The 124,538-nt window shown below is 28.8% G+C and overlaps 9 protein-coding genes and 1 long non-coding RNA gene across 14 annotated transcripts; 7 read left to right on the top strand and 3 right to left on the bottom strand.

The window, feature by feature from the left end:
• The first annotated feature begins 3,040 nt into the window (after positions 1-3,040).
• LOC130673148 (uncharacterized) lies at positions 3,041-9,526 on the top strand. The gene is made up of 4 exons (XM_057478079.1): positions 3,041-3,193; positions 8,740-8,883; positions 8,952-9,101; positions 9,169-9,526. The coding sequence occupies exons 1-4, from the start codon at positions 3,128-3,130 to the stop codon at positions 9,361-9,363; spliced, it is 555 nt and encodes a 184-aa protein (XP_057334062.1). The 5' UTR covers positions 3,041-3,127; the 3' UTR covers positions 9,364-9,526.
• A 2,314-nt stretch (positions 9,527-11,840) lies between these two features.
• LOC130673088 (uncharacterized) lies at positions 11,841-15,934 on the top strand. Its single transcript, XM_057477998.1, has 4 exons — positions 11,841-12,021; positions 15,150-15,293; positions 15,362-15,511; positions 15,579-15,934. The coding sequence occupies exons 1-4, from the start codon at positions 11,956-11,958 to the stop codon at positions 15,771-15,773; spliced, it is 555 nt and encodes a 184-aa protein (XP_057333981.1). The 5' UTR covers positions 11,841-11,955; the 3' UTR covers positions 15,774-15,934.
• A 3,371-nt stretch (positions 15,935-19,305) lies between these two features.
• LOC130673210 (putative ankyrin repeat protein RF_0381) lies at positions 19,306-29,105 on the bottom strand. 2 transcript variants are annotated; one of them, XM_057478164.1, is made up of 2 exons: positions 28,980-29,105; positions 19,306-21,762 (listed from the first exon to the last, which is right to left on the bottom strand). In XM_057478164.1, exon 2 carries the CDS (start codon positions 21,751-21,753, stop codon positions 19,384-19,386), a length of 2,370 nt encoding a protein of 789 aa, XP_057334147.1. In that variant the 5' UTR covers positions 21,754-21,762; positions 28,980-29,105; the 3' UTR covers positions 19,306-19,383. The 2 variants fall into 2 exon arrangements, with proteins under 2 accessions (XP_057334147.1, XP_057334146.1); XM_057478163.1 differs by lacking the exon at positions 28,980-29,105 and adding an exon at positions 24,043-24,449.
• On the top strand, positions 28,964-39,282 carry LOC130673211 (serine/threonine-protein kinase TNNI3K-like). 2 transcript variants are annotated; one of them, XM_057478165.1, is made up of 3 exons: positions 28,964-29,067; positions 29,586-29,642; positions 33,843-39,282. In XM_057478165.1, exon 3 carries the CDS (start codon positions 33,919-33,921, stop codon positions 35,155-35,157), a length of 1,239 nt encoding a protein of 412 aa, XP_057334148.1. In that variant the 5' UTR covers positions 28,964-29,067; positions 29,586-29,642; positions 33,843-33,918; the 3' UTR covers positions 35,158-39,282. The 2 variants fall into 2 exon arrangements, with proteins under 2 accessions (XP_057334148.1, XP_057334150.1); XM_057478167.1 differs by lacking the exon at positions 28,964-29,067 and adding an exon at positions 29,173-29,188.
• Positions 39,283-40,105: 823 nt separating this feature from the next.
• Positions 40,106-52,178, top strand: LOC130672829 (poly [ADP-ribose] polymerase 1-like). Its single transcript, XM_057477587.1, has 2 exons — positions 40,106-40,319; positions 50,335-52,178. Exons 1-2 carry the CDS (start codon positions 40,316-40,318, stop codon positions 51,855-51,857), a joined length of 1,527 nt encoding a protein of 508 aa, XP_057333570.1. The 5' UTR covers positions 40,106-40,315; the 3' UTR covers positions 51,858-52,178.
• Positions 52,179-56,128: 3,950 nt separating this feature from the next.
• On the top strand, positions 56,129-66,471 carry LOC130673428 (phenoloxidase-activating factor 2-like). Of its 2 annotated transcripts, none has more exons than XM_057478421.1 (6): positions 56,129-56,276; positions 59,598-59,962; positions 60,913-61,230; positions 61,313-61,581; positions 65,186-65,349; positions 66,229-66,471. In XM_057478421.1, exons 2-6 carry the CDS (start codon positions 59,604-59,606, stop codon positions 66,409-66,411), a joined length of 1,293 nt encoding a protein of 430 aa, XP_057334404.1. In that variant the 5' UTR covers positions 56,129-56,276; positions 59,598-59,603; the 3' UTR covers positions 66,412-66,471. The 2 variants fall into 2 exon arrangements, with proteins under 2 accessions (XP_057334404.1, XP_057334403.1); XM_057478420.1 differs by having other exon boundaries at positions 59,589-59,962.
• Positions 66,472-72,090: 5,619 nt separating this feature from the next.
• Positions 72,091-87,304, bottom strand: LOC130672673 (E3 SUMO-protein ligase RanBP2-like). Its single transcript, XM_057477343.1, has 3 exons — positions 87,080-87,304; positions 74,988-83,117; positions 72,091-72,595 (listed from the first exon to the last, which is right to left on the bottom strand). The coding sequence occupies exons 1-3, from the start codon at positions 87,149-87,151 to the stop codon at positions 72,395-72,397; spliced, it is 8,403 nt and encodes a 2,800-aa protein (XP_057333326.1). The 5' UTR covers positions 87,152-87,304; the 3' UTR covers positions 72,091-72,394.
• Positions 87,305-88,896: 1,592 nt separating this feature from the next.
• On the top strand, positions 88,897-96,749 carry LOC130672840 (RNA pseudouridylate synthase domain-containing protein 1-like). The gene is made up of 4 exons (XM_057477600.1): positions 88,897-89,074; positions 92,390-92,633; positions 93,937-94,213; positions 96,262-96,749. Exons 1-4 carry the CDS (start codon positions 88,898-88,900, stop codon positions 96,407-96,409), a joined length of 846 nt encoding a protein of 281 aa, XP_057333583.1. The 5' UTR covers position 88,897; the 3' UTR covers positions 96,410-96,749.
• Positions 96,750-98,369: 1,620 nt separating this feature from the next.
• LOC130672862 (DNA repair protein XRCC3) lies at positions 98,370-104,667 on the bottom strand. Of its 2 annotated transcripts, XM_057477629.1 has the most exons (4): positions 104,483-104,667; positions 104,159-104,398; positions 101,826-101,956; positions 98,370-99,051 (listed from the first exon to the last, which is right to left on the bottom strand). In XM_057477629.1, the coding sequence occupies exons 2-4, from the start codon at positions 104,370-104,372 to the stop codon at positions 98,617-98,619; spliced, it is 780 nt and encodes a 259-aa protein (XP_057333612.1). In that variant the 5' UTR covers positions 104,373-104,398; positions 104,483-104,667; the 3' UTR covers positions 98,370-98,616. The 2 variants fall into 2 exon arrangements, with proteins under 2 accessions (XP_057333612.1, XP_057333611.1); XM_057477628.1 differs by having other exon boundaries at positions 104,159-104,667.
• A 13,686-nt stretch (positions 104,668-118,353) lies between these two features.
• On the top strand, positions 118,354-123,603 carry LOC130673515 (uncharacterized). Its single transcript, XR_008990897.1, has 3 exons — positions 118,354-118,479; positions 118,663-118,768; positions 123,446-123,603. It is a non-coding gene; the product is annotated as an uncharacterized LOC130673515 (long non-coding RNA).
• The last annotated feature ends 935 nt before the right edge of the window (positions 123,604-124,538 follow it).

The following is a 124,538-nucleotide window of genomic DNA, read 5'->3' as shown; positions in this document are numbered from 1 at the left end:
TTAAGAACATTAAGTACAAGTTAAATTACTTTTATATCACGTTAAAAATTTGTTTACACACAGAAGAAATTAAAGAAAAAAAAAAAAAATTTGAATAAAAAAAAAAATTTCTATTACAAAAGTTTGGAGTATAAAAAAAAAATAAAACGATTTGGATATTTCGAATTATGACCACCGTATATATCTTTATTATTATTGTGAATCCCCCACTAGCGGCGCTCGACCAGCGATTAGAGTGACAGACATATATTGCTATCTCTGTCTTACTCATTAAATGGATAGGGCCAGCGACATAAAATTTAAAATTTTCAATCGATTGTTTTTTGTAGAAAAAAATTTTTTTTTAGATTATTTTTTTATTTAGGGAGTATATTTTAACTAATAGAATAATTGTATTTGCATCAAAAAAATTTTTTTGGTAATTTTGATTTTTTAAATCCAAAAAACCAAAAAATGGTTTTTTTAATGTAAAAAATCGAAAAAATTATTTTTTCGATTTGAAACTTTTCGTTTATCGGCTTGAATTGTAAGAACTACGAATTAGAAAAAAATTTTTATTAATTTATGCATTTTTCAAAAAGTTCCAGGTAATTGTTTACTCCCGCGCGCGCGGCGAAAAATTAATTTGCATTAAAAAAATCATATCTCGTAAACTATTAGTCGTATAGACTTCGGATTGGTTTCATTTTTTTCTTTGATTATTTCTCTACATTTTATTCTTAATTTTTTTTCCCGATTTCCCTATAGTTTCCGAGATATTTAAAAGTTAACTAAGTACTAATTTTTAAATATTTAAATAATCAAAAGCAACACGGGAAACCTGTTCAACTTTTTTGGAAATCCTTTTTTAGTGCGGAATCAAAAAAAAAATCGTCAAAATCGGTCTCCGCCTCGCTTAATCTACTAGGACCGCCATTTAAATCACTTGCCGACTGGACTATAAACCGAAACTGTACTGACTAGGTTTTCTCTGTGGTTTTCCTACGCCGCTGCACCTCCATTGCACAGGGGAGGTAGTAGGGCATCACCGTAATGATGCAGTACAGTGCATGCACATGTCGGGCCACAGCCGCACAAAAAAAAAAAAAAAAAAAAAAAAAAAAAAAAAAACAGAGTATAGAGAAAATGAGCTGAGTTAAAAATTGTATACCATAGGACAGGCCGCTGGCCTATACATGGTGAATTAATGATAAAAAAAAAAAAAAAAAAAAAAAAAATTCTATCTAATAGCAATTTCTGAGTGAGTATCATGCTGTGCCGGTGTGTGAATCATGAAGTTTTGTGAAATAATTAAGATACGCCCATATTACGTAACATATTTATAATTATATATATATATTTATGCAACTGATTTTACAATGATTCATAAAGCTTATAAAGTCGATGAAATTTTTTAATTTACCGCATTCATAAATGTTATAAAGTATACAAACTTTTTTAAAATTTCTGGAAATAGGGTAACAATATCATTAGCGGGACAATTAAAATTAAGGGAATTTCAAAGTTTCAATAATGAATTTAGTTATAAATAGGGACAAGATTTTTGCTTCATTTTTGAAATGAGTAGTTCAAATTTTTGATATAACGGCGAAAATATTGGTCTTATTAAAAAAGTTTTCGAACAAAAGTTGTAGGAAATTCGATTTTCTAAAAAATATGTTTCTTATGATTTTTTCATACGATCAATATTTTCACCGTAATTTAAAAATTAAGAATTATAATGAATGATCAAAAATTCGATTAATTATGAGAATCTTAAAATTAATTAATTAATTTTGAAATTACGGCTTTCTTATTAGTCCTACAAAAAAATTATAAGAGAAAATTTTTGAGAAAATTTAATTTCCTACAACTTCTGTTTGAAAAATTTTTTAATAAGACCAATATTTTCCCCGTAAAATAAATTCACACCACTAATTGTTAATTATTTTTAAATCAACGCAAAAATCCTGGCCCTAGTTATAAAAAACCAAGATATCAACGTACAAAATTTTTATCTAAGTTTGAAAAATTTCAAATTCTCATTTATATAATTGACCAAAACAAGTATTTATTGTCTCGTTATTAGTGGGTATACCAATATTGGTCTCGTTACCATATAAACAATATCATAATTGAATATAACACAAACAAGAAAACAATCATTTATTTGATGTCTGTAATTTTCTTAGTTCAACTTTATCTAAATAAATACAATCAACCTCAGATTTGAAGTGTTAGATTTTGCACAGTGGGTAACAGATCAGACTTCAAATTCAAAGGTTCGGGATGGAGACTACAAGTCTGCATACACCGTTGAACCATGATAGGTACACCGTGTAATCGCGGTGGTTACACGGTGGGACCACGATGGTTACACCGTGTATTCACCGCGATTCAAAACCACCAGAGTATTCTATACATTACTTACAAATTACAAGTTATTACTATCGCTAAAATAAAAGAGTCCCAGGTCGAAAAACATCAAGTCCAATTTTCTTTTTTGACGCGAATAGATATTAAGTAAGTCGACTTATCCAAAAGCAAGTTAAAATGAATGAAAACCAAATTTGATTTTGACTTCCTTAGGGTCCATTTGAATCATAAGCATCAAATTTGCCTTGGTTGTGATTTATATAACGTAAATTTTGGTCAAAAAAGTCAAATTTAAGTTATTTTTTGAACCGGTGTCTCAAAAATCTATTAATATTTAATATATTTTAGTAAAACTGACTAATACTGACTAACAACTGCATTACTTTTATGATTAATTACCACATGTATAGTACAAACTACAAAATAGTAACTAAAACTACATATGTTTGGAAATTTAGTGTACTTGAAGATGTAATTAAAATTATATAAAATAAAAAAACAATTATTTCATTGTTCCTATTATCTATTATATATTGATAATAAATGATAAAATATCACGACATCCTGTTCCAATTCATTTGATACAGGTATTAATTAAAAGTTATTAATCTTGATTTGATTAAATAACAATGTATTACAAATAAAATTTTAAACAATAGATTTGGTAACGATATTCGTGTAATGTAAACCAATATAAATAGTCGCGGAAAAAAAATCTCATTACTTTGAATTCTAATTTGTACATAAGTTTAAATTACTTGCTTGTAAAATCATGAAACGTCTGTTGATTCAACTTTTATTGACTGCTTTGTCAGCCAATTTGGCAATTGGGCAAGAGGTAAGTTTTTAAGAAGTATAAATTCATTCTAAAATAACTCATAAATTAGATTTATAAACTCGCGAAAAAATCATTTCATGAAATGTTAGAAAATTTTATGAAATTTTACACTGAAAATGGTTGATAAAATTCTATAAAATTTCATTACATTTACCAACAGTAATATAAAGAAAAAAACATTAACTTATGAAAAAAAAAAAATCCATGTACCCTTGATTAAAATAAACGATTCAAAACGATTAGAAACGATTCAATTTCACTCGATTTCAAGGCACTCGATTCTTAAAAAAGTTTAACGAAAAAAAATTCAAAATAATGCTCAATTATATCTACAAAAGTAATTTTGGGATGGTTATAATAGATGTAAAAGAAAAAAATTTTTTTTTATAAAATTTTGGAAGTACCTCGTTTTGCCTACTCCTGCCGCCCCTTTCTCTTACATATTTATATATATATATATTAGGGTGTCCCAAAATAAAAAAATATTTTTTTTTTTAAAGTCTTATGGGCTCAAAAGTTACTTCATATTATAAAAAAAAGGCCATTCGGCAGCCGAAATGGAAGGTAGATTTTCCAATTAATCTACACTGTAAAAAATAAGGTACTGACATCAAACTCCCTAAGAGTTTGACAAATTTCCTCTTCAGTGAAACCAAATTCGTTTGAACTAACGAAAACTAGTTTGTCTCAAGAAAATCATTTTTATTGAATGAAAGTCTCTATTCGATTATTAGAAATTGATTAAGCGTTTATATTAAAGTTTTTAAGTTTGACCGTAATTAAATTAACATTTGAACGAATAGGAAAATATATTTTAATTAAAGTTTGGATGTACTTAATTAAAAAATAAAAAATTGTTGAAGCAAACTTTTCAATTTTTAGAAATTTAACTGAAACTGTTGAAACGTTGAGTTTGACAACTTCACATGTTTCAATGAAACAAAAGTAGTTTCCTATAATACCGAACGTGTCGTGTCAACCGACGAGTTTCTTGGAGAGAGAATCCAACGAGGTTGTAGGAATAATTTGACGCAATCACATTAAAACTGAAAAATATTCGACAAGAATATAAATGTATTCGTTACAAAATATCGAACTATATTTGAATGAAAGTCTTTATATTATCGGTTAAATAAAAAAATTTATTTATAAAAAGAGTCACATATTTATCACGTTTAGATCAATGTATAAGCAATTGACTGTATATATCCATTTAATACGAGAACAAAGTACTAGAAGCACAACTAAACTCAAACTTTCCTACTGGTCTCGTAGCGTAGCGGTAAAGCGCCTGACTCTCGCGCGTAAGGTGCTGGGTTCGATTCCTCCGGATACCAATTCTACGATTATTTAATTTTTCACTAAAAACTGAGTATGTCAGAATTATTTGTTGAGTGTAATGTATATAATAATAATAATAATAATAATATAATGTAATTGTCCCAATACTTAATAAAAAAAAATAATAGTAATAATAATAATAATAATAAAAATAAAATCAAAAATAAAAAAATACGTAAGAAAAAAAAATTTTTTAAAATTAATTATTGATGAAATAATTAAAGGCAATATTCACTTGATGCAGATTACTGTTTTTTTGGATCAATGCAATACAGCAACTTGAAACAATTCGATTTTTTATTGAATCAATTGCAAGGACAGTTTCAACGGACCTACAAAAATATTACTTTCAACACTAAAATTCATTTGCTTTAATAAAATTTTGACTTAACTAAAAATTCATACTTTCAATCACCTTACAATTTACTTTGAGTGAAATTTTTAATTATTTTATATAAAACAAAAATCATTATTGTATCAACAGTTTCAATGACTTGAACTAATTTCTATTTTTTTTTAAATGAAAAAAGTTATTGAGTTATATCAAATACTATAGAGTTAGTTCAAACGACTTGGTACCTTCCCTCAAGAAACTCTCAGTTGAAGCAAAATATACTGTCAAACGTAGAGGGCGGTAGACTCAATCGCTTGACGCGCTTGGCTGTATCCAAACGCACGGAGTACTTGAGCCAAACGAATCTGGTTTGACGTCAGGAATCTTTTTTTACAGTGTATATATATATATATATATATATATATATATATATATATATATATATATATATATATATATATATACATACATATATAAATTTTTCAACGAATGGTATTTTCGAACTCTACTCAACTAATTATGATAGGTTGTGACAAAATTCCTTGACAAATCGACCATGAGGACAAATACAATACCTAGATTTTTAAAAAAATCTACCTAAAAAGGATCCTCACAAAATTTCAGCCAGATATCTTTAAAATTGAGCTATCACAGAGGGGGGTTCCCTTTCCCATTTAAAACACACGCGAAAATTTTTCATTTTAGTTTTTCGTTATAAAGACTATGAAAAAATTTTTTTTTTCAGTTTTGCCTAGTATGATTTTGTAGGAAATTAAATTCTCTACAAAAAAGTGCTGATGCATTATGTATGTCAAACGAACTGGGAAAAAGTTACGGGGCTTCGAAAATCAACAAAAATTTAGTTTAATCAGTGTTCAATTTTTTTTTTATTATTTTTCATTTTTATTGCATCAAAAAATTTTTTTTTCAAATTTTAACGACCACGCTCTTGTAGGAAATTTAATTTCCTTCAAAAAGTATCTGATATCATATATACGTCAAATGAATGAGAAAAAAGTTACAGGGCTTTAAATGTCAACGAAAAGTGAAGTTCACTTTCCGTTGACATTTTAGTTCAAAAAATTAATATGTTTTAAACTTCACTTTTCGTTGACATTTAAAGCCCTGTAACTTTTTTCTCATTCATTTGACGTATATATGATATCAGATACTTTTTGAAGGAAATTAAATTTCCTACAAGAGCATGGTCGTTAAAATTTGAAAAAAAAATTTTTTGATGCAATAAAAATGAAAAATAATAAAAAAAAAATTGAACACTGATTAAACTAAATTTTTGTTGATTTTCGAAGCCCCGTAACTTTTTCCCAGTTCGTTTGACATACATAATGCATCAGCACTTTTTTGTAGAGAATTTAATTTCCTACAAAATCATACTAGGCAAAACTGAAAAAAAAATTTTTTCATAGTCTTTATAACGAAAAACTAAAATGAAAAATTTTCGCGTGTGTTTTAAATGGGAAAGGGGACCCCCCTCTGTGATAGCTCAATTTTAAAGATATCTGGCTGAAATTTTGTGAGGATCCTTTTTATAATATGAAGTAACTTTTGAGCCCATAAAATTTTAAAAAAAGATATTTTTTTATTTTGGGACACCCTAATATATATTACATAATGTGATAATTTTGAATTTAATGTTTTTAAACTTTTATTTTGTCAACTATCAATTAAAATTAATTCTTCATTACTCAAGGAAAAATTCAAAGGTTTCGCCATTAATTCAAAAATATAAATCATTAAAAATCAATAAATTTAAGTAATTTTAAAATTTTATGTCCATTAAACAATCGATAGTTGAATTATTAAAAACTTTTTTTATATATAATTATAAATTAATACTATGAAATATGGCTGATAAGAATTCATGAGTAATCATAAATACAGCCACGAATTTATCTAAACTACAAGTGACCAATAGACGAGCGGAGTAGACTTCGATTCTTCAATAACAAAAGTTAAGCAGCATCGAGATTGGACATTAATTGGATTGGTGACCCATCCCGGAAAAAAATCATTTTATAAAACTTCATAAAATTATATAAAATTTTACAAAATTTTATAAAATTTTATAATAAAAATGGCCTGGTAAAATTTAATGAAATTTTACAAAGTTTTATAAATTTTTATAAAACTTCATAAAATTTGATAAAATTTTACCAGGCCATTTTCAGTATAAAATTTTATAAAATTTTATAAAATGGTAGTACTAAAATTTTGTAAAATTTTATGAAAACATTATTTCCCGGGGAAAGTTGATAGTTACTGAGATAATTGCAATTTTGTTCTAAAAAATTTAATTTTCAAGATATTATCACTTTTCAGGGTAAAATATGAATTTTATCATAGAAATTTCTTGGGAAATTGAATTTCTTACAAAATTGGGCTTCTAGTAAAAACTTGAAATTTATGGTTATTCAGAAATTGGCAGTTTTATGTTTAGATAGTCACATTTCTCGTTATTTGGTGGCTTTCACCAAGAATCGATATTATTTTCGTAACTATCAACTTTGAATAAATTTTATTAAGTCTGTTTTGTAGAAAATTGAATTTCCTATGAAATTTTTATGATAAAATTTATTTTTTGCCCTCAAAAAGTGATAATATCTTGAAAAATTTCATTTTTTAGAGCAAAATTGCAATTATCTCAGTAACTATCAACTTAACGTAATTTTGTTATAAGACTTTTTATGTAAAGAATTAAATTTCCGATCAAAATAAGTTGGAAAAAAATTTTAAACAGCTTCTAACTTTAGCGGGATTTGGCGAGCCTACACGGAAAAAAAATTCTACCAAAATTTACGATGTTAACATCGTAATCTCGGACTAGACTTTTATTAACGTCAATTTTTAAATGTTTTATTTCAAAATTTATTATGTGGGTTATATTTTTTACTATTTAACATCGTAATTTTAACAAAGACTTTAAAGATTAAAAATTACTGCAAAAATTACAATTTAACATCGTAAAAAAAAATAAATAAAAATTACACTTTAAAAACTATATTTATTCATACATTTAATATTTCTATTTACTTTTTAACAAAATAAATATCACAGTGCTGCCTCTGTTATAATACGATGGAAGCTATAAAAAGTACGATGTTACATCGTACTTTTTAAATAGTAACTGGGTCCTCCGCAAGTCGTTTATATGGATCTTAAAAGCAACATATAGTGTAGGCCCTTCAGTGGCCGAGTGGTCCAAGGCGTCGGACACTTCGCACTCGAAAGGACTCGGGTTCGAATCCAACCGCCAAATGATTATTATTTTAATCTTTTATTTAAAATTTCTCTTCAAATTTTACGATGTTACATCGTAATTTATATTAAAGAGCTTAAGACTTCGTATTATTTGTCTGAAGTATTATTTCTTAAATGAAATTTCCAACCCTACATCGTAAAAATTACGATGTGAAAAGTCTAGTCCACGAATACAATAATTAATAGGACAAATTACGATGTTAGCATTGTAAATTTAACTAGAATTTTTTTTCCGTGTAAGAAATCGACCTAAAATTTTTTTTGTTTTCCGAAAAATTTTTTTTTTGTACAAAGATAAATATTTTTAGCATTAATAATGAAAATTCAAAAAAAACGGATTTTTGGCCCACCCTAGTAGGTATCCCACCGTAAATGAGGCTAAGTTAGATCTACCAGAGAGTAATCAAAATCCAGCACTTATAATCAATAAATAAATGAAATTTATGACTAAATATAGATAACATTAGTCGATTCGTTGATGCTATCTCATCGGCGTAAAATCTTCGATTTAAAATGTTTTTATTGAATCACTCTGAAAAATATCGAGTTGCTTATTTAATTAATTAATTATTATAACAAAATTTAATTTCAGCAAATGTATAAAATTAGTAATTTAACAGTCAATAATATGGCAAATAATCCATTCACTGGTGATTGGTCCTGCGAAGTATTTAGTCCAGGAGACGTAACAGCTTGTAAAGCTCCAATAAAAAAAGACCTGCCTGAGACTATGAGGGTAATTTTTGCAAACATAAAATAAAACCAATAAATTATTAAAATAAAATTTTTTAAATTAAAAAATAGATAAAAGGCACCTTCGAATTTATGGGAGATGAAATGGTAAGTTTTGATCTAACTGTTTGTGAAGCACTCGAAAAAGAATCAACTAAAGATAGAATTCGTGAAATTGGATTACCAAAAGGCCAATTCCCTACACAGTGTCCAGTCAAAGCAGTAATTATTTATGTTTTCCATTTATTGACTCTAGAATTTATTTATTCATTATTTTATTTCTTTTTAGGGCATGGATTATGAAACAATCAAACATAAAATTCCAAAAGAAAAAATACCACCAGGTGTTGTACCAGACGGTGACTATTCTGGTGAGGTTCACATGTATGAACCAGGCAAAGATCCTTACGTAAGTGTATACTTCGAAGGGGAAGCGTTTCACGAATTACCCAAATTACCCAAACTTCCTGGATTGGGACGTTAATGAGTAATTAGTTTTTATTTTGATTTTGATTTTTGACGATATCGACGTGGCAATATATATATGATTTTCTAGTAGTATTTCTAGTGCAGGTATAAAAATAGTTATCATAATTATTTTAATGAAAATACTTGCTTATGTAGTTAAATAAATTAGTTGTGCATCATGTAATTGTTTAAAATTTATTTAATCCAAAGTACGTGGAAAACCATGTTCTGTCCTCAGCCCGTCATACAGCTCAACGAGTTTCTAATGTCTTAAAAAGAGTAAAACACAATTTTCTTTTTCTCCGAAACAAACTTTTGGTTTGTTTGATTTGAGAAAAAATATTCATCCAAGCATGTTAAAACTTCGATAACGAAGATATCTTATAATACTAAACTAATTTATAGTATTTTACAAATGGTTTATTTTTGCTCTCACTCTTATAGGAAGAAACAATAGGCCCAAGCTTTCCCAAGGCTTGGTGCAAGACTTATTAACTCTGGGGAAAGCTTGAAATCCAAGCTTGGCCCAAGTCTGTCTAAGCATCGAAGTGATAACACCGAGCCAAGCTTGAGTGACAGTGTTGTGCCAAGACTGCATCTTAGTATTAGCGGATCTCGGACCAACCTTGGGAGGCCGAGCCTCGGTAGCCCAGTATTGTGCCAAGACCGGCCTCGTTGTCAATATTTTTTTTCCTACAAGGGCAATCGAGAGTCTGACATGTATTTTTTAACTTCCCGCTAAGAAAATTGACGATTTTCGAAAAATTGGGAAGTTATTGTTTTCACCCCGATTTTCGAAAATCGAAATTTCATCAGATGTCGACGTTCTGAGGTCCTAGGAAGCTATTCTGACTATTTTTAGAATGATGTCCGAGTGTGTGTGTGTGTGTGTGTGTGTGTGTGTGTGTGTGTGTGTGTGTGTGTGTGTGTGTGTGTGTGTGTGTGTATGTGTGTGTGTGACCGGCTTATAACTTTTTAACTAATGAACCGATTTGGATGGTTAAGGCGGCAATCGAAAGAGCTTGTTGGCCATCAACTTTTCTGAAAATTTCAGATCATTTGATCAAGTAGATTTAAAAATATTGGCGAATTACGGAAAAAAAATTTTTTTTTTTTTTAGTTTGTTATTGATTTCTCAGAAACGACTCGAACGATCGACTTAAAAATCTAATCAGCTCTAGAACTCAATAAAACGCGTCGATTGCCGCCTCAACCATTGAAATCGGTCGATTCGTTCGTGAGATATCGTGGGAGAAAGAAATGCTAAAAACGGTTTTTTTCGAAAAGAATGGGATACAATAGTATTTTCGAGCTCGAAGAGCTCGAAAATGTACTCACAACAATGTTTTCGAGAAACCAAGATATCAACATACAAAATTTTTATCTAAGTTTGAAAAATTTCAAATTCTCATTGATATAATTGACCAAAACAAGTATTTATTGTCTCGTTATTAGTGGGTATACCAATATTGGTCTCGTTACCATATAAACAATATCATAATTGAATATAACACAAACAAGAAAACAATCATTTATTTGATGTCTGTAATTTTCTTAGTTCAACTTTATCTAAATAAATACAATCAACCTCAGATTTGAAGTGTGAGATTTTGCACAGTGGGTAACAGATCAGACTTCAAATTCAAAGGTTCGGGATGGAGACTACAAGTCTGCATACACCGTAGAACCATGATAGGTACACCGTGTAATCGCGGTGGTTACACGGTGGGACCACGATGGTTACACCGTGTATTCACCGCGATTTAAAACCACCAGGGTATTCTATACATTACTTACAAATTACAAGTTATTACTATCGCTAAAATAAAAGAGTCCCAGGTCGAAAAACATCAAGTCCAATTTTCTTTTTTGACGCGAATAGATATTAAGTAAGTCGACTTATCCAAAAGCAAGTTAAAATGAATGAAAACCAAATTTGATTTTGACTTCCTTAGGGTCCATTTGAATCATAAGCGTCAAATTTGCCTTGGTTGTGATTTATATAACGTAAATTTTGGTCAAAAAAGTCAAATTTAAGTTATTTTTTGAACCGGTGTCTCAAAAATCTATTAATATTTAATATATTTTAGTAAAACTGACTAATACTGACTAACAACTGCATTACTTTTATGATTAATTACCATATGTATAGTACACACTACAAAATAGTAACTAAAACTACATATATTTGGAAATTTAGTGTACTTGCATTCAGTACGCTACGCTTTAAAATAAATCATACGAAAGCGTCAAAATATTTCAGAATCATAATTTTTCTCAATTGATGTATGTAAGTAACTTCCGGATGTAATTAAAATTATATAAAGTAAGAAAACAATTATTTCTTTGTTCCTATTATCTATTATATATTGATAATAAATGATAAAATATCACGACATCCTGTTTGAATTTATTTAGTGTAGATATTAATTACAAGTTACTAATCTTGATTGGATTAAATAACAATGTATTACAAATAAAATTTTATACAATAGATTCGGTAACGATATTCGTGTAATGGAAACCAATATAAATAGTCGCGGAAAAAAAATCTCATTACTCTAAATTCTAATTTGTGAATAAGTTTTAACTACTTACTAGTGAAATTATGAAACGTCTTTTAATTCAATTTTTATTGGCTTCTTTATCAGCCAACTTGGCAGTTGGGCTAGAGGTAAGTTTATAAGAAGTATAAATTTATTCTAAAATAACCCGCATGGAAAAGCAATATATTGTTAAAAGTATATAACAAAATATATGGTGAATATGTGATAAATATATAGCGGCAAAAATATCTATATTGAAAAATATATGTTTTTTACGTATATTGGATTATATATTTATCATAATATAATTACTTGTATATAATGTTTTGTATTTTTCTATATATATATTATCTCATATAATGCTCAATATAGTCTTATCATATATGGATAGTATATATATAATTTATAAGTATAATATAATAAACTTGATATATATATATATATATATCCATATATTTTGACTCAAATAATTAGTGGTACATGGTCTCTATATAATTGATTATATATGAAAGAATTTATATGATTAAATATATGGTTCGCGGTATATTGGAATTATATTTTTCCAGTATATTAAAACTTATATTCTTCGCAATATATTGAAAATTTTATTTTTTCAATATACTTTTTCAATTTCTACACAATTCCACAAAAAAAGTCAAATTTATTGTTTTTTCTCCTTCTTTTCATTGACCTTATATTTACTGGCAATAACCTAAGAAAAGTAAAAAAAAGTGCCATATATTTTACAATATATTGGAAACCATATATTTTGCAATATATTGGAAAACATATATAAAAAATACTATATATTAATTAATATACTACTTTCAATATAATATATCAATATAAAAAAGATATATTAAAATATATATGTAAAACATACATAAAAAGTCATATATTGATAAATATATTGATAATATATTCTAGCAATATATTTTTTTTCAATATATTATCGTATATTAATACGGCAAAAATATAAATATTATTTTATATATTGTACAATATATCACATTATAATATTCATATATTCTATCATATATGTTTTCACATATAAAGTTTTTTCATGCGGGAACTCATAAATTAGATTTATAAACCCGCGAAAAAATCATTTCATGAAATGTTAAAAAATTTTATGAAATTTTACACTGAAAATGGCTTGATAAAATTCTATAAAATTTCATTACATTTACCAACAGTAATATAAAAAACAAAAAAAACATTAACTTATGAAAAAAAAAAAAAATCCATGTACCCTTGATTAAAATGAACGATTCAAAACGATTAGAAACAATTCAATTTTATTACTACGTAGATTTAATTCTACATTCGTCATTGAGTGAATCGTTTTGTTTGATCAGGGAAGTGAAGAGAACGAACACTCGATCAGAGAACTAGTACCCGATCACTCATGTATTTGTATATCTATATTTACTGGTTTTAACTAAATCCTGATTAAAAATACTCAGCGAAAAGTATTGAAAATTATTTCAATTCTTTTCAATCCATACGGAGATTTTAAAAAATATTAAATAGAATTGAAAAAAAAAGTGATAATATCTTGAAAAATTTCATTTTTTAGAGCAAAATTGCAATTATCTCAGTAACTATCAACTTTCCGTAATTTTGTTATAAGACTTTTTTTGTAGAAAATTAAATTTCTGATCAAAATAAGTTGGAAAAAAAATTTTAAACAACTTCTAACTTTAGCGGGATTTGGCGAGCCAAGATATCGACCTAAAATTTTTTTTGTTTTCCGAAAAATTTTTTTTTTGTACAAAAATAAATATTTTTAGCATTAATAATGAAAATTAAAAAAAAACGGATTTTTGGCCCACCCTACCCGCATGAAAAAACTTTATATGTTAAAACACATATGATAGAATATATGAATATTATAATGTGATATATTGTACAATATATAAAATAATATTTATATTTTTGCCGTATTAATATATGATAATATATTGAAAAAAAATATATTGCTAGAATATATTATCAATATATTTATCAATATATGACTTTTTATGTATGTTTTACATATATATTTTAATATATCTTTTTTATATTGATATATTATATTGAAAGTAGTATATTAATTAATATATAGTATTTTTTATATATGTTTTCCAATATATTGTAAAATATATGGCACTTTTTTTACTTTTCTTAGGTTATTGCCAGTAAATATAAGGTCAATAAAAAGAAGGAGAAAAAATAATAAATTTGACTTTTTTTTTTGTGGGATTGTGTAGAAATTGAAAAAGTATATTAAAAAAATAAAATTTTCAATATATTGCGAAAAATATAAGTTTAATATACTGGAAAAATATAATTCCAATATACCGCGAACCATATATTTAATCATATAAATTCTTTCATATATAATAAATTATATAGAGACCATATACCACTAATTATATGAGTCAAAATATATGGATATATACATCAAGTTTATTATATTATACTTATAAATTATATATATATACTATCCATATATGATAAGAATATATTGAGCATTATATGAGATAATATATATAGAAAAATACAAAACATTATATTCAAGTAAATATATTATGATAAATATATAATCCAATATATGTAAAAAACATATATTTTTCAATATAGATATTTTTGCCGCTATATATTTATCACATATTCACCATATATTTTTTTATATACTTTTAACAATATATAGCTTTTCCATGCGGGTACCCTAGCGGATCCGAATTACGGTAAATACAGTGATTTACCGTAATTTACGGTGCCTATCAGAATTACCGTAAATTACGGTAATTTACCGTATATTACGGTAATCTATGGCAAATTACGGTAAATTGCCGTACTTTACGGTAATTCTGCTAGGCACCGTAAAATCACGGTAAATTACGGCAATTTACCGTAATTTGCCGTAGATTACCGCAATTTACCGTAGATTACCGTAATTTACGGTAATTCTGCTAGACACCGTAAATTACGGTAAATCACTGTATTTACCGTAATTCGGATCCGCTAGGGTAGTAGGTATCCCACCGTAAATGAGGGTAAGTTAGATCTGCCAGAGAGTAATCAAAATCCAGCACTTATAATCAATAAATAAATGAAATTTATGACTAAATATAGAAAACATTAGTCGATTCGTTGATGCTATCTTATCGGCGTAAAATCTTCGATTCAAAATGTTTTTTATTGAATCACTCTGAAAAATATCGAGTTGCTTATTTAATTAATTAATTATTATAACAAAATTTAATTTCAGCAAATGTATAAAATTAATAATTTAACAGTCAATACTATGGCAAATAATCCATTCACTGGTGATTGGTCCTGCGAAGTATTTAGTCCAGGAGACGCAACAGCTTGTAAAGTTCCAATAAAAAAAGACCTGCCTGACACTATGAGGGTAATTTTTGCAAACATAAAATAAAACCAATAAATTAGTAAAATAAAATTTTTTAAATTAAAAAATAGGTAAAAGGCACCTTCGAATTTATGGGTGATGAAATGGTAAGTTTTGATCTAACTGTTTGTGAAGCACTCGAAAAAGAATCAGCTAAAGATGGAATTCGTGAAATTGGATTACCAAAAGGCCAATTCCCTACACAGTGTCCAGTCAAAGCAGTAATTATTTATGTTTTCTATTTATTGACTCTAGAATTTATTTATTCATTATTTTATTTCTTTTTAGGGCATGGATTATGCAACAAGCAAACATAAAATTCCAAAAGAAAAAATACCACCAGGTGGTGTACCAGACGGTGACTATTCTGGTGAGGTTCATATGTATGAACCAGGCAAAGATCCTTACGCAAGTGTATACTTCGAAGGGGTAGCGTTTCACGAATTACCCAAATTACCCAAACATCCTGGATTGGGACGTTAATTAGTAATTAGTTTTTATTTTGATTTTGATTTTTGACGATATTGACATGGCAATATATATATGATTTTCTAGTAGTATTTCTAGTGCAGGTATAAAAATAGTTATCATAATTATTTTAATGAAAATACTTGCTTATGTAGTTAAATAAATTAGTTGTGCATCACGTAATTGTTTAAAATTTATTTAACCCGGGAAAAAATGATCAGGCCTGACCATGCCTGTTCATGTATGATCAGGCCTGAAATTAGACATGATCAGGCCTGATCATACCTGTCCATGCCTGTTCATGCCTGAGGCGTTAAATACACTCAGGCCTGTCCATGTCTGTTCATGCATGTTCATGTCTGTTCATGTCTGAAGTGTTAAATATGCTCAGGCCTGATCATACATGTTCATGCCTGTTCATGTCTGAAGCTTTAAATACGTTCAGGCCTAATCATGTCTGTTCATGCATGTTTAGGCCTGACCATGTCTATTCATGTCTGAAGTGTTAAATGCGCTCAGGCCTGATCATACCTGCCCATGCCTGGTCATGTCTGTTCATGTCTGTTCATATCTGAAGCGTTGAATAAGCTCAGGCCTGATCAGGCCTGTTCATGCCTGGTTATATCTGTGCATGTCTGTTCATAGATATAAAATTTTTTTGACCAAGAATCTATCACGTATAACCCGGGAAAAAAGGATCAGACCTGATCAGACATGAACAGGCATGAGTCTTAAGACTCTCAGTACTTGAAGTTCGTACGAGACCTACTTTTCAACTCAATCTCTTAGGTCAACAGGTAACGAGGCGAACTTTCAAGCGCAAGGTCCACGGTCCGAACCCTAGACACTCCCATATTTTTTATTTTTTTTTTATTTTTATAGAAATAATTATATATAATTGTAAATAGTTATGCATAATTATATATAATTATATAGGACCATTTTTTATATATAATTGTTTTACCAGAATGGGCATGAACAGGCATGAACAGACCTGAACATGCCTGATCAGGCCTGGTCAGGCATGGTCATTTTCATGTCTGATCAGGCCTGAAGACTCATGCCTGCTCATGTCTGATCAGGCCTGAACATTTTTTCCCGGGAATCCAAAATACGTGGAAAACCATATTCTGTCCTCAGCCCATCATACAGCTCGACAAGTTTCTAATGTCTTAAAAAGAGTAAAAACCAATTTTCTTTTTCTCCGAAACAAACTTTTGGTTTGTTTGATTTGAGAAAAAATATTCATCCAAGCATGTTAAAACGTCGATAAGGAAGATATCTTATAATACTAAACTAATTTATAGTATTTTACAAATGGTTTATTTTTGCTCTTACTCTTATAGGAAGAAACAATAGGCCCAAGCTCGCCCAAGGCTTGGCGGAAGATTTATTAACTCTGGGGAAAGCTTTAAGGGGGGGGGGGGGGGTAGGGTTTTAAAGGCGAAAAAAAAGCATATTTTTGTGATTTTTTCCCGGCGAGATGAGTAATATAATTTCATTAAACTTAATCTCATATTATTGTACAACTTTTAAAGAATATCAGAAAAAATTTTCAACAAAAAATATTGAGTAATAAGCTGGTGACGTTAAATCTCCGGAGGCGCCTCGAAAAAAAGTCGTTTTGCGGTGAACATCATAACTCGTTACCGGATCATCGGAAAAAAAAAAATTGATATGCATTTTAGAGTTGTTGTATTTCTCGAGGTAACCACGAAGAGTTTTTTTTTTTTTTTTTTTCGATTCTTTGCAGCACTTGGAAGTGAAAAACGCGATTTTAGCTCAAAAAATCGCGGTTAAATTGTTATTAAAAAATAGAATATATGAAAAACAAAAAAAAACTCTTCGTAGTTACCTGTTGATTTATGTGAAGAAGTCATGTTCAAATTTTCAAAGGGATCGGTTCAGTACATTTTGAGTTATGATGTTCACGGACTTTAAAAATACCGTTTTCGGGAAAATCCATTTAAAGTTTTTTATTCGTGAAAATTTGAAATAAACTATCAATAAAAGAATATGAATTTTTATACTTATATTGAGTCATCAGTTTACATCCTTTGAAAGACACACAGCCGAGAAAGGGATTCGGAAGAACAAAGAAAATTGCAGCTGATTTCTACTAGGAGTATGTAGGGGCAGGTCGGGCAGGTGTAAAAATCAGGTATCACGGCCGGTCATTTGAAACGCTGTAACTCCGTTATTTTTACTCGGATTGATTTAAAATTTGTACATAATATTCTTGACATATTGTTCATTCAGAAAAAAAATTTAAAAAAAAATTAAACAAAAATAATTTTAAAACCCTTGGTTATCAAAATCTTCGAAAATCGAAAAAATGTTTAACAGTGTACAATATACTGAGCCAAAAACATCGACTATTTTTTTTTTTTTTTGATACTGTGAAAATATTATTCCTGATAACAAAAATAAATTATTGTGCAAGTTTGGGCCCTTAATATTGATATTAAGAGGTGTATCGTTACAACTTTTGGTTTTTTGACAGAAATTTCATTTTTTACCCAAAACTTGTAAATCATCTATCTGAAAAATTTGAGCAATGAATATTCTTAAAGAAAATTGAACTCCCTACAAAAAATCTCTCTTAGTAAATTGAAGTAAAACAAGCCGTTTCCTTGTAACCGTGCCTTAAAAATTGATTTGTTTTTTAAATTGTTTGTTTCTATTTTGGATTTTCGTAACTACTAGAAATATTAAAATTTTTTTTAGTCAAGACACATATTCTTGAAGAAAACTTAATGCTCTACAAAAAAGGTCTCTTAAAATTTTTTACTCAATTCACTCCTTCGAAAGTTATTCAAGGTCGAAGTTGAGTCAAAACGACTTTAATAACCTGAATAACCATGTAACCACCGTGGTTTCACGGTAAACCGACCGTGGTTCCACGGTGTACCCACGACGATCCCTCCGTGATTACACAGTGTACCGATCATGGTTCCACGGTGTACCCACCATGGTCCCATGATATATCCACAAATTTTATTACGAAAAAAAAAAGAAAAACCGGAAAACCGGATGACCCTGCAGGTCAACCCAGAAACCCGCACGGAAAAATTATATATCCGTATATATTCGGGCAAATCTGAATATATGCCAAATATATGCGGTATATATTCAGATTTGCCCGGATATATACGGATATATACTTTTTCCGTGTGGAAACTTCCCGCTATTTTCGAGCTAAAAGAGCTCTATCCTCCCCTGTTTAGAAAATCTCATATAATCCGAAAGATTCTCATAAATTCCTATAGCGATTTTTCAGGAATGAATGAGTTCTATGAGAACTATCGGATTTTTTAAGCAAGGTCCATACATTCACCACTGATAGTACTCTTTAATCAATGCAAATTTAAATTGAACTAATAATTTATTTTGAAAATAACTAGATTAGCAGTGAGAAAATAAGCCACTGCCTAAATCAGATAATATATAATATGTATAATTATACATAATCATTTACAATTCTATATAATTATATACGATCTCATATATGCTCATATATAATCAGATGAAATCATTTTTTATCGGGTAGTACAATAATAATAATAAAAAATTCAAAATATGACATATAATTGGTACTGATAAATTTTATTTTTAACCTTAATTATTAATTTTGATTTATTAAAATTTTATAAAGATCCTCATTATTCAAACAGCTTAAAACATCTTGTCTAAGAGTATATGGTAGTAAATTACCAAATAAATGAGATATTATTTTGTCAGCACGAACCAAATACTCCTTACGGTGCTTAGCTTTTAATACACGATAGTAAATAATTCCACCATATAGTTTAAATTTACTACATAATGCATTTTTATCAAAAATAATGTCATCTTTACTGATGAATTTAACATTTCGAGATATTTTATTCACACACGAGTGTAAAATATCATAGAAACTACTTTTTCCAAAATACCATTGTGTCTTCATAAATTCAACTTCATCCAAGCACTTGGAATAAAAATCGTTAAACTGATTACCTTCGACAGCATCTAGATTTTTATCTATCAGATATAAATTAGCAGCTTTTAATTTAATAGTATGTTCGATTAATGTCTGGAAGTTTTCAGTATTTGAGAAAAAATCGATTGCCGTCTTGTCATTTTCGTCAACGACATTAACATCAGCACCAACATCGAGCGCGAGACTAATAACTGCTGATTTAGATGAACGAAAATACCAATTTAATAATGACCCAATCTTATTAATACTGACATCTACATCTGCGCCATTTTCTATCAAATATGGAATCATTTTGTAGTCCGGCACTTTGATAGCTTCAATCAACGCCGTATTATTTCTCAAATTCATATTTACATTGGCACCAGCTTTCACTAACATTTCCGTTATTTCAGGTGTGCAGTTTTTAATACTGTGGATGAGAGCAGAAGAGGTATATAATGGCATGTAATTAATATTGGCACCATTTTTAATCAGTAATTCCACTATTTCTTTACGGTCCCATTCAACAGCGCATATTAATGCCTCTGAATAGTCGCAAGGAATGTTAGCAGCAGTGCAATGATTGACTAAATACTCAGCCAATTGGTAATTGTTATGTTCAACAGCTGATTTTATTGGGTAATATTCATTTAATGATATATGAACATTGGCACCAGCTTCTACTAATATTTTTACTAATTCAAGATCATTATGTTTACAAGCAATATCTAAAGGTGAGCCCTTAAAGCTGTACTGATAGTTCACATCCACGCCATTCTTGATCAATAACTTGATGAATTCTTCGTATTTTCTAGAAGTGGACAATCGTAATGGCCCCGAATCTTCAGTCAGGCCTCGAAATATATATCTTTCAGGTTCATTTTCATAAATAACTTTCTCCATTACTTTTAGCAAAGTGGTCAGAGAAATATAAGCACCTGAATCGATTAATATTTTAACCACGTCTAAATTATTATTTTTAATGGCCGCCAAAATCGTTGCTTGTTCAGGTTTAGCGCCGTTTTTAAGTAATAATTCAATCACTAGTTTATTATTTTCTTCAACGGCTAAAGTTAATGGCGTTTTTTTAAAGTATGAAGTGTCATTAATATCAACTCGATTCTCAATGAAGTTTTTTATTTTTTCGTAATTATTTTGAATAATTGCAATATGAAGTGAGTTATCAATATCGAATGTTTTGGTCGCATCAAAGCCAGCAGCAATTAATATCTCAATCATTTCAACATTCTTCTTATCAAAAGCAATTTCAAGAGGTCCTTTTACGCCCCTATCACTTAGATTTGCATCAGCTCCTTTTCTTATCAATAATTTAACTGTCGGTATATTTTCACATTCAATAGCTCTATTTAAAGCTCTCCTCAAATCTTGAATAGAATAAGCGCCATTATCAATCAAAAACTCAGCAATTTCATAACTAATATGACCAGTAGTTTTTACGAGTAAATTTTTAGAAGAAGAACGATAATGATACATCAATTTTTTCAATAATTCTATCTTGTTTTGCTTAATAGCACTTAACATTGACGCGCGCAGATCCATATCACCTAATAATTTAGGATAATCACTTTCACTCCAAAAACCAGACCTTCTGTCATACTTATTGACATATACTACGAGTCTTTCTAATAACAAGTTGACCATTTCTTTGTTCTTTCTTCTATGAGCTAGTTTTACCAGGCTATAAGCATTGAAATCTTCATCGTAACGTCCTTTTACTTGAAGACAAATAGCGCCTGCGTTTAGTAATTTTTGAGCCAACTCAATGTCGTCAGATTCGACTGCTAAATGAATTGCTTGCTTACGAAATTCTACGATTCTATTCACGTCCACGTTGTGCTGGAGAAGGTAGTCGATTAATTCAGTGTCTTGTTTATTAATCGCGACTTCAAGAATTGGAGGGTCAAAATCGGAGATTCCTGGGTATTGAATATTTACGTCCATCTCACTCGCAAGTATTTTATCTCGCACTTGATCATATCCTAAGCGTTTATTTTTGTTCTGGACTTCAGCCATCGTGTCAATCTGTGGTAGAAAAATTTTTATATAAATTTGGCGTTTTTTTTATTGAGTTACAAAAAAATCGGAAAACCGGCTGACCCTACAGGCCAGCTCAGAAACTTCCCGCTGTTTTCGAGCTAAAAGAGCTCTACCCTCCATACGTTTACTACTGATAGTACTCTTTAACCCTCCGTCCGTTGCTCGGCCCTGATTAAAAAAAGCGATTTAAAAAGATTTGTAATGTTAAATGCCCATAAGAAGAGGGATTCAAAAGTATTCAAGGTATTCAAAAGCATTAAAAAGTATCGAAAATTTTTTATTTCGAATCGTTTTAAATCGCTTTTTTTAATCAGGGGGTCTTACTACCCTTCGTTCGTCGCGCCGCAGCGTTCCGCCGCCATGTATTTAATATTGCGGTGTTGCCAAGTACCATAACTATGATTTTAAAAATTTAAACCACACAAGCTTCCCTATCCAAAAATTCCCATAGAATCCAATCAACTGCGACAAAAACCGCATAGAAACCAATACGTTCTATAAGATTCTATGCGGTTTTTGTCGCAGTTGAGTGGATTCTATGGGAATTTTTGGATAGGGTTACACGACTAAATTTTTTTTTTATTTTTTAATAAAATAAAAATTTTGTATTAAATGAAAATATTAAAGAAAGAGACGAATTAAATGAGCTGGAAATGATTCGCTGGTGGTATCTGGCAACACTGCGCAGAAAATCCTAACAAATTCAACGCCCGAGTTTACTCACGTCAGCGGCAAATTGCCGCGTTTCTCAGGTTTTCTAACGAAAAAAAATTATTTTTTTACTATTAAAAAAATTTTAAAACTAATTCTCATTAATTCATTCGATCTTAAAAAGTACAGTAGAAAAATTGACAAAATTTCAAAAGACTATACGGAAAAAAAATTCTAGTTAAATTTACAATGCTAACATCGTAATTTGTCCTATTAATTATTGTATTGGTGGACTAGACTTTTCACGTCGTAATTTTTACGATGTAGAGTTGGAAATTTCATTTAAGAAATAATACTTCAGACAAATAATACGAAGTCTTAAGCTCTTTAATATAAATTACGATGTAACATCGTAAAATTTGAAGAGAAATTTTAAATAAAAGATTAAAATAATAATCGATCGGCAGTTGGATTCGAACCCGAGTCCTTTCGAGTACGAAGTGTCCGACGCCTTGGACCACTCGGCCACTGAAGGGCCTACACTATATTTTGTTTTTAAGATCCATATAAACGACTTGCGGAGGACCCAGTTACTATTTAAAAAGTACGATGTAACATCGTACTTTTTATAGCTTCCATCGTATTATAACAGAGGCAGCACTGTAATATTTATTTTATTAAAAAGTGAATAGAAATATTAAATGTACGAATAAATATAGTTTTTAAAGTGTAATTTTTATTTATTTTTTTTTACGATGTTAAATTGTAATTTTTGCAGTAATTTTTAATCCTAAAAGTCTTTGTTAAAATTACGATGTTAAATAGTAAAAAATATAATCCACATAATAAATTTTGAAATAAAACATTTAAAAATTGACATTAATAAAAGTCTAGTCCGAGATTACGATGTTAACATCGTAAATTTTGGTAGAATTTTCTTTCCGTGTAGGAAATTTTTCTTGGTTTTTAAATAATCTTTTAATAAAAATTGCGGCGCTGCGCTCCATAGTGCGACGGACGAAGGGTTAATCAATGCGAATTTAAATTGAACTAATAATTTATTCAATAATTTTTAATCTCAGGAATATGGACGAGGTTAAATAAAAGAATTAAATCATTAATTATTTGAACGTTCCGTCAATTATATTTTGACTTCATCAGCACAACTTGATATAAATCCTTTATGTCCAAATATCACATAAGTTAAAATAACAAAACTTGATAGAACTCATCAAGTAACAATAACCTATTTTATTAATATATTATTATGTAAATTTGTGGCAATCAAAGTTGGAGTTAAATATAAACCATTTAAATATAGTGGAAACCGAAACATGTTAATAACCTCAATAAGACAATTTATAGATAAATTGAGAAAAATATAGATTGCCCGAACTGGGAATCGAACCCAGATCAATTCGGTATCGCGCCGAGTGCTCTACCAGTTGAGCTATCCGACACTATACTATATTCCGTTCATAATTTATTTTAAAAATAACTAGATTAGCAGTGGGAAAATAAGCCACTGCCTAAATCAGAGAAAATTATAGAAATTAATTTTTGAAGAGTGGATTCCGATCGATTTTTGTATTAATTTTTTATTATAGTGCTTACCTTAATTTTTGTAATAACAAGATGATTTTATTTCTCCTTTTACTACCCGGCGTTAAATTTAGTACACTCAGTATTTTCAATTAAATTTTATTAAATATAAAAAAAAAAAACTACACGTGGTTTTCGGCTGTGACTAAAAATTTTTTTTTCTTGGTTAGCTAACGGCCCAGGGGTGCCACGTACCAGTATCTGTTATAGTTTGATAATATTTTTAATTTGAAATTTTGTTGAATATGTTTTTCTTTTTCTTTTGCCTTCGATTGTGTTAAATAAATCACTGTGTTTTCGAAACTTTTATTTTCGCTTTGTAACTTATAGCTCAGAACTCTGAGATTAGGGGGTGCGACACTTAATGCTTTAACTTTAAACTTTAACTGATGTAACGTAACCAGTGTATGGAGGGTAGAGGTACCTCTACCCTCCATAAACCAGTGCAAGGTTACTAGAATAGGTTACTATTCTAGTAACCTTGAACCAGTGTGGCCAGAAAAGGGTTGCGAGAAAAAAATTTGGTAAGAAGCACCACCTAGGGTAAAAAGAGCCTACTTGAGCCACAGTCAGACTTTAACGACTTAACCAATCATAGGGCGTGTTCGGCCGAATTAAGTCCTGAGTAAACTTCATAAGATTTTGTATAGTAAAAGCATATTTACTATACCAAATCTTACTGTCCTTAGGGTCCTTAGTAGATTTGCTCAGGATCCTCAGGATTTAGTTCGGCCGAGCACGCCCATATTCTCGGCGCGAAAAATTCAAAACTCATTAATATTTTATCATAATTATTATTATATACCATTGGATTATTTTACCTGTTGATACGTTTTCAAAATAATTAAACTGTGTATTTTTATGTTGAGATTTGGTTTATTTAAATTAATACTGTTCATTGAGACGATTAAATTTTGAAATAAAACATAAAATAGCTCTCATTGGCTTTAATCAGTCATTAATAAAGAACAAATAGTTCGTGATTGTATTTCGAGCGAAATTTAAATCGTAATTTAAAGTCTGGTAGTTATTTACTTGCGAAAGATTTAAATATCTTTATAAATTTACAATGCGAAGTTGAATTTTTTTAATTTTATTTATAAAAAAGTCTAATTTCGTATAATTGATTGAAAATTTCAAATTACTCGTTGATTTCTGTAACAAATAATTAAAAAAAAAAAAAATTTTTTTTTCAATTGATAGAATAAAAATTAAATTGCAAATAAAATACTTGAAATTAATTTACAATAGTCAATTAACATAATAAATATCAACACAAAACACTTGTAAACATTAAATATATTTTATTAAAGATGAATTCGACGTATAATTAGTTATTTAGGGGAAGGGGGGGGGGGGCAAAACGGGCCCCCTAAAATTTTTGATGCCTCGAAATATTAGGGGGCAAATGGGTCCCCCAAAGTTTTTAACATGAAAAGTGTTTGGAGCAGGGAAGGGGCAAAATGGACCACTGAGGCAAAATGGTCCCCTCAAAATTTTTAACATGAAAAGTGTTGGGGAGGGGAGGGGGTAAAATGAGCTGTCTAGACTTTGAAAACCTACGAATATTTTTTAGCCAAACAGGTTCCTAAAATTTTTTTAACAGATATGATTAAAGAATTATGATAAGGGGCAAACTAGGTCACGAGTTCAACAGCATTACTAACTATGATTTTTTTCAAAAACAATTTATTCTATATAATCGAAAATAATTAAAATATAAGCAATCAAGTAATGAAATTAAGTTATTTTTAGGTCCAAATTTTCATTATCAACTCTTTTTTATACTAAACACACAGCAAAAAGTTTCAAAACACAAAACAAGCGACAAACATACATTGAGTTTCGTTGGGGGCCCGTTTTCCCAACTTTTCAGAATTTTTTAATTTTTATAGACACAGCAAATTAACACCAAAAACTCAGCAGAAGGAAAAAAAAGTGAAATAAGCTGAAAAACTCGCATTATAAAAATTTTTTGAGGGGGGCCATTTTGCCCCACATTTTTTAATTTTTTATTTTTAATGGACAGAACAAATTAACGTCAAATACTTGGCTATGGAGTAAAAAAAAGTAATACAAGTAAAAAAAACTGAGGATTTGAAAATTTTTTTCTTAAGGGGCCCATTTAGCCCCCCCCCCCCTTCCCCTACATACTTTTTTATTTTTTAATTCAATTCGTAGGTTTTTTCGCTTATTCATAACTTACCAAATTTTATTGTTTAAGACTGTCCTGAATATTTTTGGTTATGCATAAGTTATATTTTACTGAAATGACAATAATTGAGTTATAAAAAAAATATAAAAACTAATTCAAACTATTAGTTAATAGTCGAAATTCTTGAGCGCTGTTTAAATATTTAAATTTTGGGCTGAAATTTTCAGGATAGTCATGATTTTACAAGTATAAACTATTGCTACCACGGGAAAGAAAAAAATTTAGAAATAAAAATCCGAATTTCGATCATTTTTGATGTTTTCAAAATTCGTGAGTGACCTCTTGAAAATTTTTCATCGAGCTGATTTTTGGAGAGGCTTCTTAAAACATCGTAAATCAACAAATTTTTATGCGAGATCGAAAAAAAAAATAGTCGGTTTTTTTGCGCCACCCTAATATATATACGGATTTTGTATAACAACAATTCTAAAAGTCTGTTCAACTACTGGTCCCATTTTTAGAAGTGTTCAAGTACTTGGTACTTTACCTTATATACAAGACTTTTTGAGGACGCCTTCAAAAAGACGTCGTAAAGTAGTCATTCCGACTCGAATGCTGTCTGGGTAGTCATATATACCCTGATTAAAAATATTCATTGAAAAGTATTGAAAAAGATGAGAATTGAATCCTTTTAAATACTTTCTATACCCAAAGGTTTCCATTTGGATATAAAACTAATACTTTTCAATCCCAAAATAATATAAGAATTTCTAAACTTCCGAGGAATTGGAAAAGATTGAAATGAATTGAAATTTTTAATCTTTCTGAATACTTTTCAATACCAAAAAAGTTTCGAATTTTAGAGTCACGTATGGGATTGAAAAGAATTCAAATGAATTGAAATTTTTGAATCTTTTTAAATCCTTCTCATTACCAAAATAGTCCGATATTTCGGATCGAGTGTAAGATTGAAACGAATTCAAATGAATTGACATTTTTGAATCTTTCTGAATCCTTCTTAATACCAATACAATTCCATATTGGAAGGTATTGAAATGATGAAAGATTTAATTCTTCTTAACACTTTTGAATTCCATTTTAACAATTACAAGGAAAGAAAATTATGGGAAGTTTTGCTATGCATTATGGGAATGGTTTCCATAATGGTATGGGAATAGTACCTATACTATTATAGGGATCGTTCCTATAATTTATGGGAATGGTTCCCATAATAGTATGAGAATAGTTCCCATACCATTATGGGAACCATTCCCATAATGGTATGGGAACAGATCCTATACCAATATGGGAACCATTCCCATAATATTGTAACGAATGCGAAACTGATCTTTTTAAATATTTGAATAGCTAGAAAACAAATGCCTTCTTCTCTTGTTTTATAGATGCGCGACTAAAGTCAGTCAGTCATATATTGACAACTAAACAGCAAACATTGTATCAATAAACTATATCTTGGATTTCCTTTCTTTTGCTGCTGTTAATTGTGGTGTTGTTATTTCTAATATAAGTGTGTTATTATTGTAGTGTATAAGTGATATTAATTTATAAGATACCAATCACTATAATATTATGGGAGCTATTCCCATTATGTTATGGGAACCACTCCAATAATATCATAAAATTTTTTTTTTTGCAAAACAGTGTAGAAATTTCCCGAATAATATGGAGAGATCCAAATGAAGCTTCTTCGACGCTAAATTTGTTAAAAAAAATTTTTTTGTTAAAAATTTTAATATTTTTGCTAAATATGGATTTTTTTTTCAATGTTTGAATTTTTGTTTCTATACTTAATCAAATTTCTGTGTATTGTAAAAGTGATTGCCACACTTTTCTTTAAATTAATTTTTTCATGATAGTATGGGAACCATTCCCATAATATTATAGGAATGGTTCTTATAATAGTATGGGAACTATTCCCATAATATTATGGGAATGATTCCCATAATGGTATAGTAACCATTCCTATACCATTATGGGAATAATTCCCATAATGGTATAGGAATAGTTCCTATATATTATAGGAATGATTCCCATAATATTATAGAAAGTATTCCTATAAATTATAGGAACCATTCCTATAATTAGAGGAACCATTCCCATAACGTTATGGGTATCATTCCCATAATTATGGGAACTATTCCTATAATTATGGGAAACATTCCTATAATTATAGGAACTGCTCCCATAATTTATGGTTGTAATTCCTATGATGATATAGCAAAAAATTTCACAAAATTATGGGAACAGTTTCCATAATTTTCTTTCCGTGTAGAAAGTATTCAAATGCTCAAAATTTCAATTCCATTCAATACTTTCCAAAACCTCCGTGGGATTGAAGAGAATTGAAATAATTTTCAATCCTTTTCAATGAATATTTTTAATCAGTGTAATCAGATAAAATCATTTTTCATCAGGTAATACGCAAAAATTACTATCTGTCGTAATTTATGTAAATAAAATTAACAAAATAGTTAATAATTACACAGTAGCTAATTATCATGTACTTGTTAATTTGTCGATGATAGATAAAAAAATATCAATTGATTTGTGACATTTGCAAAGTCGCGCATTCAAATTTAAAATGTCGACCCTCCAATCGTGCGATTAGTCGATCAGGTAAAATCGAAAAAAATATCGATTATAAACTCGAACGATATTAAATTAAAATTATCTCTTGGAAAAAAATAAATAATAATATACTTTCTTACATATTTATTGACAGATGTCTATTTATTTACTAGTAATTAATTCAATTATATTTATATTTACTTACAATTGAGTGTAAAGTCTTGCTTATGATTCAATCTCATTAAATTATTTACTAAATATATACTTTGTGATATTCCAAAAAATTTTTGGAGGTTAGTTTTCTGTCATTTTTTGTTTTACAATTATTTTTATTAGTAAATGTACCAGATATGAGACAATTTATAAATTTTAAATAAATAAATAAATTAACTAAAATAAAAAGTTTAAAAAAATGTGCGTAGTAATTTTTCAAATGATACTGAAGTCAGCTGACGTCTAATAATTTCTGGATTTGTTTTTCAAAACGATAATTTATAAAAAAAAATATTTGCGAAAATTGCATCTACAGATTTTTTAATTTTCTACAAGTTTTTTTCAATTTTTTTTTTTTGTCTAATTTGCTGAAAAAAAAATCCAAAAATTTTTAATTGTCTGTTAACTTAAGGATCATATTTTTAAATTCTATAAATATGTATTTTTAAATTTAATTCTCTATACTTACATTTTATTTAAATATTCAAAAATTTAAATAATTGTCAGTTACATTTACACTCGATTATTTTTATCAGTAATAAAAAACTGATATTTTATTTTTGTTAAACAAACAAATAATTTTACTTTTTTTTTGCAGATAATTGAAAAAAATATTACTGTTTAAATCATCAAATTTATTATGAATAATTAAAAGGTATCTTATATTTAAATTTTTACATATGAAATTTCATGAGTATGAATTGCAGCATATATGAGACAAATTATAAATTGTAAATAAATGGATTAATTAATAATTACGAGCAACCTGCAGTCACTACGTGACTGCCCAAATATTATTAGTAAATTTATAAAATACGCAGAAAAAAAGGATTTCTTGCCGCAATAAAATTTTAATTTGCACCAAGAAATTTTATGCATTATCAATTAAATTCAAAAATTGTCTTGGAGAGAAAAGATTTTTTTGGTCAAGAAATAATTCCTTGCACCGAGTAATTTTTTCTAGTTCTAAATAAATTTTTGTTTTCAATTCACGATGCAAAAAATTTATTGGGGTAAGTAAAAATTTTCTTTAGGCGAGTAAAGATTTTTTGTGTCAATGAATTCTTTTTTTTTCTATCCACACTTTTTTGGCTTTGAGAAGCTTCCTAAAACCAAAAGGGAGTAGAAAAATCTGTCAATTTGGAATAAGTGACGCGATATAAATAATATAGCGATATATTCAGTGACATTCAGTCATATTTAGTGACAGAATAATTAAAGTATTAATTTATTTAAAGAAAATAAATACGATCGTCTTTTTTCCCGCGTAATTTAAATGTAATTCGAATGATATAGATAAATTTATTTATCTCAATACTTGGGAATTAAAAAGAGTTTAAATTATGAAAAGGCACAAATTCAAGTCAAGATCTATCTAATAATACCAATTTCAATAACATTGACTATTTCTATCATGTAGATATGGCGGGAACGAAATTTTCCTTATTCTCTTAATAATATAGATAATGAAATTTAAAAAAACGCGCCTACTGATTTCTCATTGATCTAAATACTCATCTTTTAATTTTTTATTATACTTATATTTATTTATGTACTCAAAAATTTAAAAAATTGCCAATCGTCAAGTATATTTACTAGGGTGGTCATTAAAAATTAAATTTTCTCAGGCGCCCCATAAAAGCTTCTTTTTAGTGAAAAAATACGTGGGGAATTTAGTTTTTTCTTTTTAAGTAAAAAGAACCCGTGCCGCAGGAGGATCAAAGTTTATTTTTTGATACAATCGCGGTTTTTTTTTAAATATCTCTTTAAATGAAAAAATCAAAGGAACAATTTTGTAGGAAATTAAATCCTTGACAAAAAAGGTCATGACAATTTTTTTTATAAAATGCGTATTTATGAAGATTAGGGTGAGCCAAAAAAACCAACCTATCGAATTTACGTACTAAAAAGGACCTATATATCGAGAAAAAAATTCTCCCATTGGGAAAAATTTTTATCTCAATTTTAAAAGGTGTCGGTAGTCATTTGAAATTTCCCATTTAAACAATATGCAAAAAAATTTTTTTTTATTAAAAATATTATAACTTTTGAACCGTGTGAGATAAAAATTCGGCTTTAGAATATTCTTGTATGGCATTAAATTTCTTTAAAAAAAGTCCTGAGAGTCGAATTTGTAAACTTGATATTTCGTATACTAACAGGCCATCAAAGTCTAGAGTAAACAGAATCATACAAATTTAAGACTTTATTATAAAAAATATCAATACTACGAGAAAATTTGTTCTACATGTAGTGCAATAAAATCACCAACAATATCCACGTTGTAACAAATAATATTTTGTTATCGATCACAATAAAAGAAAAGTATTTTGAAAATCCAAATAAAGCCTTAAATTTGTATGATTCTGTTTACTCTAGACTTTGATGGCCTGTTAGTATACGAAATATCAAGTTTACAAATTCAACTCCCAGGACTTTTTTTAAAGAAATTTAATGCCATACAAGAATATTCTAGAGCCGAATTTTTATCTCACTCGGTTCAAAAGTTATAATATTTTTAATCAAAAAAAATTTTTTTGCATGTTATTTAAATAGGAAATTTCAAATGGCTACCGACACCTTTTAAAATCGAGCTAAAAATTTTGCCGAATGGGAGAATGTTTTTCTCGATATATAGGTCCTTTTTAAGACGTAAATTCGATTGGTTGGTTTTTTTGGCTCACTCTAATGGAGATATTTTGAAAAAACTTGATTTAGATCTTATCGTTTGAGAATTTTAAGGATAACCCATGTTAAAAATAACGTTTTTTCTTAAATATAGACAATTTCATAACTTGTAACATGTCACTAATGCTTGTTATAGTTTCTATATACTTAGAAAAATGTTATTTTCAAAATTTGTACTCCTTACAACGCTCAGTTCATAAGATCTAAGTAAAGTTTTTTTAAAATATCTTCATAAATACGCATTTTATAAAAAAAATGAACACGACCTTTTTTGTCAAGAATTTAATTTCCTACAAAATTGTTCCTTTGATTTTTTCCTTTAATCTGCATATTTCATGAGATATTTCAAAAAAACCGCGATTGTATAAAAAAATGAACTTTTATCGTTCTAAGGCACGTGTTCTTTTTACTTAAAACGAAAAAACCCGATTCCCGACGTATTTTTTCACTAAAAAGAAGCTTTTTATGGGGCGCTTGAGAAAATTTAATTATTAACGACCACCCTAATATTTACATTCATTAATTTTAATAAAACAAATATTTATAAGTAACAAAATATTTTTTGAGATGAAAAAAATCAAATCGAAATTCTATTTACTGAGAAAAATAATTCGCAATTAAAAGTAAAAATTACTTGATTTATTTGTTTTTGTTATTCAGAGAATGACATGAGTGTGAATTAGGGTGTGTCATTTTAAGGCTATATTTTTTTTTTACTGTTATACCAGAAAATCTGGTAGTATATAGATAATAAAAAATTATGCCGCTGGGCTGAAGGGTTTAAGTCCAATAGCGGCTTAGCTCATCAAAAAATTCGATTTCCCATTTAAATAACACGGGAAATTTTTTTTTTAACTTTGAGTATTTTTCACTCGTGAATAAATCAATAGATCGAATTGACTAATACATATTTTTGTAGGAAATTGAACGCTCTACAAAAAAGGTTTCTTACCATTTTTCGATCAATCGATCTGTTCTAAAGTTATTAGAGCTCGAAGTCAAATTATAGTAAATTTCTAGATCTTTTTACTTTTCCGACAAAACTATCAGACTTATCACAAAATGTTGTAGGGTCTTTTTTATTGAAAATTTTATTCTCTACAAATTATTATCAGTAAAGTTTTTTCAAATTCCGCATTGTTTTCTAGTTATTTTCATTTCTATGTCGAGCTCTTGAAATCGATCAGAACACTACTTTTTTAAGAGCTTAAAATTAAAATTAAAATAACTAGAAAACAATGCGAAATTTGAAAAAACTTTACTGATAATAATTTGTAGAAAATAAAATTTTCTACAAAAAAGATCCTATGATATTTTGTGATAAGTCTGATAGTTTTGCCGGAAAAGTGGAAAGATATCGAAATTTACTATGACTTGACTTCGAGCTCTAATAACTTTAGAACAGATCGATTGATCGAAAAATGATAAGAAACCTTTTTTGTAGAGCGTTCAATTTCCTACAAAAGTATGCATTAGTCAATTCGATCTATTGATTTATTCACGAGTTAAAAATACTCAAAGTTAAAAAAAAAAAGTTCCCGTGTTATTTAAATAAGAAATCGAATTTTTTGATGAGCTAAGCCGCTATTGGACTTAAACCCTTTTTCCCAGCGGCATAATTTTTTATTTTTTCTATATGCCACCAGATTTTCTGGTATAACAGTAAAAAAAAAATATAGCCTTAAAATGACACACCCTAGTGTGAATGTAACTGACAAGTGTCAATTTTTTAAATTTTTAAACAAATAAATAAAATCCAAGTAGAATAAAAAATTAAAAAATGCGTATTTAGATCAATGAAAAATTACTACGTGCACTTTTTTAAATTTCAATATTTTAGTTTTTTTATTTATTGAAAATTTATAAATTATCATCACTCAGTTATTATTATCTTTTTTTTTCATGTATCTGAAGATCGAAACGTTTTCCGCGCAACGAAAATGAAAAAATTCATGTAATTTGACTACTTACGGGGTAGTTCAGGGGATCGGGGGTGACCTAAAATTTTCAGCTGACATACCAGCATCTATGTGCGAAACATTTCACAAATCTACTCACCCAGTAGATTTTTTACTTTCCGGTTTTTTTTTGTTGGGCGAAAAACGTTCCGATCTTCAGGTGCATTTTTTTTCTTCTTTTTTCATAAATTTTAATTTTTCTGTTTCAGATAATTAACAAAAATTACCCGGCAGTTTATTCAGAGCAGAGTAAAATTTATTTGTCAAAAAAAAATAAACACAATAATGACTCATAGAGTATTTTTTTACGATCATATCTGTCGAGACGTAATAGACAATCAAATTTTAAAAAAAAACCTCGACATCAATGCCACTGGGATCTATCACGGTCGCAAAGACTTTACTCTCCTGCATGCCGCTGTTGCAAACAGCGACGACAAATTAGTTAAATATGTACTGACTAAAAACATAAATATAAACGCGACGACGAGTTACAACGAAACTGCTCTTCACATCGCAGCAGAAAGGAATAATTTGGATATCGTCGATCAACTGATTGCCCACGGCGCTGATATTTCCGCGGTAGCCAATTACGGATTGAAGCAAGACTGGACCCCACTGCACTGCGCAATTCGTTACAGGAACGAAAATATCGTACAGTTTTTGCTGAACAGAGGCGCGAAATTTAAAGTAAGCGATTGCGAATGCGCGCTTCATTTTTCAGTTAAATTGGGAATTTTGAATATCATCGAATTATTGTTCAAACATTACGACGTTCGCTTGCCGTGTATCTGTCAAGATCTCAATGATCCGTCACTACTTTATCTCGCTGTCCAGCATGACCACGAAGAAGTCGTCAAGTTTTTGATAAAAAAGTACAATAATGTCCGCAGGATGATAAAAAGTAATGAATTAATTCTTCATTTAGCCGTCAGGAATAATTATTACCAAGTAGTCAAAGAACTTTTGCACGGAAACGTTGACGTAAATATTTCTGACAGCAAGAAAAATCACACGGCGCTCGATGTCGTTGAAACGACGGCCATTTCCAATATTTTAAAAAGACATTTAATTAAATTAAAAGTTATAAATTATCACGTAAGTGAAGATAATTTTAAAAAAATTAAAACTTACGGTGAGAAATTTTCAAAATATCGCAATGAGTGTGAAGAAGAATTGAAAATTATAAAGCGAGAAAAAATAAATGACAGTAATGTGTCATTTTATGATATTTTGAATAAAAGTATTCATCAGATCGCAATATTTATGACGAACAAACAAATAAGAGAGATAGTTTCTGACACTGATGATATAGATTCAAAATACCCGATTTATGGACCGATTATTGTCTATCGATTGCGCGAGGGCTTGATAAGGAAAAATTTGATCGACAAAATACAAGACTTTATTTTTAATACTTTCTCGGAATTGCCGAATACTTTTGTGAGAAATATTTTTAGTTATTTAAGTCATGATGATATAGAAAAATTGTCTGTATTGTGTACAGAAAATTCGATAAATTAATTTTATATGTGATCCTTTTATGGAATTAAATAAATTATAATTTCGATGTTAAATAAAATTAAATGTTGATTAAATTTGGATGGACGTACACAGAAAAAAATAAATTTTGGCGCAAGAAATATTTTGCATTTGGAATAGAAGACCAAAATTTTCTTGGGTCTAGAAAAAATTTATTGGGACAATCAAACATTTTTAGCGCCAAGAAATTTTTTTTCCGTGTAGATAAACGTTGACGTCAATTAACACCGAGGATATTTTTAGAAAATTGTGTTTTGAGATATTAAGAGTATCCCTAATTAAGAAAAATGTTTCAGGGATTGAAAAGTATTTGACAGTATTAAAAAAAATTGAGTAAAGTAAAGGGCCGAGTTTCTGAAACTTTTAAAGTGACAGCTGAGGATATTCTATGATAACTAATATAAAAAATTAGGGCTGTACATCTAAACCGGCTTAACCGGTTAAAAAAGTTAACCAGATTAATTAGCTGGTTAGCTGGTCAGCTTAGCTAATTTAACCGGTTAACTTAATTAGCTTGGCTAAGTAGCCAAAGGCTTAACCGGTTAACTTAAATTAGCTAGGCTAATTAGCTGAGGGTTTAACCGGTTAAATGGTTAATTTTTTTTTTTCATCTATTCGCTACTTTATCTTAGAAAATGTATAGGAAATATCATATTTCTTTAATTTTAGACCGAAAATGCTATAACAAAAAAATTATACAATTAGTTCAAAAAAAATTCTCTACAATTTTTCGAATTATTTAATTAAAAATAAATCGCGTTACTAATGCCAAAAAGGCGTATCCCAAAATATACGCCCTTTTGGTTCTGTAGAACCAAAAAGGCGTATTAAAAAATCTTTTTTTTCGGATAAACTTGGAAATGTTACAACAAAATATATCTAAAAAAAAACGAAAATAAAATTTTTTTTGACATACGCCCTTTTGGCTTTAAAACAAAAAAATTTGAAAGCCAAAAGGGCGTATCATTTTTGTTCTTTTCAATTATTATTGATTCTTAGCGAAAAAAAATGAAGAGAACAGTAAAACAGATGACTTTACAACTCAATCAATTGGAAAAAATATTAAATTAAATGAAAAAAACATTTCCAAGTTGATCAGAAAAAAAAGGTTTTTTTTAAACGCCCTTTTGGTTCTGCAGAGCCAAAAGGGTGTATATTAGGGTGGCCCAAAAAAACCGACTATTTTTGTTTTTCGAGTCTCTTATGAAAATTTGTTGGTTTAAGATGTTTTATGAGGCCACTCCAAAAATCAGCTCGATTAAAAATTTTCAAGAGGACGCTCACGAATTTTGAAAATATCAAAAATGATCGAAATTCGTATTTTTTGGTTCTAAATTTCTTCTTTCTCGTGGCAGCTATAGTTTATATTTATGAAATCATGACTGCACTGAAAATTTCAGCCCAAAATTCAAATATTTAAACGGCGCTCAAGAATTTTGAATATTAACTGATAATATGTAACTAATACTTTGACTTAGTTTTTGTATTTTTTTATAACTCAATTACTGTCATTTCACTTAAATATAACTTTTGCATAACCGAAAATATACAGGACAGTCTTAAACAATAAAATTGGGTAAGTTTTGAATAAGCAAAAAAACCTAAAAATTGAATTAGAAAATAAAAAAGTATGTCAATAACTTATTATTTATATATCTCGAGTTGTATTTTTATTCATTATGATACAAATTGATAGTGAAAAAATTGAGAAGCATTATTATTAATATTCAAGGGTCGCTCGAAAGCATCCAAGAGACAGTACTCGGAAACATTAAAAATTCTTGAGCGACGTTTAAATATTTTAATTTTGAGCTGAAATTTGCAGGGTAGTCATGATTTCATAAATATAAACTATAGCTGCCACGAGAAAGAAGAAATTTAGAACAAAAAAATACGAATTTCGATCATTTTTTATGTCTTCAAAATTCGTGAGCGACCTCTTGAAAATTTTTTATCGAGCTGATTTTTGGAGAGGCTTCTTAAAACATCTTGAATCAACAAATTTTCATAAGAGACTCGAAAAAAAAAAATAGTCGGTTTTTTTGGGCCACCCTAGTGTATATTTTGAGATACACCCGTTCGGCATCAGTAACGCGATTTATTTTTAATTAAATAATTCGAAAAATTGTAGAGAATTTTTTTTGAACTAATAGTATAATTTTTTTGTTATAGCTTTTTCGGTCTAAAATTAAAGAAATATGATATTTCCTATACATTTTCTAAGATAAAGTAGCGAATAGATGAAAAAAAAAAATTAACCATTTAACCGGTTAAACCCTCAGCTAATTAGCCTAGCTAATTTAAGTTAACCGGTTAAGCCTTTGGCTACTTAGCCAAGCTAATTAAGTTAACCGGTTAAATTAGCTAAGCTGACCAGCTAACCAGCTAATTAACCTGGTTAACTTTTTTAACCGGTTAAGCCGGCTTAGATGTGCAGCCCTAATAAAAATGAATTTAAATAAATAGTATCTTATATAATAAACAAGCTAAGAATTTTAAGATAAGATCATAAGTGCAAAATAATTATTTGAAGCTAATTACCCGGGTCAAAAAATTAAATCAGTTTTGAAATGAATGATATATTCAAATAATTTTTCTTCAATTTAAGTAACCGTATTAAAATTTTATTAATTATTTAAAAAAACATTAAAACCTTAACTGATAAAAGGACAACATAGTCGCAATTTTGTTGAGATACAGAATTTAAAACAAATTATATACAACTGTTCAAAATTTACTATAAACTTGACTTCAAACTTGAACAACTTTTGAGCAGATGGATTTATCAAAAAATCATGTCCTTTTTTGTAGAGTGTTAAATTTCCTACAAAAATGTATCCTAGGATTATTCGTACAATAAGCCATTACCGAGGTATAAAATTCTGAACTTGAAAAATTTTTATTCCCATGTTATTTAAATGGGAAATATAAAATCGCAATCAGGGAGTACTTAATATTAATTTTAAGGGCTCAAATTTTAACTGGCGTTATCTTTTATCCTACTGAAACTTTTGAGTGTGTCCTTGAAAAAAAAAAATAGTCGATTTTTTTGAATCGGTCTAGTAAACTACCTTCCAGTTTATGGTAAATATATTCCAAAAACAGAATTAATGAAAAAAAAAGTTGGTTATACTGTTTGTCTATGAAATTTTCTATCTGTAAACATATTAACTACTACCTAATGAAATATATGATTAATTAATTTGATGATTGGTGAAAAATTTTTTTACTAGATGTATGATCTGTAGAATCAAAATTTTTCCAATATTTGGAATCTAAATTATTCAATAATAACTAATAGTTGATAAGAACTATTAGGGGAGTGTGGGGTCGGTCACCTAAGAAATAAGCCTTCAAAATTTTTCGAATTATCCTCATTAGATTATAAAACGGACGTTATCTTATTCTATGGAATCTAGAGAACCAGACACATACTTAAAAATGAAAGTATAAAAGTAAATAGAAATATTTGATGAATTAAAAAAATGGTAAGTTTTGACAGGGTCGCCCCGGTCATTTGGCGGGTCATCCCGGTCACTGTTAATTTCAAATAAAAAATTAAGAATCTAAAATCGTATTGCTGAAATTTCATCAAATTAAAATTTTATTTGGTCAACTGAAACTTAAGAAGTAAAGAAAAAAATATAAAATTAATAATTAACAACATTTCACTTTTTTTTCCGTTTTCCGGACTCGCTTATGAGGCATCTATAATTTATTTATTTGTTCATTAATATTGTAACAAAATTGTTACGATGTTGTAGAAGAAAATGCCCCTGATGAACAAAAAAATTTTTAGCTTAAATTTTAAAGAAGCTTACTTTAATTAATTAATTGCTTATTAAATAAGATATCGGTTAATATTTTTATTAAACAAACACACGAATTGTCAGTCGAAAAAACAAGTGAATGAATTGACCGTTGTGACCCCATAACTTTGATCGGTACGACCCCAACTAATTTTTGAGAAAATAAACTGAATTTAAAAAAAAAGGATTGAAAATTATACTTTTATAAAAATTAAAATGGATTAAGAAATGTCTGTAGATTATATGCATATCAATTATAAACTCTTTTCTTCTTGTAAAATATATAAAAAAAACCTTATGATAATGTCCTTGATTTTTAGACCAAAAGTCGATCAATTTTTTATTTATTAATTATTATTAGTAAGTAATTAATTTTTAACGTTAGGGCTCATTAATTACCTCTAATTCAAAGAGAGTATAAAATTAAATTGAATTCAAAATCTATTATATGATAGACTTTTCAAAATTTGGGTGACCGGGGTGACCCCGGCTCCCCTATTTACTAATAAATTTTCTTCTTAATAAAAATCACTAATTTTTCAAAAAATGAAAGATAAATTGATTAGCTGCAATAAATTATTTTTCAAAATTTTAATTTTTTAATTTTCTCAAAATAAACATTGAGATTTTTTTTATTTAAATTTTCAATTTAATTCAAATTATTTGTTTTACATTAAAAAAAAAATGCGGGATTTTAATTTGAATCAAAAACTTTTTACTTGAATCAGAACAAAAATATAAACAAATGATTTCACTTGAGGTTCGCAATGATTTAAAATTAACTTTCAAAAAAATTTCAAATTCCCGCCAAAATAAAAGTAAGTCTGCGCACGTTCCCAAAGTCATTGTTACTAGATCTTCAAGATAAAAAGCAATAAATCATTAAAAAAGTTAATGATAATCACAATAATGAATTTAATTTAAAACTTTTAACTTAACAATTAATTACTAATTACATTTTTGTATAATTATTAAATAAATAATTATAATATTTTCCCGGTAAAAATGAGTAAAGCTCTAAGTTACTAGACAGTTATCCAATCACAGTGAAGACATTGCGCACATTCTTTTCTTTGATTGGTTTAAAAATGTCATATTAGTAGAGAAATTTATAAATCCCACAAGAAAATCTTGGAATTCGGTTTGCTGCAGATCGAGTTGTTCAGAAGCTTCTGTTGTTTAGAAAAACACGACCATTATTGTTTGAGGCTTAAAACTAAAAGTGTTTAAAATTTCACGCTTGTGTTTATTTATTTTGAATATTTGATTTACTAGTTCTACTAGAAGTCATTTGTTTATTTTATTATCAAATAAAAAATAAAAGCTACAAAATGGGTAAGTAAATTAATTATTAATTTTATATTTTTTACGTGTGATACTGAAGTTAGTTGACGTTTAAAAATTTTTTTATTTTTTTCAAAATGATAAATTTAAAAATGAATTATTTTTAAAAAATTGCACCTTTAGTTTTTTTAATTTTCTACAAGTGAATATTTTTAGTTTTTTTTTTTTTGTGAAAATTTATTTGATGAAAAAAGAGTAAAAAAATTTTTAATTGTCGGCAAACTTCAGTCATATTTTTGAGACTGACTTATTGCGTCATCTTTTTTATACTTTTTGTTTCCGATTCTTATAATTAATATTCCGTTAAAAATTTAATTTAAACAAAAAAAAATTAATTTAAAAAAATAATTTTGCTTCTGAAATTATAATTCAAAATTTTTATGATCGCGAAGTTAGCAGACAGTTGAAAATTTTCGAATTTTTTTTACAACGTCTTAATTTAAAAAAAAAAAAATTATTAAAATATGCACATGTAGAAAATTGAAAAAATTATAGCGGGTGGCCACGAATCGGGAAAACCGGGAAATGTCAGGAAATTTTGAAAAGTATTCGGGAATTAAATTGTAACAGTTTAAAATTTAAAAAATTTTAAATTATACACTAGTTCTAAAAATTAAGGGATATTAGAAAAATTTCAAATTCAAAAATTTAATTTAAACAAAAAAAATTAATTTAAAAAAATAATTTTGCTTATGAAATTATAATTCAAAATTTTTATCGTTAGAATAAAATTTTTATGATCGCGAAGTTAGCAGACAGTTAAAAATTTCGAATTTTTTTTCAACGACATAATTTAAAAAAAAAAAAATAAGTAAAATATGCACATGTAGAAAATTGAAAAAACTATGGCAGGGTGGCCATGAAAACCGGGAAATATCCTGGAAATGGGGAATTTCGAAAAGTATCCGGGAATTAAATTGTAACAGTTCAAAATTTAAAAAATTTTAAATTATACACTAGTTATAAAAATTAAGGGATGTTAAAAAAATTTCAAATTTTAAAGTGATTTTCCCCAGATTGTAACTCGAAGGAAAATGGTCATACGACAAAAATAAAAAAAGCAAATCGTAGCTTCAAGTGTCTAGTTTTTTGATCTGGTCTTTATATTTTTTTTTATGTGCGGTTCCGGAGTAAACTTAAGAAAACTGACGAAAAAGAAATTTACAAAATTTTTGCTCGTCTTAAAAACGGTCTTCGAGCTTCAATAAATTTTTTTCGATAATTATGGTTGACTTTTGATTGCTCCGGAACCGTGCGTAATAAAAAAATTTAAAGATCCAGATCAGAAAACTAGACACTTGAAGCTACAGTTTGACTTTTTTGTTTTTATTGTACGACCATTTTCTTTCGAGTTACAAACTGTTGAAAATTACTAAAAAATTTGAAAGTTTTTTAATACCCCTTAATTTTTGTAACCAGTGTATTTTGAATTTATTTAAATTATAAAATTTCTTATTAAAAATTTTAACTTGTACATTTTTAATATCGAATAATCAAAAGTAGGCAATATTAATTTATTTTATTGCCCTTATTTTTTGGTTTCTCGAATGATTTAATTATCAAATTTAATTATTAAAAATGAAAATATAATACAAACTTTGAATCTCTTAATGATACGAATAAAATTTCTAAATCAGGAGTTAACGTGAAAAACTTTACTGGAAAACCGGGAAATATCAGGGAATTTTGAAATCATTTCTTTGTGGCCACCCTGTATAGGTGCAATTTTTTCAAATTTTTTTTTTTTATAATTTAGTTTAAAAAAAAATCCAAAAATTATTGGATGTCGGCTAACTTCAGTGTCATAAAATTTTTTATGCTAAAAATAGCAGTCATTCAAAAAATTATTTATTTTCGATAAATACTGACAGGAGAAAATTTTGAAAAATGCTTGTCAAGAATTTTCAAAAGTTTTCTTGCGTATAATTTTTAAAAGTTTTTCCAATGACAATTAATTTACTAATTAAAGACGATGAAGTTGTCAGATGTCAACTACTTCGGGAGTCATTAAAACTCGATGTTTTTTTTTTGTATTTAATTTTTCAATCGAATTAACATTAAAAAAAAAAAATGAAAAAGTTTGAATTTATTTTCATGAAAATTTTTGAAATGAATATTAAATTTAATTATTAGGGGAAGGGGGGGCAAAACGGGATAGGCCGGCAAAATGGGATACCCTCAAAATTTCGTCAAAATTTTTTTTTCTCGAAAAACTTTCGAAAATGGTCGAAAATGACATCTAGTATCATTTTACACTATTAAAAGCTAAAAAAAAACATTTTTATATTTTTTGCAAAAAGTATAATATTGGCGCCAATTTCAAATTTTGAAAAGAAATAACAAGGAAAAACTTCTTTAAAAATATGTTGAGAGTAAATTTTATTACTTACATCAATTTAGAAAGACATTATTACATCAATTTTATTCACTTGAAAAAAAAAAAAAAAAAAAATTTACTTTTTTTTGGGGTATCCCATTTTGCCCGCAGAAAATAAAAATTTTTTTTCTGATGGCAGTCTAACATTCGTTATATTTATTTCAAATAGAATCAGAATGAAGCCAATTTACGATATTTATGTCCCTAAAAACTAAATTTTTCGTTAAGTATCCCGTTTTGCCCCCCCCCCCCCTTCTCCTAATAAATAATAAAACAGTTGATATGCAAAATTTAATGATCTTGAAGTTAGCCGACGTCTAATAATGTTTGGATTTTTTTCAAAACGAGAAATTACAGAAAAAAAATATTTCTATAAATTACTCTTATATACATTTTTTAATTTTCTACATGTGCATTAGGGTGCGTCATTTCGGAGCAACACTTTTTTTTTCAAGTGCACGTGGAAAAAATCATAGTTCTACACCAAAAACAATTTTCGCGCAAGAGAAAAAATTCTGTCGATTACAGATCTAGGTCATTGAAAAATTCGATTTCCCATTTAAATAAGACGGGAAATTTTTTTCTTAACTTTGAGTATTTTTAACTTGTTAACAAATCAATAGATCGAATAGACATACATGTTTTTGTAGGAAATTGAACGCTCTACAAAAAAGGTCTCATCAGTTTTTGATAAATCCATCTGTTCAAAAGTTAGAGCTCGAATTAAAGTTGGAGGTCTTTTTACTTTTCCGGCGAAACTATTAGACTTATCACAAAATTTTGTAGGCTCTTTTTTGTTGAAAATTTTATTCTCTACAAATTATTATCAGTAAAGTTTTTTCAAATTCCGCATTGTTTTCTAGTTATTTTCATTTCAATTTTGAGCTCTTGAAATTGATCAGAACACTACTTTTTTAAGAGCTTGAAATTAAAATGAAAATAACTAGATAACAATGTGGAATTTGAAAAAACTTTACTGATAATAATTTGTAGAAAATAAAATTGTCAACAAAAAAGAGCCTACAACATTTTGTGATAAGTCTGATAGTTTCGCCGGAAAAATAAAAAAACCTCCAAATTTAATTCGAGCTCTAACTTTTGAACAGATGGATTTATAAAAAAATGATGAGACCTTTTTTGTAGAACGTTTAATTTCCTACAAAATCATGTATGTCTATTCGATCTATAGATTTGTTAACAAGTTAAAAATATTCAAAGTTAAGAAAAAAATTTCCCGTGTTATTTAAATGGGAAATCGAATTTTTTATTGAACTAGGTCTGTAATCGACAGAATTTTTCTTCTTGCGCGAAAATTTTTTTTTTGTATTGAACTATGATTTTTTCCACATCCACTTAAAAAAAAAATTTTGCTCCGAAATGACGCACTCTAATGTGCATATTTAAAAATTTTTTTTTTTGTAATTGAATTGCTGAAAAAAAATTCAAAAATTGTTAATTGTCTACTAACTTTAGGATCACATGATATTTATTTATTCCTTCAATTTTTCATTTAAAAAAAAAAAAAAAAAAAAAAAAAAAAAACAATTTTGAAATAAAATTTTTTTTATCGAAAATAACACAGTAAAAAAGTTTATCTAAAAGTTCTTTACAAATATCTGACTCATTACAAAACATTTGAGAGATTTTTCGTAGAGAATTAAATCCCCTACAGGGCTATGTACTATGATTTTGTTAAAAAAAAAAAAATTTTTAATACTTTTATTTTTAAAAAACAAAAAAAAATTATCTGCATGTAATTTAAAAATGGAAAATTGAACATTCGTTTAGCTCTTAGTGAGATTAAGATTTCAAGCTGATATTTCGGGATAATTTTTATCATACCTAATACTAACTTTGAATATTGTCTGTCAAAGAAAAAAAAAAAAAAGGATCTTTTTGAATCACCCAAATATTTATATAAGATAAAAGATTTAACGATAGCAGGGTTCTGATTATTGAGAGTATTTTATTTCATTATTTACAAAACTTCCTTCAACATATTTAACATATGTAAATATTTCCACACAATATAATCTTTTAAATATATAGAACCTGAGAAAACGCGCTTATAGTGTATTAGATAAAAAATTGAAGAGAAAAAAGAAAATATTCAACTTAATAACGTTTTGCATGAAAAAGAATATACATAACTTTTTATAAGTATCAAAAGAACTCAAATAAAAATGGTAAATCATCACTTTACGTGCGTTGCAGATAACATTTAAATGTGTAACAGTTTTAGAACCGGCAATAGAGAATATTACTATTTTTTCACTCAAATAAATGATGTTAAAACAACATATGAATCATTTATTTGAGAAACCCCATAAGTCATGTTTTATACGAAATTGGGTTTTTTGCATTTTTGGGTTCTTTGGATGTCCCATAGAAATCAATCAAAATATGCATCAAATCAGCGTTTAAAAATAAATTAACGAGTTGACAGCAATTTTATTTAATTGAGAAATCCCATAAGTCAATGACTCAAATAAACATATGCAGTTTTAGTTTTACAGAAATAATAATTTTTTTTTTTATTTAAAACTCGCGCTTTTTTGGGAAATTAATTTAAAATTTTGTTTTATTGTTGACTGTTATATGGCTACTTAAAATGTCTAAATTCATTATAATTTTTTGTAATTTCTGAGTTTCAGAGTTCAAATATATTTAATACTTCATTTTATCAGTGTAATAAATGATTTGAGTGGAAGCATTTAAAAAAACAATGATTTTATAACTTTTTTTTCTGTTTGGTAGAGAAACCCCATAAGTCAATGAACTTTAAATAATTTTTTTAAGTAGTTTCAGTTGAAAAATTAAATTTTTCTTAATGGAATCTTTTTCGGAGGCTTCATTCTGATTCTATTTGAAATAAATATAACGAATTTTAGACTGCCATCAGAAAAAAAATTTTTATTTTCTGCAGGCAAAATGGGATACCCCAAAAAAAGTAAATTTTTTTATTTTTTTTTTTCAAGTGAATAAAATTGATGTAATAATGTCTTTCTAAATTGATGTAAGTAATAAAATTTACTCTCAACATATTTTTAAAGAAGTTTTTCCTTGTTATTTCTTTTCAAAATTTGAAATTGGCGCCACTATTATACTTTTCGCAAAAAATATAAAAATGTTTTTTTTTAGATTTTAATAGTGTAAAATGATACTAGATGTCATTTTTGACCATTTTCGAAAGTTTTTCGAGAAAAAAAAATTTTGACGAAATTTTGAGGGTATCCTATTTTGCCGGCCTATCCCGTTTTGGCCCCCCTTCCCCTATATATTTATTATTTTAATGTCAAGTTTTTCCAAAAAAATGTTTTTTGTGTTTCCTGAAAAATTTTGTTTTCTTAACTTATGGGGTTTCTCAAATAAACGATTCATTTAAAGATTTGTGTAAAATGTTGTTCTAACACGCAGTTTTGTTATACGCACAGCTATGAGAATCTATCGGTTTTTCTAAGCAGGGTACTTGCATCAACAATTAGTACATTTGAGTGATCATATAAAATCATCCATATTTATTAAAAACATTTTATTTAATACCAGGAAAATTAATTAAAGTAGTGGATAAATTATATAAAGAATGCGCTTACATAGCACCCGCATGGAAAAGCTATATATTGTTAAAAGTATATAAAAAAATATATGGTGAATATGTGATAAATATATAGCGGCAAAAATATCTATATCGAAAAATATATGTTTTTTACATATATTGGATTATATATTTATCATAATATATTTACTTGTATATAATGTTTTGTATTTTTCTATATATATTATCTCATATAATGCTCAATATATTCTTATCATATATGGATAGTATATATATAATTTATATGTATAATATAATAAACTTGATATATATATCCATATATTTTGACTCATATAATTAGTGGTATATGGTCTCTATATAATTGATTATATATAAAAGAATTTATATGATTAAAAAGTTTGGAAAATCCAAAAGTGCACGACTCATAATGCTTATTTGATCGTAAACATTAAAATATTCCGAAAGGGTAATGTCGCAGGCAAAATAAAAAAAATAAAAATAAATAAAATTTGAAGTACAAATGTTATTTATTTATATAAAAATGATAAAAAAATAATTTTATTAACAATAAAAAAAAAAAAAAATAATAAATTTCAAACGTAAAAAATTCCGAAATTCTTCGCCGTACGATCTGTGAAAAATTTTACTTTTTTTTTTTCTATTTTTATTTTTCACTTGTTTGTTTATTATTTTTATTTATTTATTTATTCGTCTAATCTCAATTTTTTATATTTTTATTTTCGAAATACCCGCTCCAAATGAATCGGTTAAAAGTATGGCGCAGGCACACTGGGTGATAGTATTAGAAAAAAAAAATACCACGCATGCGCACTTGTTAAGACGAATGTCCACACATATTTTTTAGGCTAAAATTAAAGAAAATGCGATTTAATTTTTTATTAATTACAATTGCATAACACAAAGTTAGATAGCCATTTTCGAAAGCAAATCCTTCTAGGGCAAAACGAGTCATTTAAAAAAAAAATGGAGTTAAATTATGGATTCTTTTTCGAGATATTGTGTTTTCAAGCTACAAAATTTTTTTACTGCTTGACGGGAAAATTTTTTAGTTTATTTTAATGATTTTCTCGTTTCTATTGCACTGAATTTGTTTTTGAAAATCGCAGAAATAATCTTCATTACATTGTCTGTAAATTGGTGCATCATGTGAGATGTTTCTGTTCACTAATAAGAGGATAATAACAGAAATAGTTGTAGAAAGGAGACGAATAAAAATTTTCGATCGTAAAGCACTCCCTAATGCTTCGCATTATGAGTCGTGCAATATATGGTTCGCGGTATATTGGAATTATATTTTTCCAGTATATTAAAACTTATATTTTCGCAATATATTGAAAATTTTATTTTTTCAATATACTTTTTCAATTTCTACACAATTCCACAAAAAAAAGTCAAATTTATTATTTTTTCTCCTTCTTTTTATTGACCTTATATTTACTGGCAATAACCTAAGAAAAGTAAAAAAAGTGCCATATATTTTACGATATATTGGAAACCATATATTTCGCAATATATTGGAAAACATATATAAAAAATATAAAAAATACTATATATTAATTAATATAATACTTTCAATATAATATATCAATATAAAAAAGATATATTAAAATACATACGTAAAACATACATAAAAAGTCATATATTGATAAATATATTGATAATATATTCTATCAATATATTTTTTTTCAATATATTATCATATATTAATACGACAAAAATATAAATATTATTTTATATATTGTACAATATATCACATTATAATATTCATATATTCTATCATATATGTTTTCACATATAAAGTTTTTTCATGCGGGCAATTCATTATTATTAATATTGAAACAAATAAATTTACTGTTGTCTAAATACACTTATTAATATGTTCGCAACTAAGGCTTTTAAGGATATTTTAAACGATGCTCTCATAAATTTTTTTTTGCAAGTATCTAAATATAAATAAAGAATAATAAAATAAAAATGAGCTATAGTTCAAAGGAATTTTATTTTTTTGTTCAACAAAGAAAATATATAAATATATATATATTACATAAAATTAAAAATCAGCGAACTTTGACCAGTATGGTAATTTTTTACTAATTATTCATTTACATACTTAAGTATATTTGGATTAAACAATTTTTTATTTTCGATTACATAAAATCAGTCAATGATAATATTTAAATAGAACTTAGTAATAATAAAAATTATTCTGCACTATGCCTCAAGTAAATTTATACGCTTGATAACAGTAATATTGTATTTAAGTCTCGAGTTTCATTAAAGTATGCGGTCTCTTCGTAAAGTTTGATAATGAAACTAACTTCGCTGCTGCTAGTAAATTTTATTATTATACGAAAATACATACATTTAAATGTTTTGCATTGAAATATTTTCACAACATATTATTGCATAATAAAATATATTAATTTATTATTTATTATCTGAACTGAAATCGTTTAATTATCAAATTAAAAATGTAACTATTCAGAATGAAGATTAGATAAAATGATTCTTGGAATTAAATGACAATTCATGTGTGATTACTTATCAAATTTAAAATAAACTACAGTTACAAAGGACTTGAAACACTTTTATATATTATTTAAAAAAAACAAAAATCAATCCTACTAAATTTTTGGCACATGTAATTAAATATATATTCGGTTAAAAATATAAATTAATGTCCAGATTTGTGTATGTTTCGCTCATGGTATCTTACGCAAGATATCTTGAATACGGTGTAATGAAAAAGTGTCTGACGCATTTTTTGCACCAGTAATTTACAGTAGGTACTTACGCATGGCTTGCTCAAGATCTGCTCAAGACAAGGTCAATTTTGAGTCTTGAGCAGATCTTGAGCAAGCCATGCGCAACTATTTTTAACTACAGTCTTCCTATTGAGTTATAATCTATATAATTTAATCTTATAATTTCTATTGAGTTATAATCTGGCACGAATTTCTTGTGTAAGCCCTGCTAGCGGACCGCTATCTACTAAGTATACACCAAATATACACGGTGTATACACGGCGTATATACATTAAGTATACACCAAAAATTTTTTTCTGTCCTATTTTCATAAAAATTTCTAAGTGCTGTAAGCAAAGTCAAAAAATTTGCGGAGTAACGCGAGGTGGATTATTTTCAGTTGATTTAGTCCCCACTGAGTGAATTTTTTTTTATTGAATAAAAACAAAAAAACAGTTATTACTCAAGTTTATTTGCAACATTTTATTTATTAACTTTTCGCTGAGAAAATTGAAAATTTTCTAAAATCGGAAAGTTATTGGTTTTAACCAGTTTTTCGAAAATCGAGTTTTCATCAGATCTCGACGTTTTGAGGTCTTAGGAAGCTTCTACGAGCGTTTTTACGATGGTGCTTGTATGACTGTATGTATGTGTATTTTTTTTTTAATTTTCCTGAAAATTTTAATTTTTTTTTAAATATTAATTTTTTTTTTCAAAACTTGATTTTTTTTTATTTCAATTTTTTTCAAAAAAAATTTTCTTCACAACTTTTGTTCTGAGGACTTGAAAAATTTTTTTAGTGTATACTCGGTGTAAACTCTGTGTATATCATGCGCATATACACCGTGTAAATTCAGTATAAACTTTGAGTGTATTTGGTGTATACTCAATATGCACCGAGTATGCACCAAATAAATCTCTAATTTACACTGACACTAAGTATATATCGAGTTTACACTAAGCTTACACGGTGTATACGGATCCGCTAGGGAGGCTTGCAATTTAAATCTGGTTACAAGTATCTGCAGCAAGACACATGTAGAAAAAGACCTAGCACCTATCGATCTTGAGAGCAGACTTGCTCAAGAATTGAAAAAGATTGTTGTATGAGTTGTATTTTAATTAAAGATTACGCTCTAGTTTTTTATCAATTGTGTGAAAAATCAAATTCACATAAAATTAATAAATCTTATCAAATTTCTATCATAATCCTTGGAAATTGGAAAAACTTTTAACAGTGAAACTAAAAGTATAAATTGTTTGAAATATCATAAATTACATTATTTATATAAACTTGTCCCTTTCAGATTTAACGCGACGTATTGAAAGTCTGACTATAAATGACAGGAACCCCCCAAACGGAGACAATATAAGTGGAGAATCTTTAAAACGATGGATCGAAGGCTGTGAAAAATTGAAACCCGATCCTAAAGTCCTAAATGTCACTAATATTTACCGCAGTAATGTTAAGGAGTACTCAGTCGTGTTTATTAAAACTAGTGCGCGTAATCACATTCATTACTACAAACTGGAAATCCTAAAGCACAAGACCGAAAACAAATATTGGCTATTCCGTAGTTGGGGGACAGTTGTAACTGTCCATGGGGATGATCTGCTACAAGAACTGCCACGCAAAGAGTGTATTAGAAAATATAAGTGGATTGTAAAAACACATCATAAAAGAGACTTTGATACTTTGCAAGTTAAGCTTCGCAATAACGTGAATTCAAATACCACCAGTAATTTTGAAAGTAAATTGCCGGTTTCCGTTCAAAATTTAATGAAACTAATTTTCAATGCTGACAATATTAGCAAAGTAATGGAAGATTACAATCTTCAGAAAATAAGACCCGGCCAGTTGTCGGAAAATAAAATCCAAAAAGCTTACGGCAAATTGAAAATGATTTCCCGAGCATTGAATTCTCCGGCCAATGACCCAATAAGAATTTCAATTATAATCGAATGTTCAACCAGCTTCTATGCCTGTATTCCTCACCAAATTAACATCAATGAGCTTCCGATGTTAGATAACCCAGAAATAATTGCATCAAAATTTGATATGCTGGACGAACTATTCGAGATTAACCTGGCAGACAAAATTATGAACTATAAGACTGTAGAACTTCGTAGTATACTAGACATTTATTACGATCGACTGAACACGGACATCAGTGAACTGAACATGAACAGTAATGAATTCAAAGTAATTAAAAAGTACATCGAAAATACTCATTCGTATGTTCATGATAAATATAAGATTAATATTGAGAAAGTATTTGCTATTAATCGAAAAGAAGAAGCTCAGCGATATGCCAATCGCTCAAGAGGAATTGGAAACAAAATGCTTCTGTGGCATGGAACAAAACTCACAAACATCGCAAGTATTTTACTGAAAGGATTGCGGATCCCAAGAAAAAATTCAACGGCTACCACTCACATGTTTGGACGAGGAATTTATTTTGCGGATGTAGTTTCCAAGTCTGCAAATTATTGCAGAGCTCAGGGAAAAAATTCAAAAGGTCTTTTGCTACTTTGTGAAGTTGCCCTGGGTAACGTGGAAGAGAAATTTCAAGCAGACAATGATTTCGTTTTACCAAAACGCAAGCATTCAGTTATTGCAAGAGGACGAAATGTCCCTGATCCCGAGGACTGCGGAGAAATTTCGCCAGGTGTCAAAGTGCCATTTGGAAAAATTAAGAAGCAACAATGCAACGACATAAAACCGAAACTTATTCATAACGAGTACGTAGTCTACGACACTGCGCAGATTAAAATTAAGTACTTGGTTCAAATAAATTTTGATAATGAACCTTGTCATGAACGTATTTAATTTATTTGCAGTTCATTAAGTTTTTTTTTATACTAAATTTTCTATCTTACTCTTAATTTTATAAATTTTTTTTAAATGACGGTTTGATTTATTTTGCTCACAAATACAATTTTTTGATTACGTAAAGAAAAAAAACAATTGAAGTAAAAATATACTTTTTTTTGCATTAATAAAAATAATAATTTTTCGAGCACCGAATGATAAATTGAAATCGATTTAGGCGTTTAAATGTTTTCCTTCTTTTTTTTTTAACTGATAAACTATTCATTCTCGATGAAAAAAGATTTTATACAATTGTATAAAATTATATACAAAAAATGGCCCGATCCAATTGTATACAACTATATAGAAATTGTATACAATTCTATACGAATTGTATACAAGTCTATATAATTATATACAATTTTATACAAATTATATACAATTCTATATAATTATATACAATTCTATATAATTGCAATATGTAGAATTGTATATAATTATATACAGTTTGTATAGAATTGTATACAATTTCTATAGAAATTGTATACAATTCTATATAATTATATACAATTTTATACAAGTCTATATAATTATATACAACTTTATACAAATTATATACAATTCTATATAATTGCAATATGTAGAATTGTATATAATTATATACAGTTTGTATAGAATTGTATACAATTTCTATACAAATTGTATACAATTCTATATAATTATATACAATTTTATACAAGTCTATATAATTATATACAATTTTATGCAAATTATATACAATTCTATATAATTATATACAATTCTATACAATTGCAATATGTAGAATTGTATATAATTATATACAGTTTGTATAGAATTGTATACAATTTCTATACAAATTGTATACAATTGGATCGGGCCATTTTTTCTATCCAATTATACATAGTCTATATATAATTATATATAGTCCATATATAATTGATATATAATTCTATACAATTGTATAAAATCTTTTTTCATCGGGTTGTTTTGGGCAAAAATTATCATCAGTAATTTGCTTTTACAAACTTTTGATTGCCGTAAGAAGTATTTAAGTCATTAACAAATTTGGGATATAAAATTCTAAACATTAAAAACAAATGTGTATTTTTCTAATTTTGTTAAATGTAAAAGTAATAAATGTATCAAAAGTTAATTTAATCGGACTTTAATCTTATAATCCTTGAAATTTCCAAACCAGAGTAAAAACTATTGTGTTAAAATCTACATGATTTGTGTGTTAAAAACGTTCCAGCCAATCTTTGTTATTTTATTACACAGCCCCAGACAGCATTAAAGTCAGAATGACTGCTTTACGGCGTATTTTTGAAGGAGTCTTCAAGAAGTCTTATAATGACTTCTTAAAGGTGTCATTTTTAAGAACTCTAAATTAAGAGTTCTTGAAGACTTCATAAATAAGACGTCAGTTTTGTGACGTCTAAATGTATTCTTTTTTTAACTTTTTTGAAGTCAAAATGAAGTCAAAATTAGGAACTCCTTAAGACGTCATGGTAAGTTCATTCTGAAGTCTTATTTGCGGAGTCAGAAAAAAAAACTCTTTGAGAACTCTTTGAGAACTTTTAAAGATGTCTTACTGAGTTCGCTAGGTGGCGCATTCGACATCTTGAGAACTTCTTAAAGACTTCTTTAACGTGTTTTTAAGACGTCCAAATCATAAATAGGAACTCATTCAGAACTCATCAAGACGTCATTTCGCTATCTGGGAGAGTAAAGAATAAGCATCTTTATCTAAATAACAGAAATTTAGTGTTGATCTTACACACAGAAAAAAGAGCAATTGAAAAATTACAGTTTCTACAGTAAAAATAGGCCTTCCGGGCAAAAATCTTTAAACATTAAAGCTTAAACTGTAATTTTAGAAATTTGTTATAGTAACAAAATTAATACAATTTTAAGCAGAAAATTTTACAGTTTAAATCGACAATATCGAGTTTGAAACTTTGATATTTGTTATTTCTGGATAAAAAATATCATTTTTACAGTTTCAGACTCGGAGCGCTTTACACGGAGAGAAATTTATGGTAACAATCACAATATATTATGGGAATGGTTCCCATAATGCATGGTAACCGGTTTTTTTGAAATGTTGATTATAGGAACGGCAACCATATACATTAGACTGATTCAAAAAAATCGACTAATTTTTTTTTTCTTGATTATATCGAAAATATTGTTGGAAATGACGAAAAAAAAATACTGTGAAAGTTTGAGCTCTTAACATGAATATTAACAACTGCCGCATCGCAATTTTCTATTTCCCGTTTAAATAACATGGGAAAATTTATTTTTTAAGGTTGGGAATTTTGTAACTCACAGTGGGGCCAATACTTTTGAATGTTCAAGACATATTCTTATGGGAAATTTGACGCTCTACAAAAAAGGTCTCTTATAATTTTTCGATATTTTTATTTCTTCAAAAGTAATTCGAAGTTAAAGTTAGATTGACGATAAATTTTTACATTTTTTAAATTTTTTGACGCAACCATCAACTTTATCCGAAAATTTTAAAGGACATTTTTTGTAGAGCATTTTATTTCCTACAACTTATCTCGGAGAAAATTTTCGATATTTCTCATAAGTCGTAAGTTATTTGCAATTAACTGAAAATTTAATATAATTAATTTTAAGCAACAAAATTTAGATTATTTAAGAAAATTTTCAGTTAATTGCGAATAACTTACGACTTATGAGAAATATCGAAAATTGTCTCTGAGATAAGTTGTAGGAAATAAAATGCTCTACAAAAAATGTCCTTTAAAATTTTCGGATAAAGTTGATGGTTGCGTCAAAAAATTTAAAAAATGTAAAAATTTATCGTCAATCTAACTTTAACTTCGAATTACTTTTGAAGAAATAAAAATATCGAAAAATTATAAGAGACCTTTTTTGTAGAGCGTCAAATTTTCCATAAGAATAAGTCTTGAACATTCAAAAGTATTGGTCCCACCGTGCGCTACGAAATTCCAAAGCTTAAAAAATAAATTTTCCCATGATATTTAAACGGGAAATAGAAAATTGCGATGCAGCAGTTGTTAATATTAATATTAAGAGCTCAAACTTTCACAGTATTTTTTTTTCGTCATTTCCAACAATATTTTCGATATAATCAAGAAAAAAAAAATTAGTCGATTTTTTTGAATCACTCTAATATACATTATGGTAATCATTCCCATAATTATGGGTATAATACCTATATGGTATCGGAATAGTTCCTATGGAATTATGGTAATCGTTACTATGTAAGTATGGTAGTGGTTACCATAATGTTTAGAAATTTAATCAGGAGAAGGAGGGGGGGAATGGGCCCCAAAATTTAAGGGGCCCATTTTGCCCCTAAATCAATTGAGGCACTCAAAATTTTAAGTGCCCCCCTCCCCCTTCGTCTTTTAGGGGAGAGTGGGGCAAAATAGACCCCTGGGGGCAAAATGGGCTGACATTTCTATTACATATAAGCTCTCATTTCTTAAGGGGCCCATTTTGCCCCCCCCCCCCCTCTTCCCCTACATACTTGAAATTTTGTAATGTAAATTATTATGAAGTTATTTATTATTATAATTCACAAATTGAAAATTTTTGTCTGACCAGAAATAATATTTTATTGTAATATAGTTTAACAAAATGATCAAATATACAAAAAAAAACTTTATTATAATTTCGAAATAGTATGGTAACCATTACCATAATATATGGTAACGTTTACCATAATATTATGGGAACGATTACCATAAATTTCTCTCCGTGTACTACTATACGAAACTGTAATTTTTCAACTGCTCTTTTTTCCATGTAGTTAAATCTTCACTCCACTGTGTTAAGTAATTAACAAAAAAATTAGTAAATCAGTCGTATCATTAATTTTTGAAACAACAAATTTTTTTTTGTATTTGAAATACTCGACTTCTGATACTTGAAAAATAAAACTACTTTTTTTTTAACACCGGGAAAAAATTTAACACCACTGCCGCTGTTATTTTAACACCATTTTAGGGTTTACATTTAACACCGAGATAGTGTGGACTTGTACCGTTTTTTTATCAGTGTAGGAAAATTTAAAAAAAAATTAATAAGAGAAGAATTAAAATTTTAGTGAGTCATCATAAAAGATTTCCGACAGTAATCACTACTGGTAAATCCCAAAAAAAATTACGGTGAATGTTTGATTGAAATATTCATATATAGTGTCGCAATTCAGCAGGTAAAATTGTGTGTAAAGACATCACTAGGGAACGAATTCTCAGTCAGCGTTCGATCTTCGTTATTTGCGTGTCGTTCGAGCCTCGAAAAAATTCAAGTGAAAGAAAAAGTATTCATTGATAAAAATCTAAATAAAATTTTTTATTTATAATAGTAAATAAAAATTATTTTTATAATTTAAACGAAGATTAATTTTATCCACAAGTAAGTAATTAATTAATTTAATTTATTATTTTAGTGAGAATTCGATATTTTTAAAAATGAATGAAATTTAATTCATTTTTTTTGAAATTTTTTTTTAAATCTAAAAAATTTGAATTTAAATTTTGAAAAATATTCATTATAGTTTTTTTGAATGAAAATCTAGTTTACGTCAGAATAATTTTTCATTTGTAGATAAAATTCTATGGCTGACAATTAATTCAATTTCTGAATGAAATTAACTTTTAAAAATAATTTAATTTATTTTTTATAGAAATTAAATTTATTTCTGCAAATTTTGATTTCAAAAACCCGGGAAGAATTTTATAAAAAAATTTTTTCACCGAAATTCAAATTTTTTTAATTCAAACGTAAATTTAAAATAATTTTCAGGTCACTATAAATTTCTATATAATTATATTTATTTAAATATTTTTTCCATCGCACCGTCCGAAAATTTAAAAATTTCTTCCCAAGTAACGAAATTTGAATTTTTTAAACTCCCGCATAAGAAAAATCCAAAGAAGAGTAAAATAAAAAATTAATTGCATGACTTTTATATTTTCGTTTAGTTTTCTATAAATAAAAATAAAAGTCAATTAGTTGAATTAATTGATGGTTACTTAATATTTTGTTGACAGTTAAATTATTTTGAAAAGATAATAATAATAGTATTTGAATAAATTAGAAAGGTTGAACTTTGTTTGGGACATCTGCCTGTTGACAATTGACCTTGGGGTTTTTACGTCAAATTATAAAATCGAATTAAGTGTTACATCAATTAGAATTGGTTAAAAAAAGTAGTGGTCATTTTCGTTATATCACTTTATAGAGTTTTTTTTTCACTATATCCAGGGACAAGGTCAATTTTGTGAAAGTTTATTATGATCATAAATAAAATATTTTTATCTCAAAGATTTTATAAAATTATTACTCTGGTTAGAGATTCCGACAAAGAATAAAATAAATGTTTCTATTATTTTCCGATTGAAATTTACGGGTCCGATCGCACTTGGAAACTAAGCCCTGGTGGAAATTTTTCGGAATTTCCTCTGAAAACCTCAATTTTAAAGTTCTTAAGACTTTTTCAGAGGAAAGTCAGAAAAATTTCTACCAGGGGTGTGTAGAAATTAACACTTTTGTCAAAACACCATAAGAAAACCATCGATATTTAACACAACGTGAAACGTCTTTTGAGTGACTATGAAAAACTATAGTTTGTCTTGAACAGAATACTACTGTGTATTAAAATAGTACACTTGGTTTTAAAGTGCGGAAAATAATTGCGATTCTATTGTTCTCAATTAGATGTAATCAGAATTCTTAATCAGGGTACAATTATATATAATTACATAGAATAATAATTCATGGCCTTAAGAAGACTTATGTATATGAGCTTGGATAAATGAATACCATAAATATTTCAATACACTGATAGAAAAACTATCTTGATTCAAGAAAAATTTTTTCTTCAAAATGTAGTTCTTGTTTCAAAATTTTTAATTGTTTTAATTCAAGAAATAAATCCTTGAACCAAAAAATTGAAATTCTCGGATAGAGAAAAAAAATTCTTTGTTTGAGAATTTGATTTTTCGATGAAGCCTTTTTTGTTTTGAAACAAAATTCTGACATATTTCGTTCAAGAATTTCTTGCTCTTGGATTAAGATAGGCAAAATCTAGGTTTAAGACATTACCGACTCGTTTCGAGAATGGCGCGGTTTTTAAATCAAGATATCAATTTACTCAGCTTGAAAAAAAACTTTTTTTTTTATTTTAAAAATAAAAAGTTTCAAAGTGATTTTTTAGGACTACATTCATTTACTTCAGATATGTTAAAGTAGAAATTGATTTTAAAAAAAATTTGTTTTTTCATTACTTTAAAAACATCTTCTATCAAGGAATTATTAATTGAACCAAAAATTTAAAGTTCTTAAAATAATAATACGACATTTTTAGTTGAAAACAAGTGGTCTTGCTTGAAGAATTCGATAGTATCGATTGAAGATAATATAGTTTCGGGTCAAGACACGAGAGTTATCCATCGAAGATACAAAATCTATAGAGCCAAGAAAATCTAAATCAAGACAAGAATTTCTTGAAGCAAGACAATTGGTTTCCTTCAGAAATAAATTCTTGGCTCAAGAAAATATTTCTTGAGTCAATATAAATTTTCTATCAGTGTAGTGTTTATAATAGGAGGGGCAAAACGGGGTACTTTAGGAAATAATTTCGGAGACTCAAATATGTTAAATTTTGTTTTGTAATGAATATTGAAAGTAAATAGAAAAAATTTTTCAGCTAGTGTTATAGAAACAATTTTCATTTTTTGCGGGAAAAATGGGCACCCGCTAAAAAAGGTGAAAAAAAATTTCTGGAAATGAAATAAATTTGATTAAATTAAATTTTTTTATAAGTAATTTACATAAAGAAAAATTTTATTTCACATAATTATTGGGTGCAAAGAAAAAAAAAATTTTTTTCATTTTATTATTATTAACTCGCTTTCATGTATCGATTTTAAGAGCTCGATCAGAACACTATTTTTTTAGGAGCTTGGCATTAAAATAGAAATAACTAGAAAACAATGCAGAATTTAAAAAAAATTTACCAGAAATAATTTGTAGGAAATAAAATTGTCTACAAAAAAGATTCTATGGCATTTTATGATAAGTCCAATAGTTTCGCCGGAAAAGTAAAAAGTTCTCGAAATTTACTCTAACTTGATTTCAAGCTCCAATAACTTTTAAACCGATGGATTTATCAAAAAATGATAAGAGACTTTTTTTTGTAGAGCGTTAAATTCCCGACAAAAATGTATCCTAAACTTATCTGTTCAATTAGCCATCGCCGAGGTATAAAATTCCAAACTAAAAAAAAATTTTTTTTCCCATGTTATTTAAATGGGAATTCGAATTTTTCGATGCGCTAAGCCCCTAATTGACTTAAAATTTTTATTCAAGCGGGAATATTTTTTTCATACTATAAATTTTTAGTTTGTCAGGTAGGACAGAAATAAAAAAAATATCGCCTAAATATGAAACACCCTAATGTGCATGTTAGTTTATGGTGACACCAAAATTCCATCTAATGAAAGTTTGATTTTCTAAAATTGGGGTGAAAACAATAACTCCCAAAATTTTTGAAAATCGTTAATTTTCATAGCGAGAAATGAAAAAAAAAGGTTGAGCCCTCGACCGTTGCATTATGAAGTCCGTCCGCTGTCTACTAAACTGATCCATCTTATTAATTTTCAATAAATCTTTTTTTTTTGCTTTTCATTTCCATAATTTATTTTTTATTTTTCACATTGAAAGTTTTTTCAGATAACCATGGAGTGGAAGATATTACTGTGGATAGTTTTCTTCACAGGACTGTCATCTTCAAAACCTCGACAAAACACTATAGATCCACAATTACTTCTTGAAATATTCGGTACGCCACCACCAAGTGTAGCTAAATCAACCACAACAACAAGTCGCCCGTTTACGAAATTCGACACCAGTGGTTTAGAGGCTTTAATTGATGAAGTTTTTGGCACAACAACTGAAGAAATTAAACATGATGAAAAATCACCAAATATTCCCGGTAAAATTAACGATTCGGAAAATGAAGATTGTGAATGTGTTAGTTATTATCTCTGTTCAAACGGTACTATTATTGAAGATGGTGTTGGATTAATTGACATCAGGTAATTAAAAGATTAAAAATAATATTTACTTCAATGTACACTGTAAAAAATCCGGAGTGAATTGGGAGTGAAATAAAATTCAAATTCACTCCGGATTCACTCCGCCACTCAGAGTTCCGAAGTTTTAAAAAAAATCATCCCGCATGCGGAGTGAATTGGGAGTTTTTTTTTAGCGGAGTGATGCGGATTTTATTTCACTCCCAATTCACTCCGGTCCGGAGTTTTAACATTTAAATTAATTTATGTTAAACTGTTAAACAGCGTGTGTGTCGAGTGCGAGTGCGCGTGCGAGTGTGCAAATGTGTGCGTGTGTGTGTTCGGGTGTGTCCGTTTATGCGAATGTGTTCGTGTGTGCGTTCGGGGGTGTGCGTATGTGTGTGCATGTGTCTGATCGGGTGTGTGCGAATGTGTTCGTATGTGTGCGTGTGTGTGCGTGCGTTTGTTCAGGTGTGTGCGAATGTGTGCGTATGTGTGTTCGGATGTGCGCATGTGTGCGTGTGTGCGAATATGTGTGTGTGTGCGTATCGGTTGATCAGTACTGTAATACGCGAATTTTTATTTCGATTTTACTTAGTGGAGTTATATTTTATTAATAATATTTTCAAAACTCCGCTCCGGAGTGAATTTCACTAACTATAACGTTGAACTGGTACATTTATATGATCTACTTATATAAACCATAGGTATATCCAAACTTGGGTAATCCTACCTTGGCCCAAGCCCGGGTAATCATTGTAACGGCCAAGGCTAGGTTACCCAGTCTTGGCCCAAGTCTGGCTTGCCATTGGATGGCCAAGGCTAAGTTACCCAGTCCTGGCCCACGCCTGGGCCAATATAGGTGTGCCAAAGCTAGGTTCCCCAGTGCTGGGCCAAGTAGGGGCCCGTTGTTCAACTCTGGCAGCTCCTGTATGGGTGATCTCGATAAAAACTATTGTCTGTATTTATTACAGACTTGGAGGAACTACTTGTGAAAATTATTTGGACGTTTGTTGCAAACATTCAGATATTTTGGAACGTGATAAACGTCGCTTACCAGTAGCATCGAAGCGTGAAGGATGCGGGCACCGTCATTTCAATGGCGTAGGTTTTAGAATAACCGGTCACTCTGACAATGAAGCTCAGTTTGGGGAATTCCCTTGGATGGTTGCAGTTTTACGTACAGAAGGAAACTCATCAAATCAACAAGGCGAAAAAATAAATCATTTTCAATGTGGGGGTTCTCTGATTCATCCACAAGCAGTTTTGACTGCCGCTCATTGCGTTAAAGGGTAAAATATAATTAAGTAAAAAAAAAATTTACAATACGACTGAATGATACATGAAATTTTTTGTTAATTATCGATTTTTAAGACGGGACTTTTGGGAGTTGATAGTAAGAGCAGGTGAATGGGATACTCAGACTCGAAGTGAACCACTTCCACATCAAAATCGAGATGTTTCGAGAATTATCATTCATCCCAATTTTAAATCTGGTAATTTGCATAATGACTTTGCAATATTAATTTTGTCAAAACCTGTAGAATATGCCGAGAATGTTGATATTGTCTGTCTGCCGGATAAATATGACGTCTTTGATAACGCAAGATGTGCTGCCAGTGGTTGGGGAAAAGATGTTTTTGGTAAGTATTCAAATTTTTCCACAAATTAATTAATACAGTTGACTTCCCATCATAAACTTACAATCGACAATAACTGAGACCAAACAATTTCTTCCACTTAATCACTCTAAAAAGTTTCGTACCAGACAGCCTTTTGCAAAAGCCTTCGTTAAAATTGTCTAAATTACAAACTAACAACAGGCAATAAAAAAAGTTTGAAAATTCAAAAGTGCACACCTCAATTACTCATGATAATTATTAATCTTATTTTTTTATTATTTCAATCATTTTTGTTGGATTCTCTATACAAAAATGAATCTTTATTCTAATATATATTTTATTCGAATATTTCTTTTACTAAAATATTCTATTCAAAATATGTATTATTTCGAACAATGTTACATTTAAGTCGTAGTATTTTTATTTATTATTTGTAGAGTTCAAAAAGTGTATATAGTATGGATCAAATTTTATGACCTTAAGTACTTGGATCGACGAGAGATTGAGGCCCATGTTCCAAGTAAACGCAAGGCAATATGTTTTTCTTCATATTGCACTCATATATATTTTGAACTTAGACATCATTGTAATAAAAAAAGAGGAGAGGTCATTAAACCTTTCCAATGAAAAAAGATTTTATACAATTTTATAAAATTATATATACAAAAAATGGCCCGACCCAATTGTATAAAAATTGTATACAATTTCTATACAATTGGGACGGGCCATTTTTTCTATCCAATTTATATATAGTCAATATATAATTGTATAAAATCTTTTTTCATCGGGTTAGTGTTAAACAATATTAAAAAAAGAAGTTATTCGAGTAAACCCACGTCAAAAAATTAGATCTGTTTTAAAAATAAATGATAAATTCAAATAATTTTTCTTGAATTTAAGTTTATAAATCGTATTTATTTTATATAAGAATTTAATCTGTTTTTGCCCGTACTGTTTCTTATCCAGGCCAATATCAGACTTATTTTCGTATGATATTTAGTCTGTTTTAAATCGCGTTTAGACTAAAAACAGACTTTTTTATTATAATTATTAGTCTGTGTTCAATTGTTTCTAAGAACAAAAACGGACTTTATTTTCTATAATTTTTAGTCTGTTTTTAATCGCTTTCAGTTTAAAAACATAACTTTTTACAAAGATAAATAATAATAAAAATCTAGATTTATAAATTTATTTTTAAAACATACTGATGCGCTTCCGTAATAAGATGCCGGTTCCGCGCGTTATCATCCCCCGACAAAATATCCTCGACAAAATATCCTACGGACAAAATATCCCCCGACAATAGATCCCCCCACAAAACATCTCCGGACATAATAATCCCGACAAAATATCCTATCAGCAAAATTTCTCTTTTTTATTTAAATGTTTAGAGTGCTAGTTTCCCAGGGAAATTGTAAAAATTATATCGAAAGATATTTTGTCGGGGATATTATGTCCCCCAAAAAAATTTTAATGTTTATTTGTACTATCCACAACTAATTTGGGTGCTTGTTTTTTACCCGGGTCGAAAAATTTGATCTGATTTTAGTCTAACTGGACTGTTTTTGGACTACTTGGTCTGTTATTGAACTTCGATAAAAATTTTAATCTGTTTTTGATCTACCCGGACTGAAAAATTTGACCTGATTTTAGTCTGATTGGACTATTTGATCTGATTTTGATCTTTTATGAAAATTTTAAGCTGTTTTCGACCTCCTACTTTAAAAAACAAACGCGTTACGAGCAGACTAAATTAGATTAATTCGTGAACTTTAAAAAATTTTACTTCTGAAAATTTACAAGGACAAAACTAGATTAAATCATGGACTTATAAAATTTTTATTTATGGGCAATATTTATGAAAAAATATTAAGTTGCAGAATTGATTATGTTTTATTTACTATTTATTTACTATCTTTTGTTTAAAAATGTTGGCAGTTAATGAAAATTTGACAGCTTAATTTTCTTAGTTGTCTTCATTGAATATTTATATCATTGAATAAAAGTGATAAAACAACTCTTAAAATGTCAAGAATTTTCTCTTATTTACTGGATAAAATTGAAAATATTTTGGCATAAGAAAACATCAGAATTCTTGTGCTACGGAGAAAAATGTTGGCTCGAAATCTACCAATTTTTATTATGCTGTCGACCAAACTTGAAACAGAAAGTAAAGTATCCAAAAAATTACTAAACTCTTATAAAAAATTATTATGCTGCATCAAAATTATTATAATGTATGGAAGTAATTGATATTGAAGCTCATCGATAAGTTTCTCGCGCGTAATAAGTAATGTGATACAGTATAATCATTTTTTGTAAGAGCACGATAATTTTTTGGATGCTTTACTCCCTGTTTCAAGTTTAGTCGACAGCATTATAAAATTTGGTAGGTTTCGAGCCAACATTTTCCCTGTGTGACATCTTATTGTGGAAGCACATTAGCATGTTTTAAATACCAAGAAAATTAAAATAAATTAATAAATCTAGATTATTATTATTCTTATTATTTATATTTATAAAAAGTCCTGTATTTGTCCTTAAAAACAATTGAACACAGACCAATAATTATAATAAAAAAGTCTGTTTTTAGTCTAAACGCGATTTAAAACAGACTAAATATCATACGAAAATAAGTCTGATATTAGCCTGGATAAGGAATAGTACGGGCAAAAACAGATAAAATTCTTATATAAAATAAATACGATTTATAAACTTGAATTAAAGGAAAAATATTTGAATTTATCATTTATTTTAAAACAGATCTAATTTTTTGACCCGGGTAGGAAAATTGCGGGAATTTATAAATAAATAATTACTACCTATTTAGAGTGCTAGTTTTTCAGGAAAATTGTGGAAATTATATCGAAAGATATTATGTCCGGAGATATTTTGTCGGGGGATCTTTTGTCGGAGGATATTTTGTTCGTAGGATATTTCGTCGGGGATGTTTTGTCAAGGATTTTCGATTTTATCCAGAAAATAATAAAAATTTCTAGATATTTTAAGAGTTATTTTGTTACTTTTATTCAATACTATAAATATTTAGTCAAGACATCGAAAAAATAAAACTGTCAAACTTTTATTAACTGCCGACATTTTTAAACAAAAGACACTAAATAAATAGTAAACTAAACATAATCAATTCTGTAACTTAATATATTTTTTATAAATATTGCTCATAAATAAAAATATTACAAGTCCATGATTTAATCTAGTTTTGTCCTTGCAAATTTTCAGAACATGAATTTTTGAAAGTTCAAGAATTAATCTAGTTTTGTCTGCCCGTAACGCAATTATTTTTTAAAAACGTTTAAAATTTTTATAAAAGATCAAAAACAGCTCAAATAGTTCGATTAGACTAAAATTAGATCAAATTTTTCGACCTGGGATAAGCAATTTAGAGAAAGAAAGAATTTCTCTAAAGTAATGGTAGCTGAAAAAATCTTAACAATTGTCCTTTATATTGTTTGTAGTAGATATTTACTATAGAAATAATTAATAATATTTTTTTAACAGCTCAAATATTTTTTAGTGTAATATCGAGTGAAAAAAATTTGTTACGCCCTCAAATTTATACTAAGTTTAATAATATTGAAATAATTATTAATAAATTTTGAATTAGGTAAAGAAGGGCATTACCAAGTTATACTCAAACGCGTTGAAGTGCCAGTAGTCAATCACGGAGCATGTCAAAATTCTCTACGCTCTACTCGGCTCGGAAAATACTTTAGATTGGACAATAGTTTTATCTGCGCTGGAGGCGAGCTTGGAAAAGATACATGCAAGGTAAACTTACACTGACAGAAAAATTATCTTGATTCAAGAAAAATTTTTTCTTCAAAATGTGGTTCTTGTTTCAAAATTTTTAATTGTTTTAATTCAAGAAATAAGTCCTTGAACCAAAAAATTGAAATTCTCGGATAGAGAAAAAAAATTTTTTGTTTGAGAATTTGATTTTTCGATGAAGCCTTTTTTGTTTTGAAACAAAATTCTGACATATTTCGTTCAAGAATTTCTTGCTCTTGGATTAAGATAGGCAAAATCTAGGTTTAAGACATTACCGACTCGTTTCGAGAATGGCGCGGTTTTTAAATCAAGATATCAATTTACTCAGCTTGAAAAAAAACTTTTTTTTTTATTTTAAAAATAAAAAGTTTTAAAGTGATTTTTTAGGACTACATTCATTTACTTCAAATATATTAAAGTAGAAATTTATTTTAAAAAAAATTTTTTTTTTTCATTACTTTAAAAACATCTTCTATCAAGGAATTATTACTTGAACCAAAAATTTAAAGTTCTTAAAATAATAATACGACATTTTTAGTTGAAGACAAGTGGTCTTGCTTGAAGAATTCGATAGTATCGATTGAAGATAATATAGTTTCGGGTCAAGACACGAGAGTTATCCATCGAAGATACAAAATCTATAGAGCCAAGAAAGTCTAAATCAAGACAAGAATTTCTTGAAGCAAGACAATTGGTTTTCTTCAAAAATAAATTCTTGGCTCAAGAAAATATTTCTCGAGTCAATATAAATTTTCTATCAGTGTAAAATTCATGATTATTTATGTTACTTATTGCTCTCATAGTTTTTAAATTCAGTCAATCTATAAAAAATTTTTCATGAAGAAATAAATAAAATTACATAAAAATAAAACTGTCTAGGGTGATGGAGGAAGTCCGCTAGTGTGTCCTCTCCGTAATGATCCAACTCGTTATTCACAAGCTGGAATCGTTTCTTGGGGCATCGGCTGTGGTGAAGACGGAGTTCCTGGTGTTTATGCTAATGTTGCTCATGCACGCGAATGGATTGATCAACAATTAGCACAAGTTTTTACTAAACTTTAATTTCATTCATCAATGTAAAAAAAAAATATATATATAAATCAGAATTATATATCAATGTTACATGATAAGCTAATTATGATTAATGCTAAAATATAAAAAATTTTATAATACGGCTGCATTTAAATATTGTTATAAATTTGGGAACTAGAAATACATTTATTATTCATCTATAGATTAAAAAACAAATAGATTAGAGTTTTTAAAACGCCTATTTGTGGTGCGGCTACAACAATTACGTTGTAGTTTCCATGTATAGGGGAGGGTGGGGCAGAGCGGCCCCCCTAAGCCAATTATTACTTTTTGTGGCTTTTAACCTTAAGATCACTTTGCTTTTGTCCTATTTCGAACAAATTTATAGACATTTTGCCAAAATTCTGAAAAAAAAAAATTTCTTTTTGTGGGGCAGAGCGGCCCCCCTTCAAAAAGTGATAAAAAATTTTTTTTTTTCGTTTTTTTTTTTTTTTAATCGTTTTCATCATTAAGAATGTATTTCTTTCTCTTGACAACTATTTTTGGTTTTATATTACTCGAAAAAAATTTTTTAAAGCGTAAAAAATCGTTCACTCTCGATTACCTTAATTACTAATTGTTATTTAATAAAAAAAAATCAATTCTACAATTTTACTTTATTTCAAAAATTTATCAACTAAAAAAAAAAATTTAATTTTTATAAATTTTTAGGGACCAAATTTGCCTCTTACATAAAGAAACGGCCGAAAAATATGAAAAAATAATTTTTTCGGAAATTTCGGCTGGTCCATTTTGCCCCAGGTGTTATGCGTAGGGCTAGAAATGTGGAATTATAATAATTTTTTTTTAATTTGACGATAAAAATATGAAAAAATCACTTTTTCAAAATTTTGGGCTTGTCCATTTTGCCTCAAATGTCATGCGTAGGGGTAAAAATGCGCAAACATATCGGATTTATAGTAATTAGTCGAAAAAAAAAAAATTTTTTTTTTGGTCAAAATTTCAGGGCGGCCGCTCTGCCCCACCCTCCCCTATATAACAATCATCACAAATTGCTGGTCAAGGCACTGATTACCAGAATCTTTCGATAGATACTGCATGGACTTGCCCAATATGACGTACAAAGACAATCTTGTAGTAGTCAGACTATTTTTATGAAAATATCTCCGGGAAGACCCCTAGCCCGTGTAAAAAAAATTTTTGTTCATAATGAATTTAGGTCTGAATTTCATGACTAAACTCAGAACGTGACACAAATATGACTTTTATCATGAATTTACTCCAATTTTTCGTCTAGTAAATCGGTACCAATTATAAAATTAATTTATTACGTCTTTGAATTGGACTTGGGATGACTTCGATAGAAGCTGATTTTTTACTGGATTAAACCTTTTGTCAAATTTATCGATTCAGAAATTACCAATAAACTTCTTCTATCAAGAACTTGATTAACGTAAATCAGTTTCGATTGTAAAATTAATTTAGTGAATGAACTTCGGATCACGGATTTAAATTTTACTGAGTCATAATTTTGACATGATCAAAGTTGATGATACAAATTCATGATGAAAGTCATATTTGTGTCACAATCTGAGTTTCGAGATGAAATTTATATTAAAATTCATTATGAACAATAATTTTTTTATACGGGAGGAGTCTACGCCCTAGCAGATCCGAATTACGGTAAATTACAGCAATTTACCGTAAATTACCGCAACTTACCGTAATTTCGCCGAAAATCTACGGTAATTTACCGTATATTACCGCAATTTGCCGTAAATTGCGGCAAATTGCCGTAGATTTTCGGCGAAATCACGGTAAGTTGCAGTAATTTACGGTAAATTGCTGTAATTTACCGTAATTCGGATCTGCTAGGGTAACATCTAACACCGCAAAATAAGATCATACTATGGGAAAAATAGCGTTAATATACTGGAATAAAAATACGGCATTCTATATTGATGAATGTAGATCAAATTATTAATTTTTTACATTTATTAGAAAAAATCAAAGTAGATCGAAAAATTAAAAAATTATTAAATTGTATAGATTCTAATCTATACCTTTAATGTGAGAAAATCTAAGTTATCTGAATACTTGTAATGATATCAATGTAGATCTACAATTTGAAAGTTCGGTCAACACGGATGAGAACAGATTTCTTTACGATTTGAATAATATCCAGCACTACACAATACCAAATCTTAAAGACACGGTACCGAAATGTCAAGTAAAGACAGTTGTTTACAGTCAAATATCCGATTATCAACAGACATTCCAGTGAAAAGCTTCACATTACAGTAAAATACAGCAAATTTACCGCAATTATATGGTGAAATACCGCAATTTAACAAAACTTCTACGGTAAAGTACTGCATTGTTACCACAACTTTACGGCGAAAATGCGGCATTTTTACCGTAAACTACCGTACTTTCACCGCAACATTGCCGCAAATTTACCGCAGCTTCACCGCAAATTTTCCGTAAATTTGCGGCATTTCGCCGTAAATTACGGCAATTTACCGTAGATTACCGTAATTTACGGCAAATTACGGTAAATCACTGTATTTACCGTAATTCGGATCCGCTAGGGCGTCTTCATATACCAATCATTCAGTCAAAATGAGTAACACAACTTTATCACTCTGGACAAAATCTCTCCAAGATAAAATTTCTAAAATTATTTTTATCAGTCCAATCCCTGATGGCCATACTATCACTTCAAAAATTTGAAAATTTGACGTTAAGTTTACGTCAAGTTCTTGCAATTAACGATGATGTCAAATTTGGGCTGGGAATTCCCCATGATTTCATACATATATGTTTAACACATTCTAGTTATTTATGATATACACATAAAATGTGAAAAAAACCTGAATACGATTCCAGTCGTAAGTGTAGAAATCATTATAATTACATAGATTATTATAAGATCTCGTTTATAGAGATCGTGTTCAACAGATTTTCTCCTGTGGAAATTTTGTCGGAGAGATTTCGTCTGGGGAGATATCATGGTGGAACCGTCATAATGAACACTTAATTTACCCAAGATGAAACTTGAATTTTATTTAATACCTTACGTAGGGGAGGGTGGGGCAGAGCGGCCCCCCTGAAATTTTGACCAAAAAAAAAATTTTTTTTTTTCGACTAATTACTATAAATCCGATATGTTTGCGCATTTTTACCCCTACGCATGACATTTGGGGCAAAATGGACAAGCTCAAAATTTTGAAAAAGTGATTTTTTCATATTTTTATCGTCAAATTAAAAAAAAATTATTATAATTCCACATTTCTAGCTCTACGCATAACACCTGGGGCAAAATGGACCAGCCGAAACTTCCGAAAAAATTATTTTTTCATATTTTTCGGCCGTTTCTTTATGTAAGAGGCAAATTTGGTCACTAAAAATTTATAAAAATTAAATTTTTTTTTTTAGTTGATAAATTTTTGAAATAAAGTAAAATTATAGAATTGATTTTTTTTTTATTAAATAACAATTAGTAATTAAGGTAATCGAGAGTGAACGATTTTTTACGCTTTAAAAAATTTTTTTCGAGTAATATAAAACCAAAAATAGTTGTCAAGAGAAAGAAATACATTCTTAATGATAAAAACAATTTAAAAAAAAAAAAAAACGAAAAAAAAAATTTTTTTATCACTTTTTTAAGGGGGGGCGCTCTGCCCCACAAAAAAAAAAAAATTTTTTCAGAATTTTGGCAAAATGTCCATAAATTTGTTCGAAATAGGACAAAAGTAAAATGATCTTATGGTTGAAAGCCACAAAAAATAATAATTGGCTTAGGAGGGCCGCTCTGCCCCACCCTCCCCTATATCGGTGCATTATATTTAGAGATTCTAGCATACATTTTTCAGTTCTCAAAATTTGAAATTATAGAATTAGAATAATAAAATACAAAAGTATAAAACTGTCATAGAAATAAAAAAATATAAAATTTTTCCTTCTAAAGATATTGTCAATTCGTATTCGCATAAACCAGATTCTTTTGATTTGTCACATAAATTTATGTTTTTTATTAACCCTTAACGGCTACATGAGGTGACTAGTCACCCCAGACTTAAAAAAAGTGGAATTAGAGGTCTTGAACCCCATGTGGCCTGGGTGAGGTGTGGCCATTAAGGGTTCATTTTGGTTAGATGATTTTCTCACTTTCTTATAATAATGTCTTAGTTCAATAGCTTCGTCCGTCGATAGCTCTCCCGCCATATCTATATATGATAGAACTAGTTAATGTTATTGAAATTGGTATCATTAGATAGGTCTTGACTTGAATTTGTGCCTTTTCATAATTTAAACTCTTTTTAATTGCCAGGTATTGAAATAAATAGATTTATCTGTATCATTCGAATTACATTTAAATTACGCGGGAAAAAAGACGATCGTATTTATTTTCTTTAAATAAATTAATACTTTAATTATTCTGTCACTAAATATGACTGAATGTCACTGAATTTATCGCTATATTATTTATATCGCGTCACTTATTCCAAAATGACAGATTTTTCTACTCCCTTTTGGTTTTAGGAAGTTTCTCAAAGCCAAAAAATTGTGCATAGAAAAAAAAAGGATTCATTGACACAAAAAATCTTTACTCGCCTAAAGAAAATTTTTACTTACCCCAATAAATTTTTTGCATCGTGAATTGAAAACAAAATTTATTTAGAATTAGAAAAAATTACTCGGTGCAAGGAATTATTTCTTGACCAAAAAAATCTTTTCTCTCCAAGACAATTTTTGTATTTAATTGATAATGCATAAAATTTCTTGGTGCAAATTAAAATTTTTTGCGGCAAGAAATCCTTTTTTTCTGCGTATTCTATAAATTTAGTTGTGATATTTGGGCAGTCACGTAGTGACTGCAGGTTGCTCGTAAAAATTAATAAGTAATTTTAAAATTCTTATAAATAAAATAAAATATTTACCAGTTTGATGACCACTTGAGGTCGGTATTTGTGATGTTAAACATAATTGCAAAGCTAATTGTGTTTTTCCAGAACCAGCAATCCCATAAAACTGAGTAATCCCTCGTCTTGAAATACCACCGCGTAATAAATTATCAATTATCTTACAGCCAGTGGTTAAAAAATTATCATTTAAATTTTTTGACAATTTATAGGCCGTTTTAAAATTTGACATTTTGAATAATTTATTTATTTGTTCATCTAAAACTTTTTCGGTGATGGTCTGAATTTAAATATTTTACAATTTTTATCATTTTTAAATTTCAAATCACAACTTAAAATTACCGCTAAAATTTTTCAGATGAAATTCATTAACTTATCAAGTAAAATTTAATATAAATACTTTTTAAATTTTTTATTTATTTATTTTGTTGCGGCAAGAAATCCTTTTTTTCTGCATATTTTATAAATTTACTAAAAATATTTGGGCAGTCACGTTGTGACTGCAGGTTGCTCGTAATTATTAATTAATTTTAAGTGTTAAAGAATTAATAAAAAATATTATTAATGAATTTAATATTAGTGTTTATTCATTTAATGCAATGCTAAAATTATTTAACGATCGAACTTATTTTAATAAACATTTTTAATTAATAATTAACTTTAATTAATTATATAAAAAAAAGTCATAAAATTAAATTTATTCAAAAATTTACTCGTCTTATTTAATTTTTTTTCTTTTTATTCATCTTAAAAAAATGGGAATACGAACTACTAAAAAATAAAAAATATCACCTGTTGTTACTTAAAAAAAAGTCTTATTTTTATTTAATGATTTTAAAATAAGTAGATAAATTTTTAGAAAATTTCTACAATCTTTTCTTTTAAATTTGATCCCATGTAAAATAAAAATTAATATTAAGTAAAAAAAAAATTATATAAACTACGTAATTTTAATTATTCAAATTTACAAACGTGAAAGAAGAAATTAATATTTATTTAGTTATTTGTTTTTTCTAGTTTTACTTAATTTGTATTTTTAAAGTAATTAAAAATAAGTTCTATGTATCCAATGAAATAGAAAAAAAATATTATCTAGCCGATGAAAAATCGTTATCTATATAATTGTGTTCACTAATGTCAGCTTGGCGTGCATAATCTTGACCATCTTGGAAGTTCATATACATTTCCTGTACATCTTCTTCTGATGAAAATTGAGCTTTGAGAGTACGTCGTACTGATGGTTCGAATGCATCATCAATTCCAGTCCATATACATTCATTTTTGTCAACCTTTAATATGAAAAGAAAAAAAATTATTAATTATTGTATCAAAAACTGATAGAAAATTTTTTTTTATGAAATCAAAACAAAAATTTCCTTGGCCCAAGAAAATTTTTGTTTTCAATTGATAATCAGGGTGACCACAAAGAAATTATTTTAAAATTCTCTATTTCCCAGTTTTCTAGTAAAGTTTTTTAAATTTTCCCTGATTCAAAAATTTTATTTGGGTCATTAAGATATTTAAAGTTTTCATTATATTTTCATTGTCAGTAAAATAAATTAATATGACCTACTTTTGATTATTCGATGTTAAAAATATGTAAGTTAAAATATTTATAAATAAATAATAAAATTTAAAAAAAAAATAAAAATTTTCTTTTCAATTTAAAATGCAAAAAATTTATTGGTTCAAATAAAAATGTTTACGCCGAAAAATCCCTTTTTTTCTGAATAAGATAACCCGGGTCGAAAAATTTGATCTGATTTTGATCTTTTATGGAAATTTTAAGCTGTTTTCGACCTGCTACTTTAAAAAACAAACGCGTTACGAGCAGACTAAATTAGATTAATTCGTGAACTTTAAAAAATTTTAGTTCTGAAAATTTACAAGGACAAAACTAGATTAAATCATGGACTTATAAAATTATTATTTATGGGCAATATTTATGAAAAAATATTAAGTTGCAGAATTGATTATGTTTTATTTACTATCTTTTGTTTAAAAATGTCGGCAGTTAATGAAAATTTGACAGCTTAATTTTTTAGTTGTCTTCATTGAATATTTTTATCATTGAATAAAAGTGATAAAACAACTCTTAAAATGTCAAGAATTTTCTCTTATTTACTGGATAAAATTGAAAATATTTTGGCATAAAAAAACATCAAAATTCATGTGCTACGGAGAAAAATGTTGGCTCGAAATCTACCAATTTTTATTATGCTGTCGACCAAACTTGAAACAGAAAGTAAAGTATCCAAAAAATTACTATACTCTTATAAAAAATTATTATGCTGCATCAAAATTATTATAATGTATGGAAGTAATTGATATTGGAGCTCATCGATAAGTTTCTCGCGCGTAATAAGTAATGTGATACAGTATAATCATTTTTTGTAAGAGCACGATAATTTTTTGGATGCGTTACTTCCTGTTTCAAGTTTAGTCGACAGCATTGTAAAAAGTGGTAGGTTTCGAGCCAACATTTTCTCTCTGTGACATCTTATTATGGAAGCGCATTAGCATGTTTTAAATACCAAGAAAATTAAAATAAATTGATAAATCTAGATTATTATTATTATTATTTATATTTATAAAAAGTCCTGTATTTGTCCTTAAAAACAATTGAACACAGACCAATAATTATAATAAAAAAGTCTGTTTTTAGTCTAAACGCGATTTAAAACAGACTAAATATCATACGAAAATAAGTCTGATATTGGCCTGGATAAGGAATAGTACGGGCAAAAACAGATTAAATTCTTATATAAAATAAATACGATTTATAAACTTGAATTAAAGGAAAAATATTTGAATTTATCATTTATTTTAAAACAGATCTAATTTTTTGACCTGGGAAAGGGCCCAGTTATTGACAATCTCCCATATGCATCTTGAATGACAAAATTCAAGAAAAGATATTATCAATATGAAAAAAATAGTATTATTGTATTAAGTTTACTGTTTGTCTATTGGTACAACAAAATGAACCCGTGCCCAGTACCGGAACAGTCAGTCGTATTAATGTTATTAATGTTATCGATAGACATATGAACGGTAAGTTTCATTGACTGGCTAGATCAAGTGCAATATTAATTATTATTGGAGACCTAATATTTAATGCAGTAAGTACGATTATTATAAAAAATGCATTAAATCCCGGGTCAAAAAATGAAATCAGTATCAAAATAAATAATAAATTTAAATAATTTTTCTTCAATTCAAGTTTATATATCCCGGGTCGAAAAATTTGATCTGATTTTAGTCTAATTGGACTATTTGAGATATTTTTGATCTTTTATAAAAATTTTAATCTGTTTTTGATCTGTTGTTTTAAAAAAAAATTGCGTTACGGACAGACAAAACTAGACTAATTCTTGAACTTTCAAAAATTTTAGTTCTAAAAATTTGCAAGGGCAAAACTTGATTAAATTTTTTCTTTTCAATTCAAAATGCAAAAAATTTCTTGGGTCAAGAACAAATAATAAATCATTTATAAATATCAGTGTCAGAAACTACAGCACTGAAAATTTTGAGTGTCAGAAACTAGGTCTTCAAACATCAATTTTTGAAACTTTAATTTAAATTAATTCAGAAACTGGGCCCTTTATCTGACCCACTATTTTTTACCGTGTACTTTTTTAGAGCCACCCTCTACTATAATTAAAAAAATAAAAATCTTACGTGAATTTCAGTTTCTATTGTGATGACACAGTTGCAAATGAGTTCTCCCGAGGCTGTCTCGAATGTAATCCGAGCTCCGTACAACTCAGAATCGTAGAGCATCTTGAGCTGACCATCAGCCATCACATGCCACTCGCCATCGTCTAGATAAAACAATTTACCAGCTCGTTCAAACATCGTCGAATGATCATCCTCATCTTCTTCATCATTCTCATCATCGTCTTCTTCCTCGACATGATACTCCGTGTAGTCATCAACTCCATGAGAATCTTCATTATTACGCGGTGGTCTTTCTCGTAACTCTTGCTGGGCTTTATCTATCGCCTGCTTAAACTCCATCGCGAGTTGCGGGTTTTTGAACCTCACTGCCAACTGTTCCAATACAAGTTCCCCTTCGATGTAATTCATTCCCACCCACATCCAGCTGCGGTCAGATGTTTTTAGCGGCTGGAATTCCAGGTCTGGTGATATGGAGAAGTTGCAAACAATTTTGTGGATTTGCTCACGTCGCAGCAAGAGCCGATAAGTTCCTTTCTCAACATGGTGCAGAAGTTTCATGTCACCGACACCTCGTTCTTTCCATTCCTTTGTCTCCGTTTCAAATCTGTACAATTTCGCACGCTGACTAAATACTTTTTCTTCGTCTTCTTCGCCAGTCCAGACTTCAATCGCATCAGGGAGTGGAATTATTGGCTCGTAATGCGGATCGTATTCCTGACCATCGTCTCCCTTATCATCTTCCTCATTGTCTTCGTCTTTCTTGGGAGTTTTTTCATTTTTATTTGTTACCGGAGAAGGCTTGGAACCAAACAATGACTGCCCCGCACCAGCAAACGAGAAATTAGGATCCGTTTTGAAACCAACTGGTTGTCCGGCTTTGGCTGCGAGACTGGAAAACGTTGTGATGTTGTCGGTATTTAAAAACGCAGTGGTTCCATCTGCTTTAAGTGGAGTCTCTGGTAGTTTAGTATTGGAACCAGTGACTGATGATCCAAAACTCATTGTAGCAGATCCGAATGTTGTACCGCCAAATATTGATGTGTCTCCAAAAACTTTGGCTGATGTTGTCGGTGGTGTTGATTTTAAACCAAAGACTAATGAACTAGTTGTTGCTGGTGTTGATGCTGTTGTTGAACCAAAGACTAATGAACTAGTTGCTGGTGTTGATGCTGTTGTTGAACCAAAGACTAATGAACTAGTTGCTGGTGTTGATGCTGTTGTTGAACCAAAGACTAATGAACTAGTTGCTGGTGGTGTTGAAGTTGCTGGTGCTGAAGATACTGGAACTGATTTAGCTAAGCTTCCAAATGAAACAGCCGTAGAATCATTAGCAATTGAACCAAAAATAGAAGTTGGTGTTGCTGTTGGTTGTTCAGTCTTAGCTGTGATGGTCAGCCCACTTCCAAATGTACTCGAAAATGGTGTAGTTGCTGTTAAATTAAATCCCGTTGAGCTTGACTCGGATTTACTTACAGTATTGCTGCTGTTACCACCAAATATTGAACTTCCAGTCGAACCGGAAGCACCGAAAACCCATCCCTGGTTCTGTGGTTCGCCAAATGATTTATTGAAAGCCTGACTTTTCCCAAAATTGACAGTCGCTGAAGTCGGGCTACAAATCGTTTTATCAGCAAACAAATTTTTCGATTTATCAGACTCGGAAGTATCAGAAATTGTAGAACTGCCAAAAACGAAACTTGGTTTTTTGTCTTTGTCGTTTGCTGCAAGTGAGTTCCCACCGAAAACGGGCGTGGCTCCAAATGTGGGAGTAGTCGAGCCAAAGGAAAATGAATTGACGCCACCGAAGACCATGGAGCTGGTGGTTGATGCAGGAGCTTGTGATGGCAATGGGCTCAATTTAGGCGGCGCTAACTTGACATTAAGTGGCGTAGTCGGTGAAGTGACAGCTTGAGACTTTGATTTGTCACTTTCAAATAGAGAGACATCTGGGTCTTTGCATCCGATACATCCTGGACAGTCTTCTTTTTGTTTGTAAGCGTAAAAGTTTTCTGGAAGCTTCAATTTCAAAGCTGCATCTTTCTCTTCCGGTGTAACCTTAAGCTCATAAACCACTTGGACATCTTGGGCGGTACTTTTATTTGAAGCCGCTGGTGTCGATGGCTGGTGAGACTCTTCATTGGCATCAAAAGCTACATTGGAAATAGCGAGATCAGCAGCTTCCTTAAACTCTTGAGCAATTTCCTGGGTTTTAAAACGACAAGCGAACTGAACGTATTCTATTTCTCCATCACTGTAATCGGCTGCATACCACATCCAGGTCTTGTCATCTTTTTTAGTTATTTCTAGTTCCGTTGTCACAAAATGATTGAGGCATAACTTGAGCGTTTGTTCCCGACGCATAACAAATCGGGTCTTCTGACTTTCTTCGTGTCGAAGAATTTTAATGTCACCCAGTCCACGTTCTTTCCATTCTTTACTCTTGGCATCAAATCTGAAAAGCTTCGCGCGATGACAATAGAGAACTTGCTCGTCTTCTTCCCCAGTTTTAACTTCGACTTTATCAGGCAACGGTATCACCGGTGCAAAGTAAACGTCCTCACTCTCAGCAACTTCGTCTTCACTGACATCAGCAGCACCAGGTGATTTAACTGGAGACTTTGATGAAAACTGGAAGTCAAATGACTTTCCGGGTGATCCGAATGCGAATGTGTTGGGTGTTGGTGGGTCGAGTTTTTGTGTGTTGCCAAAAATGAAGTCTTTGCTTTCGGATTTTTTACCGAACATACTAAAGTCCAGTGGCTTATTGTCTCCAGGTAATTTTACATCAGCAACTGGTGCTTTGAATGTAAATCCGCTGATACCGGAATCTTTTGATGCTTGTGAATTTAAACCGAATGAGAACGTGGGTGTTGATGACGAACCAGTAACACTTGGAGTGTCTTTCTGACCCTTCAACATGTCGGTAAACAAATTCGTTGATTGTGAAGTTGCTGTGGCTGGTTGCTGTGCAAATCCAAAAGTAAACGTTTGCGTGGATCCAGAGTTGTTTGGTTTTAATCCAAAGTCATTCGGTTTTGGCTTGGGAGGCATCGACGGATCTACAGGACTGTCACAAGCAATGCAGTAAGTGTCAGATTTAACGTTTCGTATGTAACAGGTTTTGCATTCCCACGTATCAGGTTGCGGTTTAAATAATCCACCGAATGATGGTTTGGTATTTAAATTAGCAGCTGATGTTAGTACTGATATCGGAGTTTGTGGTTTTAATATTTCGGTGATTTTGTGACCCGTCGAGCTTACAACTGACGATGGAGCAGAACAAGCAACGCACTGGGTCGTTCCCGCAGTATTTCTTGTATAGCAACCGGCGCATTCCCACGAGCCAGCGGCTGGTTTGAACATTTCTGACAAAGACTTTGGAGCTGGTGGTTTAATTGACTCAATTATTTCAATTGTCTTGCCATTCTTGATAATATTTTCAACAGGAATTTCATTGTCGACCATAATTTTTACCAAGCGATTTACTTTGTCACGGAAGTCATCAGCTTCTGATGAATCTTTGAATGAGACAGCATAAGTTTCGTATTTCCCGGTTTTTATCTGTTCCGTCGATGACCACATGAGAACATTTGACGCTCCACTTAAATTCATAATCATAAAATTACCCGTTACCATGTGGTTGATAGACAATTTCGAAGTATCCAATTTTCTCATCAATATTCGCAATTTACGAGACTTTTCGTTGAGCAAAAGCATCAATGAACCCATGCCGCGGTCTTTCCATTGTCCTGAGTCACCAGTACTGCGCATCAAACTCGCATTTTTGTTAAACAAAACGGCTTCATTGTCATCATTTATTGTTCCCATGATTTGAGAACCTGAACTTGATACTGACGACAACGACGAAGATGACAAACCTTGAGGTTGACGGAGTGCTGGTTTACTTGTACTGGTTACCTCTGCTTCAGGAGTTGATGCAAAGGTTTTAGCAAAAGAAAATCCAGTTGCTGGCATTGATGGCTCGCTTTTGCTGAATGAAAACCCAGCAAATGGACTTGGTTTTGCCGGTTCTTCAGTTTGTTTGGGTTTGTTGTCATCAGCAGATACCGTTGACTGAATAACCGGCGTAGAAGTAAAGGAAAACCCACCAACCATCATCGCACTTGATGGTTTATCATCAGTTTTCTTATCAACTTCTTTAGCTTTGGATTTTTCCTGATCTTTAATTTTGGGCGGCGATGAGGGGATTGATGTTTTCGCTTGATCAAATTTCTCTTTGAATAATTGAGCTTCTTCGACTAATTTAAATTTAATACAGAGTTTTTCTAGTCTAACTTCTTCATCGGCGTAGTCATTGGCCGCCCAAGTCCAGGCTTTATCATTACTTGGCATCGCTTTGAGTTCCATGTCAGATGACAATAGATGATTAGCACAAATTTTCAGTACCTGATCACGTCTCATTAGCAAACGGACTTTGCCATCTTTATTACGCAGAAGTTTAACGTTTCCTACACCGCGATCCTTCCACTCTTTGTCAGCAAAACGGAACAATTTACCCCTAGCGCAAAATAACGTTTCTTCATCTTCTTCACCAGTTGTTACTTTAACCTCAGCTGGAAGAGGTATCACCGGTTGGAAGTCAGGAATCGGGTCATGCTCAACTTCGACAGCTTCAATAGAACTGTTGTGAGAACCGGTTGATACCACACTGGTATTTATTCTGTCTTGTGACAGTGGGATATTATTGCTACCGATTATTGAACTGACGTTCTGATTGGCATTGAAAAACGATGGCAAGTTTGTTGACGAAGGAATTTTAGCCCCCGTGGGCATTAGAATCTGATAATTGTGTGGGGTACTGGTGGTAACTGTCGGGTTTGAATTGGCAATGGCTGTAGTTTTACGATGCTGGGGTGGAATGACAATACTTAGAGTCGGTTGGACAGTTGAAGCACTAGTTGGAACAGTATCTGAACTGGTGATGGTAACATTGACAGGCGGGTCTTTATTTACGGGTACGTTTTTAATTGGGGCTACTGGTTCCTTGGGCGCTAAAGCAGTGGACGATAAATCGATGCCTGGCTGAACTGGGACTTGATTTTGGGGAGGAGAGACAATTTCATGTAACGGATTGATCAAATGTGAATTAAACAAGTTTTGTTGTAACATACCTGGTTGCATCATGTCTGGAACTTTTGGGATCCCAATAGAACGGTCAGGCGTGGAGGGATAGAGTGCCGGCAATGGAAAAACTCTGGGGGGATAAAATGGCTGGAGTTGAGCGGGATCATTGAATGGCAATCCTGTGTAATAATTACTCAGCTGGTTCGGATAGACCAGGGGCGAGTATGGATGACGCGGTGGTTGATAAATATTAGTCGGAATATGCGGTGGTGGAATTATGGGTTGAGGTATAGGCTGAGAGTTTTGTAAGTTAACGTCGCTGTAATCTTCATCATAAATATAAGTGTCATCTTCGTACTGATTACCACCAGCAGCAGGTTTTGATTTTTTTTGTTTCGCTGCAATCCGAAATTCCGACATCTCTTTCCTTAGATCTTCAACGATTGCCTGCAGTTGTCTGTTGGATTCAGTCAACGCTTTGTTAGACTCCAGTAGTGTTTTTTGTTGGTCCATCACACTGTGCAAAATATTATCTTTTGTGTACAACAGCTGGCGGATTTGTGCGTCCAGACGTTCGGGACTCGGACGAGCTTCTGATTGGATTCGGCTGCGCGTAATGTCGGTGTCTAAAGTATGATGATGACGTGGAGTACTTGCTTGTCTAGGTGTGCGAGGGTTATTACGCCGAGGTGTTATTATACTCGAATGATTAATCGTCGAGTTGGCCAATTGTTCAGTGATGCTGTGAGCAGACGAGTAACTTTCGTCAGAAGCATTGTCGGCCTCATTCTTGGCGTCATTGCGCCACAATTCATCTTCAATAATCGCCAGTCGGCTTCCCAATTCCGCGTTTAATGGATGGTTTGGATTTATCCCTGGACTACGCAAACGATCTAAAGTCAAGTAAAAACAATTCCGTGCTTTCGTCAGCATTATCGTGTACTGAGACCGTACTGACGATGTGATGCTCTCTTTTGGTAGTGACTCAACTAATTCATCAGCAAGTTTTTTGTAAATTTCCCCTTGATGGAAAGAAGCCTCAGGACATTTCAATGACTGAAGAATGTCGCTCGCTTGTTCGTAATTTTTATCACGGATGTATTTACATGCAATCAAAAGTCTGCCTTCTTCCAACGCATTGCTCAGCTCAAGATTGCTCATTTCTTTGCCTTGATAATCAAAAATCCGGGTGCTTATCATACGAATCTGTTGATTGTTGAGTAATCGCTCGAGTAATGGGACCGCTGCAGACCAATACAATTCGCATCTCGCTTGGATGAATGTAAGATCGTTATTGTCTTTGTCTTTGAATAATTTACTCCGGTGATTAAAAATTCGAGCCAAATGAACCAAAATACTGGGATGCAAACCGTGACTGCCAATGCAACGAATGACTTCCAGCCCGCGTTGAACTTCCTGTCGTATTTCCCCGATGTCACTGGAAATAATCTCAGATCGTCGGTAAATTTTGTAGGCGTACGTCCACCATTTTTCTTGAACCGACGTACACAGAGTGTTCGTCAAATCAGCAGGCAATGTGGGCATGCGTTCAGGTGACAGCAGTCCGCTTTTTTGTTGTTCTTCAACAGTTTTCAGAGAACACAATATAGTGGCATTCAAAAACGCGTCTATATCGAGAATTCCGAGGCTGTCAGGCGAAGCTTGACTTAAATTATAAACGGACAGTTGCAAATTTGGAAACACGTGTGAGTATTCATTGGGATAAGGCCCGGGAACTTCATTGCTATTCAAACGCGGCTTGTTAACGATTCCAAGCCACACATGATGATGTAGGGAATCGGGATAAACTTCTTTCGACTCTTCGTCGTATTGTTTCAGTTCAGTGGCTGACAAAAGTCTCAACGGGGGATTCTGATTTGAATGTTTAACAAAATATGAATTAGTTAAGTCTTGAGTTTTGTTATTAAATATTTTGCGATAAATATTTTCGCGCCAGGAATTATTCATAAACTCTTCAATTTTGCCCATCAGTTTCTTCGGGTTATCACGCGCATAATCTTGCAACACATGGGCAGCTTGACTGCAACGATAGCAGCCTTCTTTGCGCCATAAATTAACGAGTGTTTTAGAAGGAGCTTTCAAACCAGTAGTCCACGAACCGGTTGGGTCTATTGGGGCAGCATGAAAAGCGCTGAGTAACAATGGACAGCACAGCCGCGCAGTTTCAGTCCAATTTTTTTGCTCACGTTTTGCTTTACGCAGCAACAGACAAGCGAGATGGTAATAAAGCTGACCCGACATGTGATGGAACATTTGATCATTGAAAGCGGAATTTTGTTGGGGCTGTTGTTTGACTTGATGCAAAGCTGAATCGAAATTCAAAATTGCTTGAGTTGCCTCGGCAATTGTTTTGACTTTATTACCGTCTTTGCATGATAGAGCAGCGAATCTCTCCCAAGATGCGACATAATTTATCCAAAATGATGAAGAAAATTTATTGGTTTCCTTAAATAACGTCATGACGTCAACTAAAGTTTCGTACCACTGCAAATCATCTCGATGAATGTAATTGGCTTCGACATCGATAGCGTGACGATAAGCATCAGCGATACGATTTTTAGAAATGTAATATTTTATTAATTTAACGCGCAACATAACGTCTGATGGACGTGTTGATAACTCGGATATTATTAAGCCTTCAAGATCGTCATTTATTCCAGATCGATCTGATGACAACATTTTTTCTTTTAATTGAAATACTATTTGGTGGTGGGGAAATTTCTCACCTGCTCGGTCGACCCAGTACTTGATACGATTTATGTCCAAGCTGATGTCTACGTCTATTAAAAGCTCGCATACTTTTAAGATCAAATCATCTTGACGACCATCGAGCTCGAGTGATAGCTGGTACTGAGCCAAGGCTGCTTCCTTTTGTCCCAATGCTTCATTTATTTGAGCTAGTAATTTGTGGGCTGCTGCGGACTCTACTTTTACTTCGAGATAATTCGATACATATCGACGAGCAGACTCGAAGTCTCCGACTTGGTAATACAGCTTGGCTATGTTGTAACAACGAAGCGATCGCTGTTAAAAAAAAAAAAAATCAGTTTTTTTTGTGGACAAGACGTCAAATGTTTGGGATACTGAAAGTAGCAGACGTTGGACAATTTTGTTGTTTTATAAACAAGTTTTTTGTAAGGATACGATTTTTAGGTCATGCGCAAAAAGATTTTTTGAAGTTTTTGATATTAAATTTTTTTTGATACTGAAGTTAGCAGACGTCTAATAATTTTTGGATTTTTTTTACATGATAAATTATAAAAAAAACGAGTATTTGAAAAAATTGCACCCGTGGTTTTTAAAATTTTCTACATGTGCAATTTTTAGTTTTTGTTTCTTTTGGAATTGATTTGGTGAAAAAAATCAGAAAATTACTAATCGTCTGCTCACTTCAGGATCACAATTTTTTCGGTAAGAATTTTAGTCGTTTGGAAGAAAGTCATTTTTTTAACGTCTGCTATTTTTAGTGTCAGGTGATTTTCTATAAAAATAATTTGATAATTAAATTTATGTAAATCAAAGGATTTTTATGTATAAAAATATTTTTGATCAGAGGAAAATTAAATTTTCAATTTTCTAAATGTTTGGAATAAAAAAAAATTTTGGTTATTTTGAAAGTAACTTTTTTTTTTTATAAAAGATGCCAAATGTTTAGATAAAAAAATTAATTTTTGTAAGTGAGCGGATTTTTATATCAGAGTAAAATGAATTTTTTAATTTTAAAAATGTTTGAAATAAAAAAAAAATGGATATTTTTGCAAGTTTTTTTTTTTTTAAATACAAGATGTAAAATGTTTAGATATAAAAATAATTTTATAATTAAATTTATGAAGAGGGGCGCATTTTCGCATTTGAAAATTTTTTTTATCAAAATAAAATTAATTTTATAATTTTTTAAATGTTTGAAATAAAAAAAATTTTGATTATTTTAAAAATTATTTTTATTTTATAAAAGACATCAAATTTTTAGGTAAAAAAATTAATTTGTGAGCAGATTTTTGTTTAAAAATTTTGTATATCAAAGTAAAATTAATTTTTCAGTTTGTAAAATGTATGTAATAAAAAAAATTTTGATCATTTAAAAAATAAATAAAATAAATTTTTTTTGAATAAAAGATGTCAAATGTTTCGATATAAAAATAATTTGATAAATAAATTTATGTAAATCAGCAGATTTTTATGTTCAAAAATATTTTTTATCAGGAGAAAATGAAATTTTTAATTTTCTAAATGTTTGAAAAAAAAAAAAATTTGGTTATTTTGAAAGTAATATTTTTTTTTTTTATAAAAGATGTCAAATGTTTAGAAAAAAAAGCGGATTTTGATATTTAAAAATTTTTTGTATCAAAGTAAAATTAATTATTGAATTTTAAAAATGTTTGAAATAAAAAAAAAAATTGATTATTTTGAAAATAAATAAAATAGTTCTTTTTTTCAAATACAAGATGTCAAATGTTTAGATATAAAAATAATTTTATAATTAAATTTATGTAAATGAGCGCATTTTCGCATTTGAAAATTTTTTTTATCAAAATAAAATTAATTTTAAAATTTTTTAAATCTTTGAAACAATGAAAATTTTGGTTATATTAAAAATTACTTTTTTTTAATACAAAAGATGTCAAATTTTTAAATAAATAAAAAAATTTACGTGAGCAGATTTTTAAGTTTAAAAATTTAAAAAAAAAACAAAAATTTTTAATTGTCGGTTAACTTCAGCATCGTAAAAATTTTTTATATTAATTTAAAATTAATTTCCAGTTTGTAAAATTTTGATCATTTGAAAAATAAATAAAAAATTTTTTTAAAATAAAAGGACAAATGTTTTGATATAAAAATAATATGATAAATAAATTTATGTAAACCGGCGCATATGCAGATTTTAAATTTTTCTAATCGAAATAAACTAAACTTGAATATTTAAAAATTCTTTGTAGTGAAAAAAAAATTTGATTACTTTGAAAATAGATAAGATAATTTTTTTTTTTATATACAAGATATCAAATGCTTTGTTATAGAAATCATTTGATAATTAAGTTTATATAGATGAGCACATTATCGCACTTGAAAATTTTTTTTCATTAAAATAAAATAAACTTCAAATATTTGAAATAAAAAAAGTGGGTTATTTTAAAAAAAAAAAAAAGAATTTTTTTTTTACATGAGATGTGAAACCTTTAAATATAAAAAGAACTCTATGCAAATGAATGCATTTTCAAATTTTCAAATTTTTTTTATCAAAATAAAATAAATTTTAAATATTTAAAATAAAAAAAAAAAATTATTGATTATTTTGAAAATAAACAAAATAATTCTTTTTTCTGTACAAGATGTCAAATGTTTCGATGGAAAATCAATTTTATAATAAAATATGATATGATACTGAAATCAGCCGACGTTTAATAATTTTTAGATTTTTTTTTAACGATAAATTATTAAAAAAAAAATATTTGAAAAAATTTCACTTATAGTTTTTTCAACTTTCTACCTGTGTATATTTTTAGTTTATTTTTTTTCAAGAATTTATCGTTTTTAAAAAAATCCTAAAATTATTAGACGTCGGTTAACTTCAGGATCATAATAAAATTTATGTAAATCAGTGAATTTTTAAATTAAAAATTTTTTTTCATCAAAATAAAATAAATTAACAATTTTTAAATTCATTGAAATAATAAAAATAAATGAAATTTTTTTTTTATCAATTGACTGGATGCTCCAAAAATAAAATAAAAATAAATTACACTTAAAATTTATGATCCTGAAGTAAGCAGACAATTGACAATTTTCGAATTTTCTTTTCAACAGTTTAATTTAAAAAAAAAATTAAAATTAAAATATGCACATGTAGAAAATTAAAAAAACTACAGGTGCAATTTTTTCAAAAATTTTTTTTTTATGGTTTATCGTCTAAAAAGAAATCCAAAAATTATTAAGCGTCTGCTCACTTCAGTATCATAAAAATTAAAAAATTCAATGATACTGAAGTTAGCCGACGTGTAATAATTTTTTGATTTTGTTTTAAAATTATAAAAAAAAAATATTTTCAAAAATTGCACTTATAGTTTATTAAATTTTCTACATGTGCATATTTTTCAATTTTTTTTTTAACGAATTAATTTAAAAAAAAAAATAAAAATATGCACGTGTAGAAAATTTAATAAATTATAAGTGAATTTTTTTCAAATATTTTGTTTTTATAATTTAGTGTTTAAAAAAAAAATCCAAAAGTTTTTGGACGTCGGCTAACTTCAGTATCATCCTGACGTTAAGACTAAAAATTTTTTGAATTTTTCTTTTCTACAAATAAAATTAAAAAAAAAAAAAAATAAAAATATGCATGTGTAGAAAATTTACAAAACTACATGTGCAATTTTTTTACATATATTTTTTTCTAATGTATCGATTTTTAAAAAAATTCAAAATTATTAGACGTCTAATTTCTGTATCATAAAATTTATAATATATATATTTTTTTATGATACTGAAATTAGCAGACGTCTAATAATTTTTGGATTTTTTTTTAGACGATAAAAAATTTAAAAAAAAATATTTGAAAAAATTGCACATATAGTTTTTTAAATTTTCTGCATGTGCATATTTTTATTTTTATTTTTTTTTAAATTAAGTCATTGGAACAAAAATTCAAAAATTTTTAAATGTCTGCCAACTTCAGGATCATATTTTTTTAAATTCATTTTCGACCTTGACTTGACTCAATGAAAAAAAAATTTTTAATAAAACAATAGCAGACAATTGTCAAAAAAGTCATTCAATGAAATGACTCAATAAAAATTATAAAATAACATATTTATCTTTGAAAAATAAATAAAGTAAATATATAATGAACTTTAAAGTAAAAAAGTGTGAATACCGGCATGAAAAATTATTCTAGAAATATGAAAAAATGCCGGAAGACATGTTGATAGGCTTATTTACCGTATCTATATATATAGATATATATATAAATATGAGTTAACCTCACTCACCTCCTTTTCGTCCGTGATTTTACGAAATAATTCTTGCACATGACGATCAACTGACGTTTTAGTTCGAAACATTTTAGAAACGATCGTATAATTTTTTTACATCAAACGATTACTTTTTATTTAAATTACAATTATTTTTATTTATATGCAATTTACTAGACGATTCTATAACGTTATAATTCCAACCGTTGATCCAATTGCTTTCAAATGGCGGTTTTTTCAGGTGAAATTTATGCGTAAATACAGAGCGCATGTGGACGAATGCGCATGTAGTTCTGCGCACACTCAAATAAATACATTTTTTAAAATAATTATCAACATTACTAAGAAAATAAAAATAATTTTATTAAATGCAATCATTATTCCTATTAATTAAAGTAATTATCGTTCATATTTTTTTAAAATCGTTTTTTTAAATTTGAAATTTCATATTTTCCAATACCGGCCTGTCAGCTGTTGGAATTTTTTATATTTTTTTTTTTAGTAAAAAATTTAATTTTTACGATAACCCAGTAATTATTATTATTAATTACTGATAATTATTTTAATTATTTAAATAAATTAGACAAAATTTTTATTTTTAAAAAGCGCGCGCTTATGCGCATGTCAGTAAAACGTTTATTTAAATAAATAATTAAACAAAAATATTTATTAGTATAAAAAAAAAGTTTATTAAATTATTAATTTATTTTTCTGTTAATTTTTTTAATTACTTTGTAATTAAATTAATTTTTGTTGTAAAAAAAAATTCAATGTTGCCAACTAAAAAAAAAATACGAGTGAATGTAGCAGACAAATAAATTTAAAATTATAAATAAAGAGGGTAAATAATTTTTAAAAATGCACTCAATTTCAAAATTTTTTAAATGTGCATTTTTTAAATTTTATTTAAAATTATTTACTCGATTTATTGATAATTTTAAATTTGACGTCTGCTACATTCACACTCATGAAATTTCATATATTTTCCAATACCGGCCTGCTGTCAGCTGTTGGAATTATTTTTATATTTTTTTTTTTTAGTAAAAAATTTAATTTTTATGATAACTTAGTAATTATTATTATTATTATTAATTACTGATAATTATTTATATAAATTATACAAAATTTTTATTTTAAAAAAGCGCGCGCTTATGCGCATGCCAGTAAAACGTTTATTTAAATAAATAATATAAAAAAAAAGTTTATTAAATTATTAATTTATTTTTCTGTTAATTTTTTTAATTAATTTGTAATTAAATTAATTTTTGTTGCAAAAAAAATTCAATGTTGCCAACTAAAAAAAAAATACGAGTGAATGTAGCAGACAAATAAATTTAAAATTATAAATAAAGAGGGTAAATAATTTTAAAAAATGCACTCAATTTCAAAATTTTTCAAACGCGCATTTTTTAAATTTTATTTAAAATTATTTACTCGATTTATTGATAATTTTAAATTTGACGTCTGCTACATTCACACTCATAAAAAAAATGATCCTGAAGTCAGCAGACAATTTGTAATTTTTTTTTTTTTTTTAAACAAATAAATTACAAAAAAAAAAAACTAAAAATATGCACTTGAGAATTCAAAAAACTCAAGTGCAATTTTTAAAAATATTTTTTTTTGAATAATTTATTGTCTTAAAAAAATTCAAAAATTATTAAATGCCGGCTAACCTGTATCATAAAAAAATTTATTTACTAAAAATTTAAATTACTGGATTTGAATGATAATTATAATTTATATTTAAATATGAAAAATAATTCATAGTAGTGATTGATGTTAAAAATAAAATATTTTTATGCATAAATAATTTATTTGTAATATATAAAAAAAATGGCAATGTGGTTATGGTTCATAAACAAAATAATTATTATTTTTAATTTTATAAAAAAGTTATTTGTTGTGACTAATAAATTAACTGACTCAAATATTTTATATCGTAGTAATAATTATTTAATTATTAACAAACCCTATGATATGGTTGTCAATAGTAATAACATTAATGTTAAGGTAAACAAATAAATTTTATATTTTTTTTTATGATACTAAAGTATGAGTGTAAATGTTGCAATGACAGTAGAGTTAGCAGACATTTGAAATTTGAATAAATTTTTTAAAATAAATAAATAATTAAAAAAATAATAACCCTGAAGTTAGCAGACAATTAAAAATTTTTGGGTTTTTTTTTTTAACAATTAAATTTGAAGAAAAAAAAAACGAAAAATATGCACATGTAGAAAATTTAAAAAACTACAGGTGCAATTTTTTCAAATTTTTTTTTTTTGTAAATTTACCGCCTAAAAGAAATCCAAAAATTATTAGACGTCGGCTAACTTCAGTATCATAAAAAAATATATTTCTAAAAAAATCCACCTGTAGAAAATTTAATAAACAATATGTGCAATTTTTCAAAATATTTTTTTTAATATTTATTTTTTTGTTAAAAAGAATTAAAATGTTGTTAAATGTCTGCTAACTTTACTGTCATAATGTTGCAGGCATAATGATACTGAATTTAGCAGACGTTTAATAATTTTTGGATTTTAAAAAAAATGATAAATTATAAAAAAAAAACATTTCAGAAAATTGCACTTGTAGTTTTTTAAATTTTCTACCTGTGCATATTTTTAGTTTAATTTTCTTGTGTCTTTAATTAGTTTAAAAAAAAATTCAATAATTTTATGACAAGTGAGCAGACATTTCAAAATTTTTTGATTTTTTTTAACAAAAAAATAAACATTAAAAAAAATATTTTGAAAAATTGCGCGTATAGTTCATGAAATTTCCGACATGTGCATTTTTTTAGAAATATTTTTTTTTCATTATTTATCAGTTAAAAAAAATTTTTTTTAATTTCAAATGTCAGCTAACTTTACTATCATAAAATTTTTAATTGTCTGCTAACTTCAAGATCACGCAGGCATAAGACAATTTTTAAATTAAATACAAAAAAATAAAAGAATTAAATTGATCAAAAAAAAAAAAAAAAAAAAAAAAAAAAAAAAAAAAAAAAAAAAATTATATTATTATTATCATTGAAATTGTATCTTCATATGTCATAGAATATGACTCCACAATTTCTTAAGCGAAATCGAAGTCATATAATATAATCGACATCATGGAAGACTGCCAAATCCCATAGTTTCGTGTACCAATTGTAGAATTTTCTAAAAGTCTTTTTTTGGTTTTTTTGTCTAAACAATTTCATTTTATTATTTAAAAATGATACTGAAGTTAGCAGACGTCTGATTATTTTTGGATTTTTTTTAGACGATAAACCATAAAAAAAAAAACATTTAAAAAAATTGCACCTGTCGTTTTTTAAATTTTCTACATGTGCATATTTTTAGGTTTTGATTTTTTATAATTGATTTGGTGAAAAACAAATCCGAAAATTACTGATTGTCTGCTAACTTCAGGATCACATTTAAAAATTTAAAAAATTGTCAGATGTCCGCCAACTTTACTGTCATTACTAAAGTTAGACATGACAGTAAAGTTATGATACTAAATTTGGCCAACGTCTACTAATTTATCGTTCAAAAAAAATTCAAAAATTAACGAGTGTGATTGTAGCAGACATCAGACAAATTTATAATTATAAATAAATAGAGTAAATAATAAAAAAAAAATTATTTATAAAAAATGATGATACTGAAGTTAGCCGACGTCCAAAAATCCAATTTTGGATTTTTTTTTAAACAATAAATTATTTAAAAAAAATATTTGAAAAAATTACACCTGTAGTTTATTAAATTTTCTACATGTGCATATTTTTATTTTTATTTTTTTTTTAAATTAAGTCGTTGAAACAAAAATTCGAAAATTTTTAACTATTTGCTAACTTCAGGATCATAAAAAATGCACTTATTAATTTTGAAATTTTTTAAATGCGCATTTTTTTAAAATTTTATTTTATTAATTATTTACTCTATTTGTTAATAATTTTAAATTTTTCTGATGTCTGCTACATTCACACTCATAAAAATGATTAATTGTCTGACAATTTTTAACACTTTGAAACTATAAATTAAAATGTTAATAAAATAAAAATAAAAAAATGCATGTTCAGAGAATTCAAAATTCAGTACATGGATTTTTTAAAAATTTTTTTATTTTAATTATTTAATTTTTTTATATGTAATTAAAAAATTGTATGTCTGCTACATTTACAATCGTGATCTTGAAGTTAGCAGACAATTAAAAATTTTGAATTTTTTTTTAAACCAATTAAAGACACAAAAAAATTTAACTAAAAATATGCACACGTAGAAAATTTAAAGAACTACAAGTGCAATTTTCTGAAATGTTTTTTTTTTATAATTTATCATTTTTTTTAAAATCCAAAAATTATTAAACGTCTGCTAAATTCAGTATCATTTACAATCATAAGTCAGACAACGTTTAATAATTTTGGATTTTTTTTTTAACGATAAATTATAAAAAAAAATCTGTCTATCGGTTGACCCTGCGGGCCAGCCCCAAAACTTCCCGCTGTTTTCGAGCTCCTCGAGCTCGGAAACATTGTTGTGGATACATTTTCGAGCTCTTCGAGCTCGAAAATACTTTAGTGTGCCATTGTTTTAAAAAAAACCGATTTTAGCATTTCTTTCTTCCACGATATCTCAGGAATGAATTGACCGATTTTGATGGTTGAGGCGGCAATCGACGTGTTTTATTGAGTTCTAGAGCTGATTAGATTTTGAAGTTGATCGTATAAGTCGTTTCTGAGAAATCAATAAAAAACTAAAATAAAAAAAAATTTTTAATTCTTATTCTTTGTATAACTTGTAAAATACATGACCGATTTACCCCAAAATCTAATCAAGGCTAAGTTTTGGTGAGCTCTTTCGATCGCCACCAAGTACGTTCAAATCGGTTCATCCGTTCCAAAGATATCGTCGGACAAAAAAAAGTTCACACACACACACACACACACACACACACACACACACACACACACACACACACACACACACACACACACACACACACACACACACACGGACGGACGTCCACCCGGGAATAGTCAGAATAGTTTCCTAGGACCTCAAAACGTCGACATCTGATGAAAACTCGATTTTCGAAAATCGGACCGAAACCAATAACTTCCCTTTTTTGAAAATTTGCAATTTTCTTAGCGGGAAGTTAAAAAAAAAATTTGAAAAAATTGCACTTGTAGTTTTTTAAATTTTCTATATGTGTATATATTTAGTTTACATTTTTTCAAATTGATTTGTTGAAAAAAAAATCTTAAAATTGTTAATTTATAAATAATAGTAAATTTTTTTTTCGAAAAACTAATAATTGATTTTTTTGTTGCAGAAAACGTTAGAAAATGAACTAAAAAAAATGTTCCCACATTTAGCGAACCCGTTATTAAAAAATGGATTTTATTTTGTACATCGTCTTGACTATCCAACAAGTGGAGTAATTTGTATAGCGTTAAATAAAAACTCAGCACGTGCTGCATCAACGGCATTTGAAAAAAGAAAAGTTAAAAAGTATTATTTAGCGTTAGTTCATGGACATATCAATGAATCTCATTTGATAATTAATAAACCAATAGGTATTTACACAAGAAAAGGCATCAGTTGCCTGCAATATTTTTGCTGAATCTATCAAACGCCTGCAATATTTTTCGTACATTATACTCTTACTGCTCAGTTGCCTGCTAAAATTTATTTTCTACGGTTCCATTGCTTACAGAAATATAAAATATGTAATTTAATTGCAGACTTCTATTGCCACTTGAAAATATTTCATGATATTCATTGATTGCTATTTAACTGCGTACCCAAGTCAATGAAATTCCTAATTGATGTTGATGAGCTTCTGGTTTATTTGCCGAGAAAATCAAGTGGGTGAGGGAAATGATCGACGTTCAAGACCGAGCACTTGAGAAAATGAACGCAGCTGATCTGAAAAATATCAGAACCACTGCAGTCTTCACAAAAGTAACTGGAAAATTCCGAGTTTTCTATTAGAAATTAGTGGCCTGGTCAGGAAATTTTCTACATCGACTTTGAGATTCAGTCCAGTATCTTATGATGGACCGGGCGAGTCATACTGTTGTGAAAATTACCGTGGGTCTGATATTTTACAGAGCAGCTGCGTTTTTTTTCTCAAGTGATCGGTCTTGAACGTCGATCATTTCCCTCACCCACTTGATTTTCTCGGCAAATAAACCAGAAGCTCATCTACAATAATTAGGAAATTCATTGACTTGGGTACGCAGTTAAATAGCAATCAATGAACATCATGAAATATTTTTAAGTGCCAATAGAAGTCTGCAATTAAATTATATATTTTATATTTACGGATGCAATAGGACTAGAAAATAAATTTTAGTAGGAAACTGAACAGTAAGTATTTGTAATGTACGAAAAAATATTGTAGGCAACTAAAAGTTCTTTAAATTACGTAATATTATTTTTCACAATCTTTAAAATTACAAGTAAAATGTATGTCAAAAACAAAATATTTTTTTTATTATCAAAATTTTAAATTTATTCCATTTAAAGATTCAGTTTTTTATTTTTTAAATAAAATTTTGAGAGAAAAAGAATGAAAATGTAGGGAAAATTTTTCTATAAAAATTATTTGACTCAAAAACTTTTTTTTTAATTATACTTAAGAAAAATTTATAAATAAACATTTCAAGTTAATTAATAACCGAAAATTTGAAATCTCAAAATAAAATGATAGATTTAAATTTGAAAATTAAAAATTAAATTAAAAACATTATTATTATTCATATTTGCGTAGGCACTAGAATTGTAGAAAATAAATTTTAGTAGGCAACTGAGCAGTAAGCATTGGAATGTTCATTTATAAATTAATTTATAATTAATATCTGATAATATTTCCAGGGCAAGATACCAGAGAAATTTTAGGTAATAAAAAAATGTGCACTATTGATGATAACTATTGTATTAAACCCCGTGATAGCTGTACATTATTACTGGTACTTGAAAGAGGATTACGAGATGGTAAGCCGGCTACTAAAATATTATTACGTCCTCACACAGGCCGTCGACATCAACTTAGAGTACATTGTTACTATATTGGGCATACTATCATTGGAGATTACACTTACAGTGACCGAAAGGATTCAAAACCTCACAGGACATTTTTACATTCTTTTAGGTCTGGTTTTTTTTCTTCAATAAATATTTTATTAAGGCCATTCTCAAACAGTGCCACCACTTTGTAAAAATTTTTAATGACTTTCTGTCATAAACGTATCAAAATTTTATCGATTGATTAAAAAAAATTGAAACCTTGATTGAAAAAAGTATGACGTAGAATCAATTTCGCCGAGATGCAAATTTAAAAAAAAATTACTTACAGTTGACATCAATAAGAAGTTAAACGAAATTTTTTATATAAATTCCAGTAAAATCTTCATGTCAATTTTTTACATTAATTATAACTTCTTTATTTATTTATTACAATCACGCCAATCGGCAATATACATTAAGGGGGGGGGTAGGGTTTTTAAATTATTAAAAAAAAATTTTTTTTTAATTTTTTTTTCTAAATGAACAATATGTCAAGAATATTGTGTACAAATTTTAAATCAATTCGAGTAAAACTAACGGAGTTACAGCGTTTCAAATGACCGGCCGGTATATCTTATTTTTATAACTGCACGACCTCCCCTACATACTCCTAGTAGAAATCAGCTGCAATTTTCTTTGTTCTTCCGAATCCCTTTCTCCGGCTGTGTGTCTTTCAAAGGATCCCTCGCAGATTTGAATCACGGTGGGAACACCGTGGAAGTGTAATCATCGTGGATCCACTGTGGTTACACGGTGGGCTTGTTCCATTTCACCACCGGGTATACACAGTGTATCCACTGTGATTACGCGGTGTATCCACCGTGATTACGCGGTGGCTTGACCACTGTGTATACACGGTGTTCCCACTGTGATTACGCGGTGTATCCACCGTGATTCCACAGTGTCTTTGTGCTATTTCACCACCGTGATTCCACGGTGTATCCACCGCGTAATCACAGTGGAAACACCGTGTATACACGGTGGTCAAGCCACCATGTAATCACGGTGGATACACCGCGTAATCACAGTGGTAAAATGGAACAAACCCACCGTGTTTCACCGTGATTCGAATCTGCGAGGGATGTAAACTGATGACTCAATATAAGTATAAAAATTCATATTCTTTGATTGATAGTTTATTTCAAATTTTCACGAATAAAAAACTTTAAATGGATTTTCCCGAATATGTTATTTTTAAAGTCCGTGAACATCATAACTCAAAATGTACTGAACCGATCCCTTTGAAAATTTAAACATTACTTCTTCACATAAATCAACAGGTAACTACGAAGAGTTTTTTTTTGTTTTTCATTTTTTTCTATTTTTTAATAACAAATTAACCGCGATTTTTTCAGCTAAAATCGCGTTTTTCACTTCCAAGTGCTGCAAAGAATCGAAAAAAAAAAAAAAAAAAAAAAAACTCTTCGTGGTTACCTCAAGAAATACATCAACTTTAAAATGCATATCAATTTTTTTTTTTCCGATGATCCGGTAACGAGTTATGATGTTTACCGCAAAGCGACTTTTTTTCGAGGCGCCTCCGGAGATTCAACGTCACCAGCTTATTAATCAATATTTTTCGTTGAAAATTTTTTCTGATATTCTTTAAAAGTTGTACAATAATATGTGATTAAGTTTAATGAAATTATATTACTCATCTCGCCGGGAAAAAATCACAAAAATATGCCTTTTTTTCGCCTTTAAAACCCTACCCCCTTAAGGAGTAGGGGTTGCTGAAGTCTTTACTGTTTCTTTGAATAAACCCTAGGGTTTTAAATTCCTTGCACGTAATTTTATCAATGTGCTTAGAGAAGGAAAGCTTATTGTCAAAAATGATCCCCAGATCTTTTATCTCTTCAATCTCTTTTTATAAAATTTATTCAACAAATTTCGTCTAACTCCCAATTGATAACAACAAAGTAATTTTTTTTTAAATTCCATATCTCGGCGAAATTGTCCTTTTTTCAATTAAGGTTTTAATTTTTTTTTTTTTAATTAATTAATAAAATTTCAATACGGTATTGACAGTTGAGTCATTGAATATTTTTAAAAAGTGGCGGGCACTGTCTGAGATACTCTTAATGTTAATAATTTGTAGATTATAAATAAAATGAGTTTTTCATATTTTTACAGATTGGCTTTGGATAATGAAATTGAAAAATTCGATGTCCGAACATCGGACCCTTTTAATAGCAACGATTATTGTAATAAATGGGTACCAACTAATTTGATATGTACTTTAAATAATAATACGTTTGATATTATTGATAAATTAATTTAATACGTCGCAGTTAAAATTTTAATTATCATAACCGCAGGTTACTATTTACTGCATGTAAATTTTATAAAGCGTTGTCTCATGCGGCCGGATCTGTTTGGACATCAGTTACACTGAAAAAAAAATATTAAATCCAAGTAATTATTTTTCTTGTTTCCATAAATACTCAGAATAAGTAATTTTTTTACTAAAATTGAAGTAATAGTTCTTATTTTAAGGAAACTATTGCGACACTTTAGTAATAAATTTCTAAAAGCATCAATTACTTGAGGCAAGCAAATATTTCGACAATTTAGTTGATACGTTCTCAAATTTTTATATGAGTGTTTCTAATTTATTCTGTTGTTTTCACTAGTACAGTAATCGCAAAAGTTCTGTATTTTATCATTTCAAGAGTTAAATCATAAAAAGAAAGTTTTTATTTTTTTTCAATATGAAGTACCATTTTAAAAAATTCTCGAAGCTCATAATTTCATCGAAAATTGAACGAGGAATTCAAAAAAAATAGTTTCATATTTTTATCATTATCGTAACATGGTTTAAAATTAAAATTAATAAAATAATCTCGTTTTTTTTCGGGTTCTTATGAACAGATATTGCTGATATTTTTTGTTCAAATAAAATATTTGAACAAAGTACAGTTGGGCCTCGTTGTAAGATTATTGGCTGTTTTTTTTTTAAACCAGGTATCGATAGTTTGAGAGAGAAACTAATGATCTTATAACGAAGTCCTGCTCTAATCACTAGAGTCGGGATTTTTGCTTTGATTTAAAAATAACAATTAATAATTGATGTCAAATTTTTGATATTGCGGCGGAATTGTTGGTCGTATAAAAAAATTTTTTAGACAAAAGTTGTAGGAAATTTAATTTTATGAAAAAAATGTCTCTTATAATTTTTTTATAGAACTAATAAAAAATCCGTAATTTCAAAATTAAGATTTTTGTAATTATCAAAAATTTGAATCACTCATTATTAATCTTAGTTTTGGAATTGCGGTGAAAATATTGGTCGTATAAAAAAAATTTTCAAATAAAAGTTGTTCAAAATTTAGTTTTATAAAAAAAATATCTCTTATAATTTTTTCATAGGACTGATAAGAAAGCCGTAATTTCAAAATTATGATTTTTATAATTATCAAAAATTTGAATCACTCATTATTAATCCTAATTTTGGAATTGCGGTAAAAATATTGGTCGTATAAAAAAAATTTTCAAATAAAAGTTGTTCAAAATTTAGTTTTATAAAAAAAATATGTCTTATAATTTTTTCATAGGACTAATAAGAAAGCCGTAATTTCAAAATTATGATTTTCATAATTATCAAAAATTTGAATCACTCATTATTAATCCTAATTTTGGAATTGCGGTGAAAATATTGGTCGTATAAAAAAATTATAAGAAACATTTTTTTTCGAAAATTAAATTTCCTACAACTTTTGTTTCAAAACTTTTTTCATAAAACCAATATTTTCGCCGTAATACCAAACATTCTAACCATTCATTCAAAAATAAGGCAAAAATCTTGTCCGTAGTAATTACTTTACTTGATTAAAGAAAATAATTGCTTGGCTCTATGTAAGTCTCGAAAATATACATTTTGTTCTCTCAGTGTACTTAGACCCATTGCATCCCGTCGTGACCTCACTAGGGCAGACACTTTTTGGTTCCATTTGCTCGAACTTTTTATCAGCGGTTTTTTATAATTACGGGTTGCAATTTTTTGAATTCGCTTCCACTTTAACTTACGTCAGCGGAGTCGTAAAATGAATTTAGAAGCAAATGCAGTTTGCATCTGATAGTCAGAAAATTTTTAATTATGTATGTGCGTGAATGAGTGTTTATAATTCGTCTGAAAAAAATTGTAATTTTTACTCAACAATAATTTATGAATTACTTTTATTTTTGGTAACAGGAAGCAGCAGCTCCACAATCTTATAAATAAATAAATAATTATTTTAATAAAAATATTTTACAATTGACCACTTTATTTATTTATAAATTTGAATACTTGCTCATCACTAATCTGTTGTTTCTTTGGAATTTATAGAGTAACGTTAAACTTAATAATTAATACTTATTTCTTAGAATAATATTCGCATTTTAAATTATTTTTAATAAATAAGAAATGAACCATAAGATTTAATTTTTAGGATTCATTTAAAATTAAGAAACTTTTTATATAAGAAATTTTTGAATTTTATAATTTTTCTATGTAATTTCATCTAAACCATAGACTCCTTCGTTATTGACACAAAAAGTTAAAGTTTTTCTGTCTAAATACGGAGATTCTCTGGTATGTATGTGCCGTTGATCGTTAAATTTACAAAAACAGAATGAATTTGTTACTTGACAAGCCCAAATAATACCAAGAGCTGGTGTTCCATTATTGCAAACTCGATCAGTAATCAAATTATCATCGATTGCTGCTGTTAATTGATTGATGCAAATGATACAGATATTATTCTTTGAATAATTATGTAAAGCTCTGCCAATACTACGCAGACTTTTCGCGCGATCTTTCAAATTAAGAGTTTCATATTCAACACGATATGGTGCAGCTATCGAATCAATTACGATCAATCCTATTTCTTCTCTTGTTAGCATGACTGGTATTTTATGTACTATGCAACTCTCCAAATCATCCTGGAAAATATTTTTTAAATTTAGATTCAGTAATTAATCTTGATTTTTATTTTCACGAATAAAAATATTTAAAATAAAAATTATTTAAAGTTTTCCTGCAAATTCAAAAAAAATTAATTGAATTTAACAACTGAATTCTAAATAAAAAAAAAAATATCAATCAAAAATATTAAATATAAATATAATTATAAATTAAATTGTTTGTATACTTTATTTTTACAGTACTGAAAATTTCCAAGTGATAAATGTCATAAAAACCAAATCCCTGATTAAGAAAAGTGATTAGAAAAGATTTAAAAAAAAATTTGAATGATTTTCAATCTTTTCAAATTTTCAATAAATATTCAAAAGTATTTGAAGCGATTTTTTTTTTATTTATTTATTTAAATTACAATCTGTTATTACATAACAATAAATAATTTTTATGATGTGTGTGTAGGACAGGTATTAGTAGACAGTATCCACTATTTTACTGAAAACGATTTTTGAGGTCAGTTGGCTTAAATCTTTTTCGTCTTCTGTTTATCGCGTTGTTGAGTAGTTCTGTTGCTATCGGGTTGGGGTGATTTTGTAAATTTTAAGCGACTAAAAAAATTTTTTTATGATAAAAACTATTTGGAAGTTTTAAAAAAAATTAAGTACTTTTGAATTGTTATAAATCTCTCCAGGAATCAAAATTTTACTATTATTTAGCGATAAGAAAAAATTTTGAAGTATTTATAAACGTTAATGATTTCAAATTGTTCAAAATATTGCTATAGAATGAGATCCATCTATTACTTAGTGATTTAAATGTATTTGGAAGTATTCAAAATGATTGACTATTTTTGAATATCTCAAAATCTTGATGAGTCGAAATTTCTTTATTATTTAGCCATTAAAAAAATTTGAAAATTTCAATATTTTTGAATTCTGAATCTCCGTTAAAAATTGAATTCCATTACTAAGTGAAAAATATTTGAGGGTATTTAAAAAAATTTTTTATTTTCGAATCGTCCCAAATCTTTCAACAATCAGAAAATTCGACTATTATTTAGAGATTAAAAATTATTGTCAAGTATTTTAAAAATTGAATAACTTGAAATCTTCTCAAATTATTGAAAAACGGGTGAATTGGAATTTTTCAAAAGGATTTAATGTTTAAAAATTAGGAGGATTAAAAGTTTCCCGGGTCAAAAAATTGGACAGTTTTAAAATAAATGATAAATTCAAATAATTTTTCTTCAATTTAAGTTTATAAATCGTATTTATTTTATATACTAAATTAATAGTAAACAAATCATAATTAATTCAGTAACTTAATATATTTTTGCACGACTCATAATGCGAAGCATTAGGGAGTGCTTTACGATCGAAAATTTTTTTTCGCCTCCTTTCTACAACTATTTCTGTTATTATCGTCTTATTAGTGAACAGAAACATCTCAAATGATGTACCAATTTACAGACAATGTAATAAATATTATTTCTGCACTTTTCAAAAACAAATTCAGTGCAATAGAAACGAGAAAATCATTAAAATAAACTAAAAAATTTTCCCGTCAAGCAGTAAAAAAATTTTGTAGCTTGAAAACACAATATCTCGAAAAAGAATCCATAATTTAACTCCATTTTTTTTTTAAATGACCCGTTTTGCCCTAGAAGGATTTGCTTTCGAAAATGGCTATCTAACTTTGTGTTATGCAATTATAATTAATGAAAAAATTAAATCGGATTTTCTTTAATTTTAGCCTAAATATGTGTGGACATTCCCAGTGTGCCTGCGCCATACTTCTAACCAATTCATTTGGCGCGGGTATTTCGAACATAAAAATATAAAAAATTGAGATTAGACGAATAAATAAATAAATAGATAAAAATAATAAATAAACAAGTAAAAAAAATAAATAAAAATAGAAAAAAAAAACGTAAAATTATTCACAGATCGTACGGCGAAAAATTTCGGAATTTTTTACGTTTAAAATTTATTACCTATTTTTTTTTTTTATTATTTTTATATAAATAAATAACATTTATACTTCAAATTTTATTTATTTTATTTTGCCTGCGACATTACCCTTACGGAATATTTTAATGTTTACGATCGAATAAGCATTATGAGTCGTGCACTTTTGGATTTTCCAAACTTCTTTATAAATATTGCCCGTAAATAAAAATATCACAAGTCCATGATTTAATCTAGTTTTGTCCTTGTACATTTTCAGAACTAAAATTTTTTAAAGTTCAAGAATTAATCTAGTTCTGTCTGCCCGTAATGCAATTGTTTTTTAAAACAACAGATCAAAAAACAGCTTAAAATTTTTATAAATGATCAGAAACAGCTCAAATAGTTCAATTAGACTAAAATCAGATCAAATATTTCGACACGGGTTATGGAACAATTAAAAAGTATTAAAAACTTTCTTTTTTAATTCGTTCCAAATCGCTTTTCTTAAGCAGGAATTACCCACAAGTCAATTAATTTTAAACAATATTAATTTTAGAACTGGTAGTTATTTTAAAAACCTGACTTTTAATTGATTTTTTTTTTTTTGTGTAATTAGATCTTAAATACTTGAAATCTCACATCAAGACTTCAATAAACTCGCGGTTATCAAAAACTAATTAAGATTTAAAAAAAAAAAGTTATTACTGCACTTGAAAAATTTTTTAAATTTAAAACACAACAAATCGATATTCATGTAAAGTTAATAAATTTTATTAAATTTCCATGACAATTATCCTTGAAAATCGAAAAAAAATCCTAACAGAGAAAATAAATACTTGAATACTTACTACTGTTGATATATGTTCAATAAATACTTTATTTCCATTAATGTTATACTTTTTAGCAATTGGTGACATTTGTAATAACTGTTGGAAACGTCTAGATGGAAATTTAGCTTCTGTACAAATATAAATAACACCTGCAATAAAATTAAAATCATAATTTATTGTTTTTTTATTTTTTCATGATTTATATTATTAAGAGAATAAGGAAAATTTTGTTCCCGCCATATCTATATGATAGAATTATTTAATGTTATTTAAATTGGTATCATTAGAATCCCTGATTAAAAGAAACGATTCAAAACGATTCGAATAATAAAAATTCTAATAAGCGATTTAAAAGTATTTGAAACGATTCAAAATTGAGAAATCTAATACTCGTAAATCTACTTTAACAGTTAGATTGCATTTAAAACGATTAGAAAAATCTAATTGAATAGAATCGTTTTGAATCGACAAATAATAATTATCAATTGTCGATTCAAATCTATTTAAAACAATTTAAAAAATTGAATCGTTTCAAATTGTTTTAAATCGCCGTGGCGAGCCAGAAATTTAACTATTATTTGTCGATTCAAAAGTATTTGAAAAATTAAATTGTTTTCAATCTTTTTTAATTGTTTTTTATACGTCGATTCAAAATTATTCATTTTTTTTTCCTTTTCGAAAACGATGTCGATTAAGTCAATTTAAAAGTATTCAAAAATATTAAAAAAAAATTTTTTTGAATCGTTTCTTTTAATCAGGGAAAGGTCTTGACTTGAATTTGTGCCTTTTCATACTTTAAACTCTTTTTAATTGCCAAGTATTGAAATAAATAGATTTATCTATATCATTCGAATTACATTTAAATTACGCGGGAAAAAAGACGATCGTATTTATTTCCGTATGAGAAAACCATATACTGTCGATAATATATAAAAAAATATATGGTAAATAACTGAACATATATGGCGGCAAAATTATTAATATTGATTAATATATGATTTATCATATATAATAATTTATACGTTTGATATTATAATAATCCATATCATTTATAATATATGTGATTATATACATGTGATATTGTATCAAAAATTATATGTCCGCTTTATATATTAATTTATAACGTAAAATATATGTTTCATCTTATAAATTAATTTATAATTTCAATATTATTATAATCCATATAATTTATAATATATGTAATTGTATACATATGACATTACATCTCAAATTATATTCTCGTTTTATATATAAACTTATAATTTCAATATTATAATAATTTCGATATTATTATACATAAATAATTTAAAAAATACACTCATACCAAAAATTAAAGGAAAAAAAAAATTTTAGAAATTTTTTAGTGATTTTTGCAAGACTGTAACTTCATGAAAAATAATCGTATCGAGATTTAAAAAAAAGCATTTTATAGCTTGAAATCACTAGTTTTATATCTGTGCAAATATATATAAAAATATATCTATATAAATATATATTTACATTCATCTATACAAATATATGTGAACATATATTTATATAATTATATATTTACATGTATAAATATTATATGTCAGTCATATAATTAAATCATATATCTTTATATAACTTAAAGTATAGTATAAAATATTATAAGCAATGTTTATAAGTTAGCATGTAAAAAAAATATATTACCGATATATATGTTGCAAATTATAAAATCATATAATATTTCGGCAAAATTTTGTATATGGCTCCATATATGACTTCTTATAATTCCATATAATTTATCATATCTTTTGAATTATACTGAAGCTCATATATTGCTTTTTCATACGGGTTTTCTTTAAATAAATTAATACTTTAATTATTCTGTCACTAAATGTGACTGAATGTCACTGAATTTATCGCTATATTATTTATATCGCGTCACTTATTCCAAAATGACAGATTTTTCTACTCCCTTTTGGTTTTAGGAAACTTCTCAAAGCCAAAAAAGTGTGCAGAGAAAAAAAAAGGATTCATTGACACAAAAAATCTTTACTCGCCTAAAGAAAATTTTGACTTACCCCAATAAATTTTTTGCATTGTGAATTGAAAACAAAAATTTATTTAGAACTAGAAAAAATTAGTCGGTGCAAGGAATTATTTCTTGACCAAAAAAATCTTTTCTCTCCAAGACAATTTTTGAATTTAATTTATAATGCATTAAATTTCTTGGTGCAAATTAAAATTTTTCGCGGCAAGAAATCTTTTTTTTCTGCGTATTCTATAAATTTAGTTGTGATATTTGGGCAGTCACGTAGTGGCTGCAGGTTGCTCGTAAAAATTAATAAGTAATTTTAAAATTCTTATAAATAAAATAAAATATTTACCAGTTTGATGACCACTTGAAGTCGGTATTTGTGATGTTAAACATAATTGCAAAGCTAATTGTGTTTTTCCAGAACCAGCAATCCCATAAAACTGTGTAATTCCTCGTTTCGAAATACCACCGCGTAATAAATTATCAATTATCTTACAGCCAGTGGTTAAAAAATTATCATTTAAATTTTTTGACAATTTATAGGCCGTTTTAAAATTTGACATTTTGAATAATTTATTTATTTGTTCATCTAAAACTTTTTCGGTGATGGTCTGAATTTAAATATTTTACAATTTTTATCATTTTTAAATTTCAAATCACAACTTAAAATTACCGCTAAAATTTTTCAGATGAAATTCATTAACTTATGAAGTAAAATTTATTTTAAATTCTTTTTTAATTTTTTTTTTATTTATTTTGTTGTAAAGTTAAAAAAATAGCATATATTTAATTGTTATTATGATGTTATTTAATGAGAATTGATTATAAAAAAACAAAAACAATTGTTAGTAAAGTGGTTATGTTTTTGTTTTTATTCTGTACAGTCTGTTGCCACAAATATTTATTTTTTTCGAGTAGTCGAGTCGCAGCGATCGTGTCACGTCCAAAGTAACCGTCATGTGGCGCTAGAGTAATTATTTGAAATAGGCGCGAATATTCAAATTTAAAGTCGATTCTTTAATATTTTTTAATCTACAATAAAACGATACACGGAGAGAAATTTATGGTAACAATTACAATATTTTATGGTAATGGTTCCCATAATTATGGGTATGGTTCCTATATGGTATCGGAATAGTTCCTATGGAATTATGGTAATCGTTACTATGGAACTATGGTAACGATTACCATAATATTATAGTAATGATAACTACAATATATCCCTGATTAAAAAAGTGAATTGAAAAGTATTGAAAATTATCTCAATTCTTTTCAATCCCTTGGCGGTTTTGGAAAGTATTGAATGGAATTGAAATTTCGATCGTTTGAATACTTTTGAATTCCAAAGTGGAATTCGAAAGTATTGAAAAGAATTCAATCTTTCATCATTTCAATTTAGGTATTGAGAAGGATTCGGAAAGATTCAAAAATTTCAATTCATTTCAATCTTTTTCAATCCCACTCATGACCCGAAATGTGAAATTATTTAGGTATTGAGAAGGATTCAGAAAGATTCAAAATTTTCAATTCATTTCAATCTTTTTCAATCCCACTCATGACCCGAAATGTGAAATTATTTAGGTATTGAGAAGGATTCAGAAAGATTCAAAATTTTCAATTCATTTCAATCTTTTTCAATCCCACACTTGATCCAAAATATCGGACTATTTAGGTATTGAGAAGGATTTAGAAAGATTCAAAAATTTCAATTCATTTCAATCTTTTTCAATCCCACACTTGATCGAAATATCGGATTATTTAGGTATTGAGAAGGATTCAGAAAGATTCAAAAATTTCAATTCATTTCAATCTTTTTCAATCCCACTCATGACCCGAAATGTGAAATTATTTAGGTATTGAGAAGGATTCAGAAAGATTCAAAATTTTCAATTCATTTCAATCTTTTTCAATCCCACTCATGACCCGAAATGTGAAATTATTTAGGTATTGAGAAGGATTCAGAAAGATTCAAAATTTTCAATTCATTTCAATCTTTTTCAATCCCACACTTGATCCAAAATATCGGACTATTTAGGTATTGAGAAGGATTTAGAAAGATTCAAAAATTTCAATTCATTTCAATCTTTTTCAATCCCACACTTGATCGAAATATCGGATTATTTAGGTATTGAGAAGGATTCAGAAAGATTCAAAAATTTCAATTCATTTCAATCTTTTTCAATCCCACTCATGACCCGAAATGTGAAATTATTTAGGTATTGAGAAGGATTCAGAAAGATTCAAAATTTTCAATTCATTTCAATCTTTTTCAAACCCACACTTGATCCGAAATATCGGACTATTTAGGTATTGAGAAGGATTCAGAAAGATTCAAAAATTTCAATTCATTTCAATCTTTTTCAATCCCACACTTGATCGAAATATCGGATTATTTAGGTATTGAGAAGGATTCGGAAAGATTCAAAAATTTCAATTCATTTCAATCTTTTTCAAACCCACACTTGATCCGAAATATCGGACTATTTAGGTATTGAGAAGGATTCAGAAAGATTCAAAAATTTCAATACATTTCAATCTTTTTCAATCCCACACTTGATCGAAATATCGGATTATTTAGGTATTGAGAAGGCTTCGGAAAGATTCAAAAATTTCAATTCATTTCAATCTTTTTCAATCCCACACTTGATCCGGAATGTCGGATTATTTACGTATTGAGAAGGACTCAGAAAGATTAAAAATATCAATTCATCTGAATCTTTTTCAATTCCTCGGAAGTTCAGAAATTCTTTTATTATTTTGGGATTGAAAATTATTCATTTTATGTCAAAATGAATACCTTAAGGTATAGAAAGTATTCGAAAGGATTCATTTCTCATCTTTTTCAATACTTTTCAATTCACTTTTTTAATCAGGGATGGGTGCCGTTCCTATAATCAACATTTCAAAAAAACCGGTTACCATGCATTATGGGAACCATTACCCTATCCAAAAATTCCCATAGAATCCACTCAACTGTGACAAAAACCGCATAGAATCCTATAGACCGTATTGGTTTCTATGCGGTTTTTGTCGCAGTTGAGTGGATTCTATGGAAATTTTTGGATAGGGTACCATAATATATTGTAATTGTTACCATAAATTTCTCTCCGTGTTGATTATAGGAACGGCACCCATACATTGTAGTTATCATTACTATAATATTAAGGTAACCGTTCCCATAATATTATGGTAATCATTACCATAATCATATGGTAATAATTCCCATACATTATAGGAATAGTTACCATAATATATAGGGTTTATTCCCATATGCACTTAAGAATCGTTACAATGTTGTTATACACGGAAAAAAATTGACTGTTGCTGCAACAGGATTAACTGTTGTTGCGACTTAATAGTAAAATATAATTACACAGTAAAAAATGTTGTGTCATTGCGTAAAAAAACTCAGTGTAACAAATTTTTGCGTTAAATATTTAACACTTTTATGTGTACATTTAACGTTTATTCTGTTAAATCAACCCAAAAAAGTGTTAAATAGGGGAAGGGGGGGCAAAACGGGATAGGCCGGCAAAATGGGATACCCTCGAAATTTCGTCAAAATTTTTTTTCTCGAAAAATTTTCGAAAATGGTCAAAAACGTGGACAAATGCAGACTTTTTTCTCATAAAAATTTTATAAGAATTAGTAAGAAAATCTATAATCGAATTAACTTGTTAAAACTTAAAAGATTTAATTTTAATTTTAAAGCTATGTGATTTATGAGTTCTTGTAAGTTTTAGTTAGAAGGCTATTACTTATAAAATATTATGGAGTACTTATGAGATTTTATAAATAATTTCCATTCACATAAAATATTAATTTTATCAGATTCATTCAAAAATAATTGCTTAACTTCATTTTTTTTTTATAAGAATTTACACCAAAAATACTAATATTATCACTTTTTTTTGTACTTTGAATATTTTAACTGTTCGGAGATGAGTGAAAATATAAGTTTTTATGTGATTTTTTACAAACCCAGTAATGTATCTTGCCGCATTTTTTTTTTTTTTGGTGCAAGATACATTATTTTTTTGTAGCAATATTGCATTTTTTTGGTTAAACAGAATAAAATTTCTTGGAACAAGTGCTATTCTTTTTACGCAAGTATTTTTGTATTCTCCGACCAAAATAACAAAAGTTGCTTAAGCCAAGAGAAAAAATTTCTCGGGAGAAAAGATGTATATAGAGAAGGGGAAAGTCACCGGTGCTAGGCAGCAGCAGCGGGAGTAGTTCAGTGCTCGCCACGAGATCGCGCCTACGATTTGTAGTGTCCCTGGTAAGACATTTATTTCAGAAGTGTTAAATTCCAAATTTCAATACGATTTTATTCGAGTACTCCTATGTCATTTGACAGATCAACAAGTACCTGTTTGGGTTGTACTATGGTATATCCCATAATACATCATGAGAATTTTAAGAAAAAATTTTTTTTGATGCACCATCTATGAGAAAATAATTTATCAGAATTTTTGAGATTTTTCGCGGACAAATACTGATCGTTTTCTCATAGCCAATTTTTTTTTATGAGATTCTATAAGACCTTTTCCACAGGGTTCTTGACTTGGCACAATCGGCCGAAACCACGGCTGCATTACGCGATGCGTGGGCCTCTCTCCCGGACTTATTATTCCAAAACTGACAGAAAAATTTTCAGGGAGTGGCATATCAGTATTCATTCGATAAATAGCATATTTAAACTCATCTCGATTCGCCTGTTTAAACAATCGTAGTTTTAGACCATGATCTCCGATTGCAAAATTCCGAACGTCCTCGAATTCGCCCTCGCCGGTAGATACGATAAACTCTACATGTGTTGAATGAGCAAAATAATAATTTCGGTTCATTTTTGAGCGAAACTTTATAATAGAAATTATTTAATCTATCACTGTTTGCTCAGTAATAATTTTTTCAGGATTCACTGATAACTTCTTTAAAATTCTGTGGGAACTCGAGTTACGGAGTTTCTACGAATGAAACTGTTAAAACTTTTATAATGTTACAACGTTGTTACTCTGTTAAGTATAACTGTTACATTGAGAGAAAAGTGCTTAGTAACCTGAACTATTCAGCGACAGATATAAAAATATAGTCTCCTTAACCAATTTTTATTGTTACTGGAACTATATACTAGTGTGAATCAGCACGAAAAAATAGTTACATTAACTAAACTTAAGAAACTATTTTTGCCTCATTATGGTCACTACAAAACTTCAATCTTTTTAAATCAAGGCTTAGTAGTGAACACAATATTACCTTTATCATTGGGTCAATTAACATAATATAGATTCAGTAACTATGTTAGTTTAGTGACTGTGTGATAGTGGGTAGAAATAATTTTAATAGTTGACTCAACTAAGAGTTTAGTTGTCGTCACATAGAACTGCATTTATTTAGTTTCTTTTACTACTGACAAAAGTATCAAGCGTACTATTTCATCTTAGTTGTCTAAACAATCAATTTCCAGTTAATTTAATAATTATAGAATATTTCTGCTGACTAATAATCAACTGTAAAAAAAAATTCAAAGGGAATATAGTTATGGATACCCTTAATATTTAGTTTCCCTGGCTATAAATTCCGATCCTAATGCCAAAAGTGCGTACTGCAAAATATACGCCTTATTGGGTCTGCTGAGCCAAAGAAGCGTATCAAACATTTTTTTTGCTTATCAATTCCGAATTGTTAAAAATGTGAAGATGGATTAAAAAAGTGAAAAAAAATTTTTTTTATACCAAAAGGGCGTGTAAAAATTTTTTGTTGTCAATCAATTCGGAATTATTTATTAAAATGAAAATCAATCAAGATAATATATATCTTTTCTCCCAATAAATTTTCCTTTTAGCTTAAACAACTTTTTATTTTTTTTTTTTTTTTTTGTTGAAGCATACAAAAATTCTCGCGTTAAAAAAATAGTAGTTATTCTGAGAAAATTTATTTTTTTCAAACTAAAAAATGCAATTGTTACTAAAAACTAACATATCTTGCTACAAAAAATATCTCCTATATTGAGAAATTAAAACTCTTTAAATAAGTAAAAATTTTTCGATTTAAGCGTAGGAATATGTTGACTTGAAAAAAAATATTTCGATTCGAGATAAAAATTCAAGATAAATTTTTACTTGTTACAGAAGTTTTTATTTCTTAAAATTAGATATTTTTTTGAAGCAAGATGTATTAGTTTTTTGTAGCAATCTGCACTTTTTTGTTTAAAAAAAATAAAATTTCTCTTAATGAGTACTATTATTTAGCGGAAGAACTTTTCATGCTCCAACCAAAACAGAATAGTTGCTTAAACTAAGGGATAAATTTCTTGGGAGAAAAGATACATATGGAGGAGAGGGAAGTCACCAGAGCAAGGCAACAGCATTGGGAGTAGTCTGGTGCTCGCCACTAGATCGCGCCCACTTTTTGTAGTGTCCCTGGTAAGAAACTTATTTCAGAAGTATTATATTCCAAGCTTGAGAACAATCCTGGCATTAGTACTTCTCTGTTATTTGACAGAGTGACTAGTATCCTTTTTGATTGTAATATAGTATGTACTAAATTACATTATGACATTAATGTTCAACATTAATGTTTCCTAAAATAATTTTTGTAATAATAGAAAAACATCAAGTACATTTAATGTAATAGAAAAAAAATTTTCTGTATTTATCACATAAATGTTGGCTATTAAAGAAAAAAGAATTCAGTAACAATAAAACAAAATTTGCACTACAGATCGCTAAATAATTTTGTTTCTTGCAATACTAAATTATGGCAATGGTAACTATGAATGTTTAGTTACAATAAGTCAAATTAGTACATTCGCAGAAAGTTCGATTTTCTAGTGTGTACATCTAGACACAAATACTTATTGCTACTATTATAAATGATCTGAAGAACTAAGTGTACATTATTAACATCACAATAATCTTAGTGTTTATTAGACTAAGAATAAATTTCTTACTACAATATAAATTATAGTTATGTTAACTTTAAACTGATAGTAATAAAAACTTTCCCTAAACTAGTTATGTTTATTATTGCTATCTTAGTATATGTAACTAAAAATAGTAAAAACGACTATGTAGTCATAGAGCACTTTACTGTGGCGTATTAGTTACTGAAACTGACTTCAATAGCTGAGTCGTCTGTGAACTACGATTCCTTAGTTCAGAAAACCGTTTTTTTCTCTCAGTGTAACATAACCCTGAAACTAAACATTTTCTGAGTCACTCAACACGCATACCATGAAGAATAGATAACTTATTAATGCTTGTGTGATGAATAAAAATACAGCCGAAATCAAATCCAGATGTATTTTTTATTTATAAATTTATAATTAACATATATGTTTATGTTTTATTAGGTCCAATATTTTGGGAATAATAATGGGAATTGTTCCCATACTTATGAGAACTTTTCCTAAAAAGTATGGGCCTATATCCCATAATTCCAAATAATCATTATCATCCCTATCCAAAACATCCCATAGAATCCATTAGAATGGGTCAAAAGCCGCTTAAAAACCAATACAAGTCTATAGGATTCTATGCGGCTTTTGACCCATTCTAATGGATTCTATGGGGTGTTTTGGATAGGGATAACGGTATGAGATGATATTTCATAAACGTACTAGGAACGGTTACCATAAACTTCTCTTCGTGTACTAATTTGAATATTAACATACGAGCAACCTGCAGCCACTACGTGACTGCCCAAATATCACTACTAAATTTATAAAATACGCAGAAAAAAAGGATTTCTTGCCGCAACAAAATTTTAATTTGCACCTAGAAATAACCTTGACCTAAAAATTCTCTTGGGGCGAGAAAAGATTTTTTTGGTCAAGAAATAATTCCTTACACCGAGTAATTTTTTCTAGTTCTAAATAAATTTTTGTTTTCAATTCACAATGCAAAAAATTTATTGGGGTAAGTCAAAATTTTCTTTAGGCGAGTAACGATTTTTTGTGTCAATGAATTCTTTTTTTTTCGATCCACAATTTTTTGGCTTTGAGAAGCTTCCTAAAACCAAAAGGGAGTAGAAAAATCTGTCAATTTGGAATAAGTGACGCGATTTAAATAATATAGCCATATATTCAGTGGCATTCAGTCATATTTAGTGCCAGAATAATTAAAGTATTAATTTATTTAAAGAAAATAAATACGATCGTCTTTTTTCCCGCGTAATTTAAATGTAATTCGAATGACATACATAAATCTATTTATCTCGATACTTGGCAATTAAAAAGAGTTTAAAGTATGAAAAGACACAAATTCAAGTCACGACCTTTCTAATGATACCAATTTCAATAACATCAACTAATTCTATCATATAGATATGGCGGGAACAAAACTTTCCTCATTCTCTTAAAAATATAGATTATCATGAAATAAAAAAGTGTTTTTGTATATTATTAGTTTTATTCTTCTCTTCTAATTTTATAAAAGTATTTCAGCAATAATTTTCATTAACGATTTCCTATATTATCTTAAATTTATACATTAGCCATCCTTACAAAATTCATAAATTATTTAATGTTTTAAATTCCTCATATTAAGTATTTATTAGAGTGATACATTCCCTGTGGAAAATGTCTTATAAAATCTCATAAAAAAAATTGGCTATAAGAAAACGATCAGTATTTGTCCACGAAAAATCTCAAAAATTCTTATACAATTATTTTCTCATAGATGGTGCATCAAAAAAAATTTTTTCTTAAAATTCTCATGATGTATTATGGGATATACCATAGTACAACCCAAACAGGTACTTGTTGGTCTGTCAAATGACAGAGGAGTACTCGGATAAAATCGTATTGAAATTTGCGGAATATAACACTTCTGAAATAAATGTCTTACCAGGGACACTACATGTCGTAGGCGCGATCTCGTGGCGAGCACTGAACTACTCCCGCTGCTGCTGGCTAGCACCAGTGATTTTCCCCTTCTCCATATCGATCTTTTCGCCCAAAAAATTTTTTCTCTTTACTTAAGCAACTTTTGTTATTTTGGTCGGAGAATACAAAAATACTTGCGTGAAAATAATAGTACTTGTTCCAAGAAATTTTATTCTGTTTAACCAAAAAAATGCAATATTGCTACAAAAAAATAATGTATCTTGCACCAAAAAAAAAAATGCGGCAAGATACATTACTGGGTTTGTAAAAAATCACATAAAAACTTATATTTTCACTCATCTCCGAACAGTTAAAATATTCAAAGTACAAAAAAAAGTGATAATATTAGTATTTCTGGTGTAAATTCTTGTAAAAAAAAAAATGAAGTTAAGCAATTATTTTTAAATGAATCTGATAAAATTAATATTTTATGTGAATGGAAAATATTTATAAAATCTCATAAGTACTCCATAATATTTTATAAGTAATAGCCTTCTAAATAAAACTTACAAAAACTCATAAATCACATAGCTTTTAAATTAAAATTAAATCTTTCAAGTTTTTACAAGTTAATTCGATTATAGATTTTCTTACTAATTCTCATAAAATTTTTATGAGAAAAAGGTCTGCATTTGTCCATGTGATTCCTGATTCAGTCTCATAAAATTTCGAAGAAATACATGTTAAATATTTTCTCATAAAATATGACAAATATTTTATGATATTCAATAAGATATTATCTCCTAGGATAACTCTTACTAAAACTTATAAATTCTGAAAATTTCGTATAAAAAAATAATCTTATTGCGATTTTGTAAGTATTATAACATCGGAATTCGCCTGATCAATTCTTATTGAAAATACATCAGAATAAACTGCAACAATCTTATAGAAGTGAAAGTACTTATTCAATCTCATAATCGTTGGCGGAATTCGAGTCACAAAATCTCATAAATTAAAAAATCTTACTCATTCTTTTAAAAATCTAGTACGGAAATCATGATAGGAAAACATCAAAAGCTTTGACTCATAGATTCTCATAAAAATTCATATGAGAATTTTTTTAAATCTCATAGATATTTTCGAAGCTCATAGATTCTCATAAAAAATATTCAATATCTTATCAGAATTTATGAGAGCTTTTTCACAGGGTCGATGCACATATTTTTACCCTTCGTCCCACGCTATGAGCGCAGCGTTGCAATTTTTTTTAAAAAGATTATCTAAGAGGAAAATAAATTTCCTAGTATTCTGAAATTTTATGAGTTCTTTTACTATACTTTTTAGTATCAACAAATAAATGATAATTATTTTTACGAAAATTTACACATAAAAAAAATAATTTTTTTTGTTAAAAAACCTGAGAAATTTGGAGAACCCGTTAAATTTGATCGGATTTTCTTTGCAGTGTTGCCAGACACCACCTTCAGCTCATTTAATTTATCTCTTTCTTTAGTATTTTTATTTAATACAAAATTTTTATTTTAGTAAAAAAATTAAAATTGTCTAGTCGTATCTTGAGTGGTTTTAATTTTGAAAAATCATAATTATGATACTTGGCAACATCCCTGGTTAGAAAATCTCATAGAATCCAATAGATTCTCATAAATTCCCATAGAGATTTTATAAGAATGAATGAGTTCTATAAGAAGTGCCATAGTTAAGTATAGGCCTCATACATACAACTTTATGCTTGGTCCAAGCTCGTTTGGCAAGCGTGGCCCAAGCATTGGCAGCCAGACTTAGCCCAAGGCCATCATCTCAAAGTTTAACCAGGCTTGGGCCAAGCTCGATTGCCAGACTAGGCCCAAGTTTCACGAGCCTTGACACAAGCTTGGAACAAGCGTACACGGAGAAAATTAAATGATTGCAGTTACTATCTATTTATGGTAAAATTTTTTACCATCAACCCGATGGTAGTGACAACTATCTGGATGATTGTATAAATCATATTTATGGTAACTGTTACAATCATGTATGTTAATTAGAGATAGTTACAGTTATCATTTTAAATAGTTATATTTACGATCTAGATGGTTACAATTACCATCAGAAATTGTAGTAGTTACCATTAAAGATGATTAAAGTTACCATCTAAGACAATTAATGATGTTACCATTAATGATGTTCTTGTCAGCATTGGATGTCATGAACCCTTACCATACAAAATAGACGACCTTGTTCAAGACATTCAATGGACAAGTTTTCAGAATGATAGAATAACAATTAATTCAATTATAATGAAACCGTCTGACGAACCATCATTTTACCAAGTTAAAAAAATACTAAATGTCAACAATGGCCAAATTTTATTCATTACCCAGTACTTGGATGATTGTTATTTCGATGAACACACTCAATCATTCAAAGTTATTAACAGAAGCTCTCTCGCTTGGAAATTTTTATTTTATGCTGATATTGAAGACTGTACAGTAACTTATTTCAATATTTTAGACAATCAAGTGTACATAACTAAATTATGGATTTGAATAATTGTAAAAAATAAATAATTGTCATTTTTTTGTAAAAATTTTATAAATAAAATTTAAGTATATTTGTCATCATATTTGTAATAAAAAATTTATAATTTTGCACCAGTACTTGAAAATTATTGAATTTTTGATCAATTTTTTTTATAGCATTTAATAATATTTATCAGTGATAAATTATCACTATCCTTGATAGGAAACATTATTATCCTGATGGTAAATATTACCATCCTGATAGTAACTGTAATCATCTTAATGGTTACTGTTATCATCCTGATGGTAACTGTTACTATAAAAAATGGTAACTGCAATTATAAAAAATTGTAGCACTAACCATCTTTACACTGAAAAATTTTTTAATCATCCTAGATGATTGCAGCTACAAATTTAGTATGATAACTCCAATCATTTATTTTTCTCCGTGTAGGCTTATTATTTTTTCCTACTTGTGGCACCGCGTCTTATCTATGCAAGACTAGATAATACCACACATGAAATGAATTCCAATCATCATATATTGCCGGTGAACTAAAATTACTTATCGAAATTTTTAATTTCCTTAAGAGGGGGGAGGGGGGTAGGGTTTTAAAATTATTAAAAAAAATTTTTTTTTTTATTTTTTTCCTGAATGAACAATAAGAAAAATTTGGTATAGTTCAAATAAATCTATAAAGTATTATTTACTTTTTATTCTGAATTCTTGCTTTATTTAAAAATGAATACCCCGGGAAAAAAATTTAGATCTCCCAGAGAGGAAAGTACCACGGGCCCAGGCTTGGCCCAGACTTGGCCCAACTTTGTAGAACCTTGGGCCAGGCTTGTAAGCCAGTCTTGGCCCAGCCTTGGTAGAAGCCTGGAATGATAATCTCGGGCCAAGCCTGGTTGCCAGACCTGGCCCATGCTTGGTTACCAGACCTGGCCCAGGCTTCCAGGAAACGAATAAATTTAATTCAAAAAAATTTATTATTATTAGCCTCGTAGAATTCATGATCATTAACGTTTTAATTATCTAAGGGAGGTAAATGATGTGAAAAAAACTCGGTGGGAATTCTGCTGGACTCTGGGCGCGAACTGCCGTCCTTCTGATTACTGGGTCCGAACGGTAGCTACTGGACGAACCTACTAACTTTGAACTGGTACATTTATATGATCTACTTATATAAACCATAGGTATATCCAAACTTGGGTAATCCTACCTTGGCCCAAGTCTGGGTTGCCATTGGATAGCCAAGGCTAGGTTACCCAGTCTTGGCCCAAGTCCGGGTGATCATTGTAACGGCCAAGGCTAGGTTACCCAGTCCTGGCTTGCCATTGGATGGCCAAGGCTAGGTTAACCAGTCCTGGCCCAAGCCTGGGCCAATATAAATGTGCCAAAGCTAGGTTTCCCAGTGCTGGGCCAAGTAGGGGCCCGTTGTTCAACTCTGGCAGCTCCTGTATGGGCTGTTCTGATCAAATTAGATCAGCTCAGATCAAATTCGATCATAATTTATACTGAACCCAGATCAGAGTAGATCTGATTTGATCTGTTCAGATCAAACTAGATCTGATCAGATATGACATTTTTCTTTGGGAAAAAATAGTCCAGATCTACCCTGATGAAATCTAATCAAGTCAGATCAACCTAGATCTAGTCAGATCAAAATAGATCAACATTGATTAAACGATCAATTTATGAAGTAAATATAAATGGGTCTAATTGGATTCGTACGGATCAAACCAGATCTGAGCTGACATAACTTTTTCTCGGAAAAAAAAAGTTCAGATCTGCTCTGATCAGATTAGATCTGTACAGATCATAAAGATCTTTATAAAGAAATATTTCTTCACATTATATCATAATTATGAGATTAACTAGCTGAATTTTGAGACATTCACCTGAATTTTGATAATTCTAAAAAGTCTATCGTAATTGAAATAAATGGCTTCAATCCTATATATTTTATATTATTGTGATATATTTAATATATTTTTAATCAGACATAAATTTTTATTAGGATAGAGATTAAAAAACAGATCGATGTAGATCTAGCGAATTAGATTAAATTTGATCTGAGCAGATCTAAGAGTATTTTTTATTTACCTTGATCTGTTTATAGATCCAAGCAGATCTATTCTGATCAGAATAGATCTTATTTGATCTGAACAGATATGGCCAAAATGCAGATCTGTTCAGATCTAAAACATCAGATCCAATTTGATCTGAATAGATCTAAATTTTTTTTCCCGGGTAACAGTTGATAGGTGAAACTGTGAAAATTAAGATTTATTGCATCCATATCTTAAAAAGAACACTACCCGGGAAAAAATGATCAGGCCTGATCAGACATGAAAAATGACCATGCCTGACCAGGCCTGATCAGGCATGTTCAGGTCTGATCAGGTATGTTCATGTCTGTTCATGCCCATCCGGGTAAAAAAATTATATATAAAAAATGGCCCTATATAATTATATATAATTATGTATAACTATATTCAATTATACATGTATATAATTATTACTACAAAAATAAAAAAAAATAAAAAATTCGGGCGTGTGCAGGATTTGAACCGTGGACCTTGCGCTCGAAAGTGTAACTCGCTACCCACTGACCTAAGAGATTTAGTTGAAAAGTAAGTTTCGTATGAACTTCAAGTAATAAAAATCTTATACGTGATAGATTCTTGGTCAAAAAAATTTTAGATCTATGAGCAGACATGAACAGCCATGAACAGACATGAACATATATGACCAGGCATGAACAGGCATGGACAGGTATGATCAGGCCTGAGCGTATTTCATGCTTCAGACATGAACAGACATGAACAGGCATGATCAGGTCTAATTTCAGGCCTGATCATACATGAACAGGCATGGTCAGGTCTGATCATTTTTTCCCGGGTACTCTTCGGAATAGTAATAATAACGATCAAAAATGTGATTTTAACTGATTTTAGAATAAAATTTATAATTATAAAATCTGTTTACTATCGAGAGCTAGACAATATCGAGTTTGATGAATCTGTAATAAATACAGATAAGAGTTTAATTTTTCGACTGCTCTTTTTCCGTGTAGATAAGGATAGATTTTTTTTAAATTTATATAAAAGTGGGATGTTAGAAAGAAGGAAAATTCCAAAACTTGAGAACTAATCAAAAATACTATTATCGACATTAAAGTGTTGTATAGCAAAATCATGACAAACAAATAATTATCATTGGAAATGTCGAAGGTCACTATTTTCAACATATAAAAGTTAGCGATCCACAGATTGATTACACAAAAGTTTACAGAACTTCGAGAACAACGATCGGTAATAACTTATAAGTGCTTATATATTTTTAATTATAACTTTTATACTATTGAATTTACGAAAAAAAAAGTCAAATATTTTTTATAGAAAATGTTGTGCTCTATAAATTAATTGAAGTACTTTTTTATCATATCTTCGATAATTTAGCTGCAATATCAAATTAAATAATTATTCTTTTTACAGCTCAAGATATAAAATCAAAAAAATGTCGAAAATAATTTTATTATTATCAATTTTCCTATTGATTAGTGTCTATGCTTGTGCAGATGCAGCATGTCAATATTATACAGTGAGTAATTACCATAACACAGTGACAAAATCTAAGCAATTAATGGTCCTGTGGGCCATCCTCAAAACTTCCCGCTTGGAGAGCTCGAAAACATTATAATATTGGTAAACTGTTCAGGCCAGGACTGGGTAACTTAGCCTTGGTCACCCAATGGCAACCCAGACTTGCGCCAAGACTGGGTAACCTAGCCTTGGCCGTTACAATGATTACCCGGGCTAGGGCCAAGACTGGTTAACCTAGCCTTGGCTATCCAATGGCATACCAGACTTGGGCCAATGGTAGGATTACCCAAGTTTGGACATACCTATGGCTTATATAAGTAGATCATATAAATGTACCAGTTCAACGTTAGTAGTTTCGTCCAGTAGCTACCGTTCGGACCCAGTAATCAGAAGGACGGCAGTTCGCGCCCAGAGTCCAGCAGAATTCCCACCGAGTTTTTTTCACATCATTTACCTCTCTTAGATAATTAAAACGTTAATGATCATGAATTCTACGAGGTTAATAATAATAAATTTTTTTTAATTAAATTTATTTGTTTCCTGGAAGCTTGGGCCAGTTCTGGCAACCAAGCATGGGCCAGGTCTGGCAACCAGGCTTGGCCCGAGATTATCATTCCAGGCTTCTACCAAGGCTGGGCCAAGACTGGCTTACAAGCCTGGCCCAAGGTTCTACAAAGTTGGGCCAAGCCTGGGCCCGTAGTACTTTCCTCTCTGGGTTACCCCGATTTAACACCGGTGTATTACTCCTCCTACACCGGTGTAATTTCATTTTTACACCGGGCGGAGTTAAAATGAGTCCATTTTTAACACCGCTCTTTTTACAGTGTAAAAATACTTCAAAAAGCTATAGGGGAGGGTGGGGCAGAGTGGCCCCCATGGGGCAAAGCGGCCCCCCTGAAATTTTAATCGAAAAAAAATTTTTTTTTTCCGACTAATTACTATAAATCCGATATATTTGCGCATTTTTAGCCCTACGCATGACATCCGGGGCAAAATGGACAAGCCAAAAATTTTGAAAAAGTGATTTTTTCATATATTTGTCATCAAATTAAAAAAAATTATGATATTTCCACGTTCCCAGCCCTACACATAACAACTGGGGTAAAACGAACCAGACAACACTTCTGAAAAAATGATTTTTTAATTTTTCGGCCGCTTCTCTATGTCTGAGGCAAATTTGGTCACGAAAAATATTCAATAATAAAATTTTTTTTTTAGTTGATAAATTTTTGAAATAAAGTAAAACTATTTATAATCTAAAAAATTAAAAAACACGTTTTTTGGGTTCAAAGTAATGACAAATAAGAAATATAGAATTGTTTTTTTTTATTAAATAACAATTAGCAATGAAGCTAATCGAGGGTGAACGATTTATTACAGCTAAAAAAATTTTTTCTATGTAATGAAAAACCAAAAATAGGTAAAAAAAAAAAAAAAGAAAAAAAAAATTTTTTTATCATTTTTTGGAGGGGGGCCCTACTGCCCCACCAAAAAACAATTTTTTTTTTTCAGAATTTCGGCAAAATGTCCATAAATTTGTTCGAAATAGGACAAAAGTAAAGTGATCTGATGGTTGAAAGACACAAAAAGTAATAATTGGCTTAGGGGGCCGCTCTGTCCCACCCTCCCCTACATTATTGTTAATGTTAAATAACAGCCAAACATTAAATAAATTCCACATTAGCTGCATTCAGAATCGCAGTGGACAGTAATATGTGGGGCATTCCACCTCAATCAGCGAGGTCTTGGACCCGATCATTATTTATTCACTCGATTCCTTTACATCTTATACTCTTTGTTGAAAAACACGTCCACGATTTATTTTGAATTCTCATATTGCTTTTTGAAAAAGTTATGAATTTTTGAAAATTTCGGATAAAAAACATTTGAATGTTGCTACATGATAATTTTCACTCAAAAATCGATTAAAATCGAATTTTTGTGACGATTAATCGATTTCCAGAACCGAGATGAACAGACTCGAAGTGGGAATCGAAAATCGATTCTTCGATAGATCTTTTCCTCCCTATAGATGTCAGCCAACTTTACCGTAGTCTGAAATCGGCTTGTTTCATCCCCTGTCACACAATATACTATTTCATGCGGGAAATATTCATTTCGCTGAAAAAAAGTAATTTTTGTCCGACGATATCTGCGGAGCAAATCAACCAATTTGCACATGCATGCTTTATGACAATCTTAAGAGCATGTTGAGACTTAGATAAAATCAAACTCAGAAACAAATCGATCGAGCGATTTACGAGTTATGCAACAAAAATTAAAGAAGAATTTTTTTTTAATTTTTATATTCCGTAGACTTGTAAACTACTCAACCGATTGACTTCAAAATCTGATCCAATTTAAGTCTTGGTGAACCCTTTCGATTGCCACCATGAACGTTAGAATCAGTTGATTCGTTCCAAAGATATTGTCGGACAAAGTATTAAACTTTAAAGTACCATGACTTTTTAAATTTCAACTTTATCGTGTCACAACTAAGGACTGGTTTTTCTAGAGATTTTTATTTCCCATAAGTACGTCGCTTGCACTGAGAAAAAAATTTTCTCCTGACAACTAAATTTTAGTTATGACAAGAAAATGATTTGATTGCCCATTGCCAATCATATATTTGGTTGTTTTAACTAAATTTTTTATAATCCACCAACAAAACAAATTATTAGAAACTATAAAAGATTCAGTAAAGATAATTATGCGTTATGTAGCAAGCATAAAATCAAATTGATTACCTGTAGAACTTATAAAGTAGTCATAATGGAATATATCAATGAGCCTTAGAGAATGAGTTATTAATAATAATTAAATATTATTTTAAAATGACAGAATATTTATTTAACAGTTAAATAAATGCATAATTAGAAAAGTAATTTATTTCCTTCACACGTACTTTTTTTCGTATTATGACAAAAATTGTTCAGAAAAAACATTATTATTAGACAATAATGTCAGAGTGTGATACAGGATACCCGTATATTATTATCAAAAATATTCAACGGACAAACCATCCCATGAAGGCTTTAAGCTGGCGAATATACAAACTCTGCAATAAGTATCTTACCAGGGACACCACAAATGGTGGGCGCGATCTAGTGGCGAGCACCGAACTACTCCAGCTGCTGCTGCCTAACACCATAACTTTTAAATCAATAATCATTAGGTTCAACTATATATTTATTAACCTCAAACAAATATATATATTAGAGTGTCTCAAAAAATCGACTTTTTTTTTTTTTTTGAAGAACATTGAAAAATCGACAGAGTATCTCTAGGTAAAGACCCTGTTAAAATATGAGACCTTAATATTAATATTTAAAGGTGGCGATTCACGATTTTCTATTTTCCATTTAAATAACATGGGAAAAAAACAATTTAAATTTTGGAATTTTATACCTCGGCGATGGGTTATTGAACAGATAAGTTCAGGATATATTTTTGTAGGGAATTTAACGCTCTACAAAAAAAGTCTTTTATCATTTTTTGATAAATTCATCTGTTCAAAAGTTATTGGAGCTCGAAGTCAAGTTAGAGTAAATTTCGAGATCTTTTTACTTTTCCGGCGAAACTATCGGACTTATCATAAAATGTTATGAGATCTTTTTTGTAGATAATTTTATTTTCTACAAATTATTATTGATAAATTTTTTTCAAATTCTGCATTGTTTTCTAGTTGTTTCCATTTTAATGTCAAGCTCTTAAAATCGATCAGAACACTACTTTTTTAAGAGCTTGGCATTAAAATGGAAATAACTAGAAAACAATGCAGAATTTGAAAAAAATTTATCAATAATAATTTGTAGAAAATAAAATTATCTACAAAAAAGATCTCATAACATTTTATGATAAGTCCGATAGTTTCGCCGGAAAAGTAAAAAGATCTCGAAATTTACTCTAACTTGACTTCGAGGTCCAATAACTTTTGAACAGATGAATTTATCAAAAAATGATAAGAGACTTTTTTTGTAGAGCGTTCAATTTCCTACAAAAATATATCCTGAACTTATCTGTTCAATAAGCCATCGCCGAGGTATAAAATTCCAAAATTTAAATTGTTTTTTTCCCATGTTATTTAAATGGAAAATAGAAAGTCGTGAATCGCCACTTTTAAATATTAATATTAAGGTCTCATATTTTAACAGGGTCTTTGTCTAGAGATACTCTGTCGATTTTTCAATGTTCTTCAAAAAAAAAAAAAAAAGTCGATTTTTTGAGACACTCTAATATATATATATTTATTCCAAATTAATATTTTTTTTGTGTCTAAGTAATATTTATTAGAGTTAATATAATAACACTTTGCTTTAGTATTTGGATTTGTTGGCACTATAAAACAGTTTGGCTGTCCATTAAATATATATTTTCTTAACTCTACCAAATGATTTTATTATCTTAGAGAGAGAAATATTAATGTCAACCAAATAGAGCCTATTAAATCATTTGTTAACAATGATAAAATAGATTTTATTGATATAATAAAATTTAGTTGTCCCAAATAAATTTTAGTTTAACAGAATTCAACAAAACCAATTTAATTGTCTGAAGATAAATTTTTTCTCAGTGTGAAAGTTGATAAAATAACAATTTTTTGTGTATACTTTTCGATAAACGATAATAATTTCTACTAAAATATAAATAATCATTAAAATATATTTTTTTGCAGTGCAATCCATCACAAGGTATTGGCTGTTGTGATGCAATTACAACATGTAGTAGTAAAATGGGTGACGGTATATGCGTACCTCTTGCGGGAATGCTGTAACTCTAACCAATATATTTGGAAAATAATTATAACAATACAGTGAAAATTTAAAGATGTATTTTTCCAATTAATGAAACTCTCAATACAAAAAAAATTTTTAATAGGTTTTCATTTATTGACAATTTAATATCTTTTTTATCGACTCTAGTAGTTATTACTCTAGTAGCAATAGTATTGTGCGAGTTGCTTGAATAGAGTACTTGACCAAATGCTTGATCAAGCATCGATGCAAAAGATATCAAATCTTGTTAAAAAATGGTAGTTTAGTGTTTTTGATGAAAGGCGTTTATTTTAATATTAAAACTCTGAATCGGAGTGAATGCTGATTTAAATGGAATCCAAATCACTACAAAATCACTCCGCTGAAAAAACAAACTCTCTATTTACTCCGTATGCGGAGTGATTTTTTCAATACTCCCCAGAGAGGAAAGTATCACGGGCCCAGGCTTGGCCCAGACTTGGCCCAACTTTGTAGAACCTTGGGCCAGGCTTGTAAACCAGTCTTGGCCCAGCCTTGGTAGAAGCCTGGAATGATAATCTCGGGCCAAGCCTGGTTGCCAGGCGTGGCCCATGCTTGGTTACCAGACCTGGCCCATGCTTGGTTGCCAGACCTGGCCCAGGCTTCCAGGAAACGAATAAATTTAATTAAAAAAAATTTATTATTATTAACCTCGTAGAATTCATGATCATTAACGTTTTAATTATCTAAGGGAGGTAAATGATGTGAAAAGAACTCGGTGGGAATCCTGCTGGATTCTGGGCGCGAACTGCCGTCCTTCTGATTACTGGATCCGAATGGTAGCTACTGGACGAAACTACTAACGTTGAACTGGTACATTTATATGATCTACTTATATAAACCATAGGTATATCCAAACTTGGGTAATCCTACCTTGGCCCAAGTCTGGGTTGCCATTGGACGGCCAAGGCTAGGTTACCCAGTCCTGGCCCAAGCCTGGCTTGCCATTGGATGGCCAAGGCTAGGTTACCCAGT

This window comes from Microplitis mediator, chromosome 8 (assembly GCF_029852145.1).
Source record: "Microplitis mediator isolate UGA2020A chromosome 8, iyMicMedi2.1, whole genome shotgun sequence".
Classification (NCBI taxonomy): Eukaryota; Metazoa; Arthropoda; class Insecta; order Hymenoptera; family Braconidae; genus Microplitis; species Microplitis mediator.
Note: the sequence above shows the minus strand (reverse complement) of the source record. Positions and strands in the feature narration are given on the sequence as shown.

Excerpts from the sequence above, each read along its gene's own strand:
- LOC130673088 (XM_057477998.1), top strand. The coding sequence starts at position 11,956 with ATGAAACGTCTTTTAATTCAATTTTTATTGGCTTCTTTATCAGCCAAC. Across the intron at positions 12,022-15,149 it reads ACTTGGCAGTTGGGCTAGAG|CAAATGTATAAAATTAATAA; the intron begins GTAAGTTTATAA and ends ATTTAATTTCAG. Across the intron at positions 15,512-15,578 it reads CACAGTGTCCAGTCAAAGCA|GGCATGGATTATGCAACAAG; the intron begins GTAATTATTTAT and ends ATTTCTTTTTAG.
- LOC130672673 (XM_057477343.1), bottom strand. The coding sequence starts at position 87,151 with ATGTTTCGAACTAAAACGTCAGTTGATCGTCATGTGCAAGAATTATTT. Across the intron at positions 83,118-87,079 it reads AAATCACGGACGAAAAGGAG|CGATCGCTTCGTTGTTACAA; the intron begins GTGAGTGAGGTT and ends TTTTTTTAACAG. Across the intron at positions 72,596-74,987 it reads CAATAGAAACTGAAATTCAC|GTTGACAAAAATGAATGTAT; the intron begins GTAAGATTTTTA and ends TTCATATTAAAG.
- LOC130673211 (XM_057478165.1), top strand. The coding sequence starts at position 33,919 with ATGACTCATAGAGTATTTTTTTACGATCATATCTGTCGAGACGTAATA.
- LOC130672840 (XM_057477600.1), top strand. The coding sequence starts at position 88,898 with ATGGCAATGTGGTTATGGTTCATAAACAAAATAATTATTATTTTTAAT. Across the intron at positions 92,634-93,936 it reads GATAATTAATAAACCAATAG|GGCAAGATACCAGAGAAATT; the intron begins GTATTTACACAA and ends TAATATTTCCAG. Across the intron at positions 94,214-96,261 it reads ACATTTTTACATTCTTTTAG|ATTGGCTTTGGATAATGAAA; the intron begins GTCTGGTTTTTT and ends ATATTTTTACAG.
- LOC130673428 (XM_057478421.1), top strand. The coding sequence starts at position 59,604 with ATGGAGTGGAAGATATTACTGTGGATAGTTTTCTTCACAGGACTGTCA. Across the intron at positions 61,231-61,312 it reads GCCGCTCATTGCGTTAAAGG|ACGGGACTTTTGGGAGTTGA; the intron begins GTAAAATATAAT and ends TCGATTTTTAAG. Across the intron at positions 61,582-65,185 it reads TTGGGGAAAAGATGTTTTTG|GTAAAGAAGGGCATTACCAA; the intron begins GTAAGTATTCAA and ends ATTTTGAATTAG.
- LOC130673148 (XM_057478079.1), top strand. The coding sequence starts at position 3,128 with ATGAAACGTCTGTTGATTCAACTTTTATTGACTGCTTTGTCAGCCAAT. Across the intron at positions 3,194-8,739 it reads ATTTGGCAATTGGGCAAGAG|CAAATGTATAAAATTAGTAA; the intron begins GTAAGTTTTTAA and ends ATTTAATTTCAG. Across the intron at positions 9,102-9,168 it reads CACAGTGTCCAGTCAAAGCA|GGCATGGATTATGAAACAAT; the intron begins GTAATTATTTAT and ends ATTTCTTTTTAG.
- LOC130673210 (XM_057478164.1), bottom strand. The coding sequence starts at position 21,753 with ATGGCTGAAGTCCAGAACAAAAATAAACGCTTAGGATATGATCAAGTG.
- LOC130672862 (XM_057477628.1), bottom strand. The coding sequence starts at position 104,372 with ATGTCAAATTTTAAAACGGCCTATAAATTGTCAAAAAATTTAAATGAT. Across the intron at positions 101,957-104,158 it reads TTCAAGTGGTCATCAAACTG|GTGTTATTTATATTTGTACA; the intron begins GTAAATATTTTA and ends ATTTTATTGCAG. Across the intron at positions 99,052-101,825 it reads TTGAACATATATCAACAGTA|GATGATTTGGAGAGTTGCAT; the intron begins GTAAGTATTCAA and ends AATATTTTCCAG.